Source organism: Coffea arabica, chromosome 11e (assembly GCF_036785885.1).
Source record: "Coffea arabica cultivar ET-39 chromosome 11e, Coffea Arabica ET-39 HiFi, whole genome shotgun sequence".
Taxonomy (NCBI): Eukaryota; Viridiplantae; Streptophyta; class Magnoliopsida; order Gentianales; family Rubiaceae; genus Coffea; species Coffea arabica.
Window position 1 is genome coordinate 12,554,246 of NC_092331.1, and position 115,448 is coordinate 12,669,693.

Genomic DNA, 115,448 nt, shown 5'->3' on the forward strand with positions numbered 1-115,448 from the left:
CCGGATGACGTCATAAATAAAAATTATTTAAAAATTAAAATATTATATATATAATATCTAATAATATATTGATATTAATAAAGGCATATTCATATATATTTGATGTTTCAAATATATTTAACAAGAAAATACAAAGAAATTAGAACAATCAAGTAGCAATTTATATTATTTAATAAATATTAACAAGTTTAGAATTAAAATTATGAATTTAATTGAAAAATAACATCAAATTTTAGGACAATATTTATAAAGTATCAAATATTTGAGCTATATCAATAAGTTTTAACAATTTAGGGGGTCAAAACATAATATTAAAAAGTTTGAATTTTTTTAAAAAAAAATTACTGTTGAACCGGAAAAACCGGTTTTTTCCCGGTCAAACCCGGTTTTTGACCGGCTTTGACCGGATTTTAAATTTCCGGTTTTCTAATGTGACTCGGACCGGCTACCTGGCCGGTTTCCGGTTCGACCGGTTCGACCGGCCGGTCCGGTCCGAGTCTGAAAACAGAGATTGTATATAGGTTGTTCTCGATTTGAAAGAAATGCAATTTTAGTGGCCAATATTTGGCTAATGTACCAAATTGGTCCCCAAAGTTTCAACCAAAACAAATCTAATCCCCGAAGTTTTTGATATTAGGCATATTTAGGATAGCTGAAAATTTTAACATTGAATAACGGTCAAAATCTAATTGCCATTAGTTAATAGTTTTGACTTTGCAGTTTCAGTCCCTAATGTTTGGAATTTGAATCATTATAGTCTCATAAAATTTAGATAGTGGTATTGAAACTTTTACATAAAGTGAGATGCAAATTACAATATAATTATGTAAAATGGGGAATAGGAATTCCAATTAAACTTAATTTCTTCTTTTTTATCTTTTATTACATTTACTCATGCCACTAATTTTTCATATACTTCTTTTCTTTTGCATAGTTAATATCAAATTTGGTATGATATATGTAATTATTGTTTTACACTATTTAGTTGATAATAAGTTCTATTATTTTTTTCACTTTTAGTGATAACCAAAGAATGTAATTGAATATCCTTTTAGCATATGAATGATATATAGTACAAGTAAATTGAGTTAATCCTTTTTTTTAATTATATTTGTATTCAATAGGTTGTCAATTGAGTTTGATATGAAGTTGATATTTCATAAAATTATTTGAATTAGACATATTTATGAAGTCAAAGTACATCCGAGCAAGTCTTGGAAATGCAGAAACCTCATTATACACCAATTGAACCACTTCCTCGCAACCCACACATTAGAGAGAAGATCAGCCACCCGGTTAGCCTCTTACAAACAATGCGCAATGGGGAAATTGGTCTCCTTTTAACTCCAAAACTCCTCAATCTCAAGCAAGACAGACCATGAACGCTTAAAGATTTTCTGCAAAACCTAAACCAAAATAAAAAAAAAATCTACCTCAATGAGGAGGATTCCCAAAAATCTATTTTATTTTCTAGGGCAAATTACACTTTACCTCCTGTGATTTAATATTTTTTTTACATAACCCCCATATGGTTTCAAAAACTATAGATAACTACCTCATGGTTTGGATTAAAATGTCAAAGTGACAGAATTTGCATTCCATAGCAGAGTCACCTAAAATATCAAAAATACCCAATATAAAGTTGAAAACTATTTATTAACTACAAGGGGGTTATGTATGTATTTTAAAAATTATAAGGGGGTTATATGGTAAAACATAAAATTATAGTGTCATGCTTTGGTCATTTCATCCATTTTAGTTTTTAAATAAGGTTAATTTCAACATTTTCATTGGTTCCATTACAAATGATCATTTCCGTTATTTTGACATTTTAATCCAAATTAGAAGAGGGTTATATATAACTTTTAAAACTATAGGGGGGGTATGTGAAAAATAGATATACCATAGGGGATAAAGTGTATTTTGCCCTATTTTCTAAAATGTATCTCATTTATATCAGCAGTGAGACTTTACCTATCCATCAAAAATTGTACTTAACAATATGAATAAACTCCAAATTCGTATAATGCACGTAACTGGGGATGATTACAATGACATAATTCTAGACTCATGGTAAATCTAGTTTGATGTTTACTAATAATCTACAATGATGTAATTCTTTTCTTTACTGCTAGATGCATAGTAAATTTAGTTTAAAATTCACCAATCTACTTATATGCTAGAGCGCACAATCTTTTGATTAACTGAATTTATAGAATTAGCATTTTAAACCATGATAAATATGGTTATATTGTTTTTCTGGCACCTTAGAACTCGAATTTTGGCTCTTTTTCTGTACAATGGAAATCCTTTTATATTGATATGATCACTAATGGAAGATAATAAGTGATGTAAACACTATCACTCTATCAGTATTGGTTATCCTTATAGAGAACTCTTTCAATTGGTTTTTATTAAAAATCTTGCTATTCATATTTTTTCCTAGTTTTTATTTCAAAAAATTTTGCTCATCATATTTTCCCTGCTTTTTATTAAAAAATCTTGCTCTTCATATTTTTTCCTTGTATGTAAGATTTTCTGGTGGCTAGGTGCATGTAAGGATACATAACTACCTTCCCTTAAAAGGTGTCATTTTACCAATATATATAACTATGCCAATTCAGAAAAAAGAGAAGCACAACACCTCCATTCGAACCTTATTAGAGCATAAACCGAAGTAAGAGACGTTTTTGTTTGCAGTTGGCAACCAGGTACTTTCATATCCTTCTTTTGAAATTCTTCATTCTAGACATGAATGTTTGATATTCTTATTCAAAATCAACTGAAAATTAAAACCTAAACATTACATGGTATCAAGTTTTGCATTCCTCCAACTTTACATTCATCAATTAATCCCTTTCTTTCTTTCTTTTTTTTTTCAAACAATGGAAAAAGTCATGGATTTTGGATATGATGGAGATGATTCATGCAATGAAGGTTCTTTAAATACTGGGGAAGAAGAGGAACAGTTTCGCAGGCACTATAACAAGCAAATCCAACAACTTGAAGAGTAAGTTTAGTATTTGTTCTAAACTTTTGGCTACTTTTTCTCTTTTAAATATTATTTTTCTCATTTCTGTTTTCTTTTTTTTCCATGCAAGTATTTTGAAGGTATATATGGCTTTTCATTTTAATATCTAACCAATTAATTATACTGTTGAAGATTTCTTAGGGATTGCGTGCATCTGACTAAAGATGATCAACCACAATTGAGTATGGATCTAGGGCTTTCTTCCAGCCAAAAAAAATGTTGGTTTCAAAACAAAATCAACCAAATAAAGGTAGAATGTGTTTTTTTTCTTAAATTTGCATGTGGTTCAAATTTGTGAATTTCTTGGGTTATGCATACTTTGAACTATTAATTCTAGATATTTATGTGCTTCAGCTTCAGAATGAAAAAGAGAAGAATGATGCTCTTCGAGTAGAAAATGAGAAACTTTATGTAGAGAATCAGACATTGAAGGGAATGATAATGGATCCTTTTTGTACAAAATGTCACAATAGACTTACTGAGAAAGAGACAAAGAAACTACATTTGCAAGCATTATCTGCTGAAAATGCCAACCTGAAGAAAGAGGTACATCCTACTCTAATTGTCTTTAAAAATTAAAATTTAGCCATAAGAATAATATATAATTCCTATTTGTCTTACACTTCATTTTTTCTTAAACTTTTGTTTTACTCATGTTATGCAGCTTGATGCCAAGTTCAACTATCTAGCTTATTTACATAACAAAGGTGGCATGTGATCCTGAACAACTTCATATTTCGAGACCAAGTTAGACGTATATGATGCTGAAGGTGTGAAGAAGAACAATACTAATTACCAATATATATATATATTCCCATATTTCTACAAACCACAAATCTTTATGAGGATTTGAAGTGTTATTCATTTTTACTTTTTATTTTTATGAGGAAGAATTTATTCAAACTTTTTGGTTGTATTTGACTAAAGGAAGTTTTGATGATTCTCAATATGAGATCCTACCTTCATATGTTCATGCATTTTAGATAGATTACTTAAATTCTAAAAGTAATCCTAAATGTCCTCAAATATGTTTTTGCAATCTTTCAGCATTCTCCAAAATTTATTTGTTTTTATTTGAACCACATGCAAGACTATAAGCATTACATCAAAAAATCAGCCATATTTTACATCAGCTAAACAAGCACTATACACTTTAGAACATAAGCACCATAAAAACAACAATAGTTAGGTAAAGATTAAACAAAAATACTATCCTCAATCCCCAACTCTAGTGCTGCATCCAAATTTTCTTTTGTCTTAGGTATCTTTGTCCAAGATGCAATAATTAATAGTATAGCATTAATAATCTCATTCACCACCAGCACTTTTGTACTTTAGTTAAGTAGGACATAGTCAAAAATTCAAAATTTATATATGAAATTTTGAGATAGCGATTAGCAATGAATGACACTTAAAATTTGGAAGATGCTAAAATTTTTTTTCTAATATGAGTTAAATTATTTCTAAATCAAAACACAAAAGTGCTGGTGGTGAATAAGATGTTTTGATGTGGTTTATCTATTGTATAGCCTAAATGCTTTAATACTTTCTCACAAGTAGCTATTGAAGAAAATCTAGAAAAATAAAAGAGTATAAGTGACACAAAATAAATCTAATGAAAGTTCATAAATTTACTTATACATACAATTGACGAATAATCCTTAGTTTTATCAAATGAAACTCCAAAATTTAAATGCTATGACTTAAAACACAGATTTTAGACCATGATAAAGCAACACTAGATATGCCCGAACAATGATATATATGTTTTCCCATCTTTTATTAACCATTCATGGCAACACTTTTATTTTCTTTCGAGCAATAATCTCTCATTCTAGCTACTTTTTCCTGTGTTTAATCTTATTTGGTAAGTACATTAGTAGCATCAATGATTGAAACCCAACTCTCGTAGAAACACAAAACATTACAATAGATGGACCAAAAGATACAGTCCTAAATCAGGTAGAAGCATAAACTTTTATTTCTTTCTAATTTGATATGCAATATTCATATTTATGTCTTGGAGCTTGTGTTTTTTTAAGATTTGCAGCTATGCTATCTTTTATCTATGTATATATCTTCTTAAACCCACAAAAATTTGTTAAATATGGTTGAGATAAGCATCTCACTTCTCGTTTTTTTTTTTAATCGCAACGATAACATTTATATAACCTAATCTATTCTATTCGATAAGGAGGGAGAGGTTAAAAAGGCTGTATAAGGGGTTAGTAGGTATACATACGCGACTAAACCAAAGGGGTGTTTTAGCACCTTTTTTGGATTTTTTTCACTATAGTTTATATAACCTAATCTATCCTAATCTCCCTTCTTGTCATGTATTAAATTATTGACTGTAAAACCTTTCATTTCCCATTGCAGAAGATCAGGGACTTAGTGAGATGCATCTTTCATCTAGTAGTGCCCGCAAGAGCAAGAATCAATACTATTAGTATCGACAAGTGCAAGAATTAGTTGTAAGAATCGAAGACAACTCAAGAGGGGGTGAATTAGGTAATTTAAAAATCAATCAGGTTATGAGACACTTTTTAACTCAATATGAAATTTACCCTCTTTTCTAGATGACCACTCAATGGAACAGTTAACAAAAAAACAAGATTGCTTGTGAGTAGAAGAGATGAGAAATTTATATTTGCAAGACAGTAAGTAATAGGGAAAGAATAGCAAACCAAATTCCAAACTCCTCTTGAGGTTGAATGTTACTTTATAGAGCAAGTTTCTTCAAGTTGATCAATTATAATCAATTTTTGTGTACAAAGGAAGGATTACTTCCTCCTTGCCCCAAGTCACACTTGGTCAAGTTAGGAAGTTTTACTATCACTCGGATAACCCTCACAAAACTACACTATTGAAGTAATTTTCTCACACAAGAAAAGCTTATACGAAATTTACACAACTAAGAGTACAAATCTTCTTAGAAGAGAATTTTCTCACTAAAAATACTCTAGATCTTTCGTATTCTCAATGTGCAAAAGTTCTTTGATAGTTGTTGGCCATGCACTATTTATATGAGACCAAAAAATGTCCCGTTAATGCTTCCAACGGATAGAAGGCAGTTGAAAAGTCAATTAGCCGTTGGGTGTATCGGACATCCGGTACAACCATTTTTTGCATCCGACAGCAGGTAGTAAGCTTGAGGAAACTTCTTTAATTCTTTCGGACGTCTGGAGCTTCCAATACTTTGCGTCCGAAGTGCCGCAAAGTTTATCAGACGTCCGGTGCTCTGATGCTCTGTGTCTGATCGAGGTCAGTGAGTTAGAGAAAATGTTTTAATTCTTTTAGACATCCGGTGGTGGAGTTCTTTATACGTCCGAAGTTGCGCAATGAATATCGGACATCCGATCCAGCCTTCACGAGCGTCCGACAGTTTTCAGCATTCTTTGTCTCTTTCAATTTACTTAATTTTTGAACCTGATTTGCTTCATTGCTGAAAAGATCTTTGAGGAGATATTAGTAACATCCATTTGTTTTGTAAACATCAAAAGTTAGAGACTAAGATTAACAATCTCCCCATTTTTTATGATGACAAAACAATGGATGGAGGAAAAAATAATTGAGTAAAAACTTCCCTTCACTTAATGCATCCCAAAAGTTTATAAGTACTCACTCCCCCTCAGGATAACTCCCCCTCACACATTTACAGCTTACACTTCCTGTCATTCCAACATAATCCTATCATATATTTCTCCCCTTTTTTGTCATTATTAGATGATTTTAACAATCAATAGCAATATCAAAAATTCAATATCAGAAATCAAATACAGTATCCAATCCAATATATCACAGTATACCAGAAATCCAACATCAATATCATCAATAACATATTGATGATCCAGTATTATCAATAACACCCAACATCATCAATATTAACAATCAATACCAGAGATGCAATCTGATATACCAACGTTCAATATAATATACCAAAAAATAGCAGAAATGCAGTTGACAGGCACAAAGCATTGATATCAGAAATCAGCAATCATAGGTATACCAATCATTCAACACTCATTAGCCCAAAAACAAACAGAATTAACCAAATAAAAGTTAATTAGCAAAAGTAACCAGAAACCATCAAGGTTATATATCAAAATATAAAAGTTAACCAAATAAACCACAAATCAACAGAATTAACCAGAATTCATGAGTACAGAGTACTTGAAATGTCAAAATACAAAAGATGCAAATGTCTACTATGAAGTGCCATCCTAAAAATGAAGTGCAAGTGCCTAAAGGTGCTTAAATGGTGATCTTGGACGATCCAGGCCTCCTTCTTGCTAGGCGAAACTGAGCAGGATCCACTTTTTCTTCTTCAGTTTCCTCATCATCATCACTGTCTTCCGTTGCTGGAACCTTGCCCTTATCTTGTGGCTGAGAACTGGAGGCATGAACTTCTGGAGTGGTTTCAGTATGTGGAGTTTGCTCAGTTGGCTCAATCCTAGGCTCCTTTTGATACACATTCTCATCTTCTTGAGGGATAGGAGGCCCAAACAAGTTTCTTTTATCAATGAAAATAGCTTGTTGCTCCAGTGACATGGTCATCATCATACCATCTTCAAGAAGGAGAATGTGTTGTTTGAATTCCTCAAGCAAGGAAATGACTTCATGAGTGGTTGAGGAAGGCTGAGTGGATGATTTTTTGGAATGGATGGTAAATGGTGAAACATATTGAGACTGATCTCGGGGAGTTCTAGGGGTGACAGGAATTTCATGACGACTCTTTGTCCTAAACTCCAAAACAGACTCCTTGTAGCACCAATGACCATCAAAGAATCTCAGATTTTTTCTTTCAAAACAAATTTTAGAAAAGATGGTGGATGCACTCTCTTTTGGTGACACTCCAGTGAAAGGGATCTTAAAGTAAGCAAAGATTGGAGTTAGAATTTTTTTATAGGAAAGTTTTCTACGGCTATCAGTGCTGATTTTAAGCAGAAATTTGCACATTACTAAGTCAAAATCAATGCGAACTTTTTCAAGAAAGCAGTAAAACAGGTAAAGCTCCATTTTGTTGGCATCAATCCTATGACCATCAGTAGGTTGTTGAAATTATTATGAAGATGATCAAATTTTGAGAATTGAGATGCTCCAACCTTATTTCAGCAGAGGTATTAAAATGTGTTTGAAAATAGGTCATCAATTTTGCAACATGAAAATGATGATGGGCAGAAGGAAACTCTCCATATGAGAAAAAGTTTACAATTTTTTCTTTAAAACCATCTTCAATTTTGGTCTTTAAAATAACATTGACAGTGTCAGGATTGAAAGCAATATCGACTGAATTGACTCGAGAAATAAGATCAGTGTGTAAGCTACCCTTTCTAAGATTAACAAAGAATTGCTGAAATATATCAGGATAATAGGTGTTGGAAATAGTCAGAAGTGAGTCCATTTTTGGAATTCAAAAAGTTTAAGAACAAGTTCCAAGCTTACGGAATTCATAAGGGAGAATGGTCCTTTGAGTGATGAATCCCTTCTGTGAAATGCATTCAAACCTCTCCTTGGCATCATCATCAATGAATTTGGATAATGGAGTAGGTTCTTCTTCAGTTTGAGCCTCAGGTTGCGTTTTGGCAGGGCGTTTCCTCTTTCCACTGCATTGAGCAATTGGTACATCAGTCCGAATATTAGTCCTTGTTTTTGGTGATTTCCTAGTAGAAGGCTCAGCAGTTTGCTGCTCCTCAACAGTTTGCTCAGTAGTTTGCTATTCCTTAGTTTTCTCAACAGAAGGCTCAGCAGTTGGTTTCTTTCTGGCAGACTGTTTTCTTTTTCCACCACGAGTTTCAGTTCCTTTTCTAGGTGATTTCGTGGTGGAAGGCTCGACGATTTCAACATCCTCATCTCTTAGCCGGATAGTGCATCCGGCACCAGTAGATCTTCCTCTTACTCTAATCATGATGATATGCAGGATATTTTTATTGCAGAGTATGATGTAGATGTGTATGAGATAGACTTAGAGTACGGTATAGACTACAATGTATGCTTGAATTGTCCAAAGGAAGTGAATTTTGAGTGACTAGGGTTTCGACTGAAAATTGGGATTTGTGGGGTGGTTGGCAGTTAGAGAAAGTAATAAGAGCTAATGGATGCGCCCAAGAGATGTGATGGTGTTGGACAGATCAATTTTTTGGAACTTGTTCAGAAGAGAGATGAAATTTGAATTTTGAATTTTGAAAGTGGGAGAAGAGGAAGGGTTGCGTCCGAAACAATGGTTAAAAAATGAACTGAATGAACGAGAAAACTACTTTATAATACGTATCTTTTGAGTGTCAAATGGCCGAACGGAAAGAAGCGTCCGACACTACTGTCCAAAACAAAATTTTCTGAAAAAGGGCTAAGAACACTGTCGGACGTCCGTTCATTAGGTATCAGACGTCCGATAAAGTGTGACTAGAGAATTTTTAGAAAAACTTTTTCAAAACTCCCAATTTTGTTCTAAAAAATACAAACTGATCCAGTGGTAGGGCTTTTGTAAGAATATCAGCACTTTGATCTTTTGAGCAAATATATTGTACACAAATTTCACCCTTTTGGACAAGATCACGAATGAAATGATATTTTGTGTCTATATGCTTTGTCCTAAAATGTTGAATGAGATTTTTTGTCAAATTTATGGCACTTGTATTATCACAATACATAGGCACACAATCATACACTAATTCAAAATCATTCAAGATACTTTTCATCCACATCAATTGAACACAACATGCACCGGCGGCAACATATTCCATTTTGACTGTTGACAAGGAAATAGCATTTTGTTTCTTACTAAATCAAGATACTAAGCAATTACCAAGAAAGTGACATGTACCACTTGTACTCTTTCTATCTATTCTACAACCACCAAAATCAAATTCCGAAAAATCACATAAAGAAAATTGAAGACATTTTGGATACTATAGATCATAGTTCAAAATTCCTTTCAAATATCTAAAGATTTTTTTCACAGCAATCAAGTGAAATTCTTTTGGACAAGATTGGAAATGGGCACACAAGCAAACAACAAACATAATATTAGGTCTACTTGCGGTTAAGTAAAGTAAACTGTCAATCATACCTCTATACTTCTTTTCATCCATATTTATTGATGTGAATCCCCGATCTAGACAAACAAAACACCATGGCTTAGGCAGCGGAAATTTGACCCAACTAATCCCTAGAAGTCACGAACAATTTTGATATTATCTCAACCCGTAACTACTCGAATTAACGAACCAAATTGGAGGTAGTAGAACGCCACAATCAAGGAGACTACTTGATTGATAAGTTCGATGAACAACTTGAGAATGATTCTCAAGTATTCAAAGGAAATTCTCTTGAGGCAAGAGAGAGCGAAAAACTCACATATATTTTATAAAATTTGAATTGTTCTTTAATGAATGAAAACCTAGGCTATATATAGCCTTACAGGACTCAAACCCTAGAATGTCCAATGGACGACCTTGCCCTTCATTAATGGTGAAAATATCTAACAACTAATTAACTAAAATTAAGACTCTAAATTCGGCCAAAGTGAAGGGAAAATTGACCGAAATTATTAATGCTAACAAACAACTAATAATGGTAATTAAAACCCAAATTAACTAGCTAGTACTCCGCGAACTAGTCTTCACTTGAATCTTCCAATTTGGAATGGGCCTTGGTCTTTATATTCTCATCATTCCCCTCCTCTTAAAGGCGATTTGTCCCCAAATCATGACTCTTCTTACAAAACAAAAGTGATGAGAGCATGTGTATAGTCACCAAGCAGCCTGCATGTCGCCTTCTCAAGCGAAGAAAGATCAGGACACCCTTGTGGGACACCAGGAAAACTCGTGGTGGTGGTAGATACATGTTGCGGACAGCAAGAGTTCCATGATAATGGGCACACAAGTGACGTCTCAAGCCTATGGGTGGACCGTGAGCGGACGCCCGGTGAACGAAGGTTTGGTTGGGCTGCGCGTTGTACGCATCAAGACGTGCAAAAATGGTATCAAAGGCCAATGTAACCCGACTAGTGCTGGTTGGAATTACTGGACCAGCACTCCTTGCACAGATCTCGATGGTTGCGGGTATTGCACACTGCAAGAGGAAGGATATCTGACCACGTACAACCTGCACAAATGAAAACACGTTAAACACCACAAAGGTGGAACGATCCAACTCCCAGTGCCTGATGTTGTCCTCCGGTTTAGCGAGCATGATCAATGTTCGCCCTTTCCTTTCCTTGCCTTCTAATCGATCCAACTCCCATTCCCTCTGTAAAACATTTTGGTCCTCTCGAACTTGTGTAGGTGAGAGTGGAACAAGTATGACCCTTGTCCCTTTATGCATGAACGAGTATTTGTTGGAATGACCTTCATAAGTAACCTCGCGATCAAATTGCCAAGGTCTTCCAAGAATAAGATGGGCAGCTTGCATAGGAACCACGTCACACACCAACTCATCCTCATATCTCCCAATGTTAAACTTCACAGAAACCTGCTTGGACACTCGCACTTCGCCGCAATCACTAAACCATTGAAGCTTATATGGTGTAGGGTGATCTTGGACAGGTAAGTGTAACTTCTTGACAAATAAGGCACTGGCGACATTGGTACAACTTCCCCCGTCGATAATCAAGCTACACACTTTCCCGTTAACTAGACATCGGGTGTAGAAGATGTTGGTACGCTGCTCTTCTTCATTTGTGCGTTGAGCACTCAATGCCAACCTTGTGACAAGGCCTAGTCCAACTGGTTGGTCAGGGGCAATTATCTCTTCTTTCTCAACCAATGGTGGCATGCCTTCATACTCATCCTCCTCATCCGTTAGCACTTCACCACTTGGAAGCATGAGCATGGCCCTTCGGTTTGGGCATTGGGACGCGATGTGACCAAAACCTTGACACTTAAAGCACTTAGTGTCACGGTTTCTAGGTTTAGATGCCCCTAGATCTGCCTTAAATTCGGCCCTTTGGATCGGTTTTGAAGATGACGAACCAGCCACCCATGCTCCATTCGAAACCCCACTTGCCCTGGCTGACTTTTGTTCGCTCGTGTGGGTAACCTCGCCTTTATACGGTGGAGGTCTCCAATTTCCAGATTGGACGCTGGAGCTTTGGTGAGGAATACCCCTCCTCTTGAGCCTCCTTTCCACCTTGACGGCTTTGTCCAATAATTCATCCATGTCAAGATAATGTTGGAGCTCCACAACATCTGCAATTTCAGCGTGTAGTCCTCTCAAGAAACGTGCCATGGTTGCTTCTATATCCTCCCGAACATCAGCCCGTAGCATGGCCATCTCCATCTCCTTGAAGTAATCCTCAACTGTCAAACTTCCTTGGGTGAGAGTTTGCAATTTATGGTGCAAATCCCTGTGGTAATACGCTGGTATGAAGTGCTTCCTCATGATCCTTTTGAGTTCTTCCCATGTTCGGATAATTGGCTCTTCCTCCCTTCTTTGTTTGATGCGAAGTTGATCCCACCAAATAGAGGCATAATCCGTAAATTCAAGGGCTGCCAACTTCACCTTTTGAGACTCCGTGTAATGGTTACAATCGAAAATCATTTCAATCCTCCTCTCCCAATCTAGGTATGCTTCGGGATCCGACTTGCCTTGGAAGGAAGGGATTTTAAGTTTAATCCCTTTTATTTCATCCTCCACAGGTCTAGTATCTCTCCTCGGTTTCCTTGGCTCATAGTCAAATTCACACTCAGAGTTAAAGTCATGAAGTTCAAGTGCAGGTCTATCACGGCTCCTTGGGTTTTGGTGACTTCGTCTAGAGCTACTTTGGAACTCCTCCAACCTGCCAAGTCGTTCATTCATGGCCTCAAATTTTTGATCCATAAGGCGCCCCAATTCTCCTTTCAAACTTTCTGCCAAACGTGAGAAGTCGAAGGCCGACGTACTTTCTTCTTCGTTCGACATATTCAACAGCAAGAAACGGTTAGCGAAAAAAATAGAAAAGGTACCTCACTTCACTCCCTCACGTGTTTCGCTCACCCTCGTGTATCACTCAAGTGTATCAACCGCTCTAATAATCTCACAAAGCTCTTCCCAAGTCACTCAAGTACTCCTCTTGAAGAAATAAAAATTTCCCCAATGTGTTCGCTCAAACCTTCACCAAGAATCAGAAACAATACTCTAAAACACACCAACAAATACCAGAATTAATTTCCGGAAAACAACGACAGAATTTATGGAAGTATGGACTTGACAATAGACGCAATGTAGAAGACTACACCAATTTGATGACTGGACTGATTTTTTTTGTTTTTGGCAGCAACACAATTTTTTTTTTTTTTTTGACTTGATAATTGAAAACTTGAAGATGCGGCAATTAAAGAGAGTATCAACTAGACAGAAACAATACTGTATTCAGCAGCAACTAGACAATAACAGACAGCAAGGAACAAGGAAAACTAATGACAGGAACCTTTTTTTTTTTTTTATTAAAACAACAAGGTGAAATAATGGTCAGCTAGAGTGTTCTTCGCTTGTGACTTGGCTGGCCGCCTTTTAAGTTGTGTATGGCCGACCAAAGCAGGCAACCAAATTTAATGCAACACAGCTTCAGCTAAGGGAAATATTTATGTATGGCCGACAAAAACAAGTAATCAGATTTCATGCAACTCAGGTTTCACTTGTCAAAGGGCCACTCGGATTTCATGCAAATCAGTTTTCATGCACTACTAATTTACACCAAATACCCTGTGGAATTGTTTCCAAACTCACGACTACCAAGATGGTTTCGCTTCCTAATCAAGGGTGAACCCCCAAACAGCCCACGGCTCACGGATGGCAAGGAAAAACAAATTCTGGACAGCCCACAATGGAGACAAAGGAAACAACTCAGGTTTCTTGCACGACAAAGGAGACCAATCAGATTTCATGCAATTGCCGTTTACACCACTACCAATTTGTATTATGGCCGACCAAGAAAGGAAACAAAAAAAAACAATCAGATTCAGCAAATCAGATTCAGCTAAGGAATTCGGCTCTTGATTCGGCCAAGGGAAATCCAAACAGGCCACACACTTGCCAATTTTCTCCTCACAGCCCACAAAGCTCACAAATTATGAGTAGATAATTTCGGACAAGCAGCCGCTTCCCTCTCTCTCTCCTTTTTTTTTTTTTCGTTTCAAGACGCCTCTAGAACAACCCTAATGACTCCCACGGACAACCCTCCAGTTGTGGCAGCCGCACACAAACACAACACGCACGATGGCACATTCGACTCAAGACAACAAAAGAGAGACGCAAAACAGAAATTTTCACGTAAGGCCAGGAGGAAACAATTGCGGACTGACCTTAAACAGATTGTAGCCGCTTTCGGACAGAAAATTTGTCTCTCAACCATGACAAGCTACATCAAACTTGTGCGGACAGATTAGAGACACTTGAACAGATTTAATAACAAACGAATATGACTCGAAACAAAGCGGAAAGGAAGGATATAACCTGATGGTTGTCGACTAGCTCTGATTACCAACTGATGTGAATCCCCGATCTAGACAACCAAAACACCATGGCTTAGGCAGCGAAAATTTGACCCAACTAATCCCTAGAAGTCACGAACAATTTTGATATTATCTCAACCCGTAACTACTCGAATTAACGAACCAAATTGGAGGTAGTAGAACGCCACAATCAAGGAGACTACTTGATTGATAAGTTCGATGAACAACTTGAGAATGATTCTCAAGTATTCAAAGGAAATTCTCTTGAGGCAAGAGAGAGTGAAAAACTCACATATATTTTATAAAATCTGAATTGTTCTTTAATGAATGAAAACCTAGGCTATATATAGCCTTACAGGACTCAAACCCTAGAATGTCCAATGGACGACCTTGCCCTTCATTAATGGTGAAAATATCTAACAACTAATTAACTAAAATTAAGACTCTAAATTCGGCCAAAGTGAAGGGAAAATTGACCGAAATTATTAATGCTAACAAACAACTAATAATGGTAATTAAAACCCAAATTAGCAAGCTAGTACTCCGCGAACTAGTCTTCACTTGAATCTTCCAATCTGGAATGGGCCTTGGTCTTTATATTCTCATCATTTATATCTTCTTCATCCTTGTCAAACTTGGTAAATATGCACATAGGTATTCCAACTTGTTTTGAATCCTCCATTCCAAATCTTTTGAGCAGCTCCTTAGTGTATTTAGTTTGATTGATGACCGTACCTTCTCGAGTTTGAACTACTTGGAACCCAATGAAAAAATTTAATTCTTCCATCATACTCATCTCAAACTCTTTTTGCATAACAGTGGAAAAGTTCTTGTACAAACACTCATTAGTAACACCAAAAATAATATCATCAACATATATTTGTACAATTAGAAGATCATTGGAACTTTGTTTAGTGAAAAGAGTGGTGTCCACTGATAAGTGACTAATTTACGTAATAATTGTATGACATTTTATATTATTTTTAGTCACTTTGGTTATATTATTGGAAGAATATGAATCATTTTGGCTATAATTGGTGAAAAATGCTTTTGTTCAATTAAATGAGGTTTTTATCACTTTTTACTTGGATTTTGTGTTTTTTGACAGTTTTGACACATTTTCGTATTTCGGCTATAACTTGAGTTACAATGATCGGATTTGGATGATTCTTGAACCCATTTGAAGATAAGAGATAGATCTACAACTTTGGTGAAGACATCTGAATCCAGTTTGAAGGTTTTTCAGGTCAAAAAGCCGAAGTACAGAGTCAATTGCTATTGGTCGAAACTGGAACAAGGCATGGAGCAGGGAAGGGTATTTCGGTCATATCTCAGCCTACACAGATCCAAATGAGGTGATTCTTGATGCATTGGAAAGATAACTCAAAAGGCTACAACTTTCATGTTTTAGACATGAGCTGGTTCAGCCTCTAACATCAAGAAACGATCGGTTGAAGTTGGGCCAAAAACAGAGCAAGTGATCCACACTCGGATCCACTATTCATCCGAACCCTCGGCTGTTTCTGGGTTAGTGGATCCGAGCTCGGATCCATACGGATCCGAGGCACTGTAGCAGCTCGGATCACTGTAGCAGCCCAGATTTACTGTAGCAATCCGGCCGGAATTTGGCCGGATTTGTGGCCGGATTCCTGGCCGGATTGTGGTCAGAGAAGTCTGCTTTTTACGCGGAAAACTCAATTTCACCTCCACCAACTCACATGGGATGCTATACATGTGAGAAACATTCCCAGCTGTAAAAGGGAGATGTAATCCTCATTTCTTGACCACCTTTCATCATAAAAGAGCCAAATTCATTGCAAGAAGGAGGGGAGTAGATAGCAGAGGATGGGGAGTTCATAGCAGAAAATAGAGAGAGACATACGAGAGAAGCTGGAAGCTGCAGAAATGTAGCTCTTTCATCTCTCTAGTGTTAGTTTAGCTTAGTATAGAGTAGTGTAGCTTTCCATTCTTGTTTATTATCTAGATTAGGATGAAGATGGAGGATGAAGAAGGCAAGGAAGAAAGCTCATGTGACAAGGGTTGTATTCCTTCCAAACTCTTTATCTTTTGTATTTGATTCCAAGTTTAGTTAATATACAAGTTCTGGATTTTGTGTTCATTATGTGTTTCTAAAATTTATACCTTGGGTTTGGTTGAACTTTCTATGATTGTTAGTGTTAATTGTTTGGTTATTTGACTGCTACAATTTGAGCAAATTATTTAGCACTTTGGCTCTTTAAATCATGATTAATCTGGTACCATTAATTGTGATTATCTAAGGTGTTGTTTCTGCAATGGAAATTGAGATTTAACACTAGTTCAAGAAGTGCTAAACATAGGAAGTACACTCACGAAAGTAGAGGTGCATCTATGTGGTTTTTAGTGATTCATTTCATGTAATTTCATTGAAGAAATGAACTTGTAGCTAATTTCATAACCATGAAAATAGGTATGGATTAGTTATGAGTATAATTGATTCACTACGAAAGTAGGATTCAAATGCATAAGGAAATTACACCATAATTAGCCTAGATGTAGTACTCAATGATCCAAATATAGCACTTGCATGAGTAGTTAGGGATACCACAACCTAAGGAACTTTCATTTGTTAATTTCTTGTATAAGTGCAGTAGGTTAAATTTCTTATCATTAATTGATAGTCTAAATAATAGAGAAGCTTTAGTAGTACCGGTAATTGCAATCTTCCTTGTGGGATCGACCCTTAATACCCTATACTCGCTCACGATTCGTATACTTGCGATAAATCGCGTGTGGGGTATTTAGGAGTTTATAAATGTAAAACTTGATTAGGATGAGCTTAATTGTATATGTATACTCCCACAATCCCCCTTTTAAAACCATTTTCAATCAAAAAATCACTTAAACGTTCATACCATACTCTTGGAGCTTGCTTTAATCCATACAAATCTTTTGAAAGTTTAAACACATGATTTGAAAATGTTTCATTTTCAAAATCGGGAGGTTGGTCAACATAAACCTCTTGATCAATAAAACCATTTAAGAAGGCACTTTTAACATCCATTTGAAATAATTTAAAATCTTTGAAACATGCAAATGCCAAAAACATTCTAATTGATTCTAGTCTAGTTACGGGAGCAAATGTTTCATCAAAATCTATTCTTTTTTCTTGAACATACCCCTTAGCTACAAGTCTAGTCTTATTTCTCACAACTTCACCTTTGTCATTCACTTTATTTCTAAAAATCCATTTTGTGCCAATAATAGGATGATTTTGAGATCTTTCAACTAATGTCCAAATCTTGTTCCTTTTAAATTGATTTAGTTTCTCTTTCATAGTTAAAATCCAGTTTTCATTTTTCAAAGTATCAACAAGATTTTTAGATTCAAAATAAGAGATAAAGGCAAAATTATCCATCAATTGCTTAGCAGAGGAATGAGTTCTAACCTTTTCGGATGGATCACCAATGATAAGCTCCTTGGGATGATTTTGACCAAATTTCCAAGCCTTTGGAAGATCTCTAGGTGCATCATCATGTTTGTCATTTTCTTCCAATGCTTGATTGTCTTGAGAATCATCTTCCTTTGAACTTTCTTCTTGTGGAGCATTGTCTTGATCATGAATTGTGAGATTCTTAAGTCTTTCTTGAACACCTGTATCATCATCCTCACAACCACTCTTGAAAATATCATCATTAGATTTATTAAATGTGACATGTATGGCTTCTTCAATAACAAGAGTTTTTCTATTATAGACTCTAAAACCTCATTTGTTCTCACAATATCCCAAGAAAATACTTTCGTCAGATTTCTTATCAAATTTTTCGAGGTGTCCCTTGATATTTAAAATAAAACATTTGCAACAAAAAATTTTGAAATATCCAACAATTGACTTTTTATCAAACATAAACTCATAAGAGGTTTTGTTCAAAATTGGTCTAAAAAAAACTCTATTCATGGCATAACAGGCCATATTAACAGTTTCGGCTCAAAAATATTTTGGCAAGTTACATTCACTTAACATGGTTCTTGCGGTTTCTTTAAGAGTTCTATTCTTTTTTTTCAACAACACCATTTTGTTGAGAAGTTCTTGCAATTGAAACTTCATATGTGATTCTATTGTTATCACAAAATTCTGAAAAATCACAAAATTTAAATTCTAAGCCATTGTCACTTCTAATTATGATAATTTTCAACCCAATCAGATTTTGAACTTTTGCAAATAAGGAAACAAAATTTTTGAAAGTATCATCCTTGTGAGCAAGAAACATCACCCAAGTGTATCTAGAATAATCATCAATAATAACCAAACAATAACTTTTACCACCCAAACTAGCAATTTGTGCAGAACCAAACAAATCAAGATGTAAAAGTTCAAAAGGTTTTGAAGTAGAAACACATTTTTTGGGTTTAAAAGAAATTTTGACTTCTTTTCCAAATTGACAAGCTTCACAGATTTTGTCCTTTTCAAACTTAATTTTTGGCAAGTCTCTAACAAGTTCCTTTTTGGAAATTTCTTTTAACAAATCCATGTTGAAATGACAAAGTCTTCTATGCCACAATTAAGGGTCTTCATTTGCAACTTTAAGACATTTAAAGCTTGAAGAATCAACATTTTCAAGGATAACTACATAAATGTCATTCACTCTTTTTCCTTTGAAGATAATATTAAACTTGAGTCAGGAACCAGACATTCATACTTTTTAAATAACACAAACAGATTTCTATCACACAATTGACTAACACTTGACAAGTTATAATTCAAATTATCAATTAGAAAAATATTGTGAACAAAGATTTGACCATTCTTACTAACATCTCCTACTCTAACTGTTTTGGCTTTATTATCATCTCCAAATATCATTTTTTTCACTTGATTTTGGTTTGAGTTTGATGAATTGCGATGGATCACCAGTCATATGTGTAGACATCAAAAATTTCACCATCATTTTATTTATTTTATTTTATTATGTATTTATTTTATTTTTCTTCATTTTTATTTCTATTTTTGTTAAATTTCATTTATTCTTGTTTCATTTCCATTTCTTGAAAAAAAATTAAATTAATTGTTATTATTAGAAAAATAGAAAAAGAAAAGGAAAATCATCAAAATCAATTTTGTTTAAAAAAAAAACCACGCGCGCGTGGAATACACGCACACGTTTTCTTCTTCAGCAGAAATACAGAAGAACGAATAAGAATTTCAGCTTCATGGCCATTTTTTTTTACTCATTTTCTTTGCTTTGTTTTCCTCCATTCGATTATGCTAGTACCAAAGCCACTTGGCTTTCATCCAAAAAAACCAAGAAGGATCTAGAATGGAAATCATCTAAGGGCTCTAAGATTTTCAGAAAAAAGCCCAAATCATAAAATAAGCAAAAGCATGAACACCAAATGCATGATTCATGTTCCTTTCAGCTTCATGAATGAAAAAAAACTAATGACCCTTGTTCATAAGTTCCCAACAAGAAACTACAGAACCCAGCGTTGATTATAAGTCACAAAACTTGGGTTGAGAGCATGACAAAAACAAGATAAAGAACCAGGAAGCTTTAAAGAGGGAGAGGCTATACACATTCAAAATGAATACTACATTCAAAGCTATTACTTATGAACACAAACTTCAGCAAACCACATCTTGCGGCCGCACAATGTTTCAAACAGAACTGGAGTAACTAATGCTTCAAACTTGCAAAACAATGTCAATGTTGTGGCTTGCTGTTATACTGCACTTTGCTGCAATTTATACATTGTAACACATTCTAATGGCCATCAAACCAAAAGTTCAAGCAAACTAAGACTTCTTGCACCCAAACAATGCATCATTCATCACTGCTGCAACAAAGCAGAGAGTTTCAAGCTTGTTGTAGCAGATTTTTATGCACAAATCTTCAACCAAACGAAATCTGACCCAGGCAACAGTATCACCAAATATTGTTTTCAGCTTTCAACATAAAAACCCTTGGATTTAAGCACTGAAAATCCGGAGAAAAACATGCAACTCTGGCCATATTCTGAAGCTTTGAAATTTTAACCAATCTCACACGACAGCAAAAATTTTAGCAACAACAAGGATCCAACCTCCAAGTTTATCATCAAGATGTAATACAAACACACAAAAGAAAAGAAAATCTGAACTGGGGAAAAGCCTGCGCAGATTCATTCATGACCTTCCTACAAATTTTGAGTTTTCATCTAACCGGCGGCATATCACACCAAACAAACAACTTGGAGCATTAGAGACCACCAAAGGAGGAAACCCATGGATCATACCCGTTTCATTTTCATGAAGGAAAGAAAATGCAAAAACTGATGGCTTTTAGTCCAAGAGTTTCCAATCAAACAAATTCAAAATACAGCTACTGGAGTTATGATCTATCTCCTAAGTTATGACCAACCAAAAACAATGCATTCTGATGACCCAGATATTAGTCATGCTAATAAACAAGAAACCCACGTTCCAGTTTTAGAAGAAACAAACAAGAGAAGGGTTTAAGACTACCTCTTTTGCTGCCTTTGGAGTCGAATCACCGTGGGTATGCTTGGATGAGCAGGATTTACCGAACCCAGATCGCAAGCTTCGATAGAGGGTTGTGAAGCTCAGAGCTTTAGGTTTGAAGCCTGTCTCCTTTCTCTCCACAACCTCTCTTTTGCTCTCCGTCTTTTTACTCCCAGAAAACTCCCTCATTTCTTTGTTTCTCCTCTGCCGTTCTCTTTTCCCAAATCGCTTGTACAGGAACTCCAGTGGGCATGATTTCGCGTCCGAATGTTGGTTCATGCTAACTTGTCATAGCCCTAAAAACCTACAAAACTATTATCTGGTTCCACTAGTTGGGTATACCATAGGGTGACCCTTCCGAGGTACTTGCAATAGTCCTTCTATTTCCTCTAGGGTTGGTGTTAGTTCAAATTTTTCAAATCAGAAAACGGAACCCTCCGGATCCCAGTATTCGAGCAAAGCTTGGATGATCGCTACATTTGGGGTTATGTTTAAGAGACTCGGTAAATGCCCTATATACTGGAATAGTCTGTTCACCCCATGCGTCATGTTGTTCTTCCAGTCTATCAGTTCACGAGGTATCTGGTTTAACATTCTGCATGGAGCCATCTAAGGAGGAATTTTACTTTTAGTACCTTACTCGGGATTTTACCCCTTAGGGACTACAAAAATTATAAACATGCAAGTCTCTTTGGATTATGTATCCGAAACACGTGGTGACTTATTCCTATAACAGAATTCCCTATGTGGCATTCCCTCTAAGTTTATGTATGATGCCAATTTATCAAAACAATTAAATATACAATTTGAAATGAAAACATGACTTAAGGGGACCCTTTGTATGCTAGGGTGGGCCTAAAATGATGTACAATTATTAACTTACAAATGCAATATATAGGAATTTTAGATGTGAAATATCCTATCTGAGAGGGTAGGTTCTAAAAGAGAATCATGCCAGATCTCTTATTTTCTAGCGTTTGTGAATGCAAAAGACAAGAAAATAAGGAAATGTTAGTTCAACACATAAGATGTTGTGGCAATCAAATGATATAAAAAACAGAAAACAAAATAAGGAAAGAGGGGTGGAATCCCTCCCCTCATGTTTTGTATTCCTAGTCGGACAAGGTTAACTCTATCCTAGGGTATTTCTAATATGGATGCATGAGGTTTGGTTTACTAATGCATCTAGACTCGATAAAACTTCAGGCTCCCAAGTCTGCAGACCAAAAAGCGAAGGGTCATTAATCCCAGGGCCTTCGGTCGGTGGCTCGAGTGATCTCTTAGGCATCGCTATGGGTGCAGAGCACACCATCAGCCTACCTAAGAAAATCGGTTCTAATCTTAGAAGGAAATGTGAGAAACGCCCACGGAAAAGAAAAGTAGGGTAAAAAGTCATGCATGTATGTATGAGGTGCTTTCTTTTGAGGGAAGGGATTATATTACCATCAAACGCGGGTGAAGGTTCTAGGGTGACTACCCCCCACCCAAAAAATGCATGCGTAGTATAAGTAAAAAGTAAAGAAACAATCCATTCATCACATACATGGTGTGCGAGTAGTATTTACAGATGTTGTAAATGCAAAAAACCCTAAAAAGAGAAAAAGAAAAAGGAAAAAGAAGAATGCAATCCTAAAACCTCCAAATGTGATATATAAATAGGTTAAAAAAAAGAAAAAAATTGACTAAATCAAATACTCGGACCCTCTAAGTTCTTCAGTGGAGTCGTCAAGCTATCGCGCCCCATTTTTTATGAAAAAATAAATTGTTTATAAAAATGAATTTTTGGATTTATTTTTGAGAGAAAATGAATTTTTGATTTTTAGAAAATAAATAAAGCAAATGGGCCTAAATGTGACTAAAAGTGCGACGGTTTTGACCCCCAAAATAATAGTTTAAAAAGTGTTTAAAGTGAAAAAATTAGGAGTCGTCACTTGGTATTGAGTTAAGATGTACCAAGTCACCTAAAATGAATTTTAAATAAAAAGTAGAGAAAACATTTGTTGAATAGGGGTTGTTTATTTTATTTGGATGCTTTGAGTGATTCAATTTCGTGTTTATTTTCATTTCATGTGATTATTTATTAATTAAAGTGATGTCTTGAACCTTTTTATTTGTTTTGGAGAGTAAATAAGAAAATCTTTCATCTCATTAGGTCACCAAGTCAAGGGAGGTATACCCTATCTTTTATTTTTTATTTTATTTGATCTTATGTGTTTTTATGTATTTTTATGTGTGTAATTGCATGATTTTTGAATGTTTTCTTTTATTTTCATTTATTTATTTCTTTGGTTATTTCATTTATTTTAATTGTGTGTATTTATTTCATTTTAATTTTTGATTATTTGAAAACCATTTAAATGCCAAAATTATAATAGTTAGGTATTTATTTTATTTCCCCTTTTAGATTGTAGTTAGGGTCCCCAAATGTAATAGTTAGGGTTTTATTTGCTTTATTTGCTTTATGAGTTTTGCATGCTTGAGTGTTATTCGCTTTTTTAGGGTCTTGCATCTAGATATCATGCTTATGTGTTATGTGTTTTATGTGATATTATGTGTTTACTTGCTTTTATTATATTTTCTATGATTAGTTTAGTTATAATTAATGTGTGACGTCACCACACTAGTCTAACACTAGTTGTGGCCCTTTTTTCGATTTATCACTAGTCCAACGCTAGTTGAGACCCTTTTTTTCCGATCTCACTAGTCCAACGCTAGCGAGAACTTATAGACATGGGTTAGTCCAACGCTAGACCCTTAGGGACCACCCATGCGTTAGATCATGATTGTGTGACCAAATCACTATATTTCACGCATATTTTCTACTTTTTAGGATTTTTCATTTTGTATGACATTTCCCTTATATGTACATCTCTTATCCCATATGTATATCGCTTATCCCATATTTTCATATATATATATATATATATATATATCTCTTATCCCCATGTGTGACATATAACATTAGACTTGCATTCCATTTAAGAAATAGAACTAGGTTAGTACATTTGCATGATTGGATAGGAGAAATACCCCTTGAATATGGAATATGTACGAGTGCAGCTTTTATAACCTGAAAATTGAAATCACGAATATTAGCTCCCCGCACCCATTATGATGCATTCCCTTAGGTCATGTAGATTTGTATATTATTATTATTTTCTCTCTTTTGAGTCTCATTTTTACAAAATTCGTGACCTCTTCAAAGAGTCACTCTTGGGCATCATAATTAATATGATTGGCACCAATTAACTTTTGAAGAGATATTCCGACCCCCCGATACCCTCCTAGATCTAGGTTTTGCATCCACATAATAACTTCCAAATGTGATAAATTTTTAGGTTAAAATAAGAAAATTTTTGATTAAATCATGCAACTATCTTTGGTTAGGTTGAAAGGGTGTTTTGGATTTTATCCTTACCTTCCCTTTTTTCAAATATGACTCCCGAACACTTTTATCTGATTTTCAAAAATTTGGAGTCGTTTAAAAGGGTTTTCTGTACTTTTTATTTATAATTCATTTTAGGTGACTTGGTACACTTTAATTTAATACCAAGTGGTGACTCCTAATTTTTTCACTTTAAACCCTTTTTAAACTATTATTTTGGGGGCCAAAACCATCCCACTTTTAGTCCCATTTAGGTCCATTTTGTGACAGCCCCACCTCACACTAAGGCGAACCAAAGGGTTCTGCGGACCGCCTGCCCAACTCTTACCGGGATTTACTCACTCACTGCAGTCTTCAAATAAATTACAAGACACAACTCAAATATACATCAAATTCACCAAGAATTACATATCATAAGTGAAGCGGAAACTAATTCCCAAGCGTGGAACGTACACATACATCTGATTCAAATCCAAACATCCATTTCAATTCCAAACAATCACACTAGCCCAACTATTACACGAAAACGCCAACTGTACTAGAGATAATCCAACCAGTCACACGAATAACGTAATACAAGCGCCTCCTTTGTCTCGAGCCCTGTGGAGGGGAAATAAAATATTTTTGGGGTGAGCTAGAAACTCAGCGAATAACCAGTAAAATTAGAAATCAAATATGTCATGAATCAGTAATCAAATGTACGTGTATTGCTCTTGTAAGCCAGTGAAATCATTGTATTTAAACATCCAATGCTCAAATAGGTCCAGTAACAGTGAAATAGGGATAGGGAGCCATTTGTGTTCCAAATAAACAGTAAACAGTGATAGAGACGTTGGTTATAAGCACAAGACTTCCAAGAACTCATTGAACCCAAATCATGTCATGAACTCACATGCAAGCACACATGATATGCAATCGAGTAAATAATGCAAGAAACAGTTCATAAGTAGCTTTGGAAATAGTTTGGGGTCACTCACCAACCACGGCTCAGGAACCATTCATCATATATCATTGCCTTGCTCAAGTCCAAGGCCTAGATCACAAACTCAAAACAATCAAACTCTCTCAAAGTTCGGACAGCACTTCCCCTTAATTTCTTCATTTTTCCAACCTACAAACATTCACCAAATCCATAACTATCAACCACAATAGCACATATACATCATAGGCTATTAAACACTCTTAATAAGGGTCATCATACCCCTTCAATCTTAACCAGTTAAGAGCTCAATAATCAACCAACTTCAAGGCCAAATTCGAAACCTTAATCTGGAATTTAATCCCACAAGCAGAAATTTTCCGTAAGCAATCGTAACTAGTACATATAAGTTTCATCTTATACCTAACCAAGTTATCATTCCAAAGCCAAACAACAATTATCATATAAAATTGGAAAATTTACCAATAAATCAGAAAGTTACCATAAACTCCTTCAACCCATGAAATCTTTCACAATACAACATATTCACCCACTACAAACCACTACTATATCATTATTAAAACAAAAGGAAACTTTTTTAGCAACTCACCTTATAAACTCAAGAAAGATAGCACCTTAAAGCTTCCTCTTCCAAAACAACTCCATCAACTTCTTCAAACTTCCATAGGGAGCCCTTGTATGGAGTAGTTTCCAAAACCATCAGTGAAATCCCAAGATTTGAACAAAGATTGAAACTAGAAAAAATGAAGAAATCTTTCTTGTTTTTCCTCTCTCAACAGCCGACCAAGCCAAGGAAAGAAATGAGGAAAAATCCTAGGCAAAACACGATAAGAAGGAAGAAAATCAGCTAGTCAAAGTTGATGGCTGACATGCCACGTCACAATCCGGCCGGAATCTGGCCGGATTCTAGGCCGGATTTAGGGTAGAAGAGAAATTAATTTTTTTTTCAAATGAGCCAACCAATCCGGCCAAGTATCCTGCCAGAAACTGGCCGGATATGCGGCCGAATTCTGCAAAAATTCTGGTCACCAGAAAATTTTTCCCTTTTCTTTTCTTTCGGGTGTCACACAATTACTTTATTTATTTTTTAAAAATAAAAATTTCATTTTCTCTCAAAAATAAATCCAAAAATTCATTTTTATAAACAATTTATTTTTTCATAAAAAATGGGGCGCGACAATATGCCTTGAGCATCCACTATCTATGAGCCATTTTGATTTCTTAACAATATTCACCAAATTCACCTATACAAAAATTCACAAGATAATATTTGGTACACTTTACTTTTTGGCTGAGAGTTAGCATTATACCTAACTATTCACATGCATTTCATGTCATTTCTCATATTCTTCCTTACATAGCAATTACTTTTCATATGACCAATTTGGCAACAAAAACTACACATAATCAGCGAGTTACTTGCATGGACATGTTTAACAAATCTAACTTGTCTTCTCTTATAGATGGTAAATTCGTTTGCACTAGAATTTAACATTTTCTCATGAGTGCCAAAAAGAGGTTTTAATTCATTCCTTTGAAAACAGTTTTGTTTCTTTTGTTGAAACAATTCATTTAGATCATCCATTCTTCTTTTCAAATCACCTTGTTCCTTTTTGAATAAATTACAAAGTTTTGTTTTTCTATCAAGGTCAAAAAGTAAAAGTCTCATTCTTTTTGAAGTAATCATTTTCAGCTTTCAACTTTTTGATTTGTTGAAAAAGATTTGCATTATCTTGAAACAAAAAAATAATTTTCGATTTTAGTTCCTTATTTCTAGCATAAGATTCTTTCAAACTGTCATGCAATCTTTCAATAAAAGATTCAATATCATCATTATCAGATTCATCATCATTAACAGGTTGAGAGTTGCAAGTAGTTATCTTATCATCACTAATGGCCATGAATGCTATTTGAGCATATTCTTCTTCCTCTTCAACATCACCATCTGAGTTGCAGTCATTTCATGTGATTTGAAAGTTGTTGAATTTAGGTTTTCGTTCAACTTTTTCTTCTTTCTTCTTCTTCATTGGGCACTCACTCATGTAGTGTCCAAGTTGATCGCATTCGCAGCATTTATCAGCTTATTTTTTATTGGTCTCTTACTTTCCTTTGTTTCTTGCATTGTTGAACTGATTTGGAAATGAGTTACTAGGTCCTCCTTTTCTGAATCTCCTTTTGTTGAGGATTCTTTTGAAATTTCTTGTGATGAGAGTAAGATTATTGTCATCAACTTCCACATTTTCTCCATCCAAAGAAGCCGAGTCATCTTCATCTTGAGGAGTTTTTAAAACAATGCTCCTTCTCATTTTTGCATCCTCTTCCTCTTGCACCTTAATCTTAAGTTTCAGCTCATAAGAGGTTAGAGAAGTAATGAAGCATTCAATAGGCATAGAGTTCAAATCTTTAGCATTTTCAATGGCAGTCATTTTACTTTCCCAATCCTTGGACAGGGCATTTAAAATTTTTCTGTTTTTCTCACCTAGGAAGTATTTCTTTTCCAGCACTTCTAAATTCTTAATGAGGTCATTGAATCTACAATACATCTTGTCAATATTTTCATGAGATTCCATTTTAAATGATTCATACTTGGTAACAGGAATCATCTTAATGTAACAGGAATCATCTCCAAAGCAAAAATTTTTTACGAAATTAACTAATAGGTCCTTAACATCACTATTAATGACTAGATTCCCCAAAACTTCAAAAACTTTTCAATGATGTTCCTAAACTATGGAATTTCTGCTTTCCAAAAAGTTGATAACCTTAAAGGCACTTCCTAGCGCAAAGAGATCATCCTAGTACTTCAAAATGGATTTCCAAATATAGCCCCTGGCATTATATTATTAGCAAAAGCACACTAAGCGAAAAAAGATTCATCCTAAAAGAATTCTACCATAGATCAAAGACACATATGCCCTGAATCTACAGCGTGGAATCAATGGAATCTTCATAGGGGACTTCTTTTCCATGTCAATCCCTTGTGACGATTTGCCAAATCCTGTAGGTACTGAAATGTACCATAATCACTTAAGGAAAAAAAAGTTTAGATTGTTGAAATGAAATTTAGATTGTTGAATCTTCACAGAAATATATGTTCGAGGGTTTATGTCGTGTTTTGTGTCAAATACAGTTAACAGCTTTCATATAGTAGTCATCTTCATATGAGTATAGATGGCAATATTAATATATACTCAAGTTGTCAAAGTCCAATATGAGAAGATATTAGAAATCCGAAACAGCTGGACTGAATGAAAGTCAAGGTTGCAAGCATATTATCTCGAGTTATTAGAGAAGCTCTCTAATACAAAACATGTGACAACATTTAAGTTACAACATTCCAGGATGAACAGATAAGAAAGATCTCTGAAATGAAATCCGCTTGGGTGTGTATTTTGTGTCAAGCAAACGTTTAGCAGCTCCATATATACTATTTATCTTCTTATGAGTGTGGTGCGTACTGCCCAAGTGATCAAAATCAAACATCAAAAGATATCAAGAAGTCATCACAGCTCAAATATACTATTTATTCTCTAGATAGTCTGTAGGTTCAAAAACAAAAATTGTACACCTTTAAATTCTCCCAAATTCTAGTATCCCCACTTTCCATCACTCCAGTCAGCTTAAGCTATCTTCTCTCTCTCTCTCCCCTAGCAAATTTTTACTGACAGGAGTCTGGAAAAAACAAACAGGATAGAAGCAACCAAAACCTGCCAGGTCTGACCCATTAGGTTAAAACAGAGATCCCCCTTAAGACACAAAAATTACAAATAGGTCCTTAACATCACAATTAATTAATTAACCACAATAAACTTTGAAATATTTTCAACTATGTTCTTTAGAGATTCTCTAATTCCCCTTAAGTTGATAACCTCGAAGACACTTTCTAGGTCCGACAGCTCACTAAAGTACTTCAAAACAAGGTCCTAGTATAGATTTCAGTTACTTCCCCAAACACTTTTATGTATAATGAATTCTTACCAAGTAATGTTGTCCATCCCAAAACAAATCTACCAAAGATCTCAACATCTCTATTCTATAACTACATTATGAAATCAAATCAATCTTCATATAGGACGTTTTTCACATGCCAACCCTTGTAACAGTGAGCCAAATCCCAGAAATACTAAAATATACCATAATCACTTAAGAAAGTCAATTTCTATCTTTTAAGTACCAAATCTGTATACCTCTCTAACTCAAAATTCTCTTTGTCAATATACGGCTGTCCATCTATGCAACCAAAATAAAGTTCAACCACATCTCGGGCCGGCCGCTCCCAAGTATGGATTATCTTTATTTTAGAATCCAACAGAGGGCATGATATCTTATTTCCAGAGATTTAAATAAAATCGTCCTAAATGTCATGTTTCAATAACCTGAGGATCAATCCAAGCTTTGACTATCTAAAAAGATGATACCAGTTTCTCATGCCCAGACCTACCTTACAGGACAAGTTAATCATTATTATAGCTCACTAATTCATTGAGAGCCTACAGTTGCAGCCATATTAAGTCTACTTATTATTTGCCTCAAAAAAAGTCTACTTGCTAAGACTGCTATATACAAGAAAGCATATCCGAGCACTTCATTTTTTGACATTCCATAAAAATATACAAGGATAAGAATATCTCTGAAATGTATACTCTCCCCTCTCTACTCATCTCTCTCTCAGACTCTGAAAATCATTCTCGCACTTAGATAACTACAAAAGAAGTCTAGAAAAGTTATAAGCATATACAAGCACTTAGTTTCCTACATAGATTCAAAACATACATGTTTAAGAAAGATCTATTCAACCTTCACGTTCCTTAAAACTCTCACTAGCTCTAACAAACATTAGAAACCAAAAAAGAGAAAAGCAAGAGTGAAGCAAATGAAAGCTGACAGGTTCAACCTAGGAAGTTGGACCAGAAATCTTCTCTAGAAGGTCCAAAATTAAGAATTACACGAATAGGTATCTGACATGATTACGAATGACCTAAACCTTGACAACCTCAATAGAATTTCAACTATGTTCTTTAAGTGTCCCACTATTGAACTTATATTCAGTAAAAACAGCTTAAGAAAGTGCTCTTAAACAAACAACAAATGCAGAGAGCACTCAATTTCAATGTATGCAACCTGATAGAACTATGAATTATTCAATCAATTTTCTCTTCCCCCCCCCAACACACACATCATCATATAACCAGATAGCAAAAGTACAAGAAACTGAACAATACCAGCCAAAAATTAACCAACAAAAGAAAAACAAAAAAAGTACCAAAAATAATAAATCGATCAGCAACTATAGAGACAAAAGCCTTCACAAAGGAAATTTCTCAAACACTTAGGCTGCAACACGACAAAGCCAACAAATATTCTAAAGAACCAGTGTATAGATTATCGACCAATAAAAAACAACAATTAGTAGAATCGTATCAAGAAACAGAGAACCAAAATTGGAAGAGAATAACGAAGAAAAATCAAAAGAATTGAGGAATAAAAGCAATAAATTAGTAAACGAAGATGGAAAAACTTATCTGATTACATCGCCCGAAATCTCCCTCACTTCTTCTTTTCCTCCTCCTCTTCCTCTTCCTCTTCGCCTTGTTGCTGGCGCCCTCAAATTCTCCTCTCTCACACTCTCAAAGCTTGAAAGTAAGAAAAAATGCCTAATTTAGTTCTCAGTGGTGATTTAAATAGCATGAGAATGGGCCCCGCAAACGGCTAGTTTTCCTGCTCAAGGCAGTGGGGCGCTTTCAAAGTTTCAACCCCTTCCTAAATGGGTTTTTGTTAGGGGTGGCAATGGGGCGGGAGATCCTTACCCAACCCCGTCCCGTTGTCAAATAACTCCCCTCGTTCCTCGCCTTTTGCCCCCCACCCCCCGCCTCGCTCCCGCCCCATTTTCCCCTCGGTCGTTTCGTGGGAAAAGAAATCAACTTATCATAAATATTCATTTACAATAATATGATTGTAAACAATGTTAAATAAGATTAAAAAATTGTTAAAATGGAAATAAAGTATAATAAGTCAAGTTATACTTAGTGCGGAGGAAGAGAACCGATCAAAATAAAAAAAGTTAGGAGCAAAACAGGTTGGAATTAGATCGCTTAGTCTTTTGGGGGAGGAGGGCGTTAGAAACAAATCAACAATAGTCCAAAAAATTTCTTCAATTGTTGCGGCGACCGTTGACACTGACTAGCGTTGTACTTGTAAGTAAGGGTGCAACTTTGAGAAATTTAGGATTATATTTTATATATATATATATATATTATTGTATGCGGGGGACGGGGTGGGGGATGGAGTGGGTATATGTTTCCCCACCCCCCCTCGCCCCGTTTTTACCCCCGTGGGCAACCGCTCCCATTGTCATCCTTAGCTTTTGTTACTAAATTTGACTTTCCGAATTATTATTTTGGGTTAATTACAGTTGATTTCCCAAGGTATACTTTTGTTCTCACGTTACCCCATAATATTTTTATTTTGTGTCATTTAACTCCTAAGAGACAAAGCTATCCGGTTTTTTTTTTATTATGCTAATTTTTTTTATTTGTCAATTAACGCGAATCCGTGGTTCAACTTTCAAAAGAATCTAATAAGCAAAAATCCATTAGAGGAAAACAATGAAAAGATTTCCAAATAATTGCACGTGAAAGTGATTGTGAAAAGTATGCAATTTATTTCAAATTGTCTAATTATAAGGATATAATATAAAACTCTTTTCCTTTAATTTCTTGGATTGAAAAATGGATGAAATTAATTAGAATGTAATTTACTGTTAATTGACTAATTACAAGAAATATATACATACATGTGTGTGTAATTACAAGATATATATATATATATATCTGTATATCTGTATGTGTGTGTGTGCATTGGTGTGTGTTGTGCAGTAATCATATTTTCACAAAAAGTTCTTTTATAATAATCATTTGTATATATAATATTTTTTATTATATATATATAATTTTTTACTATATATATATATATATATATAGTTTCTCTATGTTTGTAAATTAGAGAAAGGACATCTTAACATTTTTTAAAGGATGGATTATAACAAACAAAAGAGAAACAAATTGCCATATGTAAAAAAAAAAAAAAAAAAGTAGAGCATAAATTAAATTAAATTTCTATTATTTGACTAGTACAAATTTTAGAAAAGGAAAATAATAAATAAATGATATTTCTATTTGCTTAGAACTAAGAACTTGAAAAAAGAAAACTAATTTGAAAAAAATAACAAGAAAATATCAACATAATAGAGTGATAGTTTTGTTCTACAAGGGGTTAAGTGACACCAAAAAAAAATTAGGGGGATAAATATTTGAGGATTAGGGTACATCTTAGGAAGATAAATTATAATTCATTGCTCTTTTCTTTTAACATCGACACTTGTTAGAGTTTTCCTAAATAAATATTTTGTTTTTCATAAAATAAAGGATTATATTCCTTTTTTAGAAAATTACTTTTAGAATACTTTTGATAATTCAAATCAATTTTTTTAAGTATTGCCTAATGAATTACTAGTTGCTGACACACAACATACAACAAATTTATTTTTAAAATATTTTTCAGCAATTTGAAATGATATCTTTTAACAAGTGTCTAACGAACAATTCATGACTAACACACAACTTTACCCTAAGTACATACCCCACCACCAATTTAGACACTTTCCAATTTAACAATTTTCCCAAAAACTAGACTCGAGACCCATTTTAATGTGTCCATTTCATTCATCAGATAAATCCACTTAATTTTTTTTTTTTTTTTTTGCATCTTGAATTTTGTAGTCAGCTTTAACTCAATTTGCAAATCTAAATAACATCACAAACAAACAATTCGAGCATATTTATCTATCATAGGAGATTTTGGGAAAGTAAATGATGTTGTGGAGTGGGTGAGCTTCCTCATGTTTTAATCTTTTTGTACCAAAAGGTAAGAATTCAAAGAAATAATTGAACATGCACCAAAAAATATTCCCACATGTGGCTCAAGTAACTTATACAAGAACTAGCTCATGAAACCTTCACCAAAAATCATTTTGACTTGGTTTTTGGACATATTTCTCCCATGGCATATTGGCATTTGATCCAAATTCCACCAAAAATATGGTCCCTTTTTATTAATCCATCATGTTTCTGAGGTTACAAAATTCATTAAAAAATATAAAATAGGGACCGACAACTTTCGGACCAAACAGCTAGATTAATTACTTAAAGCAATACCTAGGAAAAAGGACATCCAAATAAGAAGAGCAAGGGTAGTAGTCTAGGTGATGCATGATATTCTCTGCCAGTGCTCTCATTCTTCCTGTTGACATATTTATACAGGATTGAACTGCAAGGAAAAACCCTAATTCAAAATTGGATTACATAATGGACATGGAATATTATTTGAAAATTTAAGATGCTCAACAAATCTATGCTTCCAAGTCCTACTATCAATCAAGGCAAATCAACTCCACCACTGGTGCACTGCTACCCCTTGATCTCTCAAGCTTCCATATAGTGCTAAACATTGCCAATAAGTCATCTTGCTTTTTCTTTGTTCAGCTTCATCATCTTGCCACTGGTTCTTGCACTCAAGAAACAACTCATCCACCAAGCACATTGTCTTCTCCTTCATCAGCTCCTCAACTAGTTGTGCTTCCGCCTTCATCACAACAAAGTCTTCTTCCTTCACATTATTCCGCAACCAATCCGGTAGTCCAGTCACCTGAGGAGCTATCATGCTTCTTCTAGAGGATTTATCTGAACGGAAAGATCTTACCTCCAATACATACATCTCAAAATGTTGCTTCCTGGTCGGATAGTTCTTCTTAAACCATTCCTGAACACCATTTTTCTCGTCAGAAATGAAAATTCTACGTTCATATGTTGCAAGAGAATCTTCTAACAAATCTGGAAGGAATCTGATCTTCCTCATTCCATTGTTGGATTTCAGCAGAGTCCGTCTTGGTGGCTCAAGCAAAGCATCTTCTAAGCCATTCAGCGCCGCTTTCCTTTCCTCTTGTATAATGCCACAACCTGTTGGCTTTCTTGTGGAATTAGCTAACACGTTGCTTAATCCTACTTTCCTCATTGCCACGATTGTTTTCTCAAATGAGCGTAAATACACAACTCGATAATTTGGTTGTTTTTTCAGCATAGTTGAAGGATTGCTGCTCAATTGTGTGATCACAATGCCTCCTTTCTTGAGAACGCGATCAACAGCCTTGATTTTGTTGAATCTAAAGCTTACGACAAAATCAAATGTCTCATCTTGAATTAAATTTTTGTCCTCCAAGTTGCTACTTGATTGAATTACCAAATTGTTGTCATTGTCTTTTAAGAACTCCAAATCTTTCGCCAGACCATCAATGCCATAGCCCAGAATTAGGCCTTTGTGGCCCCTCCTCAAAAGGCCTTCATCAACCAAATCATGAAAAAGGATGGCCAAACTCTTGAAACTAGCAAGATTGAAGTCCATATCGGAACCATAAATAGCATTTGAAGGACCTACTACAATAGAACCAATGTAAGGTAACGTGAGCAAAACAATCGCCAAAAGCAATGATTTTGACATGATCTGCAAAACCCTCGAATCTGACGCCTTGACGATCAAAAGGGTACCAACATTAGTCGATACCTTCACCTTCATTCCATTGTTGGCTCCATTCCCCTGAGCCGTATCCATTTTTAAAAGGGGAAATGGAAGCTCTTTTTGACTTCTGCAACTTTTCACCAAAAAAAAAAAAGCCTAAATCTTCCCTGGGGGCAAATTTTTATTCTGGGGAAAACCCAAGATTGGGAAACTTCAAGAAATCGATGCTTGTTTGTAAGAGAGAAGATCAAAGCCGAAGGGGACAAGAAAACAGGACTTTAGCGGGAGCAAAATCTGGCAGCAGTGTGGTTTCCACCCACAAGGGCCACACGAGTGCTTCTTATTTTACACCAAAGAAGTATCAACTGTAAAATTCGTTGCAACCTCCATGACTCTTTCGTGGGTTCTCTCTCTCTGTTTACCTCTAACTCAAAAAAGAGGGTCACTTCATTCAAAGGAAATATTTCATCCTTCTTAGATGATATTTTGTAACTGATCATCATCTGAAAAACAGCCAACATCAACCATGGAAAGAAAGACAGAAGAAAAAGCAAGAGAAATGAGCAAAGCAAATGAGGAGAGGGGTTAAGACTCGTAGGAATGAGGATGGGAAGTGTATGAAAATCTGAAGCAGGTGAAATGGAATAAAGAAGAGTTAGGCTTTAATATTGATGGCATGCAAGAATATTATGTGCGTGTGCAGGCCGTGGGAATTCGTTGCATGGTTTTCTTGTTTTGGTACATTGTGTTGTTTGTGGTTCGCAGGAGTCGAGATTTAAGGAAAAAAGAAGCTTCATAGCTGACATGTAGCAGAAGAGGTGTAACTGAAATATATTGCAAGGAAGGATTAACCTTTAAAGGATATGAAGACAGAGCTGTACAACTCGGTTATATCAACAGTTAATGAGATCATAGCAACACGTAAATGAATAGCAACTAAATTTGCATAATTGGGAAAAATTACGGATTACCCTTCTGCTGTTTTGTGGTCGAACCACATCATCCCCCTATGCTATAAAAATAGACACTCTTTTTTATTTGCTACTATGTCTAGTAAACAATAGCTTCTCATTTTTCTAGAGATGGTTCTTCTGGCATTCCTGCCTTGACTACATACCGGACTCAATGCAGTTCTTTTACAAATAATCTCAAGAAATCTCTGACGATTAATCAACAATTCAGAGAGAATCTTTTCTTCTGAATGAATCCCTACTGTTCCATCCATGCGAGGGGTGGTGGACGAAGCGGAAGAACTAAGAAAAGGTGGCGAAAGCTTTAGATGTAAATCTTTTGGCTGTAACCTAGAATTATCTGACACGATATATGGTAATTCCGTCATTGAAAACAAAGGCGGAAATTTTCTTAGTGCTGTAAAAGTAAGGTAGAACATAAATTCAAGAAATATTGTGCTCAATAAATATGCGTCACTGAAAACAATAGATCAGAGATATTCTCATGTATCCCGCACTAAATTGATTCAGAATGGAGATTCATGCTATGTTATGTTGTAGAAACAGAAATTGTATGCCATCTCACAGTATGCAACTCCAAAACTGATAAATAAATGAAACGTGACTATTTCAGAGAACTAGTAATCATCTCACTTTTTCAAAATCAAGCCACTTCATTGCTAGAAATAGCTTATGTAAAAACAACTTAAACTTTTTGTGAGCAAATATCTGAAAAATAACTTAAAGTTAGTAATTCATAAGCATATCAAGCATACCAGTCCGTTTCTGACAACAGTTCATGACAATAAGCAATCTCATCGGCTATAATCTTGGCATTAATTTCACTTGTTTTTGGTTTGTTCTCCTTAGTGATTCTTAGCTGATTAAATGAGTTGATCAAGCCCAAATCCTTAAAGTGCAATCCATATGGTTTCACTAGTGACGGTGGAACAGCATCGATATCCCCACTAACTGCTAAATATCTCAACTGCACCAATACCTCTATTCCAGTGGGAAAGGTGACGCCCATATTGATACATTCAAAATCTGACACCCTAAGAAGTTTGAAGTGGTAAGAACTGAACAAGATGTCGTAGAGGCATCTTGACTGCTATCCTTAGTGGCAAAGAACATCAAAGAACAAGAGTGGATTGGGCGCAAGGTCTTGACAGGAAAAATGCTTTCTTTTCAAGCCTCATATGTCACAGTATTGGAGGGAAAATGATCATCCAAATCAACACCATAAACTGAGTCATCAAACGAAGCATATGGTTTGTCATACCTAGTTATAAGCTCGAGAAAATTCTCTACCTTTGCTTTTGAAAGGCACAAATGACGAAGCAAATCATGAACATGGCATGTATTGCCCCTTCCATTAGATCTCCTTTTTGAATCATACTAGGATGCAATCAAGTAGATCCATTAAGCAATCCTCTGCAGCATCGTCTGAGCACTTCAACTCAGTCATTTGTACAAAACACTCAGCAACCCATAACCATGTCAACTTGCTAATCAGAATATCTTTGTCTTCCTGAAATGCACCCAGATAGAGAAAGCATGTTCATAAGTGTGCTGGCAGGTGATGGTAGCTCAACTGCAATATCTCCTTGCACCAAGACACTGGATTTTCAACAACCAGCGAGCTTAAATTGTCTGCAACTTCCTTCCACTTGTTCTGTTGCTTTTCTGTTTTTTTGAGGATACCAGGTATTGCAATAATTGCAAGTGGTAGTCCTTTACAATTTTCAGCAATTTTCTTCCCAAATCCCAACAGTTCATCAGGACAATTCCTATCAGGAAATGTTCTCATCTGCCACAGTTTCCAACTTTCTCATGAGACAGTATAAGAGAATGAGGGACAGTATCAAATTCAGCTATTGCAGCCAAGTCATGGAGACGACTCATAATCAAAATTCTACATCCATGTCCATCTTCTGGTAATGAACCTTCCAAGTCCATCAACACAGCAATATTCCAGACATCATCCATAAGTTTGGTTCGCCATATTGGCCGATATTGATACGTATCGGCCAAGTTGTAACTGGAACGGAGGGGACCGGTACGATACCATTCCCGAATCGGGGATATTATCATATCCGCGACGACTCACTCTGACTCGGCCGATATTGACCAATTTGAATCCGTGATGCATGATATCGGCCGATATATCCTAGTCAACTCGGATATTTTTCAAATTGTGCCTTTTTTGGTATTTTTTAATTTTAGTAATTTTTTCAAAATTTTTGAAAACTTTCATGTGTTATAATATGCGTATTACCCGATATTCAACCGATATGCCGCGACGGTTGTGGAACAACCGAGACGGCGACGCGACCGCTACCCGCTATGGCGAACCGTGTCCATAACTATGAGATATGCACCACGCTTCAACTGCTGATATAGCTGTAATGCTAAGTCCTCATCATCCATTTGACAAATATTATCACTAGGCACTCTAATGTTGCTCAAAATTTTAAGCAACAATTCCCTCTTTTTATATTCTTGGAAGACTGAGCACCAACCATGAGCATGAAAGTGATTTGCAACTCTAGGATGATTGTATAAATTCTTAGCGAGAGTTGTCTTTCCCATCCCTGTCATGCCAACAATGGAAACAATATCAAGTCGTGAAGATCCTCAAGTAAGTCATTTAATTATAAACAATCCTTGATCAACTTATAGCCTGCTCGTATTTGGCAGATTACGGCTTGAAGCGTTGGCAGCAGTCTGAACTGGTCTACTCCTCACCAATTTTGGTGGCCTGGATCTTAACAAGTCTAATATCTTCTTCTAGGAGGTAATAAAAACATAAGAAATATCGCCAATTAGAAGCTCTCCCAACCTCAATGCAGTCGATTGTATATTCCACCTTATATGCGATATCTATAACAGCTTCAACAACGTTCTTCAATTTTGGATGCTCAGTATCCAGCTCCACAAGCAAAGATCTTAAAAGTTCTTAGTTCTAACAAAATCTGATTGATGTAATGCGTCATTGGTGCCACTGACTCAGGTTTACGATTCAGCAGCTTCTCCATGTTTCCCAAGAGGAAAGCAAGGAAGCCCATCAAACCTCTCAGAAATTTAATAACGTACAAAATGGAAGACAAGTAATTATTTACACTTATAATTGATAAACAACCAAAAAATATATGATCCTGATACTTAAGAGAATGAACACTGATCCTAGTCCTATGATCCATCCAAACGTGACAATGTGGCATGAGACTCAAGGGAATGAATACTGATATTAATCCTACACTGTACAATATATCCATCCTTGAAGCTTGAAACTTCAACTATAGCTAGTGAAAACGTTTAATTTGGTACAACTTTAAGAAAATGCAAAAGTACTCAAGCTGCATTCATGGAAGACAATTTCTGGTTTTCAATTTAAGCTGCACAAGTTTTACCATTTTCCAACAGCTTGTGCTCTTGCTAATGGTGCATCACATTGGCTTGCAGAGGAAGATGATGGTTTCAACTTTCAACTGTATCATTGCCTTTGATATTTCCAGTGAAGAATTCGAGAACTTGCCCCACTAATGGGGAAGGTAATTTTTCAGCAAAATTGTTGCCTTTCTTTACTTTATTGTTATATTTCAAGTGAAAGATATCATGTCAATTTATGGATCATGGATGAATTAATATGAAGTGGACAGAACTTGGACTAAGTTAAAATCTCATTTGAAATTCCCGACATATATATGCTCAAACCGATCATATATATGCTCAAACCAAAGCAGGTAACTGCTTTTGCAGATTGATGGAACAGAAACGCTTGTGCTCTATGATCTTGGAACCGGATACTTTAGAGACGTAGCCACTGCAAATGGTGCAGCTAGTTTCGTTAGATGTGAGTCTATTGATCACTGGCATGAAAATGCCTTCTTGCATGTCTTCATGTACCAATTTCGAACTTGTGTAGCACTACATTTATCTCTTCTGGTTGCCATTCTCTGTTCTTAACCAAAAGCTCATTTCTCCAATTTCTTATTCAAATTTAATTACAATTGAAGATGTCCGTTTGTTGTGAGTGCAATCATCCTAATCCAGAACCCTCTATCAGTTAGAAGTTGAAGCTGCAAGCCATTTCACTTTATCCATTTGCCATCTTGCACAGGGATTAAATTCATGCTGAGTACGTTCATACTTTCTGTACTAATGGCAGAAAATACATCAAATAAACATGGCACAGATACGTGTAGATCTGAAATCAATAAATATAACAGGTCTAAAAAAACATTACAAATAACGATAAATATTGATGCTCCTATATATCTTTCATCCGGATGAATCACTATAACCCAAATACATCAGTGTATGTCTGTTGACAATCAGATCTGATTAAAACTAGTTCAAGTCCAAAGTAAGTCCATACCTAAAATACATAACTTAGATGTTGTAAACTCTTGTTTTTTTTTGCAAACAACATCACATTCATTGTCACCAACTCATTTTTAGATAACAAACAAACTGAAAAAAAAGACAAGGAAAGAGGCTAAAACTAACTTGGAGAAATTAAAGGAAGCAAAATTGCATGTTGAATTAGTGGGATACAGAAAAGCAAAGGATGAAGGAAAGCAAATGCATAAATCACTTGTACACAGCCTAATTTTACATAACAGACAGTCTGTGTATAAACATGACATTTGGGAAATTGTTTACAGTTTTTCCGTATAATATTTTTGTGTGTATAACACAAGAATAGCACATGACATTTGTGTGTGTATAATGTCATTAAACATGACATTTGTGTGTGTAATTAAATGAAGAGGTGGTCAAATTTTTGGCCCACTAATTTATCCTTTGGCTCAGAATATTTTTCTTTTGAATATTAACGGTTTTAATAGTTTTTTTTTTTTGTCAAATGTCAACTTCTATATATTTAACGGTTTTAATAGTTAAGTAACCAAAACTTTAGAATAATAGTGGTTGAGTTGCCTTCTAAGTGCTCTATGTATGTAGTCAGTTATTGCTAGAGAAGTATAACAGTTGTTGGTTGTTGCTAGCTAGCATGTAATTAGCATCCCATTGTTTTGTACATCCACATGTCAGGTTTGCAAGAAGATAGAGTGCAATATAATTGACATTTTTGAGCCAATCAAACCAAAATACCTATTTCATAATAAATAAAATTAGAGCACAGTGATGAATAGGATCGTATTGACAGAGATTGGGATGATTTATTTCTTCCAAAGCAATGAATAGAAAGGGGAGATTTTGGAGATTAAACCAACTGATTAATTTAAACACATACAAAAATTAAGTAAAATTAAATTAATAATAATGAATCTCTAGCCAAAGGAATAATTTCCAAAATGATTCGTACAATTTTCAGACGGCTTTCATTACAATTTTCACAACAAAGCATAAGAATTAGACACGAACAAACCACCTTGGCTGTGCCAGTTTAGCATCAAACTATATTTACAGCCCTTGACCATTTCAGATCTATATCAAATGGCACAAGACAGAAATTTTGACAGCATTGAGCATCAACTTCTTATATAGACAATGACTATCAGGCTATCTTCCAGATAACTTTCCTTCCCCCCCCCCCCCCCCCCCCCCCCCCCCCAACAAAAAAAAAAACCGGCAAAAGCCGAGAGAGAGTGAATAAGTAGATGCTGCACAAACATCTTTCATAGCCAATCCTAGAAGAGCAGAAGTCACATGGACAATGCACAACTAGTACCAGCAACTTATAATCAATGATGTAGTTCGCCTTCTGAAGTGTTAGAAAACGACTGGTACAACAAACTTATCAATGCACCAAAGCAGAATCATGGTAGAGGCATCATGGCATCATTAAACGATAGTTTCACTTTCAGGCATCATTTGTCATAGCCATTTGCAGAGAGGTAGAGACCACTTTTCTGAGCTCACCCGTCCCATTCCAACAAGTATATATTAATGAATACTTCGTCAAGATATTCATCCAGTTGGTAGTATTCCTGCTTTTTGCTCATTTCCATTTTTCTCTAGCTGGCAGTTGATCTATGAGCCAGAAGTTAGGATATTTTTCTCTTCCATCTATTTCATTGTATTTTTTTCCCTTCTTGAAAGATCTCTTCCCACTTTGATCAGCAACTAACAAATACTGGACCTCGAAAATTTTGAAGTGTTGATGCTGCTTTTTCTTACAAAAATGCAACAGAATCGCTCCTACGACAAATCACAACAGATGTGCTTAAATTAAAGTGCAGAGATTAAATCAAAATGCTGTTTACATGATTTCAACAGATGTGCCCAAGCCAAAGAAATTGATTCTAAACTAAACTCATATTGATAGATTTGAGCCACCTGTTGAAGATGCAGCTTACCAACTAATTGCAAATGGGACGTCAGAATGCATGCTAAGTCGGATGAAGAACATAGTAACAGTCTATATACTTAAAATTTTCGGGTACAACATCCTTTCATCTAGCTTGAAATTCCTCCAACCCCAGGAACTTTCAGCATCTTTTCGGTTAATCAGTGAGATGAGAAAACAACAATCCATGAAAAATATCTTCAAGCAAATTATTATTAAAGATTAAGTACACAGAAAAAAGTACTTATTAGAACCAGTTTCTCATGTTTGCCAAGCTGTCATTAACTATACACACATATTCTACCCAACAAGGTTGCAAAAGCAAACAGCATTCTTTGCATTAAAAAAAAAAGGAATAAAGAAAGTCTCAGGTCATTCAGCTATTTACTTCAAGAAAAGAAACCTACTCTGCATTACTTAAGCTGAAATGTATAAAAGAAATAAAAATGTGTACCTGACATTTATGCGTGTGCTCAGCTGGTTTTAAGGATCATACCAATCTGTAGCCAGATTGAAGAGGATTTTAGAAATTAGATAGTTCTGATTTCATAAACACATGACCATTCAGACCAAAGAATTGAAAACCTCCAGAAGTTGCTTTGTGAAATATGAATGATTATATCACTGAACTGATCCAACATGTAAAATTAGTACTAGGAGTGGATCTAACCTCATGAGTGGAATTCTTCTCTTCTTTGACTCCTTTTCTGAGTAGATCTAATAATAATGCTCTTTAAGTCCTTGTTTCCCCATTCTCTCTGTTCTTGCAGAATTTGCTCCACAGAATTTACAGCAGACTCACTACACCTTTTCACCTCGATCATTTGAAGAGTGAGGCTTTCCCCTAAACAAGGAGGGACCTCTTCCAGCTCCTCACAAAACTCCAAAACCAATTTCTCAAGACAGGAAAAATTATCAGAAGAGGCAGTCCACCTACGAATGTACAACCCTGACAGTTTCAAAAATCGGAGGTTACGGAATTCCCCTTCTTCCATCTCCCATTCTTCCTCCCGAACGGAACGATGGCATAATTTGAGCACTACAAGGTTGGGCAGATTTTTTCCAATTGCTGAAATTTTTCCCCACGGCCAATAATTATACGAGAGAGTCAACTTTTTCAAATTCAAATTCAATGAGAACTCAAACTCATCTCCGCTAATCCTGCTTATCTTAAGTGATTCTAGTCGACTCATGTAGTTCAGCACGAGAATCTCCTTGCGATTTCCACCAGATCTGAGTGCTCGGAAACTTTCGTATGTCATCCTTTGGATTCCATATGTTATTGTTAGCCTGCGGGTGCTCTGTAACTTTGATAGTATCTTTTGTGCATTTTGAGAATAGGGATGGATTGCAAGGCTTAAAGTGACTAAATGTTTTAAATCAGGGGAGCCTTCAAGATTGTCCATGGGAAATATGAAACCACAGTCGGACAATGATGTGACAAGATACCTCAATGTTTCAATGCTCCAGATAGTGTTTGGCAACATATAATTTCCACAGCGTGCTTCTACTACAAAAGTTTCTAACCTTGAGAGGTTGGCTATTGCAGATGGGATATCCCCAACAAAACGTCCAATTCTCAAGTACCTCAAGTGAATAAGGAATACTACTTCCCTTGGAAAAGATGAAGTCCAATAAGGAGTGTTCCAGAAATCCAGCACTCTAAGAAGTTTAGACAGCAGAAATTTGGATGAATTCTTATCCAGCTGTGTATAACTATCACCACAGAAGAGCAAAGAACGCAAATTGGGAAAAAACAGCCTTGATTTTGTAAGCCCCATAGTCATGGTAGGGTGAATAGACAATCGATGGGGCTTGCATGGTCCAGTAAAAGTTAAAAGGTTATCCACATGTAAAATCTGTAGAAAACTTTCTTCTTCAGCTTTCACCACGCAAAACTCATGTACCAAATCATGGATTCGGCAAGCTTTGATCCCCCCTAAAGATCTTTGTTGGGCAGCTATAACTAAACTTCTCCCAATCAGATCCATCAAATATTCATCTGCCACATCCTCTAAACTCTTTCCTTCAATCTTTTGCACGAATCCTTCCGAGATCCAAATCCATAACAACCTTCGGATAGGAATTTCTTGGTCTTCTTGAAATGCACCGAAGTAAAGAAAGCATGGCTTCAAATAATCCGGTAAATTATTGTAACTTAGCTCAATTGTCTTCATGCAATATTCATTGTCAACATAAATGCTGGAAGTTAAATGTATTACAACTTCTTCCCAGCAATCTTGCTTGGTAGTAGCAAGAATTCCGGCAACAAGGACAACTGTGAGAGGCAGGCCTTTACAGTATTTTGCTGCGTTCAGTAAAACATTACTTAATATTGGAGGACAATCTTCATTGGCAAATAGCTTTTTCTGCAGCAATTCGCAGCTCTCATTATCTGTAAGTGGGCGAAGATGGTGAGGCTCGCTATCAAGCTTAATTTGCAATGGCAATTCCTGAAATCTGCTGGTTAAGAGAATCCTGCTTCCATTGCAATCATCTGGCAGTGACAGTTTCAATAAATCCCACCCCAGAATGTCCCAAACATCATCCAAAACTATGAGATACCTATTTCCCTTCAACAATTTGCGTAGCCTCTCAGCCATATAATCTTCATCTGTCCGAAAATATTCATCTGAGTTCCCGCGATCAATATTACACAACATTTGAACTAACAAACTATGCTTGGTATATGCTCGAGAAAAACAACACCAAGAACGAATGTGAAAGTGGGACTTTACCAAAGGATCACCATAAACTTTATTGGCTAATGTTGTCTTACCAAGACCAGGCATACCCACAATGGCAACAATATCCAACCGGCTTGGTCCCCTTACAAGTCCATCAATTATAATCTCCCCCTCGTCATTGAGACCCACCACAGCTTCATTAGATATTGGAGCAGTAACTTGTGATGGCATGCGAATGGTAGTCTTGACAATACTCTGGGTTTCATAGTCAAATCGTATGTTATCATAAATCTCTTTGGCCTCAATCTTCATAAGCTTGACATCTCCAGCAATAACATCCAAACAATGTTGATGTTTTCCACCAGGTAGTGTAGAGTCAATGATTATCTCTGCCCTGTATGCCAGCTCAATAATACGACTCCACAGAGCTTTGAGTTTTTCATTCCGCTTCCGCTGCTCTGCAATCTTGCCTAGCAAAGATCTTAAGAAATCAAGATCTTCACGAACTGTGCGGATTTGATTATTTGGGAAGGCAATTGAATTAGCTGTAGAATTTTCTAGTTCCTTGAGAGTTTCTAAAAGAAAATCAATAGAGCCCAGCTCATTAGTCCTAGGGAAACTAATTGATGATGATGGTGGTTGTAGTGGACAAATCTGTTCAATTTCTGGAATAATGAGCTTGAGCAGTTCGAGCAAATGAGAAGCCACAAGATCTATTTGCTTGGGCAAGCTTTCTGTCATTTCACTCTTATAAAGGGAGAAAATCACAATTCCAGCATCACAGACCACAAATCCAATAAGATCCTTCATTTCATCATTTAGCTCACCGAACTTCTCGTGCCGCTGGCTGAGAAGGACACTCAGGAATCTTGCTCCCTCATAGAGTTTTAGTAATTGATCCTTCACCGGAAGCAAGAAACTGGTGTAAGATTCTGTTAGCTCCATAATAATATGTAAAAGATGATCAATAAATTCGGCCACTAGGTGCTTATTCTTCTCCAGGGCTAAAGTGTGTGATGATGGTGACAACTTGGAAGCTGTCAAGACGTGGATATAAGTTTCTCGGACTTGAAGATCAACGGGATCAATCTTCTTTTGTATCAGTTGAGAAATTTCAGATTCCATCTCGTTGCACACCTGTTCATCATTTCTCTGAAACCAAGATGTAGAGATCAGGCTTGCAGCATTAATGGCCACAACTTCAATGTGAACTAACAGATCTACTAATTGCTGACCCTTAACACCTTGTAGTGTTGCAAAGCAAATGAAACTCTTCAAGAACATTAGCTTCTCTTGAAGGGTTCCCATTACACTTTGCAGAGCTGCATCATCCCTGTAATTTCTGGTGCAAAGACGCCTCAGATTCTCTAAAATGGAATCGATGATATCCATAACCAGTTGTGAATCTCCCAGCAAGTAGTAATGCAATAAACTAACGATGTTTAATTCCTTGATATCTGAATCAAAAATCAACCGAATATTGCCCTCGAATCTGTCGAGCTGGCATTTGAAGTCATCAGGCGATATACGTCTAACACGATCAAAGTGAGGTTCATGCGTTATTCCACTAACCAGCTCTTGAATCCTCAAAGAGATACTGCTGAGCCTCAAACTGTCAGACTCAGCATCACCCCTGTCCTCCTTATCATATTCCAAACACATACACTCTTTGCTTCTCTTCCTCCTAAAATTTCTAATATACAGATCAAAGGTTTCCAATAGACTTATCCCCATATTCAGCTCCCAGATATGAGATTTGAACAGACCTTTGTACCTAGTGTCTAAGTAGTCCAGATGATTACGAGCAACATCAAAGCAACTAGTGCTGCTGCTGGAGGAGATGTTCCTCATTGTACCTGCTTTTCACTCAGAAATGAGATTTCTGCCCATTGTAGCCATTGATATTCAAGATCAACAACTTTCTTATTATCTAACAATATTCACAGTTTGCCATCAGGACTCTATCTCTCTGTTTTTTTTTTTTCCCTTTTTTCTTTTTTGCGTGTGGCAGGGTGGTGCTAAAATATTGCAAGACTTTACCCTCTTCCTCTTGAGTCTTTGTCAAGGGAAGCTCGCATCGATACAACAGGCATAAGCTGTTGGGGTCCCCATATCAAAGATTAAAGCATTAGAGACGCATTCAGCTGAGGCCTGATGGCTTTGTAATTTGCCACAACCCTTTTTACCGCAACAATATTTTTTACCACAACAATATTTTTTACCACAAAACGTGAAAGGGAAAAAAAATAGATGAAAGAAAATCAATCTATAGTATTGTAGTTTCAATCAAATGCGAATATGGCCAGCACTAAAAATGAACAAAATGAGAAATATCAATTAGATTAGCAGTCAAAATAAACAATAGAAAAATCAGAAGAAAATTATCCATGGCTATTGTTTAAGAATGTATAACTAAATGCATTTAAGGATTTAGAGACAATTGTTTTAATTGCCAATGTATGTGAGTGCTGATGTTTTAATGCTTCTTTTTTTTAAATTTGGCAACTTCTCCAAATTTAAAAAGTTGTATAATAAGAATAACAATTTTACTCCTTTTCCCGTGTGAGATAACTTGAGCCTGTAAACCATCTAAATCATTTTTTCTTTTTTGGTTTTCTACATGCACCAAGAAATGGTTTAGTGTTTTTTTACATAACCTTCCTATGATTTTAAAAGCCATACATAACGCCCTTACGGTTTGGATTAAAGTGTTAAAGTAACGGAAATGATCATTATAATGGAATCACCTAAAATATCAAAAATACCCTTATGTAAAGTTAAAATTTATTTATTAACCAAGAGGGTTATATATATTTTTTAAAAACCATAAGAGTGTTATACGGTAAAGTATTAAACTATAAAGGAATTATATGGTAAAATATAAAAATTATATGGGGTTAGTGTGTCATTTATTTATAAGGGTAATTTCGACATTTTTAAAAGTTATGAATGACTATTTCAGTTAGTTTGACACTTTAATTCAAACCATGAGAGAATTATGTATAGTTTTGAAATTATAGAGGGATTATGTTTTTTTTTTTTTGAATCAGAAACTCTACATACGTGCGATATTATTTTCTCAGTAACAGCTCTTAACCAAAATACATAATCATTACAAAATACTCGAGAAATTTACATTAATATCATAGTTACTCGTCATATCACATCACATGAAATTCGTTCACATAATTGCTTCACCTAAAATCGATAGGTCACGGGTTCAAATCATCAAGGAATTAAGCGAGACACCACTGTTAAATCCTCTTTTTAAAAGAAAAAAAAAATTCAGTACTTTTAGCACTGTATGTATTCAAATCAAAATTTGATTTATCTAATGCTGAGTCAAATAAAAAAGCTGAAATTTCCTCCTATTTCATCCTATTACGTCCCAGGCATAAGTGAAGCGATGATATGCGAGAATGAAGTGTCAAGAACACATGGAAGCCAAATACATTTCAACCAAAATAATGTGTGGAAAAAAGAAAAGAAAAAGAAATTCAGCACTTACTTTGGAGAGAATGAACGCTATATGGCAACAAGTGATCTGTTGAATCTGCAGAAATTCCATTTATATGGTGAAGCCACGTTTAAAAAGAAAAACTTTAAACTTAAAAAAAAAAAAAGACGAAATTCAGCACTCACTCGAGAGAAAATGAAACCCCTGGCAATAGCTGGTGATCTAGTGAATATACAAAAAATTCCCAGTATATCTCGCACCTACACACTCAAAATTAAGTTTAAGAAAAAGAAGAACATTCCGAGGAAGACGATGATTCCAACCAAAATGAAAGAATGCAAGACTTTTTGCAGTGAGATGGTCCAAATTCAATGTAACGGACAAAGTAGTAGTCCTAGTAGCGGTAGGTTAGGACTCACTATTTTATTATAAGGAACTCTCTTTGATTTTTGAGTGTGTGGTGGGGAGGGATGGTGGGCGTGGCACTGATAAATATCACAAGATTTTCCTTCTTCCACATGAAACCTTATCCAGACAAGATGCTGTGTTAATCAAGAATTTGGCAAGTGCGGTAGAAGGCTTTGACGTGTGTGGTAGAATACTGTGTTTGCTATAAAATTTTCCTTTGCATACTTTATGTAATTATTGGTCACTCTAAGGCGGAACAAGCATGCTATAGCAGCGGGCTCAGATTTCACGAGAACTGTTGACGGATATTGATTAATCAATCTCAGAAATTTTGATGAACAAATGACTAGAAATTAGAGATGCAGCGCAACAAATGGCATGGTAAGTTATCGTAAAATGATCATTAGCATATTTGGTGTAAGTTCATAGAGTTTTGATATAATTTTGAATTTTATACAAATTTAGTTATATGAGATGATAAATTTAAATTTACAGTCCGTTTGGACGATTTTACATCAAAAGGGGGAAGAACTGGACCGACCGGTTGGATTGGACAAATTCCAACTTATGATACCTGTGATATATATATATATATATATATATATATATGAAGTATGATTTGGCTAATAGTTACCTGTTGAATATTTGCTAAAAGGAGTCTCATGTGATTTTTTTAAAAAGTATAATTTATTTGAAAGAGTGCTTAAATGCAAAACATATAATAATTGGGATTGTGTAACAAGTATCCATGCCGATTGGAAAAACAAAACCATATAATTATAAATATAAATTAATGATTGACTATATATATATATATGTTTGTAGTGATATGTTTGGAAAAAAATCCAAATTCAAATTTATGCAACTTTCGTATGATCTAACAACTATAATACATTGCCATCAAGATTCTATTCTTTTGCGTACACGCTGCTTGCAAGGCTCTTTTTTTTTGCTTGTGTGGTGGAGAGGGATGGTGGGGCATGGTACAGATAAATATCGCAAGAATTTTCCTTCTTCCACATGAAATTTTTTGCGTATGTGGTGGGACGGTGGTGGGGCGTGGTGCTAATAAATATTGTAAGATTTTTCCTTCTTCCACTTGAAACTTTATCAAGAGAAGCTGTGTTAATCAAGGCTTACGTGCGTGGTTGATGCAGTAGCGAAAGCATAAAAGTAGAAGGGGTTTCATGAACACCTTTCAAATGACAATCATTACACGAACGAAACCCAGCAATAAATCAAAGATTCATAAAAATAAGAGAAATTTCTCAACAATTTGATAAAACCAACAATATTTGAATTATTAGGAGGAAATTTTTTTACGAAAGCCCTTAAAAAAATAATATGTAAACTTTTAAACAAAATCAACTATGTGTCTGGATGCATTTAGGATCCTTATTGACACATTTAATACTAATACTAATATTATTAATTAAAAATAAATAAAATATAGAAATCTACCCTAATTAGAATTCTAAATAAAGTATTAACAATATAGATGAAGAATTCCTGAACCCAGGGATCCTCTATATATAGATGAGGAATTTCTGAACCCAAGGTCCTCATTGTGTATCAGTGGTAGAAGACTTCTGTGTAGAGGTGGCAAATCAACCCACTTAACTAGATTTACCCATACCCGCCCATGAATAGATGGGTATGGGTATCTTAAATTTTTGTATATGGGTATAAATGGGTTACCCAATAATACCCATTTAATAAATGGGTATTATTGGGTAACCCATCAAACCCAATTAACCCATTTAAAATTCTCTCCCCCCCCAAGTCTCTTCTTTTCCCCTACCTTTTTTTTTTTTCAAATTTTTCATTTTGCCATGATGTTAACATTATTATTATTTGTTGGTTTTATCTTATTATTTTATTTTTTCTTAGTTTGTTAACTTGCTCATTTTTTAGCATTACCAATTTATGATAAATTTTAGCCTATTTTCTTATCTTTATAAAATGAAATTTTAAATTTATATATGAAAAAATGTTAGGGGTTCAAAATTTTTGGATTAAGTTTTTATATTAATTTTTATAGTACTTAATTCAAATTTTTATATTCGTATTATTCAATTATTAAATAATAGGTAATTTTGTGACATAGAGTATAAATGAAAAAATTGGTAATTAAGTTTATTGAACATTATAAGTAAATATTTAAAACTAATGATGGGTACAAAGAGTGGTATAAATTGATAACTTAGTTTGCAAAAATGAATTTAATGAGTTAGCAAAAAGTTAAAATAAATGAGTTATAAATGGGTAATTGGGTTACCCAATTCATTTTTTGACTTACCCATTTATACCCATCTAATTAAATGGGTATAAATGAGTTGACTCACTTATACCCATTACCCATTTTACCCAACCCAAACCCGCCCAAGTCACCCATTTTGACACATCTAGTTCTGTGTGTGTAAGCAGACTATGTTTGCTCCTAAAATTTTTCCTTTTCAATGTCCAAATTCAATGTAACGGACAAAGTAGTGGTCCTAGTAGCGGTAGGTTAGGACTCACTATTTTGTTATAAGGAACTCTCTTTGATTTTTGCGCGTGTGGTGGGGAGGGATGGTGGGCGTGGCACTGATAAGTATTACAAGACTTTTCCTTCTTCTTCCGCGTGAAGCTTTATCCAGAGAAGATGCTGTGTTAATCAAGAATTTGGCAAGTGTGGTAGAAGACTTTGACACGTGTGGTGGAATACTGTGGGTCCGTTTGGTTTGCTCTAAAATTTTCCTTTTCATACTTTATTAGGGATGGCAACGGGATGGGGTTGGTCCCTCGCCCCGCTGCCCACAAACTCCCCCCATTCCCGTTCCGTCCCCCGCCTCCCACTCCCCCCGCCCCGCCCCAGCTCCGCCCCGCTTCTCCCGCGAGATTAATAAAATTTTTTTTGATAGGTTAATAAAATTTTATTATAGTTAAATTTTAATAAATAATCAAGTACTAAAATATCAACACATCATCAAGTTATTATTCATTTTAATTTTATAATTGAAACTCATAAAAACAATTAAACAAAAGTTATTTGAATACAATCCAACATGATGAAATAAATACAACTAAAATAGTTAAGTTTTCACTTTTGGTACAAATACAATCACTAATTCATTATTGTGTTTGTGCTTTTTTTTTGAGAAAAAAGTGTTATTCTATTAAGTGTAATTAGAAATTTAGTATAAATGTATTAGTAAATTTAGTATAACTAATTAATAAATTCTATTAGTAGACATGTCTAATTATTCGTATAATTGATAATATCGATTATATTACATACACTAATATACATTATATAATACATCTAACTAATAATATCATTATCATAAGTTTATAACTAATTAAATTACATATTATATATAATTATATATATAATTTTTTTTAGGGTGGCGGGACGGTACTCCCCCGCCCCCCGCCCCGTTTCTAAACGGGGGAAAAAAATTCCTCCCCGCCCCCGCCCCTGCCCCACCCCGTGCCCCAACCCCCACCCCGAGAGCCCCCCGCGTAAAATCTTGTTTAGAACAAGCATGCTATATCAGTAGGCTCAGATTTCACGAGAACTGTTGACAGATTTTGAGTTAATCAATCTCAGAAATTAGAGATGCAGCACAAGAAATGGCATGGTAAGTTATCGTAAAACGATTATTAGCATATTTGGTGTAAGTTCGCAGAGTTTTGATATAATTTTGAATTTTATACAAATTTAGTTATAGATGGGATGAAAAATTTAAATTTACAACCAATTTGGACGATTTTACACCGAAAGGGGAAAGAACTAGACCAATCGGTTGGATTGGACAAATTCCAACTTATGAGACCTGAGATATATATATATATATATATATATGAAGTATGGTTTGGCTAATTGTTACCTGTTTAATATTTGCTGAAAGGAGTCTCATGTGGTTTTTTAAAAAGTATAATTAATTTGAAAAAGCGCTTAAATGCAAAACATAATAATTGGGATTGTGAAACGAATATCCATGCCGATTGGAAAAACAAAACCATATAACTATAAATATAAATAAATAAATGATTGACTATATATATATATATATGTTTGTATGTATGTTTGTAGTAATATGTTAGGAAAAAAATCCAAATTCAAATTTACGCAACTTTCGTATGATCTAACAACTATAACACATTGCCATCAAGATTCTCTTCTTTTGCGTATACGCTGCTTGCAAGGATCTCTTGGGATGGTGGGCATGGTACAGATAAATATCGCAAGAATTTTCCTTCTTCCACATGAAATTTTTTGTGTATGTGGTGGGGAGGGAAGATGGTGGGGCGTGGTGCTGATAAATATTGTAAAACTTTTCCTTCTTCCACTTGAAACTTTATCAAGAGAAGCTGTGTTAATCAAGGCTTACATGAGCGGTTGATGCGGTAGCGAAAGCATAAAAATAGAAGGGGTTTCATGAACACCTTTCAAATGACAATCATTACACGAGCGAAACCCAGTAATAAAAGAGAAATTTCTCAACAATTTGATAAAACCAACAATATTTGAATTATTAGGAGGAAATTCTTTTTACAAAAGCCCTAAAGAAAATAATATGTAAACTTTTAAACAAAATCAACTACGATTCTGGATGCATTTAGGATCCTTATTGACACATTTAATACTAATACAAATGTTATTAATAAAAAATAAATAAAAATATAGAAATCTACCCTAATTAGAATTCTAAATAAAGTATTAACAATATAGATGAAGAATTCCTGAACCCAGGGATCCTCTATATATATTGACAGTATAGATGAGGAATTTCTGAACCCAAGGTCCTCGTTGTGTATCAGTGGTAGAAGACTTCTGTGTGTGTAAGCAGACTATTTTTTCTCCTAAAATTTTTCCTTTGCATACTTCTTGTGGTATTACTGGTCACTCTAAGATGGAACAAGCATACTATATCTGTAGGCTTAGATTTGTTTTTCTCATAATGAATCTTAGAAGGATAATCATATGTTGCCACAATTTCGCAAAAACTGTTGACTGACTACACGAGTATATGATGCATATTGAGTTAATCAATCTCAGAAATTTTGATGCACAAATGACTAGAAATTAGAGATGCATTCAACTAAGGGCCAGGTGGCTTTGTAATTTGCAATGACGACAAATTCACAACAAATATCTGCAGCACTGCAGTATTCAATCAGATCTGGAATATGGGACAAGGAACAAAACAAGAAATATTAACCAGATTAGCAGTCAAAGTAAACGGTAGACAAGTCAGAAGAAAATGGGCGCGAGAGGTTGAAATGAGTAAAAGACACTTTCTAAGATCCATGGCTGCCATTACACAAGAAAAAATAGGGATCTTCTTGAAATATAGCATAGGTGAACAGAAAGGTACATGAATTGGGAAGAAGGAAAGAGGGTAGTATTTTCTTTTTGTAATTAATCCTTGTACTATCAAGTGTTAATATAAATGAAAGCCGTTGTCGTTTGTTGGAAAAAAAAAAAAGAACAGAAAGTTAAATGAATTGGGAATGCATACGAAAAAATGAAGAAATCACAAATGATAACTCATTTTCTCATTTCGAGTACTTCACTCTTGAATTGAGACCATTCCGCTATTAATCTATGTTCTTGGCAGGTATTGTTTTACAGAAAGAAGTGGTGGTAGCGCCTGGGACAAGGAGCATCACATCACATGAAAAAAATAATGAACATTGTAATGTTCATTTTTTGATAAGAGTTTATTTAGATGATTTATTTGAGATATTTACTGTAGCACTTTTTGTGATGTGATGTATGTGAGATAAAAAGGTGATTGGAAAGATAAAAAGGTGATTGGGATTTGTGAGGCAAAATTTTTTTTTCCAAAATCTCTTTGTCCAAACAAACTCACATCATTGGTACAAAATATTTTCCAAGATTTATATTTGGATAAATTTCATTTTGACCCCCTAAATTATACGTGGTTTCCCATTTCAATTCCTAAACTTCAAAATGAGACACTTAAGTTCCCAAACTAGTGAATCCATCCCAATTAATTAAAATATTGACAGAATCTACAAAACCACCAGGTTTTTGCGTCATGTAAAACATGTGCTAGTGACCAAGGGCAAGGATGAAAATTCAAATAAAATTATTAAAAAAGAAAAGGGAATTTATTTTTTAGCACAAAGGAGGGAAAGTTTCCCTCCTTTTATCCAGCACATTCGGGTCATATAATTGACCCGGTCCAATTCATAAAAGGGAAGTGATATACCCTAAGAAAACAGAGACCAATTGGCTGAATCTCCAAATAAAAGATAAAAACTAAGAAGAAAAGAGCATATGAAGATAAGAAAGGAGACAAAGGAAAGATCACATGTTAAATTTATCATGATTAAATTTTTTGCATGTTAGAAAGACACTCCGCTTACTTTGCTTTAAGATGTGAAACAATTGGGGGAGGATTGGGTTGGGTGGTACGGGGGGAGGGAGTGTAAGCAAGAGGTCTCGGGTTCGAGTCCTTCCACTTACACTAAAAAAAAAAAAAAGGATGTGAAAGAATCACTATCCTTACGATGAATTTGCTCCAACAATAAAGGCAATCTTCTATAGGATATAATAAAACTGTTCTCTTGATTTCCCAAAACAAAGTGTAAAAATCGTACATCAATTTTGATTCAATCCTCGTTATAGATGTTAAAAGGGGTGTTTTAAGAGTTATTACTATGTTTTATACAGCGGATAATAATAGTTACAAGAACCGGAGTTAGGATGACCAAACATTTGAGTCCAAACGGGCATAGTGTCTAGAGAACTATCGTTAAATCTTGACACGGTTCGGACTTCCAAACATTTAGTTTGGCCCACGAACATCCACTTTGACAGATTTGCATAGTTTTTGCAAACTACTCAATAATTCCCCGCTAATTTGCAGAACTTATGTATCTTAACCCATGGAGTCTTCAATAATACAATTTTAACTGATGAATCTTAAGCATAATTAGAAGTATCTCTTGATTTAAACTTCCAACTGGTGTAGGTGATTTAAATTTTTAATGGAGTTGTTAGAGTTCTTAAATTGAACTATAACTCTTATATGTATTAATTATATAAGCTTTTGACCCTTTATGTGAGTTTTTAAAATGAAAGATGCTGTAGTTAGCTCTTCTAAGTGTGTTACTTCTGGATTGGCATCTATCTCGATATCAAATGAATCTTAGAAGCATAATCATGTGGTAGCTAGACACTACCAACTGCAAGCCTATAATGTTGCAGACGTTTGGTTTGAACTGTTGTCAGTTGACTGACTATATTATTATGAACTGATGTTGTATTGTACATTGAGGAGATGAGTCCATTATCTTAAGTAATCTAATAAATTTTGATACATAAATGTCCAAAAATGTGGATGTATTTTTAGCTGAGGGCCTGAAGGCTTTGTAACTTGCAATAATAACAAATTCAAAACAAACATCTCCCCCCGCCTTTCATCTAAATTTAGTAGCAGTTTTCCTTTCTCTGCAATTTTGACGAAGCAATTCGAAAAAATGTGAAGTATTTTCCAGGGCCATTACAATAGAATAACAATCCGTAACTTCAAAAAAAAAAAAAAAAAAATTACTGCAGTGTTAATATTGAACTAATCTAAGATCCAAGAAGCACCAAAAATGAACAAAATGAAACTTCAATCAATTTAGCAGAGGGGTCAAACTAAAAGGTAGACAAGCCAGAAGAAAATGGGCACCAGAGGTTGAAATGAGTAAGAGGCATTTTTCATGATTGATGGCTAGCATTACAATTTCCTTCAATCAAAACAGGATTTTTCTTAAGACATAGTATGAATAGAAAGTTCAACCATTGCATAGAACGCATGCAAAATGAGCAAAACACGGCTAAAATCTCACATTTTCGTTGTTCTGGAGTGCTTGACATCATTGCACTAGTAATCTCTGTTATTGGCCATATTGGTTGCCTAATTTTGGTGGGCATGGGTACAGACAAAAGAAGGTAGAGTTGAACAAGAAGGGAAAGTGGAAAACACTGTAATTAGGCAACGCTAATTCATCAAAATGAACTGACCTTATGAATTTTTGTGGAGAATTTTGGTTTAGTTATGGAGACTAGGGAGAAAGATGTAAAGAAAAAGAGTGAGGGAAAAATTTGGGGTGGGAGACAATGTATAAAGTTTCCAACCGACTGTAAATTGTATATAATAATCATTGTAAAGTATCTGGAAAATCATTAAAAACGTCCCTTATATTTTGCAAAATAATTTTTTTCATCCATCATTTTTAAAAGTATACTTTTGCATCCCTTACATAATCAAATTGGTCAAATTTGGTCTCTATCTAGGTTTCTAACTAGTTTTTAGTCGAAATTATCATTTTTTAAGGGCAAAATTGTCAAATTAAAATTTACATAATATGATCCATAGTCCTTCACATTTAACAAAATAATTTTTTTGTCTCTCACATTTCACAAAATGAATTGTTTCGTCCCTCACATTTCACAAAATAAATTTTTTCATTTCTCATAATTTACGTAATAAATATTTTTATCTCTCATTGATCATGTGTACGAATAACTTTTTTTTTAAACTCATGTACATATTTATTTAATTTCACCTAAACAACACGAATAGCACATAATATATCTCTATTTGATTTCGTCTAAACGTACTGTTCAGATGAAATTAAAAAAGATATATACAGGGATTTAAAAAAATTGTTAATTTTTCACTCGTGTTCATTTTCTTTTTCTCGAAAATTGAAACAAAAAAGACATTTAATCCTAAACATTATCAAATATTTATATCGAATTAAATTTGGACAGAAAAAATAAACAAAGGAAAAGTATAACAAAAAGAAGTAAGTGTTTGACACTTTCAAATTTTAAGATAATCACAAGGCAAGAAATTCAACTGTTGGTCTTAAAGGTGGCGAGTAAAAATTTCAAATTTAAATTGCCATTTGTTAGCATGACTATAGAATTTGATTTAGGACCGATTAATTAGATGGCTTTATTACACAACTCAATAAATAATTTATTACCAAAATAGAAAAGGTTACAAATATTAAATAGATTCACATGGTGAAATCAAATAGATATTATATATATATATATATATATAGGTTTAAAACAAAATTGTTAGATTTAAACTCATGCATATATCTATTGAATAGTATATATACAACTACAATTAGTCTGTTTAAGTAAAATTAAATAGAAACATATTACATGCTATTCGTACTATTCAAGTGAAATCAAATAGATATATACATGGATTTTAAAAAAAAATTATTCATACACATGGTCAATAAGGGATGCAAAAATTTATTTTGTGAAATGTAAGGGATGAAAAAATTTATTTTGTGAAATGTGAGGGACGAAACAATTCATTTTGTAAAATGTAAGAGACTATAGATGGATTATGTAAATTTTGATTTGATAATTTTGCCCCTAAAAAATAATCACATGCAAGGCACGTGATGAATTTCGGCAAAAAACTAATCCGAAATTTAGGTAGATACCAAATTTGACCAATATGAATTTATAAGAGACGTAAAAGTACACTTTTAAAAGTAAGCGACGAAAAAAAAATCATTTTACAAATTATGAGGGACGTTTTAAACGATTTTTCCAAAGTATATTGTACAATTTGTAAATAATGAGCATTATCTTGTGAATGTTGTTTTTATCAGTATTACGCGAAATTATATTCATGTAACGAACAAAACAGACACAAATACCATAAACAAGAACTAGAATTTCATCCTTCTTATCCTTCTCAAATCTCCATCATGTATTCCAAGTTAATGACTGAGGGGTACACACTATCCAATTCAATTTAGTATACGGTTTTCCTTTTGAGAAAAAAAAAACTTGCAATTCGAATATTTTTCACTTGATTACAAATTTACAACAATCATTTCCGCTTGGTTAACGGCAAATGAAATTTTTACTGCTATTCTTGCAAGACTTGTTCCCCTTCCCGATGCAATTATTGAAGTAGGTTTCATCAGGGAATAACAATGGCTACTAGTGACAACTTTTTAAGATGATAAGCAAGCTAGTGATGTACGTCCCAGAACCAAGGGATTATCTGTCAAGAACAAGATCAAAAACAGGAAGGGCATGAAGGTTAAGTAGCTCTTGCAAAGCCTCCAGTAGATGATAAAATAATAGATGATCCATCCGCTGGAAAGATTCAATGAACAACCTTGACAGCATCATAAACACTTGGCTGGTTAAGGCATTTGCTGCAGGCCAGTAGTGCATGAAGACTGTCAAGACATTCATGCATGCTGCAGTACTTTGTGGTTTTTTTTGGTTGTCCTTCTGTATATGTAGAACTCTGCTCCATTAGGTGATTGAATCAATCAAACAAACTAGTAGAAGAAAAAAAAATAGAGAATTGGAGCACATAAACCTGACAATTGCAGGCAAATAGCTTTGAGTATAGTTCCAATATCTGTTTAAACGTCAGATGCTCATTCTTGGAGGACCTGCAAAAAAAAAATTGAGTTTTATGTATATGCTGTTTTTGAGCTTTATGAGGAAATGGAACAATAGATAAGCGAGGCGACAGAGCAGAAAAATAAAGCCCACGAAAACCTTAAATTGGGAAAACTGTAAAGATATTTGGTAAACCACAAAGCTAACACTAAATTGGACCATCTGCTCTTGAGTATCGTCAGAAAAAAGGTAGGACTAGTACTTTTGGTCCTTCCAAATGTCTTTCAATTCTAAAGATGCAATTGTTGGAGAAGAACAGAGAGAACATACATTGACTACAAAACACCAGGCAGGTGAAGTAAATTCCAGATTAAAGGCTAATGGAAGTATGAAGAACTACCTGAACGAATGGCTTTCATTACAATTTTCACAACAAAGCATAAGAATTAGACACGAACAAACCACTTTGGCTGTGCCAGTTTAGCATCAAATTATATTTACCCTTTGACCATTTCAGATCTTATATCAAATGGCACAAGACAAAAATTTTGACAGCATTGAGCATCAACTTCTTATATAGACAATGACTATCAGGCTATCTTCCAGATAACCTTCCTTTCCACTGACCGGCAAAAGATGAGAGAGAGTGAATAAGTAGATGCTGCACAAACATCTTTCATAGCCAATCCTAGAAGAGCGGAAGTTACGTGGATAATGCACAACTAGTATGAGCAACTTATAATCAATGATGTAGTTCGCCTTCTGAAGTGTTAGAAAACGACTTGTACAACAAACTTATCAATGCACCAACGCAGAATCATGGTAGAGGCATCATGGAATCATTAAATGCTAGTTTCACTTTCAGGCATCATTTGTCACAGCCATTTGCAGAGAGGTAGAGACCACTTTCCTGAGCTCACCCGTCCCATTCCAACAAGTATATATTAATGGATACTTCATCAAGATATTCATCCAGTTGGTACTCCTGCCTTTTGCTCATTTCCATTTTTCTCTAGCTGGCAGTTGATCTATGAGTCAGAAGTCAGGATATTTTTCTCTTCCATCTATTTCACCGTACTTTTTTCCCTTCTTGAAAGATCTTCTCTTCCCACTTTGATCAGCAACCAACAAATATTGGACCTCGAAAAATTTGAAGTGTTGATACTGCTTATTCTTTCAAAAATGCAACAGAATCGCTCCTAGGATAAATCACAACAGATGTGCTTAAATTAAAGTGCAGAGATTAAATCAAAATGCTGCTTACATGATTTGTGGAAAAACTGAAAATGGTGATCATCTCTTTCACTCTCTCTCTCCCCCTCGCCCAACCACACGCACACACACTCATTGAAACTGCCCGAGCCAAAGAAATTGATTCTAAATTAGACTCGTATTGATAGATTTAAGCCACTTGTTGAAGATGCAACTTACCAACTAATTGCAAATGGGGCATCAGAATGCATGCTAAGTCGGATGAAGAACATAGTAACAGTCTAAATACTTAGAATTTTCTGGTACTACACCCTTTCATCTAGTTTGAAATTCCACCACCCCCAGGACCTTTCAGCATCTTTTCGCTATATCAGTGAGATGGGAAAACAAGAATCCATGAAAATATCTTCAAGCAAATTATTACTAAAGATTAAGTACACAGAAAATAGTATTTATTAGAACCATCTAACAGGGTTCATCTTCATGAAATAAAGAATATATACTTACTTCAACATGTTAATTTCTTTTTGCCTACTGATCTTGGCTTCTTTATGCATATCAAGGTATCAAAAGAAGATGGATAAAGCACAACTAATTTATATACTTTAGAACATACTACAAGAACATAGTTTTTTTTGTTTTAACTCTGGTAAATGCAGACATAAGCAGGAACAAGCTCATGTCTCTAGACGATAAAAAAAAATAGAAAGACAAAACTGAAAAAGACAGATTCTCATGTTTGCCAAGCCGTCATTAACTATACACACATATTCTACCCAACAAGGTTGCAAACGCATACAGCATTCTTTGCATTAAAAAAAAAGGAAAAAGAAAGTCTCAGGTCATTCAGCTATTTACTTCAAGAAAAGAAACCCACTCTGCATTACTTAAGCTGAAATGTAGAGAAGAAATAAAAATGTGTACCTGACATTTATGCTTGTGCTCAGCTGGTTTGAAGGATCATACCAATCTGTAGCCATATTGAAGAGGATTTCAGAAATTAGATAGTTTTGATTACATAAACACATGACCATTCAAATCAAAGAACTGAAAACCTCCAGAAATTGCTTTGCGAAATATGAATGATTATATCATTGAACTGATCCAACATGTACAATTAGTACTATGGGAGTGGATCTAACCTAATAGAGTGGAATTCTTCTCTGCTTTGACTCCCTTTCTGAGGAGATCTAATAATGACGCTCTTTAAGTCCTTGTTTCCCCATTCTCTCTGTTCTTGCAGAATTTGCTCCACAGAATTTACAGCAGACTCACTACACCTTTTCAACTCAATCATTTTAAGAGTGACGCTTTCCCCTAAACAAGGAGGGACCTCTTCCAGCTCCTCACAAAACTCCAAAACCAATTTCTCAAGACAGGAAAAATTATCAGAAGAGGCAGTCCACCTGCGAATGTACAACCCTGACAATTTCAAAAATCGGAGGTTACAGAATTCCCCTTCTGCCATTTCCCATTCTTCCTCCCGAACGGAACGACGGCATAATTTAAGCACTACAAGGTTGGGCAGCTTTCTTCCAATTGCAGAAATTTTACTCCACGGCCAATAATTATAGGAGAGAGTCAACTTTTTCAAATTCAAATTCAATGAGAATTCAAACTCATCTCCACTCATCCCGCTTATCTTAAGTGATTCTAGCCGACTCATGTAGTTCAGCATGAGAATCTCCCCGTGATTTCCACCAGATTTGATTGCTCGGTAACTTTCGTATGTCGCTATTGTTAGCCTGCGGGTGCTCTGTAACTTTGACAGTATCTTTTGTGCACTTTGAGAATAGGGATCGATTGCAAGACTTAAAGTGTCTAAATGTTTTAAATCAGGGGAGCCTTCAAGATTGTCCATGGGAAATATGAAACCACAGGCAGGCAATGATGTGACAAGATGCCTCAATGTTTCAATGTTCCAGATAGTGTTTGGCAACACATAATCTTCAACGCGTGCTTCTACTACAAAAGTTTCTAACCTTGAGAGGTTGGCTATTGCAGATGGGATATCCCCAGCAAACCTTCCAATTCTCAAGTACCTCAAGTGAACGAGGAATACTACTTCCCTTGGAAAATATGAAGTCGGATAAGAATTGTTCCAGAAATCCAGCACTCTAAGAACTTTAGACAGCAGAAATTTGAATGAATTCTTATCCAGCTGTGTATGACTATCACCACAGAAGAGCAAACAACGCAAATTGGGAGAAAACAGTCTTGATTTTGTAAGCCCCATAGTCATGGTGGGGTGAATAGACAATCGATGGAGGTTACATGGTCCAGTAAAAGTTAAAAGGTTATCCACATGTAAAATCTGTAGAAAACTTTCTTCTTTAGCTTTCGCCACGCAAAACTCATGTACCAAATCATGGATTCGGCAAGCTTTGATCCCACCTAAAGATCTTTGTTGGGTAGCCATAACTAAACTTCTCCTAACCAGATCCATCAAATAGTCATCTGCCACATCCTCTAAACTCTTTCCTTCAGTCTTTTGCACGAATCCTTCAGAGATCCAAATCCATAACAACCTTCGGATAGGAATTTCTTGGTCTTCTTGAAATGCACCGAAGTAAAGAAGGCATGGTTTCAAATAATCTGGTAAATTATTGTAACTTAATTCAATTGTCTTCATGCAATATTCATTGTCAACATAAATGCTGGAAGTTAAATGTTTTACAACTTCTTCCCAGCAATCTTGCTCAGTTGTAGCAAGAATTCCGGCAACAAGGACAACTGTGAGAGGTAGGCCTTTACAGTTTTTTGCTGCATGCAGTAAAACATTACTTAATATTGGAGGACAATCTTCTTTGGCAAATAGCTTTTTCTGCAGCAATTCGCAGCTTTCATTATCTGTAAGTGGGCGAAGATGGTGAGGCTCACTATCAAGTTTAATTTGCAATGGCAATTCCTGCAATCTACTGGTTAAGAGAATCCTGCTTCCATTGCAATCATCTGGCAGTGACAGTTTCAATAAATCCCACCCCCGAATGTCCCAAACATCATCCAAAACTATGAGATACCTATTTCCCTTCAACAATTTGCGTAGCCTGTCAGCCATGTAATCTTCATCTCTCCGAAGATATCCAGCTGAGTTCCCACAATCGATATTACACAACATTTGAACTAACAAACTATGCTTGGTATATGCTCGAGAAAAACAACACCAAGAACGAATGTGAAAGTGGGACTTTACCAAAGGATCACCATAAACTTTATTGGCTAATGTTGTCTTACCAAGACCAGGCATACCCACAATGGCAACAATATCCAACCGGCTTGGTCCCCTTACAAGTCCATCAATTATAATTTCCCCCTCATCATTGAGACCCACCACAGCTTAATTAAATATTGGAGCAGTAACTTGTGATGGCATGCGAATGGTAGTCTTGACAATACTCTGGGTTTCACAGTCAAATCGTATGTTATCATAAATCTCTTTGGCCTCAATCTTCATAAGCTTGATATCTCCAGCAATAACATCCAAACAATGTTGATGTTTGCCACCAAGTAGTGTAGAGTCAATGATTATTTCTGCCCTGTATGCCAGCTCACTAATACGACTCCAAAGAGCTTGGAGTTTTTCATTCCGCTTCCGCTGCTCTGCAATCTTGCCTAGGAAAGGTCTTAGGAAATCAAGATCTTCACGAACTGTGTGGATTTGATTATTTGGGAAAGCAATTGAATTAGCTGTAGAACTTTCAAGTTCCTCGAGAGTTTCTAAAAGAAAATCAATAGAGCCCAGCTCATTAGTCCAAGGGAAACTAATTGATGATGATGGTGGTTGTTGTGGACAAATCTGTTCAATTTCTGGAACAATGAGTTTGAGCAGTTCGAGCATATGAGAAGCCACAAGATCTATTTCCTTGGGCAAGCTTTCTGTCATTTCACTCTTATAAAGGGAGAAAATCACAATTCCAGCATCACAGAGTACAAATCCAATACGATCCTTCATTTCATCATTTAGCTTATCGAATTTCTCGTGCTGCTGGCTGAGAAGGACACTCAGGAATCTTGCTCCCTCATAGAGTTTTAGTAATTGATCCTTCACCGGAAGCAAGAAACTGGTGTAAGATTCTGTTAGCTCCATAATAATATGTAAAAGATCATCAATAAATTCGGCCACTAGGTGCTTATTCTTCTCCAGGGCTAAAGTGTGTGATGATGGTGACAACTTGGAAGCTGTCAAGATGTGGATATAAGTTTCTCGGACTTGGGGATCAACGGGATCAATCTTCTTTTGTATCAGTTGAGAAATTTCAGATTCCATCTCGTTGCACACCTGTTCATCATTTCTCTGAAACCAAGATGTAGAGATCTGGCTTGCAGCATTAATGGCCACAACTTCAATGTGAACTAACAGATCTACTAATTGCTGACCCTTAACACCTTGTAGTGTTGCAAAGCAAATGAAACTCTTCAAGAACATTAGCTTCTCTTGAAGGGTTCCCATTACACTTTGCAGAGCTCCATCATCCCTGTAATTTCTGGTGCAAAGACGCCTCAGATTCTCTAAAATGGAATCAGTGATATCCATAACCAGTTGCAAATCTCCGAGCAAGTAGTGAAGCAATAAACTACAGATGTTGGATTCCTTGATTTCTGAATCAAAAATCAACCGCATATTTTCCTCGAATCTGCCGAGCTTGCGTTTGAAGTCATCAAGCGATCTACGTCTACCACGAACAAAGCCAAGTTCATGCTTTATTCCACTAACCAGATCTTGAATCCTGAAGGAGATACTGCTGAGCCTCAAACTGTCAGACTCAGCATCACCCCTGTCCTCCTTATCATATTCCAAACACGTATACTCTTTGCTCCTCTTCCTCCTAAACTTTCTAATATACAGATCAAAGGTTTCCAATAGACTTATCCCCATCTTCAGCTCCCAGATATGAGATTCGAACAGGCCTTTGTACCCACTGTTGAAGTAGTCCAGATGATTACGAGCAACATCGAAGCAACTAGTGCTACTGCTGAAGGAGATGTTCATCATGGTACCTGCTTTTCACTCAGAAATGAGATTTCTGCCTATTGTAGCCATTGATATTCAAGATCAACAACTTTCTTATTATCTAACAATATTCACAGTTTGCCGTCAGGACTCTATCTCTCTTTTTTTTTTTCATTTTTTCTTTTTTGCGTGTGGCAGGGTGGTGCTAAAATATTGCAAGACTTTACCCTCTTCCTCTTGAGTCTTTGTCAAGGGAAGCTCGCATCGATACAACAGGCATAAGCTGTTGGGGTCCCCATATCAAAGATTAAAGCATTAGAGATGCATTCAGCTGAGGCCTGATGGCTTTGTAATTTGCCACAACCTTTTTTAACGCAACAATTTTTTACCACAAAACGTGAAAGGGAAAAAAAATAAATGAAAGAAAATCAATATATAGTATTTTAGTTTCAATCAAATCCGAATATGGCCAGCACTAAAAATGAACAAAATGAGAAATATCAATTAGATTAGCGGTCAAAATAAACAATAGAAAAATCAGAAGAAAATGATCCATGGCTATTGTTTAAGAATGTATAACTAAATGCATTTAAGGATTTTAGAGAAAATTGTTTTTTAATTGCTAATGTATGTGAGTGTTGATGTTTTAATGCTTCTTTTTTTTAATTTGGCAACTTTTCCAAATTTAAAAAGTTGTATAATAAGAATAAATATTTTACTCCTTTTCCCGTGTGAGATAACTTGAGCCTGTAAACCATCTAAATCATTTTTTCTTTTTTGGTTTTCTACATGCACCGAGAAATGGTTTAGTGTTTTTTTACATAACCTTCCTATGATTTTAAAAGCCATGACGCCCTTACAGTTTGGATTAAAGTGTTAAAATAACGGAAATGATCATTATAATGGAATCACCTAAAATACCAAAAATACCCTTATGTAAAGTTAAAATTTATTTATTAACCAAGAGGGTTATATATATTTTTTAAAAATCATAAGAGTGTTATACGGTAAAGTATTAAACTATAAAGGAATTATATAGTAAAATATAAAAATTATATGGGGTTAGTGTGTCATGTATTTATAAGGGTAATTTCGACATTTTTAAAAGTTATGAATGACTATTTCAGTTAGTTTGACACTTTAATTCAAACCATGAGAGAATTATGTATAGTTTTGAAATTATAGAGGGATTATGTTTTTTTTTTTTTTGAATCAGAAACTCTACATACGTGCGATATTATTTTCTCAGTAACAGCTCTTAACCAAAATACATAATCATTACAAAATACTCGAGAAATTTAATTCTGCAAGCACTAGCTTAGTCCTCATACCATAAAACCAAGAAAAAAAAAAGATAAAATTGGAATTTAGTTATAAGAATTTCTAAATTTGGAGATCATATATGCAATCTTGTCTAGTAGTTTAGATGCACTTTCCTCTCCCATTGAGAAAGGATTGGTCCATTCTTGGTAGTGATGGAGGCTGCCTGTAAAGTCCGTGAAAAGCCCGTCAACTCCAATCTTCTTGATCCAGTACTCGTACTCATTATATGGATCTTGACTGAAGTTAAAATGTAAGGACATATTATCATTCTGGAAAATGAATGGGTGCACCTGAAGGTTGTAAGCATGTGATCTTGTAACAAGATCAGTAGGTGTTTGCAGATAATTATTTGAAGCAGGAACTATTGAATCTTTCCAAGGTCCAATGCCCACGACATAATCTTTGATGAAGTCAAAGTAACTGTTGGAAGTGATTTCCCAGTATGACTGATTGGTGTCTTGAGTAGGTGTAGTGGCATCATCAATTAGGAGGATCTTAGGCAGGTCTGTCAGGTGTGAGATGTAAATCAAAGATGTTGGAGCAAAAGACTGAATAAATGCAGGCTGTTTCAACCATTGTTTTGACAAATAAGTTCCCTTGTATCCATACTTCTTCAATGTATCCACAAACTTGTCTTCAAATTTCTTACCAATTGGCCATTTCACATGTTGGTTGATAAATACTGGATTTTTTATCTCTGGATATATCCCCACCACCCTGGGAGCACCCAGTGCAATTGATATGAAATCTTCAAAGATAATAATAGAAAACTTGCCATTGTATTGTTGATCCCTGAAAGGAGATCTCTGGTTGACACGCAATGACTTCAGTTCTTCTAGCGTGAAATCAATGGTAAAATAGCCAGTGATGTTCTTGCCTTGGACCTCATAGGTCCTCTTTCGACTTTCAAACTTCTTGTGCTGAGCAATGTCAGTTGTAGCATCAAGTGTTAAATCATGGAAGCATATAAGAATACCATCTTTGGATGCTAGTATATCAGTTTCTATGAAGTCAGCGTCCTCTTCAATAGCTCTCTTGTATGCAGAGGCAGTCTCCTCAGGAAATTCACCACACGACCCTCGATGTGCGATGTTGTAAGGTCGAAAAGTTTGCAGTGGTTGTTTACTTCTATCATTTCTTCTGCTAGGAAGCGGGTAGAAAGGCCTTGCAGCACACTCAACCAACAATAGCAGCAAAATGGAACTTACAGTACGGACTGACGTCATGAGGATCCCCGTTCCCGTTCCTGTTCCTGTTCCTGTTCCTGTTAGTGCGCCCTGGACGGATTCCTCCTCGTTTGAAATATCCTAACCTATCCTATCCCAATCCTATTCTATCCTAATCCTAATCCTAAAATACATAAAACGCCGAATGATGGCTACAGTTGATTGGGTACGAAATAAAAAATTGAATGTAAATTAAGGGTACTAATCAATGGCAAACTTCAAGGATTCAATTGGTGGCACCAACCATACAAGTCTAGGATTAATGTATTGAGATTTTAGAGGTATTTTTCTTTTTTTTTTTTCTTGGTCATAGAGGAAGGGTGAGATTTACGAAATAGGGAGGGCGAAGAGGGGATTAGAACTCAGGTTTTCAAAATTCTAAATTCTGAAACTTCAACTTTTACCTCTGGATCAAAACATATATAAAAATTAAACTATTGATTTTAAATAGGGCAAATTTCACTTTACCCCCCTGTGGTTTAGCATTTTTTCACATAACCCCCCTATGGTTTCAAAAGCTATATATAACCCCCTTATGGTTTGGATTAAAGTGTCAAAGTAACAGAAATAGTCACTCGTAACGGCGTCACCTAAAATGTCAAAAATACCCTTATGTAAGGTTGAAATTTATGTATTAACCAAGGGGGGTTATGTGTATATTTTGAAAATCATAAGGGGGTTATATGGTAAAATATAAAAATTATAGGGGGTTAATGTGTCATGTATTTATAAGGGTAATTTCGACATTTTTAGAAGTTCCGTTACGAGTGACTATTTCCGTTACTTTGACACTTTAATTCAAACCATGAGGGGGTTATGTATAGCTTTTAAAACTATAGGGGGTTATGTGAAAAATGCTAAATCACAGGGGGATAAAGTGAAATTTGCCCTTTTAAATAAAACAATGGTGGGCAACAAAATTTATGAAATGTCTCCCAGAATTTCTTTTTTTCCCCTTTCCGGTGATCCTCGTCCTTGTGGTGCAGCCTGCATCCTTGACTTTTATAAGAGGACACAAATAACAGATTAACAAAACATGCCTGGGGAGACTTCCACAAGACTTTTGGTGTTTAGACGGTCCTGCCACGGAATACCTTTCGGCTGTGTTGGAAATGTGTTAATGGTTTGACGGAGGGATGAATATGGAAGCCGCAAATCTTGCAAAGACTATTCCTTACATGTTGCTCTCTATATTATTGGTAGACCATTCCTTTTAAGATTAATAAGGGGAAAAAACAATTTTTTAAAATTATTTCTAACAAAGGAAAGGTGGGATTTAAAAAGTAACGAAGCAGTGACGAATGCAGGATTTTGGTTTAGAAGGAGGGGGGAGGGGAATGATCAAACAACGAGTAACAAAAAATTATCAAAACAAATGATGCACTCTAATAAAAAATTAAAGTCTTAAAACCAAAGTTTAATAGGTGATAACTAAACACTAAATGTTTTTAATATGAAGAGACAACATATAAAGCAAAAGATGAAAATTAGGTCATGGACCAAAATCATATAGACATTAACCCTATAAAAATTAACACAAAAATTTTAAGATAAAAATTTTAGAATAAGAACAATTGACACATTAATAATCATCAAAAATAATCTAAATCACAATTTTAAAATAAGTATATGTGTCCAAATAATGAATGGCTATGAATCAAATTATAAAGGAATTGTAAAGGAAAAAAAATTAGACTTGCCTTGAAAAATGGAGTTTTGGGAAGAGCGGATATTTGAAATAAGTTGAACGAATGTGGGAAAAGATCGATGCTTGCTTGTTGGTCTAAGTGTTGGCTTTTGACCAAGACATCAAGTCAATCATGCACATATAAATATAATTCTAAATATGATTAAATTTCTTTTTATTTGTCAATTATTTGTTTCCTTACCTTAACTAATGTAAGGGCATACTAAACACATTAAAGTTATAATAATGAAATTTAATATATATATATATATATATATATATATATATATATATATATATATATATATATATATATATGTATGTATATGGATAACAGTTGTAAGATTTTGTGTTTGTTATTGGATGTCTTTCGCCCAATTAAACACTCACTCATTGGTCTCATAGTACATTCTTCCGAATTTTGCCGATAAGTATCTCTTCCTATATAAGTTGAATCACTAGGTTAATAATTATCCTGCCAAACAATATTATTATTTTCCAGACCAAATTAGTTGAGGAGTGAGGACCAAATTTGGACTCTAATACCAATAATACAGTTAATTGTAGAATATATTTTCTTCTACATCTAAGAATTTGCGTCTAATTGTTTAGGTACTATAAGACATCTGCAATTCAACTATTCTTGGTATAGCAAAAAAACAACCTTTTTTTACATAATACTATGGCAAATAACAAGTTTTTACCTAATAATGAGTCTCGGTGGGATTAGTAATAAGAGTCTACGAATATTTATGGCAACTATTCAAGTACAAAGTAGAAATATAGAAGTGATACATGTAAAAAACTAGTAAAGGAGAATGTGTATTGTAAAAGTACTATATATATTATGCCCTTTTTGTTCTTATATATGATTATGCATCGGCAGTTGCATGTAGCACTTTTTATTTCTAGTATAATGTAGTAATATAGAACTGCTTATATAAAAATGCTATTATAGGAGTAACTTTTTTTTTTTCGACATAAAACCATGGCACTTAAAGTTTTACTTAACAACGAGTCCAAGTATAAAGTAGAAATATAGAAGTAAATGATTGACAATCCAACCACAATGTAAATGACAGAATTTAAAGTTTTAAAAGAGACACCAGAATTATGTGGAACTTAAAAACGATGTAGGACTGGGAGGATCTGGAATATCAACAGTTCCTTCGAGCATCAGAAGAACTTTCTTCATGGATGGACGAAGTGCTGGCTCATCTTGGATGCACCAGAGAGCTATCTTCATCATTCTTTCCAGTTTTCTCATGTCAACAACCTCCTGATCACCAACCAATTTATGCAGCTCTCCGGCTTTGAAACACTGGTAAGCCCAATCTTCAAGAACAGCTTGATCCTCAGAAAAGCTCCAGTCTAGACTTTTTCGGCAGCATATGATCTCCAACAGCACAATCCCAAAGCTGTAAACGTCTGCTTTAACTGTCACGGGCATCTTCCTGTACCATTCTGGTGCAACACAGCCTTTTGTTCCTCTAAAAGTTGTGTGAGTTCTTGTTTGATCACGCTTTAATAGCTTTGCAAGCCCAAAATCAGAAATCTTGGGACACCTGTTTTCATCCATGAGTATATTCTGAGGTTTAATGTCGCAATGGATGATTTGTGTCTCACATTCTTCATGTAAGTAAAGAATGCCTCCTGCAATGTCGCGGGCAATTTTAGTTCTTTCGTCCCAACTCGGATGGTTCTCTGGTTTGAGAAGGACATCTGCCAATGATCCATTGCTCATATACTCATAAACTAGAAGCCTCTTAGCTCCATCAAGGCAGTAGCCGAGCAGCCGGACGAGATTGCGGTGATGTGTTTTCCCAATCACCTTGATTTCATTCTGAAACTCCTTTTCGCCTTCTGCTAATACTTTCTCAAGTTTCTTCACAGCCACAACCTTCTCAGAATCTGGCAAAATCCCTTTATACACAGCCCCAAATGCTCCTCTACCCAACTCTTCTCTGAATTCATTTGTTGCTTGCTCCAATTCAGCAAAAGTAAAGGCCCTTGGAGCCACATTCTCAACAAATTCAACATTTCTGAATTGTGATACCTGCTTATAAGCCCATACCTGATTTCTACGAACATAAACTCCAGCAATTACAGATATCAGAACTCCAAGAACAACAAGGGAAATCCCAATTATTAGAACATAGACACGAACTTCTTCCTTTCTGCATTTTAGAGGATTACTTGGAATTACACCTTCATCTATAGTTGCATGTTTGTGGACCTTGACAAGAGCAATATTCGAGTCAGTTTCTCTTTTTCCATATGTCAATGGGAGCCTCTGCTTCTTGCATTGTCCATCTTTGAAGAATGCTGCTTCGCAGTTGCAATCTTCAAGACAAATCTTTGCACAATCTTCTCTCGTGCCTGTGTTCACCATGGAAAAGGTGTTATCTTCCCATACAGTATTTTCCAAGAATTCAATGGTATGGTTGACATTTGAATCCGTGGAATTACAACTATCTGTAACAAAACTCCTCTCACAGCCCAAGCTCCAATTTCCTTGATTGACAAACTGAAATCCAGGAAGACATTTGCAATCGACCAAGTTATCAATTTTAGTGCAAAAGCCATTGAACCCACAAAGGCCTTTAGGATCACATCTATCAGTTGAGGATTCCCATACGATCGACCAATTGCGCCCCTGATCTACCGAATATGAATACAGTCGGAAAATACCATCCACATCAATCTTCATCAAATAGATCATCTTGTTCTTAGGATGTCCTCCATCAGAAAGATTCTTCACTAAATTAACACTTGAATTGGTCAAGTACAGATGTCCGTCATCCTCGAGATTTAGAGTTACATTTGGACCGTCTCCAAATGTTCCAGATGCCCAATAGGCAGTTTCCGGTTTGTTTGCTGCTCCCACTGGGTATTGTACAAGGTTTCCATCTGTTTGCATTACCAGACGAAAAATTCCTCTTGAATCATCAGTTTCTGAAGCACTGGATATCAGCTCCTGACCGGCTATCAATTGCTGACGAGGCAATAAACTATTAGTCGGATGCTCGAAACTTTGCCATATGATTCTCTTAACAGAATCGTATAATACAAAATTTCCAGAATCCAACATAGAAGCTGATGAAATAGGTTCAGAAGGATCAACAACTGTTATGTCTTGGCCTTCTGGCAGCTGCAAAATGAGCCTGCCATCTGTAGACAAAATCACCGAAACATTGCTCGAAAAAATGGGGTTATCCCTGTTGGCAGTCCAAACTGCAGTCTTTTCAGGAATTCCAGCAAGAAAAATCCCCACAGCATGGGCATTGCGTTGCTGATAGAATCCAAAAGCAAATATTCCAGATGGCGACAACCATGATGACGAGTTGCCTGTGGGCGTTAGAGAAGAACCTAAGCTAATGTTAAGAGGGCTTTTTTGAGCTGCTATTCCTGAATAGAATGCTGATGATAGAACGAAGAACAAAAAAGCAGCCATGTATGGAAATTGCGAGATGGAATAGAAGAGAAGCAGCTTTTCTCTTGCTCTTCTGCGGATACACTGGTTGCATCACACTACTTAATATGTGTGTGAACTGATAGAAATTTGTCTGTGCAACGACTCAGATCTTCTGGGGAAAATAGTTGTATTCATGTTTTGAAAGTAGGAAAAATGAATCAGTTGAAACTTTCAACTTCCATTTGTACAGAAACTTCTACGGACAACCTACTAGACAGAGTAAAGACTGGGAGAGATTTTCGTCCCGACGTCCCAGAAGTCGCAGAGTCAACAAATTGAAATTTGAATATTCACTTGCACTGTGATCAAACTTATAATTCACACCTGTCTTTTCAAAATTAAGTTGAAAAAGTATTGGTATTCTTGAATGTTGAAAAAATTGAGGAATGTTTTAATCATACCCTTTAAATTGGCACCCAATGACTTGGTCAACTGAACATCTGTAATACTTTATTTCACTCAACAATGAAGCCTCAACTTTCAATTCAAGTTTACAGGAAATTTCTTCTACTAAAAAATAAATTACATATATTCAAATTCAATAGATCGTAGGATGAGAATGGAAAAAATTGTGAATTCCACTACATACAAATAAGAATCTTCAATGGACAAACAATTACAAATAGGAATTTTCAATGAACAAATAATTAAAAAATTAAAAAGATGATATTTATCTTAAATAAGCCCTAAAATGTATTTATAAATATTATTAAGTTGAAAAATATTAAAGATTTTGCTACAATTGTATAGTTAACAAATAAGATAAAGAGAGAGGTGCTAACCAGAGACAAAAAAATTCGTGTCACTCGTTGATAGGTTTTTTTATTTGATAGGCACTATACTTCTCTAAGGACATTATATTGTATGTTAATACATACTAGTTTTTTGCCCTGACGCTGTGCGTCAGGTAGCTAGTATTTGTTAATTTACTATAATGGGTATTAGTCTGGAAAATTGGAGTGTGAGAGGAGTAATTAATTTACTACAATAGGATTTGTTAGATATAGTGTTTTTGTATGTGCATGGGGAATGGACATATCGATGAATAGATTTAATGAGAATTTTAATTATGACTTAAAGGTTTTAATACAAACAAAAAGAATGTTAAAATGATGGAGTCACCTGAGAAGTGGCGTTTACCAAAGTACATGCTTAGGCGAAACCACTGTTAACATAAATAATCTAACATTTATTCCAAAAGTAAACAGCAGTTTATATTGCACGAGACATGCTCAAAATAAGCACAGGCATGCAGCTCGAAAGTGCTCTCTGCATTGTTCTCTGCAGATGCCAATGCTGAGCCTGAACCTAATGAAGATTCAACGGCACCCGTATTTGGCTGATTCACAGCATTTGGGTCATGTATATTAAAAGCTGTGACAGCTAATGTACACACTCCTAATGGCGCATCATTCTTTGTCCCACGCCGAGCAGCAGCACGTTGCTCGCAGCTCCTTCGATTTTTCTCAGCACGAGCCTCTTCCAAACTTCCATATACTCAATTTCGACCCATTCTCAAAGCATATTATACACAGCTGAAGTGGAAACCAAACACACGTCTAAAATGAACTATACAAAAGAACCACAGCAACAAAAATGAATCTCCAGCGAAGCCAATCAAACAGTGAAGTACTTCAAAACCAAAAGAAACTTTCTCAAGTTATTTCCGAAGCTACCAAAAAAAAACCAAAAAGAAGAGTGAAAGTTAAAAAAAAAGATCCTGCTGACCGCATAAGTTGTTCAAGTTATTTCCGAAGCTGCGAAAGAAAACTAAGAAGAAAAATCAAAGCCAAAAAGAGATTGAGCTCACAGCCTAAGTTTGCTGAACAGTAAAGCACTTCAAAACCAAAAGAAACTTTCTCAAGTTATATTTCCGAAGCTACCAAAAAAAACCAAAAAGAAGAGTGAAAGCTAAAAAAAAGATCCTGCTGACCGGATAAGCTGTTCAGGTTATTTCCGAAGCTGCGAAAGAAAACTACGAAGAAAAATCAAAGCCAAAAAAAGATTGAGCTCACAGCCTAAGTTTGCTGAACAGCTGAGAACACAAGCAAGAAAAGGATGAGAGCAAATTGGTACCGAGAATGAGAAAAAGAGAATAAGAGCCATGCGGACCCACAGACCGCTTCGGACAGCAACGACAAACCACGCGTGTAAATTAGTAGAGAGCCACCTGGACATAAGTGAAAATGTACAACGAAACCACTGCCACCCATCATCAAAGGACCAAAAGACCCCTCAAAACCAGACAAATAACGGCATAACCGGCTCATCCTGCACTGTTCATAAGACGCTAGACGCTTTATATATGTAAGATATATTTTCTTATCCTCTAGGTAAAAAAAAAGATAAACTTCTATATTTATATTTAAGTCTAAATTTGATAAGTCATTAATATTTGAGACCGGGGATACTATTATCATACTACCATTGTAGGAGCATCACTAAGTTATTGGTTGTTGTGGGTGGTGGGGGGGGGGTTTACCCCCGCAAAAAAATTTTAGGGGTGGGTGCAAAAACTAGAACGAAAATAGTCCTTAATTCTAAATACCTATAACATGCAAAAAAAAAAAATTTTTTTTGAGGTTCATAGCACATCAGCACTCTATAATTTCTCAAGTCATGATGACTAATGACTAATCCAAGAAGTTCCTTAAATTTGCAATTATAGAACCTTAAACTCTATTTTAAGATGATATTTGAGAAGCAACTTCATCAGATGACAAATCCAAAAAATTCCTTAAAAATTTGCAATTGCAGAAGCTTAAACTCTATTTTAAAAGCTAAAACATATGACACAGTAGGATTAGTTTGCAAATTCAAGAATTTCTGTACAACTCAAATATAGATCAATAACAGTAGTTATACGAACAAAGTTCATAGCTTCCCTAACTTATGTAACAAATCCAAACAAAATAAAGAATAATACAAAAATAATCCAGATATGGGAGGAGAACCTCCCAGATTCTGAGAAACAGAACGGCTCTTAACTTCTCAGTTAGCTTTCTGTTGAATTCCTTCACGTTTGCAAAGAGGGCAGACATTCTTCTTCATTAACCACCTTTTGATGCATTCGGCATGGTACTCATGCCCGCATTCTAGAGTTTCAATTGTCTCCCCATTCTCGTACTCGCACTGGCAAACTACGCAAATTTCAGGTTTTTGATCAGCAAGTGTTTGATAATTTCTGATTTTCAGGTGCTCTGAGATGGTTGCTTCTGGCAAACCACTATTTTTACTAATCCTGTCTTCTGGGATCGATTGTAGTGGGAACTCAACAATTGGATCATCAGCAGGAATCAAAGTTCTGATGCTGGCAAGATATCCTTCCTCATTGACGAACTCCAAATCCAATGCACGTAGTGGAGTATCATCTTCTGGTGCAAAGCTCGGGCTCAATCGCAGGTGCATTTCAGATTCTTGAAGCTCGTTGTCTAGTGGATATAATTCTCCCCTGCACCCAAATCAAGCATGGAAGCCTCACTGTCTGGTGTAAAGGTTAACCGGGAGAGCATATCTCGGCCCTGATCAGATTCTTGAAGCTGGTTCCCAAGTGGGTAGTTCTCTTCCGCGTCCAAATAAAGTATGACAGTCTCATCTTTTGGTGCAAAGCTGAAACGGGAGAGGATGTCCGGTCTCTGATCAGATTCTTTAAGATGGTTCCTTGGCCATTGGAGGTTCCAGATCTGGTTAGGACATGGATTTGATTTGAATTTTAGCGGAAAAGTTAAAATCAATTCGTTTAGGATTAGGAACACAGGTGTTGGAAACTTTCCTTTTTTTCTCTTTACCGTCAAAGAAGAAAGCGCGCTTATGAATTGAGCTCACAGCCAACGCCTTTAACTCGTCCAACGGCACAATGTTAAGAAGGCCCATATTAGATTGGGCTTCGAGCTGAGACTTTGCACTCAAACTCAAAAATCCCAAAGAAAAACAAATATTTGGCAATTCAGCATATTTGGTTAAGAGACGGAAATGATCATTCGTAACGGAATCTTAAAAAATATCAAAATTACCCTTGTTTAAAAATTAAAATGGCTAAGTGACCAAAATATATAAATACAGCTCTTTTTATTTCACTAATTACCACTATTCCAGATATGTCATGGTACGGTATTAGTTGGACTACAAAATCAAACCAAATTCTAGAGCAAGATTTGATAACTAATGGTCAACAAATTGGAGTTCATTTATCAACAACAGATTTTTTTCTTCCATTTGAACTCGTTTCAATAATTCTTTTAGTTGTTTTAACAGGTGCAATTGCTGTAGCTCGTCAATACACTAACCTTGTATGGTTTTATATTTTATCATATAACCCTCTTATAGTTTAATGCTTTATCATAGAACACCTCTTATGGTTTTCAAAATATACACATAACTCTCCTGTGGTTAACAAATAATTTTTAACTTTATATAGGAGTATTTTTGATATTTTAGGCATTATAAATTGCAAATTCCGTTACTTTGACACTTTAATTCAAACCATGAGAGGTTATGTATAACTTTTAGAACCACAGAGAGTTATGTACAAAAATACTAAACCACAGGAGAGTAAAGTGTAATTTACCCTTGACGATAATACAACAGTCTAAACAGTTAAAATTCCTTTTCATGAATCTCAAGAGAATGATTTTTTGATTAATTATCATAAAAATTAACACTTACGAGCTCATACAATATTAAACTAAAGGTGTAGGAAAGATTTATACAAAAGAAAATTGTTTGACAAAGCCTGATGTGAATTTTTTATTTGACAGGCGTTGATACTAAACAGTCAATCCGCAAGGACCACAAGCTTCTCATTTCATGTCCCCAAAATTCACTTCCACTGTGATCAAACATATAATTCACTGTTGTTTGGATAGAGTATTATTTCAAATATTATTTGAAATAATTACTGCAACACTTTTTGTAACGTGATGTACCTAAGATAATGAAGTAGTTGGAAATATAAAAATGTGGGTTGGAAAATGTGTTTATGATGCAAGCGAAATATTATGTCAAATAATTCAGCAACCCAAACACAAATATATTATTCTTGGATCTTGAAAAAATTGAGGAATGTTTAATCAGACTCCTTACATTTGTTTGAATGGCATTCCTTAATTTCATGTTAATATTTCAAACTTGTATGTAGCTTCTAAATCAAATCACCTTTAGCTGAACAATCTTCTATGTATATTATTTTTCTTATCTGTGCATATTATTAATATTGCACAAAAATTCTAAGACAAATTCAAATACACCAAATTACAGATCAAACTTCTGAGGGGTAAAATACACTGACTGCCAAGCATGCATTCTAAATTAGTGAAAAATGCAACGAGTTTTTTTTTTTTTTAAGAGTAAGATCGAGGTGGTATAATTTTCGAAGAAATTTATATCTGAGAGGTAAAATGCACTAAGGTTCTTTCTTTAAGCCATTAAGGTCAAAGAAATTTAGCTAATGACAATTTTTAAAACACCTAATTGAGGGAGTAGATTTTATCTAATCGAGCCTTATCGAGCTTTTTAATTTTAATTATTTAATATATTATTATTATAAAATTACTCTTATATCCAAAATAGTTGTTGAATTTATAAAATGTTTCAAGTCATAAAAAAATTTTAAAAGGCAATAATGTCTTTTTGCTAAAAAATTGTCAGGAAAATGAAAATTTCTAACTCGAGCTCGATAAGGCTCGTATTGACTCAAGTTCATGCAAGTCGAGCTCGAGTTCTGTGAGCAAGCATCGAGCTCGAGCTCGAGCTCCAATAATACTACTCTCTCGAGCTCGAACACCCTTCTTGCATGTGCCAAACTCGAGTTCGACTCGACTCGATTACATCCTAGATCAAACCAATCAATTATGGTCAAATATGATCAAACCAGTTAAATGGGTCAAGACTTATTTGATTATAAGTCCATAGCCATAATTTGATCAAAATTTATCATTTAACCCCAAAATTTTTTTGAAATTCATAAATGTTTTATAAGATTATATATTTAGTGGGCCAACATTTTGAACTTTATAAAATATAAATATCTTATTTAACTTTATTAGAGTTCACTCAAAGTAGAGAAACTCTAATTTTCTTAATACAAATATATGCATATTTATTCTTAAACAAGAAAACAAGTCAAAGAATAGTAACCTAAGTCCAAATACAAGAGAATTAAATAAACATAAAAAGATTGCCTTCTAATTCAGTTCTTGCATGATATTCAACATGAAGACGCAACCAAACTATTGGAAAACATTGAGCCAAAACAAGAAAATTTTCCATCCAAGTTGTTTGCACGTGAAACAACTACTGGACTGCACCGTACTTTGTATCCATAATTTTTCTATTAAATAATCTCATGGACAGAACATTGAAACCCATGATGTTTTCTTGTCAATTTTAATCCTTAAGAATAGGAAAACCAAAAGAAACCCCATGCTTGCCAACTAAAGTTTGACCAAAATAAGACCCACTGAATTCTATTAGAAATGTAGTATAAACCGAGAAGATGGTTTGAGAGTGTGGTCATCCTCCATGTGAGTTTCACATGATAATTGTGTTGCTGTTTTGTTTCCCTTTTTTTCCACCCAACCTCCACATTTTTTCCCCTGCCTTGGGGCTAATGAGGGATGATTACTGTTTACACTTTTATCAAAAACGAGCATGTAAACGGCGGAGTGCTTATCATGAAAAGCATATACTTGGAAGGGCAATTGCTGATCTCTGGTTTGACTTCCACCTACAGAGAGGCAACTGCATTGTTATTAAAAACGTATATAATGTGCGTGGTTTAGCTACATGCCATATTTGGCCGGCAATTCTTTGGTATTTCTTTTTTCGATAGGATAATTAGAATTAAATTCTACTGGCATGCTTTGTATTAGCAGCAAAGGTCTACTTTGCCTGTACCCTAATAATTCTTTTGATTTCTAAGACTTCTCTTGCCAGCTTTTGGTGCATTCTCTTTCCGACTTTTCATAGATTCTCTTTCCAACTTTCCATAAACGAGGATGAAAAGCTACATTTTGGTCCTTATACAGCCTTTGGCCTTATTTTGTATCTCTGCGGCATCTTCTTTGCCTCTTGCCCAGCGTTTGTTAGTTTTCTTCCAATCTTTGTTGCTCTTACCTTCACCTTACCCATGCTACTGGCTACTTTTATTGGGGTTTCCTTCATCATCAACGTGGTTTTGCTGCTATTACTCCACGAAGGTACTTGATCTGTTCTTTGTTTACCCCTCTTCTTCACGACTTATATCTTGCTATCATGTGTATTGCAGTCTATTACCTGCTTTGTTAGTTATTTTCCTATTTTGTATTGGTTACTGCTGTTCGGATGCTCTTCTCAGGATGTAGTAACATTCATCGTCATTTAAGAGAAGGCTATAGTGTTAGAAAAACATTAAAGCAGGATCTTTAACCATGACCTATAAATCATGAGACAAGGAACATTTAAACGTACCTTGTTCCATTGAGTATGTCTCTTCTTGAACTTGTGTTAAGAACTTGACCCTCAATTGCTATAGCTCTTGATCTTCCCTCTCCTACTCTCTCTTATGTTTGCTACAATGATGGGATAATCATTTTTCAAACTAGTCCAGTGGAGAGAGGGACCAAGAGCCTATTTATAGATGCATAAGTGACCCTTTCCATCATTGATCATTAATAAGACTCATTCATTCTTCCTTCTGGATAAGATAAATCTTATCATGAATTACTTGTTTCAAGAATGTATATACATAGTCTTAATACTATGTACATTTATTTATGTGAGGTTCCATGAATGGTAGGATAAGTTCATTTATCACCTCAGCTAGATTCATGACTTTGGTCATTGAATCTTATGCTTCATTAATTAGGTACATGACTTTGGTCATAATACCTTGAACCAATCCATTCACCTATGTGGGATAGCATTACATTTATGTGGTCATGTAAGCCACATTATAGCATTATTCCAACATATAGAACATGGATTATCAAGCTTCATAAGCAATCATTCACTCAAGGATGGCAAGAGTTTTGCTGCAGCAACATCATCAAGGAAAATTACTTTTTCTTGCTTCGACATTCTGGTAGACTGATCTTCGACGTCATCCTCTTCTACGAAGACAAGAAACAAGTATACATGCCATGGACAGATCCTCTGTCTAATATGCTGCATTCACAGCCATTCCTTGAGTCAGGACGTTGATAGTTATCTGCTTTTGTTTTCTATCAGCCCATTTGTATTTTTAAATTTTTTTGCCTCATGCATGTCGTTCAATTTCCAGTTGATAGAAGCAAAAAATGATACGACAGCGAGTATCATCATCAATGAGGCCTGGTTTCATGCAAACCTTAATCGAAGGAGTGTGTTTCTATCAATTCATTGACGGACAAAATCGGCATAACCTTGTAAGTTTTATATACACATTTATTCATTTCTTGCTATCTATATATTGCATCACTCTTAACTTTTGCCAGATACAATGCCAAAAAGTTCTGAGATTTGCTGCTCAATTTGTTCATAGTAGCAAGACGCCTTCATTACTCTGAGGACTGGAAACAAAACAATAATTGTTGCAATGCGTGGAAGACAATTTACGGACAATTGGATATCTTTGTGGCAGAACACCAACTACAGTTTGGAGAAATTTTGGTCTTTGTTCCTAAATCTGTTACTATCTACATTGTTGACAGGTTGTCAACCTGTGCAATAATAAAAACCTGCTCGACTAAAGTTAATTTCTGTAAATAGTGGTAAGCAGAGTCGAATCCACAGGGACTGGGTGTAACTGTTTCTTTTCAAATTCACAGTAACAAAGGAGGTGTTTTTGTGCAGAAAGTGACAATCAAAGAAATTCAAATAAAATCTAAGAAACTATTAAAAATTAAATAACTAGGTACTAAAATCAAATGAATGATATCAAGGATCTAGCCAAAAAATAACTTCAGCAATGGTTCACCTAATTGATCATCGATGCAAAAATAATTCCAATTATTTACTAATAAATAGGTTATAACTACCAAACAGGCGATGACAGTCAATCCCTCCTTACTGTGTCAATGACTAAGGTACGCCCGTTAATCACTGCTCTAATTAGGAAATAATTCTAGGTATGCCCGTAAGATTTAATTTCCCAATTGCCTTACGTATTAGAGGAACCCTATTCTAACCAAATAACGCACTATCAGGGTTATTTCAAATTAGCCAGCGTATTCCCCTTACACGAATCTAATCATGTCAGTTGTCACTAATTCAGAGCAATTAAACAATTACGGATTTAATGCCCCAATTGACAATAGATTCCCAAATTAACTAATTATCCGGATCCAAGACAATCAATTAATTGAACAACCACAAGCACTGTAATCAGAGAATATGCGAATACCAATAAATAAAAGAAAAAGATAAAATTAAATCGATCTCATAATTTTTAGATGAACCGAAGCCTTCGCTGTTTCTTCACTAGAAAAAGAGATTAGTTCATCTCCGTTGAGGAAAACTTGTGCAAAATTGCAGAATTAATTGTTGCATACATCGTTCCCCCATGCGATGAAGAGAACCGATTCAATTAAGAATAAAACAAAAGAACTGCCAAGGCCAAAGAATGACCAATTGTTTTTTTGGCCTCCTTCGTGCGGCCTCTGATGGCCTAATAAAATAATAGTACTAAGACTAAAAACAAGTCTCCTAATTGGGATTGTCCATCCCTCATACTACGGAAAGAAAAGAAATAGGAATTAGCCGAGAAACTAGCTTTCTCCCTACTTTTTTGCTTGTAGCGGCTGGCTCTCCCAAGGCTCCCTGGAGTCCTCCTCGCAATTGACCTCTATTTCCTCTTTAACCGTGGCCAACAAACTAGGAGATTTCCTAGTTGACACATTTCTTATTTGTGCTGAACTACCTTTGTCAATTCAAATCATATTCAGTAAATTTTCACCTTTTTATCACATTTTGCTCCAAATTCCTATAATAAGCAAAAATACCAAAAGTGAATAAAATCTGATAATTAATCCACATCTGGTAAGGTAATAGGGAAAATTAATTACAAAATAAATAACAAAATTGTAACCTATCAACTGTTCTAATCTTTGATAGACATTGTGCAGAAAAACATTTCCCATGGTGTGACAGTTTTTATGTGTATTCTATCATAGGAGGTGCAGCAATTTAGTTGTAATCCAATGAACATCTTCCCTAAACTTAGCTTGTCTGATGAACATTTAGTTTGAGGACTCCGTTTATTCCTCTATTATCCTATTCTGCGTGTATATCTGTGGTATACAATATACATTCCTAAAAAATGATATGCTTCATAGACGGAGCTTCATTTATAGTTTACACATGCTTGCAAATAAAATATGCACCATATAAGTAGCTTTGTGAAGCTTCATCTACAGCTTGTAGATAGTCCCAAATGGAATATACACTATATCACTGACTCGCTCTTATATCTCCAACATTTTGTCCCTAAGTAGCAGAAAAGGAATTGAGCATGGGCTTTAGATCTAGACATAATAAAGAACATCCTCACTGCATTTCCCTTTAAAAGATGAATACTTGCACTTAACCATACAAAAATATTCCTTATTCATGAATACGGAGTATGGGCATATTTATAATTTACCATCATGCGCGAGCATGGTGATCATCTCCTAGTGAAACCAAAACAATGAATCAATGTGAACATCATAGCAATCATGTGAAAAGCTGAAACAGAAGCCAAAACATGAAATATGACCAAAACCTGGAGTTGAAACACGAAGCCATGCATTCGGTACGAAGGTGAACGATCAGCCAATTAAAGTTTGACCAAAGTGGGACCCAATGAATTCAATTGACAGGTGCCGAACCTGTGCAATAATAATTACTAAAAAGTCCTAATTACCACCACAATTAACTATAGAACAAATCCAAGTACTGGAGCAGGGACCCTAGGTGTGCAATGGGTTACTTGATTCACCCTATTTCCGAAGAGTTTGCTTGATCCGATATACCAGATTAGTCTATAAAAATATTAATTTTGTGTACAATGGCAAGTAGGGTCGATTCCACAGGGAGCGGGTAGGAAATTATTTCTTTCCAAATTAGTAGAACGAAAATGGGGGATTTTCAATGGGAGGCAAATAAAAATGAAATAAGACAAACAAAATTCAAAACTAACTCACAAAGCACAATTCACTAAAAATAGCAATTAATAAAATTCCACCCAAAGGATCAACTGCTCAGGCACGGTCCAATTAAATGCTCATCGATGCAAAGGTATTTCATCCATTCATCACTAGGTTGGTTATAGTTATCAATAAGCTCTGACAACCAGTTATTTCTTACTTTTTCGACAGTCAAGGTACGACCATTGACTGCTTCTCTAACCAGATAACAACCCTAGATACGACCGTAGGAATTTAATTACCCAATTGCATTAAAACTAGAAAAATCCAACCCTAACCAATAAATACGCTAAGAGGGTTTATTTAAATTAGATCTTGCGTTTCCCCATTATAAAGCCAATTATGGTGGTTGCCACGTGGTGTTAACTAAATGAACAATTACGGATTCTATTTAATTAACGTGGCAGTAGGCTATTAAATTAAATCAAATACCCGACCGTTGATATTCAATTAATAAAATACCCATGAACAATTAATTCAGGAAACACACGAATAGCAATAAATTGAAAGAAATAATGAAGATTCGATTAGATCTCACAAATATTATGGACCGCGCCCTCGCGTCAACTTTTGGGTAGAGGAGAAAATTAGCCGCTCCTCATCGTATCAACCTTGCGCGAATTAATTAATTTCATCCATGCAAACATCAAAGAATCTGGAACAGTGAAGTAGTGAAGAAGGGAAAAGGAAAGCGTCTTCCTTATCTCCGCATTGGCATTCGTACGGAATTCCGAAATTCAATGTCGAAGCCCACACAAATTGTACAGATCCGAAGACAAAAGTGGAAGAGTCAAACGTAAAGGCCAAAAGCAAGGGAAAGAAAAGTCTTTTTCGTCTGACCCATTCGGCCAAAGAAAGAAAAGTTCAGGCTATTTAATCTCGTATGCAATTGCTGCCGAAGAAGAAAACAAAAAAAAACCCAAGAAAGGCGTCTGACCAAAAAGTTAAAAAGGAAAACTAAAGTTAAGATCTTCCCTTTTTTGAATCTTGCTTTTTTTCCTCCTTTTATAGCCGCCGCCCCAGAGAAGTAAAAAAAGAGACGTCTGGAGCAAAGCCTGGAGCAAAAGTTTTGTCTCCAGAGTTCTGATCCCACGCTTCGGGTTCACGTGGACCGGAGTCCGGCTTTTCATCTACCTTCTCTGGCGTGGCCACGCTCTGAGATGAAAGGTCTTCTGGAAATTTATTTCGCGGGATCATTTTTAATGCCGACCACCTACAATTTACACAAATATCGAATATGAGTGAAATTCCAATTCTTAGCACCGTGAATAGCCAAAATTAGGACAAAATAACAGTGTAAAACGCGTCAAATAACTGCTCTATCAGTAACCAAAGAGAACTCTTATTGCATGATCTATTAAACCTTTTCTTCACAAATACCACATGAATTTAATTTGGGTTCGTGCGGCAATAAAAAAAATTCCGAAAATATTAGATCTAGTAGATCCAATACAAACGACATAGGAGCAGTCATAATTGATAATCTTTAAACTAAAACTTTCAAAGACTACAAATTATGGATTTAAAACTTAACGATTCAAAATCTGATATGGGTTGCTCTAATACCACTTGTAGGAGTTTCCAAGATCTCAATATCAGATATTTGAATACAACTGTAATATAATTGCGGAAGCGTACCTGGATTCATATTGACAAACTGCTACTTGAATTCTTAGAGATTTTGGGGTGGTTTTCCAGGTCAACGCGTATTTGCTATTCTCTTGAAAGAATCCTTTAATTTCTCTCTGGTATCTTTCCTACGATGGATATCAGGAAAGAGTTATTTTGTGATATTAGAAAATACGAAGATAAGAATACGTGTAATTTGGGGATTATAATCCTATTTATAAATAACTTTTCTGTTATCTTTGGACTCCTATTTCAACCCATCATAAAAAAATAGGAATTACTCTTAAGTCTTTACACATTAAAGGTATATATCCTATTAGATACATTAAAGCCCAAATCATTATTGATCACTCTAATTGGATTTAATCATATTCGACAGTCTGCAACACATAATTATTCATATATAAGTCCAATATTGGATTAAAGATTCAACACTTATAAGCCCATACCTAATTTCTACGAACATAAACTCTGGCAATTACAGATATTAGAACTCCTAGAACAGCAAGGGAAATCCCATAGAGACATAGACATGAAATTCTTCCTTTTTGCATTTTAGAAGATTACTTGACCATGCCAAGAGCAATATTCGAGTCAATTGCTCCTTAAGGTTCATAGCACATCAACACTATAATTTCTCAAGTCATGATGACTCATCTAAGAAGTTCCTTAAATTTGCAATTATAGAACCTTAAACTCTATTTTAAGATGATATTTGAGAGGCAACTTCTTCAGACGACAAATCCAAAAAAATTCCTTAAAAATTTGCAATTGCAAAACCTTAAACTCTATTTTAAAAGTTAAAGCGTATCACATAGAAGGATTACTTTGCAAATTCAAGAACAAAATTCAAGAATTTCTGTGCAACTCAAATATAGATCAATAACAGTAGTTAAACAAAGAAAGTTCATGGCTTTCCTAACTTATGTCACAAATCCAAACAAAATAAAGAATAATACAAAAAGAATCTAGAAATCAAAGAAGAGCCTTCCAGACTCTAAGAAATAGAACTGCTCTTAAATTCTCAATTAGCTTTTCTGTTGAATTCCTTCACGTGTGCAAAAAAGGCAAACATTCTTCTTCATTAACCACCTTTTGATGCAGTCGGCAGGGTACTCATGCCTGCATTCTAGAGTTCCAATTGTCTCCCCATTCTCGTACTCGCACTGGCAAACTACACAAATTTCAGGTTCTTGATCCACAAGTGTTTGATAATTTCTGATTTTCAGGTGCTCTGAGATGATTGCTTCTGGCAAACCACTATTTTTATTAATCCTGTCTTCTGGGACCAATTGTAGTAGGAACTCAATGATTAGGTCATCAGTAGGAATCAAAGTCCTGATGCTGGCAAGATATCCTTCCTCATTGATGAACTCCAAATCCAATGCACGTAGTGGAGTATCATCTGGTGCAAAGCTCGAGCTCAATCGCAAGTGCATTTTAGATTCTTGAAGCTGGTTCTCTAGTGGATAGTTCTCCCCTGCATCCAAATCAAGTATGGCAGTCTCACTGTCTAGGGTAAAGGTCAACTGGGAGAGGTTATCTCGGCCTTGATCAGATTATTGAAGTTGGTTTCCAAGTGGCTAGCTCTCCTTTGCATCCAAATCAAGTATGACAGTCTCATCTTCTGGTGCAAAGCCGAAATGGGAAAGGATGTCTGGTTCCTGATCAAATTCTTGAAGATGGTTCCGGGGCCATTGGAGGTTCTGTTCTTGATTAAGATAGTAATTATTATTCTGATCATAGTACATCGGTTCAGCAGGATGACCGTAGTCGTATTGCAGAGGGCTAGGAAGAAAAAAAATCTCGAGAATCATAGCCTAGCTGAATGAATTGAGGATAAACTGGGAAGCCATAAACTGACGGAACAGGGTAAAAAGGAGTCTAATCAGGCAGGGGGAGGAAAGCACAGTGTTCGGTGTAAATTCCCATGTTTCCTTTGCGGATAAGTTTGGTAGTGATGATAATGCTGATGAAGAGCAGATGAATAGAAATGCTGTTGCTGCATTTTTGTTGGAGAGATTTTTTCAAAAATGATACCCTAGTATGAATAATATGAAGCTCACGTTATGAACTCTGATCCTTATATAGGAGTTGCAGAATCTAGATCTGGTTAGGACATGGATTTGATTTGAATTTTAGTGGAAAAGTCGAAATCAATTCGTTTAGGAACACAGGTTTTGGAAACTTTCCTTTTCTTCTGATTGCCATCAAAGAAGAAAGCGCGCTTATGAATTGCGCTCACAGCCAACGCTTTTAACTCATCCAACAACACAATGTTAAGAAGGCCAAGATTAGATTGGGCCTCAGGCTGTGATTATGCACTCAAACTCAAAATATTCCAAAGAAAAAGAAGTATTTGGCAATTCAGCATATTTGATTAAGCGAAGGAAATGATCATTAGTAGCAAAACCTTAAAAAATATCAAAATTACCATTGTTTAAAAATTAAAATGGCTAAGGTGACCAAAATATATAAATATGCTTTTATTTTATTAATTATTACTATTCTAGATATGTAATGGTACGATATTCTGTGGACTACAAAATCAAACCAAATTCTAGAGCAAGATTTGATAACTAATAGTCAACAAATTGGAGTTCATTTATCAACAGCAGATTTTTTTTTCTTTAATTGGCTCTTTCTCTTTCCTTAATTTTTTTCCCTTTTTTGTATTAATTAACCTGTTAGGTAGACCCTTTTATTAATTAGCTCAAGTTTATTGAAATCCTATAATAAGGTTTGACTTGGGTCAATATATTATTCTAACTACATTATACTGATGAATGTTTCATGCCCTTTTTTCATATTATTTTCATTTTGGTTTGAGCAGTAGAATTATGGGTGCAAGTTAGTAGCTGGATGCTTGACTTGTGAAAATTTCGACTCAAGCTTGATGACTTGGCTCATTTTGATCTTGTTCAAGTAGTAAATCGAATCGAGTTTTAGATTTAAAATGTTTGTTTAAATGTCTAATCAAGTCTAATCAAATATTACTTGTTATTTAATTTTAGTTTTTATTTTCAGTATTATTTAATTTTTTATTTGTTAGTTTTTATACTCAATTTTGACTCGACTTGATTACATCCCTATGCAAAATGACGTGTAATGTCACTGTAAGGATGTATTACAGTGTATTATATAGTGCCTTCAATACCAAATTGACAATTTCATATATCTCTAGATGATTTTTTTCAATTTCAAAATATATGTGATAGGTTGCAATTTTATCATTTATTTTATTATTAATTTTTCCTATTACCTGACCTAATGTGAATTAATTATTAGATTCTACTCACTTTTCGTAATTTACATTTATTTCAGGGAGTAGAACAAAAATATCACAATCAAGGCCAATTTGGCAGTTATCAAGAAAGAGTTCAAGTAGCAGGCATCTAGGGACATTTTTGGAATATCAAACTGCCCTTCTTGGTAATTGGCCCGAAGACAGCATTAAAAAGGGGAGGCCGAAGTCTTCTTTTTTCCTCGCTGGGGGGCTGGGCGGCGGATGCCACACAGTAGCAATTGGAATAGGAACGATTGATATGTAGCAAACACTGAGCACTACTTTGTTTTTAGCTTTGACTTTTCCTTCCTTTGCTTCTTAGTAGTAGTTACCTCTCGTATGTTAGAGGCAAATAAGAGCAATTGAATGATTCCTTGTAGTTTTTTTTGCTTTTGACTTTTCCTTGTGATCTGTGGTGGATTCCTCCTGCCGCATGATGGCCGCGACTACTGCTTCAGCTTTACATGGATTTTTTGCATCGAATATGAATTAGTTTCTTCACTCTAGTCAAGGAACAATAGAGGCTTTGGTTCGCCTAAAATTTGTGAGATCGATTTAATTTTATCTTTTTCTTTTATTTATTGGTATTCGCATATTCCCTAGTTACAGTGCTTATGATTGTTTAATTAATTGATTGTCTTGGATCCGGATAATTAGTTAATTTGATAATCTATTGTCAATTGGGACGTTAAATCCGTAATTGTTTAATTGTCTCAAAAGAGTGATAACTGGCATGATTGGGTTTGTGTCAGGGGAATACGCAGGCTAACCTAAAATAACCCTGGTAGTGTGTTATTTGGTTAGAATAGGGCTCCTCTAATACGTAAGGGAATTGGGGAATTAAATCTTATGGACGTACCTAGGATTATTCCTCAATTAGAGCAGTGGTTAACGGGCGTACCTTAATCACCGACACAGTAAGGAGGGGTTGACTGTCATCGCTTGTTTGGCAGTTATAACCTATTTATTAGTGAATAATTGGAATTAGCTTTGCATCGATGATCGATTAAGTGCACCATTGTTGAAGTTATTTTTTGGCTAGATCCTTAATTATCACCCATTTGATTTTAGTAATTTGTTATCTAATTTTTAGTAGCTTCTTAGATTTTAGTTGAATTTCTTTGATTGTCACCTTCTGCACAAAAACACCCCCCTTGTCACTATGAAATTGAAAAGAAATAATTACTCCCAATCCCTGTGGATTCGACCATACTCACCGCTATCTACAGAAATTACTTTTAGTTTGAACAGGTTTTTATTATTGCACAAGCTGACAACCTGTCAATTTTTGGCGCCGTTGCCAGGGACTGGCGCTAGTTATTTGTTTCTTTTTGAGTTCATCTTATTTTCATTTTTTTATTTATTTTTCTCTTATTTTTTTTATATATTTTATAGCTTTTAACACTCCGTATTTTGGTGATATACTGGATTTTGCTTCCAGGGAAGGCAATAAGGCTTGTTTTTTTTTTTCTAAGTTTGCATATTCTGAGGCACTAAACTCTTTTAGAGAAAGAATGGCTGCTGTAACCTGTGAAATTTGTTATGTCAAGGATCATTCAACCGGTATGTGCCCTGAATATCAAGACTACCTGAGTGACTATCTCAAAAGAAAATTTGGAGATTCTTCACCTCGATCTCAAACGTGGTATAATCCTTATTCAAACCAGTATGATCAAGGATGGTGGGATAACTCCAACGTTAATTGTGAAAAGGGACCAATGAGTTTTCAATAGCAAGAGTCTCAACAATCGTCATTCATGTCAGAATTGCCCTCACAGACCATCAATGACTCTAAGGAAGGTGAGAGTGCAATTATTCTGACAAGTGATATGGAACTGCAAGAGTCTCAAGAAGGAGGATCCAAAGATGCAGTTGAAAAGGAAGTTGAAGTGGAAGACATGAGATTCCAACTTCAAATTACCCTAGTGAACGAATCCAGTGAGCAATTACTAAATGCGATGACACCCACTCCATCCCTTAATCTATATTTCCCTGACTCTTACTCTATAACTTCTGTTAATGAGACTGATTTTGTTATACCGGAAGCGTTTGAATCTCATTGTAGAAATGAGTTAAGAGTAACTATGGTCAAATATCTTGAACCGTTGAATGCTCTTGATAGAGGAGTGGATGAAAAATGGAGATCACTGCTTGATTATTTGGCGCCATCAACTAATCCATGGAAGACCGTAACTCATGTGCTCAAACATTACTCTATTTACGAGGGTTATCAGGACTATATAAATGATGAAACATTAAAACGAGCCACAAGATTTTATCTTCCATGAACAAAATATGATAATGTCTAGCCAAAAACATTAAAAAAGGCCCTCATTGGGAGGCAACCCAATTCCTTTTAGTTGTTTGTTCATTTTTGTTTGTTAGTTTAAATATGTTTTTCCTTGGATTTGACTGATTTGTGGATTCAATTTTCGTTTTTGATGAATTGTAGGTGTCCTTCTATCATGATGCGCCTGCGTCATGATGTATAGAGAGCTCATGATCAGAATCGTCAGAAGGGGTTCCTGCCCTCATGACGCGCCCGCATCATAACGTATAGAAAGCTTGCGATCAGAATTGTCAGAAAGGGTTTCGGTCCTCATGACGTGCCCGCGTCAAGTTCCATGAAGAGCTCATGGTCAGAGAGCTCTCTTGCTCTCATGACGTGCCCGCGTCAAGTAACCTGGAGAGCTCTTCATTCCATGCCTTCGTCACGTGCCCACGTCACATTCGCGGGAAAGGTAAGTATTTAAAAAAAAAAACTCAAGAACGATTATTGATACTCTGTTAATCTCTACTTTTGAATTCCAGAAATAAATTTTGTCAATAGATAATAAAAAAAAAGATGATATATGTAAAAAAAAAATTCACAAAAAAAAAACAAAATTTTCAAGTAAGTAACAAGAAGGAAAAAAAAAAGGGGAGTCTTTCCGTAAAAAAACAAAAAGAAAAGAAAAAAAAAGAAGAAAGAAAAAAAACACAAATACTGTTTTCTTTTCTTTTCCTTTCTTTCCTTTTCTTTTTCTTTCTTTCCTTTCTTTCTTCTTTTTTCTTTCTCTTTTCTTTCTTTCTTCTCCCTTGTTTCTTCTTCTCTTTCGGCTGAGCACACCTCATGCCCGCCGCTATCTCCTTCACCCGCCACCACCGCCACTGCTCGCGTGTCCGCCGCTGCTTTCCACCACCACTTCGCACGTCCTCTCTCCTCTTCGCAACAACCCCAGCAGCCACCGTGGTAAGCTGCCGCCCCTCGTTCTCTACGCCGCCCCCCCTCACCATTTCAGCGCTGATGCACGCCGCCCGGTACCATCTCACTCTGCCCGCAGCCCACGGACGGCCCTCTCACCACCTTGCCCAGCTGCAGCCATCTCTTTCCCTTTCCCTGGCTGCAACCACCATTCTGCCGACGTGGAAGTATTCCAATTGACAAAGTGGAGGTACTATCCTACTGCATTTTCCATTGATTTGCACCGTTAAGTGCATTATTGAGGGACATCCGCTTCGCTCATTTCATTGCTTCGGGGACGGCCTCTGCCTGCCTTGTTTGATTAAATTGCACAAAAATTGGGCTTCTGTTGTTTGTGTTGTCGCAAAGTTACTTGAGAGTTCATTACTGCACTGGTTATGTTAATTTATCTTGTTGGGAGTTCGTTTGCTTGTTGGGGTCTTCGGTGACAGTGACTTGCTTGTTCATATTGGTGCCATTCAATTGCTTTGTGGGGTTCTTCTGCCAATTGACTACGTGTGGATTTGTGTGGAATGTTTCTTGAGCCAATACCTAGACACATTGCCTACTAGTCGATGTTGCTATTGCTAATTTTCTGAACTTCTATTGCTGAATTTAGCATATTATTGGGGCAGTTGTTATGGTTTGACTGGTAGGGACATTTGTTGAAATTTTAGAATGCATTTGTTGAGAGTATAGATGGCCCAAGTTTGCTTGTTGACTGACTGAATTGGGTTGTCCCTGTGCTTATTGACATGACTTTGCTAGTTCCTAATTATTGATAATAGTTTCTGGTTGTTGATTTTGGAGTGCAACTGTTGCTTTATTGACCATATTTGGGCTTGGGTGGCCCGTGTTTGCTTTTAATTGTTGAGTTGGGGAACACCAGTGAATATGAATGTGCATTTGTGATTGCTATCTTTGTTGGATATTCTGTCTTTCATTTTTTAGGGTGATAATTGGCGAAAATGGTGAGTGGCGCCACTTACAAGCACATGTTCACAACGTGGATGAGCGAATGACGAACATCGCCCGCCAAGGGGCAAGTATGTCTCAGAACGTGGTCTCGTATCTTCACCACGTTGATTTCCCTCCGTAGCTGCCAAATACCCCTTAACCACCTGAGAGGGAAGTTTCGTTATCCTCTTCGCTTTAATTATTTTATTTCCTCCATTGAGGACAATGTAGGATCTAGGTGTGGGGGGAGGGACAGCTATGCCAGTTTTTAGTTTTCAGATGTCCTTCTTTTATTTCTAGTTTGTTATTTATCTAGTCTTCGTTTACTTTTTTTTTAATGAATACTAAAGTTTGATGTTGGATTGTTGACTCTAATTCTACTATTGCCAAGTTTTAATAATAAAAGTGTATCAAGTTAATATGGTTGAGTCCAAAAACATCTCTTTGGTGAATATCGATGATTGTTCTACTCTTATAATTTTTGGTTAACTTTCCTAGGCATAGGGAATGATTGTTGGTATTTTCATGTAAATTGGTCCGGTTATTAATCTTAGTTCTCCATGTTTGAAAATGAGACTAGCTGATGCAAATTTTCTTTAAGTTTTCGAGTTATATTGAGTTTTTGTGTTATTAGCTGTGAATAAGAGTTGATTGTACTCCGCTAGTCTTTACTACTGAGTAACCGGGGATCTGCACCTAAAAGTGTTGATTCTCGCGTCAAAAGATAGTAATTCCTGTGAGTACGTGGTCGTATAGCGATAGGAGTTGAGTAACCGGACTCTTTCATCTAGCAAATGTTGGAGTTCGCGTCAAAAGGCTCTAATGGCTAGCGACTAAGTCTTTTGTTACTATTGAGAAAAGCGAAAAAAAAGAGAAAAAAAAGGGAAAAGAAAAAAATAGAAAAATAAAAAAACATGAAAAAAAAGAAGAAGTGAAAGTTGTCTTAGTGTGTAATAAAAGTCAGTTTGCCGGTTTATGAATTTAATGTTGAGATTTTGGTTAATAGTTGGACCATTTGCTGATAAATGTTGTGCGTCATTCCTTTTTCTTATATTAGTTAACATGAAATTAGAGGAGTTTGTGGTTTAGAAGCTAACCGAAGTGATGTTTCTTGGACTTGACCATTGATGCTTGATTATTATTTTTTCTTAGTATCTTGGCAATTTGTTGGATAGAGCAATAGCCACTATCAAATATTGGTGTTTGTTTGTTGTTCTCATGCTTGACGACAAGCATGGTTTAGGTATGGGGGGAATTGATAGGTTGCAATTTTATCATTTATTTTATTATTAATTTTTCTTATTACCTGACCTAATATGAATTAATTATTAGATTCTACTCACTTTTCGTAATTTGCATTTATTTCAGGGAGTAGAACAAAAATATCACAATCAAGGCCAATTTGGCAGTTATCAAGAAAGAGTTCAAGTAGCAGGCATCCAGGGACATTTTTGGAATATCAAACTGCGACCCTTCTTGGTAATTGGCCCGAAGACAGCATTAAAAAGGGGAGGCCGAAGTTTTCTTTTTTCCTCGCTGGGGGGCTGGGCGGCGGATGCTGCACAGTAGCAATTGGAATAAAAACGATTGATATGTAGCAAACACTGAGCACTACTTTGTTTTTAGCTTTGATTTTCCCTTCCTTTGCTTCTTAGTAGTAGTTACCTCTCGTATGTCAGAGGCAAATAAGAGCAATTGAATGATTCCTTGTAGTTTTGCTTTTTGACTTTTCCTTGTGGTCTGTGGTGGATTCCTCCTGCCGCATAATGGCCGCGACTATTGCTTCAGCTTTACATGGATTTTTTGCATCGAATATGAATTAGTTTCTTCACTCTAGTCAAGGAACAATGGAGGCTTTGGTTCGCCTAAAATTTGTGAGATTGATTTAATTTTATCTTTTTTTTTTATTTATTGGTATTCGCATATTCCCTAGTTACAGTGCTTATGATTGTTTAATTAATTGATTGTCTTGGATCCGGATAATTAGTTAATTTGATAATCTATTGTCAATTGGGACGTTAAATCCGTAATTGTTTAATTGTCTCAAAAGAGTGATAACTGGCATGATTGGATTTGTATCAGGGGAATACGCAGGCTAACCTAAAATAACCCTGGTAGTGTGTTATTTGATTAGAATAGGCCTCCTCTAATACGTAAGGGAATTGGGGAATTAAATCTTATGGACGTACCTAGGATTATTCCTCAATTAGAGCAGTGGTTAACGGGTGTACCTTAATCACTGACACAGTAAGGAGGGGTTGACTGTCATCGTTTGTTTGGCAGTTATAACCTATTTATTAGTGAATAATTGGAATTGGCTTTGCATCGATGATCGATTAGGTGCACCATTGCTGAAGTTATTTCTTGGCTAGATCCTTAATTATCACCAATTTGATTTTAGTAATTTGTTATCTAATTTTTAGTAGTTTCTTAGATTTTAGTTGAATTTCTTTGATTGTCACCTTCTGCACAAAAACACCCCCCTTGTCACTGTGAACTTGAAAAGAAATAATTACTCCCAGTCCCTGTGGATTCGACCCTGCTCACCGCTATCTACAGAAATTACTTTTAGTTTGAGCAGGTTTTTATTATTGCACAGACTGACAACCTGTCAATATGATTAAAAAAGACTTCAAGAAATTGACCCGGACAATACAAAATTTTCAATAGTTGTCGAATACTTTGCCTTTCAGCAATGAAGAAATTAAGCTCCAACAAATTTAGCATGCCCAGCCAATTTGGGCTTCGTGGACTTAGTTGTCTACAACATAATTGCTGTGGTTCAACGTGGATCTTTCACAGTGGTATCCACTTGAATCTTCGGTGGATACTTCGGTGACTATGACATGAATCAAGCAAGTAATATAGTGTCAAATTCTATGCACTAGCACATCAGCAGAATAAGCTAAGAAAACACATAAATATTTGTCCAACATTGAAGTTCATATTTCATAAAATAGATAAGATGTGAAACTAGAAAAATACCAAAACAACAAATTACAATTATAAGACACTTGAAAAAGATGGAAGGCTGGGAGGAATTGGAATGTCACCAGTTCCTTCTAGCATCAATAGAACTCTCTTCATGGATGGACGAAGTGCCGGCTCTTCTTGGATGCACCAAAGAGCTATCTTGATCATTCTTTCCAGTTCTCTCACGTCATCAACCTCCTCATCACCAACCAATTTATATAGCTCTCCAGCCTCAAAACACTGATTAGCCCATTCTTCAAGAATTGCTTCATTCTCAGGACTGGTACAGTCTACGCTTTTTCGGCAGCATATGATTTCTAACAGCATAATTCCGAAGCTGTAAACATCTGCTTTAACTGTCACAGGCAAGTTCCTGAACCATTCTGGTGCAACATAGCCTCTTGTTCCTCTTACTCCTGTATAAGTTCTGGTTTGATCATTTTTCAACAGCTTTGCCAATCCAAAATCAGAAATCTTGGCACATCTGCTTTCATCCATGAGTACATTCTGAGGTTTGATGTCACAGTGGATGATTTGTGTCTCACATTCTTCATGTAAGTAAAGAATACCTCTAGCAATGTCACAGGCAATTTTCATTCTTTCGTCCCAGCTTGGATGATTCTCTGGTTTGTGCAGGATTTTTTCCAACGATCCATTGCGCATGTACTCATAAACTAGAAGCCTCTTAGCTCCATCAAGGCAGTATCCAAGTAGCTGGACGAGATTACGATGATGTGTTTTCCCAATCACTGAGATTTCGTTCTGAAACTCCCTTTCCCCTCCTTCTGCTAATCCTTTCTCAAGTTTCTTCACGGCCACAATCTTCTTGGAATTTGGCAAAATCCCTTTGTACACAGTCCCAAATGCTCCTTTGCCCAACTCTTCTCTGAATTCATTTGTTGCCTGCTCTAGCTCAGCAAAGGTAAAGGCCCTTGGAGCCACATTCTCAACAAATTCGACATTTCCCTTTCCCAGTATTTGTTTATGGGCCCCTGCCCGATTTTTCTGAACATAAAGTCCAGCAAATACAGATATCAGAACTGCAAGAACAGCAAGGGAAATCCCAATTATTAGGACATAGACACGAACTTCTTCTTTTCTGCATTTTAGAGGATTACTTGGAATTACACCTTCATCTACAGTTCCACGTTTGTGCACCTTGACAAGAGCAATATTCGAGTCAGTTTCTCTTTTTCCATATGTCAATGGGAGCTTCTGCTTCTTGCATTGTCCATCTTTGAAGAATGCTGCTTCACAGCTGCAATCTTCGAGACAAACATTTGCACAATCATCTTTCGTGCTTGTGTTCACAATGGAAAAGGTGTAATCTGCCCATACAGTATTTTCCAAGAATTCAATGGTATAGTTGACATTTGAATCCGTGGAATTACAACTATCTGTAACAAAACTTCTCTCACAGCCCAACCTCCAATTTCCTTGATTGACAAACTGAAATCCAGGAAGACATTTGCAATCGACCAAGTTATGAAGTTTAGTACAGAAGCTATTGAACCCACAAAGGCCTTTAGGATCACACTTATCAGTTGAAGATTCCCATATGATCGACCAATTGCCCCCCTGATCTATCGAATGTGAATACAATCGGAAAATACCATCCACATCAATCTTCATCAAATAGATCATCTCGTTCTTAGGATGTCCTCCATCAGAAAGATTCTTCACTATATTAACCCTTGAATTGATGAAGTAGAGATGTCCATCATCCTCGAGATTTAGAGTTACATTTGGACCGTGTCCATATGTTTCAGAGACCCAATAGGCATTTTCCGGTCCGTTTGCTGCTCCCACTGGGTACTGTACAAGGTTTCCATCTGTTTGCATTAAAAGACGAAAAATTCCTCTTGAATCATCAGTTTCTGAAGCACTGGAGATCAGCTCCTGACCGGGTATCAATTGCTGACGAGGCAATAAACTATTAGTCGGATGCTCGAAACTTTGCCATATGATTTCCTTATCAGAATTGTATAACACAAAATTTCCAGAATCCAACATAGAAGCTGATGAAATGGGTTCCAAAGGATCAACAACTGTTATGTCTTGGCCTTCTGGCAGCTGCAAAATGAGCCTGCCATCTGTAGACAAAATCAGCGAAACATTGCTCGAAAAAATGGGGTTATCCCTGTTGGCAGTCCAAACTGCAGTCTTTTCAGGAATTCCAGCAAGAAAAATCCCCACAGCATAGCCATTGCGTTGCTGATAGAATCCAAAAGCAAATATTCGGGTTGGCGACAACCATGATGATGAGTTGCCTGTGGGCGTTAGAGAAGAACCTACGCTAATGTTAAGAGGGCTTTGTTGAGCTGCTATTCCTGAATAGAATGCTGATGATAGAACGAAGAACAAAAAAGCAGCCATGTATGGAAATTGCGAGATGGAATAGAAAAGATGCAGCTTTTTTCTTGCTCTTCTGTGTATACACTGGTTGCATCACACTTGTTAATATGTGTGTGAACTGATAGAAATTTGGCGTGGTTGACCCCTGACGTCTGTGCAACGACTCAGATCTTCTGGGGAAAATAGTTGCATTCATATTTCGAGAGTAGGAAAAATGAATCAGTTGAAACTTTCAACTTCCATTTGTACAGAGTAAAGATGGGGAGAGAGTAAACTTTTGGACAGAGTAAAGACTTTTCCATTCAACTTCCATTCTACGGATAACCTTCTGGACAGAGTCAAGAGTGGGAGAAATTTTCATGCCGACGCCCCAGAAGTGGCAAAGTCAATAAATTGAAATCTGAATAATTCACTTCCTATGTGATCAAGCTTATAATTCACACCTGTCTTTTCAAAATTAAGTAGAAAAAGTAATAATAAGCTTGCAATTCTGCGGCTGATTTTGGATTTTTGTGTCTTTTAGTATTATGGGCGGCCAGTTGTGGAGTTTATTGTCTGCTTCATAGAGGGTTACGTAAAATAATATTAAATCATAAAAAAATAAAATATAATTATCCCATATTAATATCATAGTTACTCATCATATCACATCACATGAAATTCGTTCACATAATTGCTTCACCTAAAATCGATAGGTCACAGGTTCAAATCATCAAAGGATTAAGTGAGACACCACTATTAAATCCTCTTTTTTTTTTAAAAAAAAAAAAAAAAAAAAGCTTAAGTACTTTTAGCACTGTATGTATTGAAATCAAAATTTGATTTATCTAATGCTGAGTCAAATAAAAAGGCCGAAATTTCCTCCTATTACGTCCCAGGCATAAGTGAAGCTATGATATGCGAGTATGGAGTGTCAAGAACGCATGGAAGCCATATACATTTCAACCACAAAATAATAAATGTGTGGAAAAAAGAAAAGAAAAAGAAATTCAGCACTTACTTTGGAGAGAATGACCGCTATGGCAACAAGTGATCTGTTGAATCTGCAGAAATTCCATTTATATGGTGAAGCCACGTTTAAAAAGAAAAACTTTAAACTTAAAAAAAAAAACGAAATTCAGCACTCACTTGAGAGAAAATGAAATCCCTGGCAATAGCTGGTGATCTAGTGAATATGCAAAAAAATTCCCAGTATATCTTGCACCTACTCACTCAAAATTAAGTTCAAGAAAAAGAAGAACATTCCGAGGAAGATGATGATTTCAACCAAAATGAAAGAACTCGTACATGCAAGACTTTTTGCAGTGAGATGGTCCAAATTCAATTTAACGGACAAAGTAGTAGTCCTAGTAGCGGTAGGTTAGGACTCACTATTTTTATTATAAGGAACTCTCTTTGATTTTTGAGTGTGTGGTGGGGAGGGATGGTGGGCGTGGCACTGACAAATATCACAAGATTTTCCGTCTTCCGCATGAAACCTTATCCAGAGAAGATGCTGTGTTAATCAAGAATTTGGCAAGTGCGGTAGAATACTGTGTTTGCTATAAATTTTTCCTTTGCATACTTTATGTAATTATTGGTCACTCTAAGGTGGAACAAGCATGCTATATCAGCGGGCTCAGATTTCACGGGAACTGTCGACGGATATTCAGTTAATCAATCTCAGAAATGTTGATGTACAATAGCTAGAAATTAGAGATGCATTCAGCTAAGGGCCTGGTGGCTTTGTAATTTGCAATGACGACAAATTCACAACAAATATCTGCAGCACTGCAGTATTCAATCAGATCTGGAATATGGGACAAGGAACAAAACAAGAAATATTAACCAGATTAGCAGTCAAAGTAAACGGTAGACAAGTCAAAAGAAAATGGGCGCGAGAGGTTGAAATGAGTAAAAGACACTTTCTAAGATCCATGGCTGCCATTACACAAGAATAAATAGGGATCTTCTTGAAATATAGCATAGGTGAACAGAAAGGTACATGAATTGGGAAGAAGGAAATGAGGGTAGTATTCCCTTTGTGTAATTAATCCTTGTACTATCAAGTGTTAATATAAATGAAAGCGGTTGTCGTTTGTTGAAAAAAAAAAAAAAAGAACAGAAAGTTACATGAATTGGGAATGCATACGAAAAAATGAAGAAATCACAGATGATAACTCATTTTCTCATTTCGAGTACTTCACTCTTGAATTGAGACCATTCCGCTATTAATCTATGTTCTTGGCAGGTATTGTTTTACAGAAAGAAGTGGTGGTAGCGCCTGGGACAAGGAGCATCACATCACATGAAAAAAATAATGAACATTGTATCATTGGTACAAAATATTTTCCAAGATTTATATTTGGATAAATTTCATTTTGACCCCCTAAATTATACGCGGTTTCTCATTTCAATTTCTAAACTTCAAAATGAGACACTCAAGTTCCCAAACTACTAAATCCATCCCAATTAATTAAAATATTGACAGAATCTACAAAACCACTAGGGTTTTTGTGTCATGTAAAACATGTGCTATTGACCAAGGGCAAGGATGGAAATTCAAATAAAATTATTAAAAAAGAAAAGGGAATTTATTTTTAGCACAAACGAGGGAAACTTTCCCTCCTTTTATCCAGCACATTCGGGTCATATAATGGACCCGATCCAATTCATAAAAGGGAAGTGATGTACCCTAAGAAAACAGAGACCAATTGGCTGAATCTCCAAATAAAAGGTAAAAACTAAGAAGAAAAGAGCATATGAAGATAAGAAAGGAGACAAAGGAAAGATCACATGTTAAATTTATCATGATTAAATTTTTTGCATGTTAGAAAGACACTTCGCTTACTTTGCTTTAAGATGTGAAAGAATTGGGGGGAGGGTTGGGTTGGGTGGTACGGGGGGAGGGAGTGTAAGCAAGAGGTCTCGGATTCGAATCCTTCCGCTTACACTAAAAAAAAAAAGGATGTGAGAAAATCACTATCCTTACGATGAATTTGCTCCAACAATAAAGGCAATCTTCTATAGGATATAATAAAACTGTTCTCTTGATTTCCCAAAACAAAGTGTAAAAATTGTATATCAATTTTGATTGAATCCTCGTTATAGATGTTAAAAGGGTGTTTTAAGAGTTATTACTATGTTTTATACAGCGGATAATAATAGTTACAAGTACCGGAGTTAGGATGACCAAACATTTGAGTCCAAAAGGGCATAGTGTCTAGAGAACTATCGTTAAATCTTGACACGGTTCGGACTTCAAAACATTTAGTTTGGCCCACGTGTTGGATCCTTAATCCAACATTGGACTTATATGTGAATAATTATGTATTGCAAGCTGTCAATTAAGGTTAAACCCAATTAAAGTAATCAAATATAGTTTGACCTTAATGTATCTAATAGGGTATGGGTTTTTAATGTGTAGAGACTTATGGGCTCCTATTTCTATGATGGGCTGAAATAGGGTTCCAAAAGATAGCAGGAATGTTATCTATAAATAGGGTTATGGTCCCCAGATCACAGGTATCATTTTAGTTGTCGTATTTTCTAATACCACAAAATAACTCTTCCCTGATATCCCATAGTCAGGAAAGATACCAGAGATAAACTAAAGGCCTCTCTCAAAGACTAGGGACCGCTCCTGAACGGTCCCCTCACAGAAAGAAAGGTAAGGCCAGAAATAAACCACGTCAAAAGGCTTCAGTTTGGCCCAAAACGACGTCGTTTTATTAAGTGAGACAATAAAAAAAATGGTTATGCTCTGCTGACCGTAACGGCAAGAAACGGAACGTTATGACCACTAGTAAGCAAAGTCCCGCCCAAACCAAAATGAAAAGCGGCACTTAGACTCCCACCCAAACCAGACGAAGCAGTTGCATGCGAAAAGCCACGAAGGGAGAAATAAGAGGGGAAAATACGAGATTGGCAACACTCTCCGGCGTGACATTGCGAAAAGCTGTGGAAGTGCAACATTGGATACTGAAAAAATAGCAAGGAGAAGCAAGAAGCGGTGGAGTGGTGGACAAATTTCTGGTGATTCGGATTTGTTATAAGAAGAAGAAAGGTGAACCCAAGGTTGAAGAGCGGAAGATCGTAGGCGCGGGAGTAGTGAATGACCGAAAACCAGTCAGGTATTCAAATTTTTTTGAGGCCTACGATGATGCAGTAACATGTGTGATTTGACATGCTTGTTGAAGGACCTTACTTGTGGATGTTGTTGGCGTACAGTAGGATGATCGCTTAGAGGGATATCACGTGAGCACAATTTTGTGTATAGTAATGAGTAAGTGCAGCATGATAGGAGTATTATAAGTTAGTTTTTGAGCATGACAAGTGAGAGTGGGAAAGAAGGGGGAAATCGTGCGGCACAACTGCTTGAGAAAATGTGTGCATGGGTTCGATAGTTAGTATTGAAAAAATGGATGCAGATTATAATTGAAAAAATGTTATCATGAAATTGGGATGGCGTTTTTGGGTCTTGAATGGTGTAAGTTTATTGTATTAGTTCGTGTGCACGAACACAGTGTTGGATAATTGTTACATGTTGTGGTTGAACAGGTACATAGAAATAATAGAGTTCAAATGTTTTGTACTGAGTTGTGCGTCTCATAGTTGCTAATGAAAATGTTATTTTGAAATTGGGATGGCGTTTTTGGGTCTTGAATAGTGTAAGTTTATTGTATTAGTTCGTGTGCACGAACACAGTGTTGGATAATTGTTACATGTTGTGGTTGAACAGGTACATAGAAATAATAGAGTTCAAATGTTTTGTACTGAGTTGTGCGTCTCATAGTTGCTAATGAAAATGTTATTTTGAAATTGGGATGGCGTTTTTGGGTCTTGAATAGTGTAAGTTTATTGTATTAGTTCGTGTGCACGAACACAGTGTTGGATAATTGTTACATGTTGTGGTTGAACAGGTACATAGAAATAATAGAGTTCAAATGTTTTGTACTGAGTTGTGCGTCTCATACTTGCTAATGAAAATGTTATTTTGAAATTGAGATGTCGTATTTGTGTCTTGATTGGTGTAAGTTTATTGTATTAGGGCATGTGCATTAACACAGTGTTGGATAATTGTTACATGTTGTGGTTTAACAGGTACAGAGAAATAACAGAGTTTTAATGTTTTGTACTCAGTTGTGCTTCTCATATTTTCTTTTACATTGATGTTACAGGTTATTGGTTTACTTGCATAAAGAGAGACAAGTTTCTAGGTTGGAAGTGAATGAGTGCGAGAGTAGGTTATAAGTTGGCAATATGAGACAGACGGAATAACAAATCATGAGGTTTAGCATAGTTAGTGTGGAATAACGGTTAAGAATCTTACTAGTTATTGTAGGTGCACATCATGTTGGATAGTCATTACACGCAGTCATTTAATAGTGACACTAGGAGAAGTGCACTGTAAAATTGGATGAACAATGACGTAAAATTGTTTAACGGGTTTGTTGCTTCATTCATATTGTTGAAGAGGGTGATAAATAAAGGAGAATGTGATTGAATTGAACTTGATAGGCAGGGGAATAGATTATGAAATGACTAAATGAGGGATAATTAACCAGAAAATTTGGTATTGAGACAAACAAATTGTGAAAAGGAAGATTACTTGTACAATAATTGTTGTGGTTGGACATCATCTTTGATAGTTGTTACACGTAATAGATCAGAAGTTACAATAATAGAACTGGTCTATAGAATTTCATGAAGATACTATAAATTTGGATGGCCCCTTATTCTACTGCATTGGTATTGTACAGTAGCATAATAAATAGAAGAAGAAATTGATGGATGAAGTACAATCTGATAGGTAGAACAACAGATTATGTAGATTAGTGGCAGTTGGAATAAATAACAAACTGTGAAGAATGAGTTACTGAGTGTGAGAAAAAATGTTACAGGTTGTACTATAACTAGCGTGACTAATATTTGATGCTCATATATTATGTTTAGCAGTACTTCATGATATGTTCTGACTGTGGTTGGAAAAAAAATTTTGGAACTGAAGTGCAATATGTTTGTTAAAAACATTAGTTTACAATGGCAAGAACGCGAGCAGGAAGCACACTTCAGGAAGCAGACAGAGAAGAACTCGCCGAAACAAGTGGTGGTACAGAACACGGTGCAGCACCCACTTCATCGAATAGGTAAGTGGCCAGTGCTTGCGTAAGGTCTTGGCCGGTTAGACTTGGCATCATTATTCAGCATTACAATGTTGACTGTTCAGGGGAAGGATGAGAAGGAAAAGAAGTAGTAAAAGGAATGATCGTTTAGGTGGGGAGGAAGAACTGATTACAGCGGGAACAAGCGAGGTCGCAGAACCAGTCCCACCATTGAATCCATGGATGAAGTTCAGGTAAGATTATTGAATATGAGGGAAAAATAATGGTACTAAATAGCACATATAACTTTGGAGTTTTGAATGTGGACAGGAAAGAGTATCAACACACGGTTTCGGCGAAGGGTGTTAAGCTGACTGAGGTATGCTGTCCTAGCAAAATAAACTGAAGAATCATTGAACCGATGGGGTGCCTAAGGGAAAAATAGTGAAACGAGCAATTATTTTGTGTTTAGTCTAACGTGTTTTTTGATTTTATTTATTCAATGCAGTACAATGACATTGTCCGGGCAGCATATAATAAGTTGAGTGAGGAAGAAATGAGGAAGCGAAAGGAGGAATATTTGAAAGAGAAAGAAGAGTATGAGAAAGAAATGGAACGTCTAGGAAAGCCGATATTGCGAAAAACACGGGTTCAAATCAAGGTAAATACACGGCATGATTCATCAAACATTTAATGAAACTTATATTAGTCTAATGCATATATCTAAAAAATGGTGTAGAATCAGAAGTACACTATCCGATGCTCGCCAAAGCAGATGTCAAGTTTAGTTTCACGAATCGATGAAACTAAGAAGCAGCAGATTAGAGACATAGGATTTGGAGGGCTGCTAGACATACAGTGTCACTGGATTCCTAGTGGCATAGCTACCTGGCTTGTTGACAACTTTAATCCGACATTGAGCAGTTTAAATGTTGGTGGAGATGGTGTGCTACCTTTAACGTCAAAGGATATCAATTTAATCCTGGGGATCCCGAACGAAGGTCCCATTCCAGTTGAAGACACCGATACAACCGAGGTTGGGGGAAGTGGACCAAGTCGTAGGACATACAAATGGAATGAGCTCCCAAATGAGTTGGTAGCCATGAATGCAGGGGAAGAATTCTTAAGACTATTCGTGGCATTTTGTTGTGGATGTCTACTGGCTCCAACCACTAGAGCCGAGCACAAAATAAAGGTTTGGAACTGTACGCAATTGGTTGATAGGGTAGCCAGATTGAACTGGGCTGAGTATGTGAGGATCGTACTATGCAATAAGGTGCTAGAGGTGCAAAAGAAAAGTGAAAAGCAGCACCAATACGTTGGCGGTTGTATCTTCGTTCTGCTGGTAAGATTAGATAGTTGTAGTCATGACGAAAATATGCTCTAATTGTTACACAGTGCACCAGAGAGTCAATTAGTTTTGCGAGCCTTCATAACTACTGTCTGTATTTCCACATTTTATCAAATTCAGTGCGATGGATTGATTAGATTATGCTCAAATGAATGCGTCTACGATGATGTTTTAACAGTGTGGTCAAGTTTATCTACAGTTGAATTAATTACTGTATTGTATTGCAGATTCATTATCTTGATCGGGTACAAATACTGAAGCATAAAGTGTCGAGGACTACTCCGCGAGCTAAGGCATGGACAGATGCTCTGATCTCTGAAAGGGATGCACTTGAGATTAAAAATCTTGGAGCTTATGGAAAAGGAAAACTGGTAAAATGTTATATATTATTGATCTCATTTCATATAAAAGGTAGTGGTCTATGTATTGCGTGGCTTTTCTATTGAAATGGTTGGTTTAATTTGTTGTTAAAGATTGGACAACATGATCCGGAAGATAATGAATATGATGGGCAGAGTACTGAACTACCCCCTGATTTGGTAGGAATGCTGATGAACAGCGGGCACGCCGATATCGGTGTAAGTGGGTCTGTTCCATGATTTAATGAAATTTGTTGTTTGATTAGACGTAATTACTGCATATTGTAAGCAACGTTATTGGTTATTGATAGGCCTATCAACTTCATTCATGTTGTAGTATTGGGAAGATATGTGATACCAATCCCAATATTACATCCCTCTCGAGAGAGTTATTAAAAATTAAGTCACATGAATGGAAATACAGAAATATAGTGATCTCTTGGCCAATCATGTTATAAATGTATGAAGTTTCAATGATCCCGGGTGATCATTTTATTTTTTAGTATATAAGTTACAGTTATAGAACCTATGGCCGCAATTCAAATGTTAAATTAAGAACCTTTGCGTAAATGTACTATTGTATATGCCTGTATTGTATGAAATTGTTGAGAGCATGTGGCTCATTTATGGATTGATAATTTCATCATCTAACTGCAGGCTGAGCTAAATGAGCTGTATAACATTGCTGTTAGTAGCCAACGAAGGATATTGAAGATTGCAGAAATCCTCTCCTCTCAGCCGAGAGCAAAAGCTTCCACTTCTGGGACTGAAGCATTGGACAAAGGAAAAAAACCTGTACAGGAGGACTATACAATGCACAAGAGTCCTGATACCGAAGAAGAGCCGGAATTTCAATCTGCCGAAGAAGGGGCAGACGACGAGGATGATGATGCTGAAGAAATTGATGCGGAAGGGTCTGATGAAGACGAGCATAATGCAGCGCAGGCCGAGAAAGACGATGCCAATACGAGGACAAATATTGAAGGTATCCAAGATCCAGAGCTGAATGAAGATGTAATGGACATGGAGAATCCAATTCCTACCTCTTCAGTCGTACCCGATAACAGCAGTCGCGGATTGGAACAAGGAACCACCATGACAACAACTGCGCAAGGAAGCATTATACAGCTTCAAGAGCAAGAGCAGGAGCAATACAGGTCAAACGTCATAGAACCTGCCGAAGAGGGTCAATGTACGGTGCAACCACCTTTGCACGCCAGTGCATCGACGTCACATCTGCTTGAGCAAGAAATGCCACGAAAGTTGCGATCATATGGTCGAAAGCGGAAAGGTTGGTATACTGTTATTATTCATAAGGTTGTAATTCATGTACTATGACTGTAACATCTATTATCATATACGGTAACTTTGTTTATACCATCATGATGCTACGTACACGGGTCTGAACTCTGGCTTGTCATCATCGAAAACTTGTTAAGCATACTGTCATACCCTGTCCGATATGAAACACATATGAAGTTGATGTAACAAACGTAATTAGGCATATTATGAAAGTATGACTTTATTAATGTTAAGAAGTTAGTGTGTTTCGAAAAATGTTAGTTACATTGCAGTGGAAAAATGTTACAAAATAGTTATTGAAAAGTTACAGTGTGTTTAAAAATTGTTACCAAAAAATGTGGAAACTTATAGATTAAAAGTTAGTATGTTTGAAGAATGTTTACAGTGTGCTTGAAGTTTGTCACGAAATAGTAACCTGAAAGTTACAGTTTGCTCTATTGAATACACAACTCCATATTCGCGGATCGTTAGTCACGGAATTTATTTTACATTATTGTACAATAGTTACCGGAAAGCTATTTCATAATTAATGCAGGTGATGTAATTGAAGAATTTTAGTTACGAAGTGTTTGTAACTTGTTACATGAGTGATGATTTAGATGAAAGTTGAATGTTATTGGAGACTGTTAGTCATTATAATTAATAGATAAGTTACAGTTTCCAAAATTCAAACATAACTCCATATTAAATGATTGCTGTTTAAATGTGTGTTTGTAGGTTGATACTCACTTATTTATTGGTCAAAGTGCATTTGAAAACTCTTAGAAACGGTTAGTTTAGCATACTGTTATGGTGTGATTGAAGTCTGTTACAAATTAGTTATTGAGAAGTTAGTGTGTTTGAAAATTTATCACAACTGTTTGAAAAGTGTTAGTTACAGTGTGTTTGAAGAGTTGTACAAATAGTTCTTATGACAGTTACATTGCATTTAGTGAATTATCGATTGGTGTTTGATGACTGCTAATTGCATTGTGTCTGAAGAATGAAGCAAAATACCTTATAATTTGTTAGACGACAACAAATGAATGTCATATGAAATGCATGTTATTTGTCTTTTGTAGGAGGCCTTGACGTTGAGGTGAAGCACAAGTCTACACGTGCAACAAAGAAGAGCACTGTTCTGCGGTCAGCAGAGTTCATTCTACCAGCACCTGTGACAGTTAGCCTATACGAAAAAAATGTTGCTGCATATGCATGGGATCGGGACCAAAATCCCAAGTAAGATTCTTGACAAAACTATTAATTCGATCTTGTGATCCATTCACTACAATAAGTACGCGTGTGGTTCATAAGAAGATGGCATAGAAAAATAGATTGAATATGGATGAGATTGGAGTTCATATACATTAGTCAGATTTTCGTGTTTTGGAGTAGGAGTAATAATTATTAGTAAATCGTTTAATTGTGTCCTGGATGTGATAGGGACATACTTGTTCAAATGTATCAATTTTCGCTGACTCGGCTTGACTTGAAGACTATGGAAAATGGCATGCATGTGTCTAATCGGGTCAGTAGTTCATTACTTTTAGTCAAAAAGTTTGATTATGTATCTATTGATTGGAATAGTCATACGTAAACTCACCCAAGCAACACTCAATTATATGTTTTGATCACCATTTGCCATTGATTAGGTGATTGATATGTTTGCCCGTCTCATGAATTGGGGTGGAAGAACTGCCAAAATTAGGAAGCTTGAACGCTACATCGTAGAACCTGTTGCAGTTGTGAGTTTGAAATTTGGATTGCATCCTACAGTTGTGTTAAAGATGCTCATCATCATATCTGAATTGGTATTACGATCCAACACACCATTATTAATGTCTTCTATGCACCTTTCACTCGGCTATGTTATTGGTTGCAGGAAGGAATTTTAAAAATGGGAAAATTCGACAAGCTCTCTGATGCCAGCTTATCTGCTAAGCTTCTAAAGCTCTTCAAGGTTCGCAATAACAATACGGGGGTTGATCCTGCAAATTGTGATTGGGTATGCAATTATCAGTTTTAATCCAAAACTTCTTATGTGACTGTTAAACATTCAAAACATAGTCATACTCGGTTATGTAGAATGACCTGTCTGACCTTTTTCATACCTCATTTGGCGCAGATACTTGTGCCAGTATGCATAGAGGGGTCTTGGTTTGTCTACAGCTTCGGTGTCTCAGAGAAAGAAGTGCACGTGCTAGACCCTGATAGCAGTCAAGCAAAGAGCAAAGACATTAGTGTACTGAATCGACTGGTATGTTGGACAAATTGCTAAATGCATTACACGACATGACAGTGACACATTAGTGGATTGTAATCAGTTTTACATAATCTTTGGTGATATAGAAACGTTCACTGGGTTTGGTTGTGGCGGCAAAGTTTGGCAAGGAAATTGACTTCTCCAGTTTCGGATTTTCTGTTGCCGATGTCCCTCATCACTCACCCAACAAAGTGTAAATAGTTTGACTTCTCCTGTCATTATTGTTAGAGCGTGTACTAAGTTTTTTGTCCAACATATATACCATAACTGACTAATGAGAAGACAACGTGACCAGGTGTGACAGTGGTGTTTTCGTTATGACATTCCTAGAGCATTGGAGCGGAAGGTTGGCTGTTCGGCTTACACAGGTATTACAATTGATATTCCTTTTCTCCCTACAATCCATCTGAAATTGATTTAATGCTTGTTACCTCGGCACTCAACTATGCTAATTCCTACCTCTTGTGCTGATAGGAAAATGTTGGCAAGTATCGAGTGCTGTACACAGCTCGATTGTGTAACTCAGCGGCGAACTCAAAGTTTCCGGACAGCTTCGCAAACCTGCAAGTACCTAAACGGGCGCAGTTGAATGTTGGTAATGCCTGATTTATAAGTATTCATGACTGGGAGAGAAAGAAATTCACAAAATTGCATTTGACGTGCTTTTGTATATTATTACATGTGTATTACAGCTTTTGGATTGCTGTAACTAATTTTATTATGGAGTCTACTCAGAAGGACCTTTCTTTTGAGACAGTAGTTTTGTTTTTCTGGAGACATTAGCATCAATACTGATTAGCAATTTTTATCGTGGTGCTGTTTATTTATCATTTGTGGCCATAAATTCTGAATTTAATTCAGATTTTCTATTGACACTAGAATAATGTCAGTAATAACATTAACGGAGCATTAATTGGTTCAATTGTGTCGTGAATCTATGGTTCAAAGATGCTCGTCGTGACTCTGTGCCAACTATACTAGAACCTACATTGAACAATGTGTAACTATAGAACAAGCGCCCAATTAGTTTGTTGCAAAATTAGTTATTGAAAAGTTACAGTTTGAAAATTAATACAAAACTTTCATATATAACTGCTGGTAGTTACAAAGTGTTTGTAGGTTGTTAGTCAAGAATTATTGGGAAGTTACAGTGTTTTGTATGACTGCAACAAAATAGTTATTTGGGAAGTTACAGTTTGAAAATTAATACAAAACTTCATATTTGAAAACTGTTAGTTACGATGTGTTTGTACGTTGTTACAAAATAGTTTTGGGAAAGTTATAGTGTGTTCGTAGAATGTTACAGAATAGTTAGTTGGGAAGTTGCAGTTTGAAAATTAATATAAAACTCCATATTTGAAAACTGTTAATTACAAAGTGTTTGTAGGTTGTTACAAAATAGTTTTTTAAAAGTTACAGTGTGCTCGCTAAGTATTACAAAATAGTTAGTTGGAAAGTTGCAATTTGAAAATTAATACAAAAGTCCATATTTGAAGTCTGTTGGTTACGAAGTGTTTGTAAATTATTACAAAATAGTTATTGGGAAGTTACAGTATGTTCGAAAACCGTTACAAAACAGTTACTCGCAAGGGGATAGTTTGAAAATTTTTACAAAACTCCATATTTGAAAATTGACATTTTTTACGAAGTATTTGTAGGTTGTTACAAAATAGTTATTGGGAAGTTGAATGTTAATAAAGACTATTACAAAATGCTTCAATGGGAAGTTAGAGTGTGAAAATTAATACAAAACTCCATGTTTGATGATTGCATGCTATAGTGTGCTTATAGGTTGTGTCAGTGTAGTTATTGTGACAAATGACGAATGACATTCAAATAAAATAGTTTATTTGAACACACTCGAAAATGGCATGCATGTGTCGAATCGGGTCAGTAGTTTATTACATTTATTCAAAAAATTTGATTATCAATTTATTTATTGGATTAGTGATACGTAAACCCAATTGTAACAGTCAATTACATGTTTTGAGTTTTGTGTATGTCTTAAAAAAACATGTTACTTATTCTATACTTACTAATTGTCCAGAATTTAGTTACTAGCTTATATCGTTTCTTGCCGGACTCGGGGCAGGGACGGTTGCAGGTGCAACCGTCCCTGACAAATTTCCTCTTCATCAACAGCGCGTAACTTCTTTTGTTCACCGTGTAACTTTTTTTCCACTGGTTGTATTTTCACAACAGATAGTGGTGGGCCCCACACTTGACGCGGAAATCGAGTTACCACTTGTTATCTGAGCCGCACATTTTTTTGAGGTCCAATCTGGACCATGAACCGTGCATGTGTCGGTCATACTGATGGGTACTATCACATTGTGGGTCATTGAATGACCAACGCCATTCAGTTTTACACATCTGACTCTGGGCCAAAAAACTGACATTCATTGTGAGATTTTGTGCACAATATTTTGCGTATTACTGTGTATGCACAATGTCGAAATTAAGGTCACTAATGTGTAACTCAGTATTCACATCGGTACCCTTAATGTTGCAATACAGGTCTTACCATGATAAAAATTGCCCAATTGGTATTTTATTTTCTGATGCTGATTAGTGACACGACGTAACACTTATTATTTTATGTATCGATACTAAAAATATAGTTCAACAAATTTTGTCCATACGATTGACAAACTGTTCATATATTGTTACAATTCGTAAGTTATTATTTACCTCTTTGTTCGTTCTGAGTTACAACATACATAAAATTTCTGGTCGAATTTGAAATCTCCTATAGAGCATTGGAGCAGAAGGAGGTACGAACCGGTCATAGAGGTAGTAAATTTGGGTCATACACCGACCAAGGTCATAGAGTGTTACACATCTGACTCTTGGCCAAGAAACTGTTGCATAATTTGGGCTGTCATACCTCCCTGTGACAGTGTAACTGTGCATGCACACAGTGAAATGTACATGAATCTAAGGTGTAACTCTGTATCCACGTGACTCTTAAAAGTTGGTGGACAGGACCAAAATATGATAAAAGCTGCAAACATGTGTTGAAATCTGTAAACGATTGGCAACAGCACGTAACACGTATATTCACTGTCGGTACAACAAATCTGGCCTGGAAACGTAACAAAACTTATCCGACATGGTTCAGGCACTGCATGTGGGTCTACAGTCTCTTCTCCCGTGATGTACTAGTTGCCCTCATATGCGTTCGTGAAGATCTCATTATTTTAATGAGATGTTCGAGAAAGTCTCGCTACGCAATGTTTTGGGGTTCGAAACGATCATCGTAACTATTCTCAATAGATACTTAATAAAGTGTCTAAGAAATTTAATGTGTCAGTGGGAGGAATTATCGTTTCTACCAAGGGCAATAGCACAAACAAGAGAAGAGAAAAGATTCATCGAATATTAACTAGTTGTATTATTACTAGTTGTAATATCGGGGAATATTTAGTTGGAATATTATTCAGTTTTAAATAGAGCAAACGAAAAGCTGCTGATTGCAAATTCATTAGTTATAATAAATTGTAACATACAGCTAACTGGTTGTAACGCAATCCGTACATAGTGAAACGTACAGGTCACTGATGTGTAACTGTTTATCCACATGACCCTTAATATTGGTGTACAGGTCATTTCATGACAAAAGCTGCAAAATATGTTTTATTGTGTGAACAGATTTGACACAATTCAATGGCATGCATCGAACTCTACAGCTTCCACTGCCACGACAAAATTGTTTGGTCTGGAATGCGTTGTCCAGTGATATTTTACTACATTGTGAGGGTCCTGCGGACTATAAAAGGGCGCGGTTGCAGTAGTATATCCCTCAACAACAAAGATTTTTCCGTCAACCTTTCACTACTACACAAACATTTTTCATTTTCAATAACTTCACACTTCCTATTTCATTCTACCGTCTGGGTGGCAATGAACCCGTGCATGAAATTTATTATTAGTATTCTTCAACCCTCCTCTAACCTCAATTGCAGTGTCATCAATAGAGGGTTCACACTGAAATCAAGCTCTTGGGTGCCAAATAGCAGCCAGTAGGTTGCATGATGTTCGAGAAGATCTCGCTAATTTAATGAGATGTTCGAGAAGGCCTCGCTACATCAATTATTTTGGGGTTCGAATCGACCATCTCTATGTTCTCAATAGACACTTAATAAAGTGTCTAAGAAATTGTATGTGTTAGAGGGCCGGACTTATTGTTTGTGCCAAGCGCAATTGCGCAAACGAGAGAAGAGGAAAGGTTCATCGGATATTAACTAGTTGTAGTATCACTAGTTGTAATATCAGGGAATTTCTAGTTGTAATATCAGTAGATTTAACTAGATAAGACGAAAAACTGCCGTTTGCATATTCATTAGTTGTAATCAATTGTAACATATACATAACTGGTTGTAACTCAACATGTACATGGCGTAATCAAAATTTGTTGCATTTTAAATATTAGTTACCCTACTTTCAAATTACTTGTCCCAACGAAGTATCATGTTCTTCTGCGAAACTGTTACTTATTATGTGGTCATGTGGAACCAAGCCAAGCCGCCAATATCAAGTTCATTTCTGTACTGAATGAGTAATACATATTGAAGTGCCTGTAATACTATCTGTAATACTTATCGTTAATACAATTGTAAACAAATTGTCTAAATTTTAACATATAGGCAAATGACAAGGTGCCTGTACAAGAACATCAATAAGAGGTAACATCTTATTAACGTCCTGTAATTTACGTAAATACTGGTGGTAACTTCTTGTTACACAGGAAAAGTAAGGTGACTGATGAATAATTGGGTATTCACCTGACCCAATTGTTCTTGGAGTACAGGTCATGGTCGAATCAAATTCAACAATTATTTCATCCACACACTATACATTTGACTACACGTTGAGTCTATTGTCTCGTTAATAGGTGGTGTCATGCCTTCATCTACTCACCCAGGAGTACCATCCCGTGGAGAACAACATGAAATGACATAGCAAGCAGTTGGTCAAGTTGTCGGAAGAAACCATTTACTATGCATGGTCTTAAATAGGTGCTCTGTTTAAAATTTCTACCTCTTTTTTTCTATCACCTAATTCTTTATCAGTAGATCCTTCCTTTCATCCAACCAAAAAACAGTAGGTATTAGCATAGTCATGCAATCCACAAACGAAGGGTCTCATACAAGCTCACCATCAAATGTTCGGCAAAAAAGACGGAAAGTATCATTGGATCCAACAAATGCCATAAGCAAGTATGAAACACCAGATGGGAGGATTTTATATGGTACCAAACGCGAGTTCAGGAACGCTCCACTTAACACCAACAATTCTCTGGGACTAGCTGGTCACATTTTTAAAAATACCGTCAACGATCATCTACCGCATGGCTATTTCGTTATGGACCATGAACCCATATGGGAGCCTGTTCGTGAGCGAAGAATGGAATTAGAGGTATTTTGTCGCTGGCATTGCATCCGCATCCCGAGAACAAGGTCAGCGGATCTTGTTATAGGACCACAAGCCAATGATGCAAGCGTATTACACAGACTACAGCGAGAAGTTATGCAGACGGAGCGTAGGCTTCACAGGTTCCACGAGATCCAGGCCGCAAAAAAACATGGTATTGGAAAACAATTTAATGTTCAGC

The 115,448-nt window shown here is 35.8% G+C and overlaps 7 protein-coding genes and 1 long non-coding RNA gene across 12 annotated transcripts; all 8 read right to left on the minus strand.

The window, feature by feature from the left end:
- Positions 1-24,706: 24,706 nt before the first annotated feature.
- Positions 24,707-31,098, minus strand: LOC140021004 (uncharacterized). 2 transcript variants are annotated; one of them, XR_011824962.1, is made up of 4 exons: positions 25,856-31,098; positions 25,528-25,595; positions 25,304-25,437; positions 24,707-24,926 (listed from the first exon to the last, which is right to left on the minus strand). It is a non-coding gene; the product is annotated as an uncharacterized lncRNA (long non-coding RNA). The 2 variants fall into 2 exon arrangements; XR_011824961.1 differs by lacking the exon at positions 25,528-25,595.
- A 2,610-nt stretch (positions 31,099-33,708) lies between these two features.
- On the minus strand, positions 33,709-34,929 carry LOC113718114 (uncharacterized). The gene has a single exon (XM_027243034.1). It carries the CDS (start codon positions 34,927-34,929, stop codon positions 33,709-33,711), a length of 1,221 nt encoding a protein of 406 aa, XP_027098835.1.
- Positions 34,930-41,614: 6,685 nt separating this feature from the next.
- On the minus strand, positions 41,615-48,610 carry LOC113717565 (putative late blight resistance protein homolog R1A-3). 2 transcript variants are annotated; one of them, XM_072072983.1, is made up of 5 exons: positions 48,432-48,610; positions 48,298-48,342; positions 42,773-46,645; positions 42,557-42,602; positions 41,615-41,954 (listed from the first exon to the last, which is right to left on the minus strand). In XM_072072983.1, the coding sequence occupies exon 3, from the start codon at positions 46,638-46,640 to the stop codon at positions 42,774-42,776; it is 3,867 nt and encodes a 1,288-aa protein (XP_071929084.1). In that variant the 5' UTR covers positions 46,641-46,645; positions 48,298-48,342; positions 48,432-48,610; the 3' UTR covers positions 41,615-41,954; positions 42,557-42,602; position 42,773. The 2 variants fall into 2 exon arrangements, with proteins under 2 accessions (XP_071929084.1, XP_071929085.1); XM_072072984.1 differs by lacking the exons at positions 41,615-41,954; positions 42,557-42,602 and having other exon boundaries at positions 42,757-46,645.
- A 9,835-nt stretch (positions 48,611-58,445) lies between these two features.
- Positions 58,446-60,113, minus strand: LOC140021496 (uncharacterized). The gene is made up of 3 exons (XM_072072481.1): positions 59,980-60,113; positions 59,034-59,109; positions 58,446-58,942 (listed from the first exon to the last, which is right to left on the minus strand). Exons 1-3 carry the CDS (start codon positions 60,063-60,065, stop codon positions 58,703-58,705), a joined length of 402 nt encoding a protein of 133 aa, XP_071928582.1. The 5' UTR covers positions 60,066-60,113; the 3' UTR covers positions 58,446-58,702.
- On the minus strand, positions 59,457-63,518 carry LOC113716972 (putative late blight resistance protein homolog R1A-10). Its single transcript, XM_072072480.1, has 3 exons — positions 61,414-63,518; positions 61,196-61,241; positions 59,457-60,258 (listed from the first exon to the last, which is right to left on the minus strand). The coding sequence occupies exons 1-2, from the start codon at positions 63,516-63,518 to the stop codon at positions 61,232-61,234; spliced, it is 2,115 nt and encodes a 704-aa protein (XP_071928581.1). The 3' UTR covers positions 59,457-60,258; positions 61,196-61,231.
- A 2,962-nt stretch (positions 63,519-66,480) lies between these two features.
- Positions 66,481-67,812, minus strand: LOC113715717 (glycerophosphodiester phosphodiesterase GDPD6-like). The gene has a single exon (XM_027240008.2). The coding sequence runs from the start codon at positions 67,769-67,771 to the stop codon at positions 66,590-66,592; it is 1,182 nt and encodes a 393-aa protein (XP_027095809.1). The 5' UTR covers positions 67,772-67,812; the 3' UTR covers positions 66,481-66,589.
- Positions 67,813-70,394: 2,582 nt separating this feature from the next.
- Positions 70,395-73,055, minus strand: LOC113716656 (G-type lectin S-receptor-like serine/threonine-protein kinase LECRK3). Its single transcript, XM_027241052.2, has one exon. The coding sequence runs from the start codon at positions 72,910-72,912 to the stop codon at positions 70,570-70,572; it is 2,343 nt and encodes a 780-aa protein (XP_027096853.1). The 5' UTR covers positions 72,913-73,055; the 3' UTR covers positions 70,395-70,569.
- A 23,038-nt stretch (positions 73,056-96,093) lies between these two features.
- Positions 96,094-100,068, minus strand: LOC140021522 (G-type lectin S-receptor-like serine/threonine-protein kinase LECRK3). 3 transcript variants are annotated; one of them, XM_072072549.1, is made up of 3 exons: positions 99,626-100,068; positions 99,498-99,540; positions 96,094-98,667 (listed from the first exon to the last, which is right to left on the minus strand). In XM_072072549.1, exon 3 carries the CDS (start codon positions 98,516-98,518, stop codon positions 96,173-96,175), a length of 2,346 nt encoding a protein of 781 aa, XP_071928650.1. In that variant the 5' UTR covers positions 98,519-98,667; positions 99,498-99,540; positions 99,626-100,068; the 3' UTR covers positions 96,094-96,172. The 3 variants fall into 3 exon arrangements, with proteins under 3 accessions (XP_071928650.1, XP_071928649.1, XP_071928651.1); XM_072072548.1 differs by having other exon boundaries at positions 96,094-98,670; XM_072072550.1 differs by having other exon boundaries at positions 96,094-98,825.
- Positions 100,069-115,448: the final 15,380 nt, after the last annotated feature.

Coding starts and splice junctions, on each gene's coding strand:
- LOC140021522 (XM_072072549.1), bottom strand. CDS start 98,518: ATGGCTGCTTTTTTGTTCTTCGTTCTATCATCAGCATTCTATTCAGGA.
- LOC113715717 (XM_027240008.2), bottom strand. CDS start 67,771: ATGACGTCAGTCCGTACTGTAAGTTCCATTTTGCTGCTATTGTTGGTT.
- LOC113718114 (XM_027243034.1), bottom strand. CDS start 34,929: ATGGATACGGCTCAGGGGAATGGAGCCAACAATGGAATGAAGGTGAAG.
- LOC113716972 (XM_072072480.1), bottom strand. CDS start 63,518: ATGCCTGGTCTTGGTAAGACAACATTAGCCAATAAAGTTTATGGTGAT.
- LOC113717565 (XM_072072983.1), bottom strand. CDS start 46,640: ATGAGGAACATCTCCTCCAGCAGCAGCACTAGTTGCTTTGATGTTGCT.
- LOC113716656 (XM_027241052.2), bottom strand. CDS start 72,912: ATGGCTGCTTTTTTGTTCTTCGTTCTATCATCAGCATTCTATTCAGGA.
- LOC140021496 (XM_072072481.1), bottom strand. CDS start 60,065: ATGGAAATGAGCAAAAGGCAGGAGTACCAACTGGATGAATATCTTGAT. Junction 59,110..59,979: donor TACTTGTTGGAATGGGACGG/GTGAGCTCAGGA, acceptor TTTTTTTTGCAG/GTCCTCCAAGAATGAGCATC. Junction 58,943..59,033: donor TATTTGCCTGCAATTGTCAG/GTTTATGTGCTC, acceptor CTACATATACAG/AAGGACAACCAAAAAAAACC.